Here is a 144,179-nt window from a genome sequence, read left to right as displayed (position 1 = left end):
ATGTTTTTCTACAATATTCTATCTCCTCTGGCATGATTTTTGATGACCAGTATAGCATTCTGTCTTGTGGAGGCATCGTCCATTTTACTTCGGACTTAAATAAACTTTTAAATTCCAAGTATACTTAACTGAAATACTGAAAAGAGAACTGTGGTGGTACAGGAAGGCCCTACCTTCCTTCCCCTTATTTCCGAAGATTAAAAGCTGTTGAAAATTTGGTATATATATTTCATGACCTTTATGCCTATGACATACATATATACACACATATGAGAATTCCATGTATACGTGTGTGTATATATGCTTTATTTAAAAATGAGACCATACTATATGTTTTTCTGCAGCTCGCTTCAATCACTCAGGTGTATATCATAGACGTCCTCCCACTCCAGACTCACACGGTCCTTTCAGATAGAGTGGAGGGGTCTCCTGATTTGCAGGTGTGGTCTCTTTCCCACGCACACCTTTGGTGAGAGAATGCTGTGGACAAGGCCCTGGACCACAGCGAAACGCCGGCTCCCTCATTGCTCGCAGCTCATCGTGATTTACCGCATCATTGTCTTGCTGGTGGACAGTTAAGTTTTCTCCATTTTCCACTGTCAGAAAGGATATTTGACTGGCATCCTTCTTGTACAGACATTCCTGTGATCCTTTATGAGTATTCCTTTAGTTAAGGCTTCTGGAAATTTAGTCCCTGGAAGTGACATTTACATTCATCACAGACTCCTTTCAAGTGACTCTAGAAATTCCTTCCATAGGGGAATGAAAAGATGCACAATTACTTATGTAACCAATTCTCTATTGCTGGATATGATTTCACTTCAGTTTTTCTTCCCACCATTGTAAACAGTGCTGTGTAAATGCCCTGATGGGTACATCTTTTTGGACTAAATTTGTTTTTTCCTAAAGGAAACGATTCCTAGAAGTGGTGTTGAGTCAGTGTGTACGTACGTTTTTCAGAGTTTACATATCCATCGACATGTCGTCTTCTGAAAATGTCGCTCATGGTTTCTTCTCCCACAGATGGACACTAGCTAGAATATCTTTTAAAAATATTTGCCAATATGATGAGCAAAAGTGCTTTTTCATTGTTTTAGTTTGCATTTGATGACCAGTGAGTTATTGAGCATTTTTCACTCATTAGCCATTTGACTTTTTTAAAATGAATGATTCCTTTTATCCTTTGCACACATTTAAGTGGGGGAGCTTCTTGTTGCTTTGTGACAGCTCTTTGTATGTTATGAACATTAACTTCTTGTCTTCAACAACATGTATCACAGAGCTTTTTCTTGTCATTTCTTGCCTTTCATTTTGTTCAGGAGGATTTTTATTTTGGTAGTGTCTCAAAATATTCTTATGATAGTAAATGTATTCCTTATGGGTTTTATCTTTGACATTATTCTTAAAAATAATTTCTTATACTGGAATAAATCTCTGTAGGTTTTTTTTAATCTCTAAGATGGAGATGATAATAGTGCTTGTTAATGTAAGGGTAAGTTGAGTTAATAAGAGCAAAGTGTTGTATTTGCTGTTATTAGTACTTTTTAATATTTACATCACTGTCTGTAATTTATCTTGTGGTCCTTATGAGAGGAATAGTATTTATTCTTTCCAGGTGATTCTCAGATTGTCTCAGGACAATTATTGAAGTCATACTTTTCTCTTTGATTTGAAATCCCACCTTTACAAAATACTTATGTACACTAGAGTCTCTTTTTGAGCTCATGGTTCCCTTCTGTTAATCTGTCTTTCTTACTCCAGCACCATAACTTACATATTGTAAAAATTTATTTAATACTTGGCAGTCTGAATTTTTTTTGATTCTTTTCTTCCATCCCAAATTTTCTTGTCTAGTATTATGATTTTATTATTCATGAAGAATTCCAAAATATTTTGTTCAAGTTAAAAAAAATCAGATTGGAGTTGTCATGGGATTTTTTAGTAAGTTTTGAATTATTCTGATGAGAACTTACATCTTTACAAAACTGCTTTCCTCCATGCAATTTGTTGATGTCTCTACATTCTCACCTCTTACTTTACCCCTCAGTACAGTCCTGAAGTTTCTCCATTTATAACATGGGCATTATTTTTTAACTTATTCCAGATTATTGTTTCTGTTTTTGTCAATTTTGTAAGTGAAAATTTTTTGCTATTATATTTTTAAACACTTAAAACTGAAATTTAGAAAGGAAGATTCGGTTTGTAAATACTCACTTTGTAATTTGTAACTTAAAATTGTAAGTATTAAGTAGTTGTTCCAGAATCCTTTCTTTTTTGTTTTTAAAAATTTGTGTCAAAAATTCTCAAAATGGTCATAGCTAAGTAGTATAGGTGGGGAGACAGATGGAGAGAGGTAGTGTGGCTCATGTACAAACTGTGAGCAGTTTCATGGCTTCCTTTAGGCTGGAGAAACCACAGACGAGCCCAGGTTAGACAAGGAATGGCTTTTTATGCACTTGCAAGCCAGCTTTCCTGCCTGTATGGTGAAGCTGGTGGGCGTGGCAGGTAGATGATCAAGGTCTGATCAAGGTCATTTGCTGCACAGAGCGCTGTGTCTGTGAGAAATGGTGACCATTGCCATGGCAAATGCTTGGTGCCAGGAACAATGCAGGTGAGCTGGGGAGCCTGTGTTAAGGATTTTCCAGTCCTGGGAGTGGGAAGATCAGACTCTGCATTCAGATCTGAGTTTGAATTAATCCTCTTTAGTTTACTGGACCTCTGACTTTTGTCAAGTTATGCAACCTGTTTGAACTCCTGCTTTGTTGTCTCTCAAAACAGGAGAATTACAGCCTGCTGCTAGAGTTTTTGATCAGGGTAAATGATTTGTGTCTATAAAATGCCACGTACAGTCACAAGCTCAGTGAACAATGAGCTGTCCCCTCTTCTCCTGCAACTCAATGCTCGATAAGTCATCAGCGGAAAGTGAGTCCCTAAATTGAATGTGGTGCAAGGAAGAACAAAACTAACGTCTTGCCTTTCCATGGCAGTATTCTTACTTCTTTGCTTCATGTACCTCTTTCTCCTTCACTCTCCCCTTTCACCTCCTCCACCAAGAGCCTGAGACTCTCTCAGAACACTAGATTCAAATTATTTAAATGTTGGCTCATTCCCATGAAATGACAGTGACTTAAAAAAACTGTACACATCCCAGAATTCATTGTATTTGATTTACACACACACACGTGCACACACACACACATCAGGCTACCTCCCATTTGCTGAGGGAGAAGGACCACTTTTTCTGAGTTTTCATTTACTCAGCGTGAGAGCAGTCTCTTAAGCAGAATTTCACCTGGCTTCATACATGGTTTTTTAAATTGGATTTCTGCTTTTTGTCCATAAAAATATTCTCCTATTAGAAGACAGGCAGTGGAGACATAGATATTCTGCTGAGATATTGGTGTTATCATATTTGAGTTTTAATGGACATAAGACAGCATAGAGTCGTAAATTTTTATGGATGAGAATCCATGATGATGTACTTTGGACAAGAACCTGGGTCTCCTGCCATCGTGTCCATGCGGGTGAAGAGGCAACTGGGTGGGGGATGGCAGGGAACCTTCTTGCTTGAGTTCCAGGTTCTTGTTAGTTTTCATTGCTCAGCTGCCTTCAGTTTATGTCCATGGGGCCTCTCATGGGAAGGTCACTATGTCCTGAGAGACTGAGTTACTAATCAGCAGAAAGCTCTGGACCCACTCATATTTTCCAGAGTTTTTCTGCTGACCTGCTGACACTTTATATAAATGAGACCTAAAAAACTACTGGATATAAAATCCTTATTGTTATCATTTGCCCTCAAGTTCAATAGGAATGGGGTGCTGTCTCAGGCTGTCTAAGGCTAGATCTGAACAAAGATAGGGTGATAGGCTGTGCTGCTGGACCCTCCCCAGTCGAATGGGATTTCCACCTTAGTTTTTAGAATCAGGCAGATGAGTTCAAATCTTGTCTTTACCAGTTATTAGCTTTGTGACCTTGGGGAAATACTTTTTTGGTTCCAATTTTCTTTATCTGTAAATAAGTTCAGTATTTATTTTAGGGTTTTTGTTTTACAATTGAATGCACTAATTCCCTAATTTATTCCTAAAATACTGATCACATGGTTCTATGCTGGTGCCTTAGTAGTTGATTACTAAGGGACACAACAGTGAGAATGGGGGTGGGGCCCCTGGATCATACAGCTTATATTCCAGGATATGCTTGTAAAAGACAGGATTGCAGTGGATTTTTAGTAAATGTCCATTCCTTTCCTAATCCCCATTGATTGTGTATATATCTTTTTACTAATATATGAACAATTTTTTTTGCAGTTTAAATCTCTTTGTAGTATTTAAAGAATGTAGCTATAACAAAAATACGTGAAATAAAATGACTTGACTTTTATTTTCCTTTCAATAAGCAAAACAAAATAAAATAGAAAAGAAAAGAAAAAGTATTGAAGGAGTAGAAATAATTTTATTTCCGTGGAATCAACTCCCTATGTTAGGTTTTTCCATTGTGTTGTTCAACAGCATATAAAATTGACAGGTTGTGAATTCAGTGTTGATAGCTAGGTGAGTATAGTTTCTTTTTGTGGTTGTCTTTGATGAATTATTTGCACTAGATCATAAATGATGTGCATGTTACATATTGGAAACGAGGAAACATTGGAGACATACTACCTCCAATGCAGTCATTTTGTTACCGAGTCCAAACTCGTTCTGCTCGCCGCATGACAGGCCAATAAACCGGGAGATGAGGTGTTGGAGCAAGGAATAGTGACTTCACTTGCAATGCTGGCAGACCCAGAAGACGGCAGACTGATGTCCTGGAGAACTATCTTCCCCAAGTAAGAATTCAGTCTCCTTTTATACTAAAAAGGGGCGGGGTTGTGATTGGTTGTTGCATACTTCTTGCTTTATGAATTGTTTGTCCTTTGAATCCGCTGTTCTTGCAGCTGTCCATGTGGATCAAATCATGGTACCCCTGTAAAACCTCCAAAAAAACAAAGGCTATTCTCTATTATGCAACTTGCCATCTCTACAGAAGTGCAGATGAGCTAACATTTTTAAAGATCAGGGCCAGGAGAATAGGCTTTCCTGTAGATTTCAGGCTAAAGGCAACTTTCTTTTTCAAATGGTGCAGAGCTACCAAGTCTGAGCCTAGGAAACAGGGCACAGGTTTAAACCCAAAGGAACAGATCTAACATAGGGTAAAAACTGTTATATTTTATTACAATTCCCTTTCCAGCTTCATAGATAATTTTAGTAAGAAACATGAGCAATTTTGTATTTTTGCTTCTTAATAACCGATAAGTGTACCAACTATATTTTGTGAGCAGGGATGCTGTGCAGGCATTGGGGTGACAGCAAACTCTTGTTGGGGGTGGCCGACCCTGCAACATCTCTGATGCCCCGTGAGTGTTGGTGAGGGTCCCCATAGCCAGGGGCTCTCTTCAGGAACCAGCATATGGGCATTGACCTCTGGAGACCTCTTTTTCGGCTGCAGGAATTTTTTTCAGATATTGAGATTGAAAAATCACTCCAGCTGGGAATAATTAGGGAAAAAAAGAAAAGGAAAAGGGTTTGGAGTAGAGTAGAAGAGTAGGACATAAGATCACGGAGCCTGAGTGCTTGGCAGCGGGGCCTCGGCAGATAGGGGAGCAGAGGTGGGGAGGGGCCTGGCTCCGGAACCAGCTCCTGTAATTGTCCCCGCGCGCAAGCCACATAGCTTTAACTTGGCCTGGGCCACCTCTCTGGGCTGGATATCACCCTGGGCAGAACCGTGGTATCTGTAAAGTAAAATGACTTCACAACTATTGCACAGAGCTGCAGGTGTAAGAGAGCCTAAGCCTGTCTCAGAGTGCGGTGGACAAGCGGAAAGGAATGGCAAAATTTCCACTGACAATTGAAATTTTGTTAAATAGCCTGTTACAGTTGTTTGCATCACTTGAATGAATGCAGGCATATTTCTGTGGGCATTTATAGGTTCACTGAACCCCACCAGCCCCTCTTGCCCCCATCGGAGATGGGCTTTCTCAAGCACAGTGCCCCTCCTGCTTGGGTGGAAAACGCTGCTGGTCCTTGCCTGGGGCTGGGCTGCTGCAGGGCACCGAATCCCCGAGGCACGGCCTGTGAGACACGACAGGAACATCTCTGCCCTTGACTGGGTGCCTCCATTTCCCCTGCAGTGTAAAAATGCCGGTGACTGAGTTAGAAGCATGCTTCCAAGCTGTCCATGTCCTTGGCATCCAGAAGCGGAGCCTGGAAGCTTTCGAATTTATCCAGAATGCGGTTTACATTCACCTTCAGCAGGTGAGTGTATGTCCTTACACAAGTGGAGGAATTACTGCAGTTTTCCTGGAACTTTCTCACTACAAGTCCATTTGATTTTTCTGTGCTAGGATTCAGTATGGCCTGCTAAAAACTCTGGAGTGAGATCTTGAAACCCTGATGAAGAGCATTATTTATTTCATTTCTCTATATGATACTCTTTTACTTTTAAAATTCAGAATTTTTGGTTGTTTCAGGAATTTTTGGGGGGGGTTGGAGAATCATCTTTGCGACCTGTTGCTTTGTGCCTCTCACCTGTCTTCTGTCACTTGCGAGGTGGTTCCATTTGTGACCCTGTCCGGGTTGTTCATGTTATAAAACATAAAGCCTGTAAAAGTAAAGTCCGTTTTCCTCCGAAGACATTCCACAAATACTCCTTTAACCTGGGTGTGGTTTTAACAAGACACAATCATTAGAACATATACTTGCAGGTTGCCAGTGCAAAATCCCCAAATCAATTGTCTAGCTCAACATGTAAAATCTTTCTAATTTACCTTGGAATTGTATGGATAAGTGAAGCAGTTTGCTAAGAACTCAGACCAGGTTTAGAATACAGGCTGGTGTAGCTCAGTAGGTCCTCCCAAGTGGATGCTCTGCCAGAGGGCGGGGCCGAGGGGAGAGGGCGGGTCCTGCCCTCCCTGAGGTGACAATTTCATGGCAAAGACTTTCACCTGGTGAAGAACTTGGAGTTTCTTCTAAGAAGAGTGGGTCTGAAATGAGTCCAAAAAGCGCGGGAGTGACACAGTCCCATTTGTCTCAAGTAGGGGAGAGCGGCTGTGGGGCCACTTAGGAGACTCGTGAATCCAGGTGGGCAGTGTTGGTGGCTTCCACTTGAGCAGTGGGACGGTCAGTGTTTAAAAGCGAACATATTGAAGGCATGTTTAGATGGTAAAAAGGAAAGGATGAAGGCTGTCTGTGAATGCAGGATGGAGTAAGGCCCAGGTTTCTGGGTGGATTAATGAGGTAAATGATGGTCCTTCTGTGTTCTGAGGAGGGAAAGCTGCAGAGGGAGTTCTGCGGAAAACTGATGAGTTCAGCTGTGGGTAAAGTGAAAGGTTGTTAGATGGGTGATCTGGGAGCTCAGGTGAGAGCCAGTAGTGAATAGGGGGAAGTGAGAGGGACTTTCAAATAATTCTGTCTTGTGAACATACAAATAAGTATGAGTAATGACACAATTAACACCTCTATATTCTGGATTTAAAGCCCAGTAACATTTTGCTATACTGACTGCAGAGGTTCTTAATATTTTTTAATAGAAATAAGTAGACAAAATAGTGGAGTTAGTGAGCATCTTAGAGTAGATATGTGTGCTTGTATGTATTTTTATACCTCATCTGTTTATAACCATAATCTACAAAAAGTTATCTTGCTTAGCATAAGAGTTAAACACAGGGACGTGACACACATTGTTGGGGGTTGAAGCTGATCTTCTCGGGCAAATTATGGACCCTCTCTTTGCCTTAGTTGCATCATCTGTGACTGCCCCAGGGCCCCTCATCACAGCTGATTTCCTAGAGTAGATGTTGGGAGGGAGGCTGCTGAAGGGATTAAGAGGTGGCAACTGCTAGGGATATTGAAGAGAGAGACAAAAACAGATTAAAGCCGATAAACTGAGTACAAATACCCTCTAAATAGAAGGAATCCCGCAGTGTTTTGAGCTGCTTATCATAAGGGAAAGAAAATCACGTGGATCCAAAGCTCTTGAGCATATGAGTATTGTGGGTGGGAGGGTGTCATTATAAAAGTGTTGAGAAAAGGCCTCTTTGTTTTCCTTGACAATACCAGTAAGGATGGGGAGCAGAAGCGAAACCCTCTGCTTCACAGTTGAAGGTGCTGTTTTGTGCGAAACTGACCAAAGTTTGGAAACCAGTCATCAGCGATGCTGGCAAATGAAGAGGCTTCTGGATTGGGTGGGGCACTTGCTGTGACTTCCAGGTGACCTGCTGGCTGGGGGCTGTGAGACGGGCAGTAGTTTTGCAGAGTGGCCCGGGCATAATCCCTGGCTCTGATGCTGCTGGTCTGATTAACAGATCTGGGCGCACACTGTCCTAATGGGGCAGCTCGGGATGTGGCCTGGGACACCTGCCGTGCTGAGAGCGAGAAGAGGGCTCCCCTGAGGGGGTGTCCCTGTGGAGATTGGAAACGTACTCCAGCAGGGGAGGAAGAGCCTCTGAGCAGCGGGCTGGATGCACAGGCAAGACCAGCAAGAGCACTGATGTTTCCGGGAGCCGGAAGTCATACAGTGGCCCAAACAGCCTTGTTCCTGAGAGACTGGAGGGAATAGATGCTGAAAAGGCAGGCTAGGGTCAGACCCTGTGGTGGGTTATGAGTGACAGGAGAGGACTGTTCAGGCAGGCATGAGAGAAACCTGTGGGCGTCCCAGCTGGGGTGTCACGCCGAAGGGAAGAACAGAGTTATAGACTTTGCCACTTATTAGCTGTGTGACTTTGAGCAATATCACCCCACATCTCTCTCTATATATATTCATCTCTAAAGTGACACAGTGACAAGGTCGTGTCATCAGAAGTATTAGCTTAGCTCTGATCCTCTTTGTCCAGTCCTGTCAGTGCTTCCCTGCAAGGTTCTGCAACGGCTGCTTTTACCCTGAGACGGGAGGGCTTAGAGGGACATTGTAATACCCGAGGGCAGGAAGGGGTTGCTTTAAAAGCAGACCTGTAACCGCCTGCAGCTGCAGACCTGCAGACAGTTTGGTTGACGGTCCTTGAGAGGACTTTGGAGGCCTTAGCGTCGTCTTGTTTCCCCTTGGGGACCGGATTTGCCTTTGGGGATTGATGTTGAAGATTTGAGCTTCTGCAAAGCTGTTTTCAGAGATGTGTATATACGTAAAATATCATATAAAATAAAATGATTTATTTAACGTGTGCGACTTTGTAGCTGTTAGGAACAGCTCTGTTGGCCTGGTCTCCACGGAGGACACCAAGGGTCAGCAGAGCGTGCAGGAAGGCAGGCAGCCTGCAGTGCTTCTGCGGGGGGTTCTCCCCAGCAGGGCGCTCTGCTGAGTTGAGTCTTCTATGAGTTTGGCTGCCAGAGGAGCAGACAGCAAATTAATGAGTTCTGGAGGGATTGTATAATGACAGGAAGAAATAGGAACCCAGAGATTTTCCGGAATAAAACAAGCTTTTGGTTCCTGATTCAGTGTGTTCCATTACAGAATTGATGAGTTGTGTCTATTCTGGAAAGTCATTGAAATAAATGTTCAGCCTAAATGTTAAGGGCTTTGTTTTATTTGGCTGGAGGACTCGAGCCGGGATGACAGCATCTCAGATCACTCTGAGGGACTGCTCCCAAGAGGTAGGGGAGGAGCTAGGATATATAGAAGCATACAACAAGGACCAGGTAATTGGAACAATAAAATATTGCTTGTTACCTAAAGAAAACCAGATATCTCAAGTTCAAGTATTTACTGCTTTTCTATGTATGGTGGGAAGCAAATATTTGGGTCATTGAATTCATTCCTTTGGCAAGCACCTGGCTATCTAGGGCCAGTATCCTGTCCTTTCTTACTCTGAGTCTGCTCAGAGGGCACCACAGTGAGTGGCTGAGAGGCCGGGCTGTAGGCATGTACTCGCTGGGGATTGGCAGCAGCTGCTGATGACTTGGATTCAGCATTCTTTGTTTACTGTCATGGTTGCAGTATTTTCATTCACATTGTAGTATTTTCATTCACAGTGCTCCCGTTTGGTCCTAAATTCGACCAATATTTTGAGAAACATTTCATGACCAATTTTGTCCCACGGTGCTAGGATGGCTCATTCCTAGTTCAGGTGAAGAATCTTCTGAGTTGCCATTGAGGTGTTAGTTTTTTTTTTATCAGGCCCTGTTGATACTAAAAGTTCTCTGGATCACCTGTCTTACTAGTCTATTATGATCCAGAAAGTGTTTAACCTTCTTTGCTCATTTCCATACCTAGAATCACACTATTATATTTATTTTATTCAGGGTTATAAATTTTATCTGTTTCTTCAAGATGTTTAGCCATCATCAATTTTGTGGGCCTAGTTACACATTGGGAAATGTAACAGACAACAATTTTATAAAATAGACAGGATATAAGTACTACAGCTAGTAATGTTAATAAAGCCACGAGTAAGAATTTAATAGTCGAGAAGTTGTATTATTGGGTTAAAATTTTGCTTGTGTTTCTGAGTTTGATCCTATGAGAAAGTTCATATTTATGGTCAGGGTCAGAGCAGGTATTAATTGGCCAGGTGAAATCTCCCACCTTGTAAGATCAACAGTGGCCTAAACAGAACTATAATTTCTTTTTAGAATAACGTTTCTGAGGGCTATCTAGTTAGAGCGTTGGAGTAGGGAAACCCACCAAGGTAACACAGAAGTACTAGACATAGGTAATTTATCATAAACTTAACAAGTGGAGTAGTTCATAATCAAAGGTTGGAGAAATTATCAAAGTAATTGGTATACAGTCCTGGTCCGGTGTCTTGGGTCAGCTGTCTAGCTCAGATGTCGTCTTCTTCTCATCCTGGTCTGGTAGCTTTTTCTCCATTTGGGCATTGTTTTAAGGTGAGCAGCGCTCCATAGGCCAGTGCACTGCAGGGGATGTTTCTGATAGGAAATGAATCCGAGACTCCCTTTCCTTCAGCTTTGGTTTGTATGGTCTAGTTAAGAGTACCTGAAAAAGGGTCCTTCCATTCAGGTTGGAGACAGTCCTTTAAGTCATGCCTGTTGCAGTATGTCTAATCCCCTGGCTGCAGGTCATGAGGCATTGGAACTTTACCCAAGGATAGATTTCTGAGCTTCAGAAACAAACCTAGAATATCCTTTTCATAATTCAATTAAACTGTACAGTAATGTGACATAACAGCAAGGAATGATCTGGGAAGTGTCTTAGTAAATATGGACCTCAATTAACAAAACTAGAATTTAATATCCACTAAAATATAATTTTTTTCTCTCTTAAGTTACCCTCAGTTTTCTCAAATATAGCCAAATCAAGATTAATTTCTTTACAAGTTAAATCTGATTATTTGATCATATAGGCTTTTTTAAATTGGCTGTGTTGGAAGTTTTAATACGGAGTCACAGGGTAGAATGTTAACGTTTGCTAAGGCCAAGAAAGCCACGTCAAGGCTTTTCATGGGTTTCTGCCTTACAGATTTAGGTAAATTCTTTTCTCTTTAAAATCCTTAAAATACTTTTATACTCCTATATCTGTTAGGAGATGATCTCCCTAATTTGTTTGATAAAGCCACTGAGGACCTAAGTGTTTTTAGTCTGTTGAGGGATCAGATAGAGAGAAAAGATAACTGTTCCTAGTGTGATTACATAGGTATAATTTATCAAATTGCTGTGAACCGTAACTAGCTTAAGGAGAAGAGATTCTTTATGTGTGGGAAACAGGTTAAAAGCCAGTAGTATTTCAAACAATATCAAAAATTATAACCATATTCACCAGGTTACTCAGTCCCATGTAACTAATTCTTTTAATGAGAGTTTTCATTAGAACTTTAAAATGTCTTACCCAGTTTAGTTCACTGCTATAGTGTGAAATTTATTAGAAATCAGTAAATCTCCTTGAAGAGAAAGCATTTTGTAAAACCATCAGAAGAAAACAATTAACTGTCTATAAATGACAAAAGATTTAAAAGCATGGTTAAACACCATTACACTATAATCAATAAAGAAACCTGTTCACTATACCCATAATTATCACTGGTAACATTTCAGATATACCAGAATTTTAGGGAGTTCATATAATTTCTACAATATCTATATTAATAATATTGTCTCATTCAATATAACCTTAGAAGTTTTATGATTCATTTGACAATTCCATGTTATTTAAAATGCCAAATGAGAATTTATAGTTTAAAATCTCTCTTTGGGATATTTCAGGGGCCTACTGTAGCATCCCAAACTTAACTGGAGATTAAAAGTATTTTAATTAATTAAATTAATTTTTATTTAATTAATTAGAATTTTATATTTGGGGAGCTTTTTGAAAGATTTCAGAACACTTGGTCAGATAAACATATAGATCACTGTAAAGTAGTACTAATTCATTAACAAGAAAATACGTCAAAGGTAAAGGCAGAACAGATCAGCTAAGTGGTATAAGAAGTTTTACAATCTGTTACTGAAGGAGGATTAACATTTTAAGAAAATTTTTTCCTCTTAACAGAGAGAAAAACAATTCTAATCTTGTACCAGCTTACTTCTAAGATTCATTTACGTTGCCCAATTTGTTTCTAAACTTAGCCAATTCTGACCATGTACAAAACTCTTCCCTCAGGGTTTCTTTTCCACAAGCCTTCCACAGCTTTCTATACTTATATTAGTGTGTCCCTTATTTTTCTTCTATTCAGAAGTAACCAGGTTCAGGAGAAAGTCACTATTTTTCATTAACAAAATATAATTCCATTCTTATATCTTCCTTTACGCATTTATATTACTTTCCTAGGATACTGAGATCATTCCCTTACTAATAGAGACTATTTCAGTGTGGCACCAACCATTTATTAATATTTCTATATACCTTTAGTTTCACTGTAAGAGGAAGTAAAATGTTAAGTAATTCATATTTCAATGTTATTTTATCTGAAAATGGCATAGCTATTTAATAAAATCTTGTCATTTAACTTAATTTAGCACACTAGAATTTAAAGATACCAAACACTTAGAGATTATCTTAAACATACATTTTAAAAATATATTTTAAATATTTACCCAAAGCTCTCATCTCATTTGCATTTAATTTACTTAAAATTTTACCACAGCACATTACTTTTATTTTTTTTTTTGACAAATCTGCAACAGATATAACAGGATCTTATTTGACTTTCATTAAACCTAGGTACAGTAAAGGTATTATACATAATATTGATGACTTTAAAGATGTCTATATTAATTAGAACATACTTAAACTAAACAATATCAAATATTATCTTAATATTGAATATTTTCCATTTCACATGATGCTGAAAGTCAATTTGTTCAGTTGTTATTTTAAAAATACTTAATGTTTAAGCTCTTATATTTTTACGTCAATTAAGCAGAGCTCTATGACTTTGAATTTTTTTTCTTTAGCAGTAGAAATATCTCACTTCTATAATGTGTACACAGGCTTATAATCAGAGAAAAGCTAGAGATCTCATAGCTTCACTTTAAAACTTACTTATAAGATAGGTATAATAATAGTTGGAGTAAGCTGAATTTGCTTGCTCAAATCACTAAGGCTTACTATTTATGTAACAGACAGTTAAAATTTCTTCACAAAGTCTGAAGGACCCTTCAGAGTTCTGAGTTCTAATATGCCAAAAATTTCTTGGCCTTAAGGTTTATTTCGTTGAGCTAATTAGACTCAGTCCTAGGTCACTGTTTGTTGTATTTATATTTCTGATGTGCAAGACAAAGACACTGTCTTCCAGGTCCCCAGAGAACTGCTCTCTCACCCAGGCCATATTTTATCTCCTTAAATGGCATTTTTGTATCAGTGAGAAGAGCTGTAAACAAAGAATTCCATGTTTTAAAACTTTAAGGCTTACTTAAATATGTCTTCCAAAACTTGCATGAGGCATTTAGTAAGATCTCCTTTCCTTGTGTTATAAGTTAAACCCAGGGTAAACCTATATTTTTTTTTTTAGCTACTCAAATTACTTTTTAGATTTACGTTATATTGGACGTCTCAAGTAACTATATTGGTTTCCTTTAATTTGTTCAATTAATATTTTCAGAGGGACAGACATGTGCCCAGCCTTATAATACCAAGAAGGGGAAGCGTTTTTCCACTGAAACATATCTATCCCACAACATAAGCAAAAGGTTTATATAAAGACCATCTAAATATACCAATTTCACAAACTTTTATCTCAATTTTATTAAATCTTATACCTTTAATTTTTATATTTATTAAGTTTAATCAATAATTCTTATTTCTAGAAGGAGTGACAGAAACCTTTTTTTTGTGGGTATACATTGTATATAATTTTATAGAAGTCTCTAGGATGCCCAAGTTTCAGCCAAAGAGCTTAGGCCCTTCTCGATTTTTAATTTCATTAATTGGTCTGTTGTCCCAATCCTTGATCAAGTATTTCAGTCTACATATAAATATATTTTAAACTGTGGTAAATAAAACGGACTTGTTTGAACTTTAATGTTGGGGGGGAGTAGGTGAACTCTTTGGCCCTTTTTTTTTAACTTTACGTAGTGTAGTATCAAAACCCTGTATGTAAATCCAAAAATGTCCATTTTATTTGTCTCATTCAAAATAACAATATAAAAATATTTATCCGTTTGGGATAAGCCACTTATCTGTTTTTTTATTTTTACAATCCTTTTTCCAGTTATTCAACCTAATTAACATTAATTATACTAAGTTTTTATTAGCATCTCTAGAAACACTTATCAGAAAGGAAAAACAAAAATGTAGCTTTTCAAACCAGTTATATTTTTATATCTGAGTTCTTAGGTTAACCATTAGATATATTTTTCTGCATTTAAACTTTATTTTAATAGGTACCAATAAAACAGCCATTTATAATGAGATCTCTTTAAACTTTCACCAATTAAAAAGTTTTTCCAAATTAAAAATTCCATCATATGGCCATCAATTTATATATATATATATATATATATATATATATATATATATATATATATAGTGATTTTAAACCAATAAGATGAAGAGGCCCTTCCACATGAGAGTCGGGGTGTTGCCTAAATAAAATTCAAAGGTTTACTCTCCAAAAGCTTAAAGCCTTCGTGGTCCAGGCTGATGCAACAAAGTTTAAGATGGCAAAATATCTGAAAATTGGTACAATCAAAGAATTGCTTAGAATCCCAATTTATTTGCGTGGCCACCGTATGTACACAATACTTGAACCTTTTGTATGGCAGAGTCCAAGGTTTCCTTTAAAAACTAAACTAAACATATATATACTTACATGTACACACTTAAAACACCCAGAGAAAGATAAAACGTTTACATTTCAAGGACACAGGAAGAGAAATCCAAGTTCCCCCTAAAGGGGATTTTGTTTTTATAAGTTCAGAATGCCAAAAAATGTTTTTATCAGGCCTGATTATTTCCAGAGTGAGTTTTTTTTTTTTTTCTTATTCCCGATTAATGTTGTAAGTTTTGTATGTACATAAATCTGGCTGGGGTAATACTTGGAGACTGGCAATCTGTCATTTCTTTTTCTTTTCTTTTCTGTTCTTTATTTTTTTTTTGAAAGTTCTATTCCCCATTGTAAGCTCGGGTTCTCAGAATAAATTTGCTAGTAAGATTTCCCACAGGGACAACTCTTGTGGCATGAAGTCTTTGTGTCTACCACTCCTGGAAGATTCCCTGTCACCCGAGAATGCTATTACCAGCCAGGAGGATGGTCCAAAATTTGGAGTTGAAAGTTTCCTCATAAGAGTTTTACTTTTATCCTGAAAAATTCAATGGAGGTAACCAAATTGAGGAAAACATTAGACCAGCCTCTTACCTAACCACTCAGTCCTGAACCCAGTGTCTTTCAACTTGGACCCACTCGGGATGTCTCCACTGGGTGAGTATTTTCCTCATATGTTTCCACCAGCCCCACTTTGGACATATCCTCAAGGTGGGTATTTCCTGTTATCTTTCAAACAGGCCCCACACAGGATGTCTCCACTGGGTGGGTAATTCACCTCAGTTTCTTTCAACTGGAGGGCCACGTACCTGGATACACCGCCAGATAAAACTTAGGATCATCAACCAATATGTGAGATCCGAGAACCAGGAGAGACTCAGCCAAATTCATCTTGACCCCCCGAGGAGGCGGATGAGCACAAAGGGCCACTGCTGGTACCAAGGCTCCGGTTACTCGGAGAGTTCAGGTGGAGAGAAATCTGCTGTGGTGCTTCATGGTGTCCAAAACTGTTGACTGAAATAAACGTGCAGCCTAAAAGTTAAGAGTTATGTTTTATTTGGCGGGAGGACTCGAGCCAGGATGACCGTCTCTCAGAACTCTCTGAGGGACTGCTCCCAAGAGGTTGAGGAAGAGCTAGGATATATAGGAGCTTTACAACAAAGACCAGGTTGTTGGAACAATAAAAGATTACTTGTTATCTAAAGAAAGCCAGGTATCTCAAGTTCAAGAATTTAGTGATTTTGTATGAATGGGAGGAAGCAAATATTAGGACTCACTGAATTCATTTTTTAGACAAGCACCTAGCTATCTCAGGCCAGTAGCCCATCCTTTCTTATTCTGAGTCTGCTCAGAGGGCACCATAGTGCGTTGCTGCAGTGGCTGGGCTGCAGGCCTGTCCTCGCCGGGGGGTGGCGGCAGCCTTTAATGACTTGGTATCAGTATTCTTTGTTTACTGACATGGTTGCAGTATTCTCATTCACATCGTAGTATTTTCGTTCACAGACCGAATATGGATAATCTGCAAACTTGGAAAGCAACCGAGATGGAATTACTGCAGATACCTTCTGCTTTAATAAGCCGTGTGCAAACATAAACATGGAGGAAGCATACACTTGGATTTGGAGGTGTAGGAAAGGGATCCTGCACATTGCAGGAGAACGCAATGCAGAATTCCTTAAGTCCAACTTTCTTTACTGTAGTGGTTTCTGAGAACAGTTTATGGTAATTAAACAACATTGACAAACGGTGGCACACATTGCTTTTAAGAGATGGCAGGCTGCAAACTTTTATATTGGACAGGTGGAATTCATAGGCAAGTGGTCAGGTGGATGGGAGAGAGATGGAGCCAAGGCCTGGGCCCAGATTCCGGTTTAAATTGCCATTTCTTCACCATAGGACCTTGGAATAGAATGCATACTCTCTTAACCTGTTGGTGAATCTGTGAAATGGGCATGATAATATTCATTTCTTCCTGGGATTGTTGTAAGATCTAAAGAGTATTATAGCACACATGAAGCATTTAACACACTGACACTTAGCAGTGTTCACTGTGTGGGGCCGCCCCGCTTAGCGTGCGTCAGAGCCGTAAAGGCAGCATTTGTCTGTTGAGGATGCACTTGTAGCCCCTTGGCTAGGTTGTGAATTTGGTGATTTCCTTTAATACTTGTAACTCTGTGTGACATGGGCAGTTATTTTCATGGACAGATGAGGAATCTCAGGGTAAAGAAGACTGTGTAATTTGCCCAAAGTCAGACCATAATTTTGGGTGCAGGGGCCTCGGTTCAGCATGGGCCCCTGGGCCTTCAGCTCTTTCCGTTCAGCACCAGAGCCAGATATGGAGTTGGCTGTTTCCCTGCCCAGAATATCCGGCAGGACCCAAGACACACCTGGCCCTGTGCTGCTTGAGCAAAAACTCGGGAGGAGAGGCAGTTACAAAAGGGATAAACATAAAAACATACGACAGCAAACTGTGATCAGCTCTGAGAAGGAAAGGAACACGTCTCGCCGTGCAGAGCTGGGAGCTTTCCCTTCGGGCTGCTCTGGGGGCGTTCATCTCAGCTAAACAAGCTCTGCTGTTGCAGCAAGGCAGGAAGGCAGGGCGCGTGTGGGCAGGTAGACAGGGCCTCATTGATCGTACTCATTCCCCATTAAGCGGCAGCTTTCACGGGCACTTACCTAGTAAACATTGGCCATAATCTTCATGCAATTTGCTTGGTAGTTTTATTGACCCCAGCTTTGAGATGAGGTCATTGAAGCTGGGGAGTTTGCTGCATGCCCGTGATTACCTTGGAAATACCCCCACTGGTCTTTCAACCTAGACTGGTGTGGCTGTCATGCCCCATCCCTGTGAATGGCATTGTGTAGCTTCTCCCAAGTGGCCCAAATGACTGACATTGATATGCTTAATTCGTAGGAAATGGTATGTGGCAATAAGAGAAAAAGGTAGTAGGAAATTGTTTGGAAAACAAGAAAAAAACCTATTCTTCCCCAGCTGGGGGAGCGTAACCTGTATCACCCAACCTAATCACTGCCTGTCACCTCCTCCCTGTGGATTCTGTGTTCAGAAGCCACTCTGAGCCTTGGGAGAACATTTTTCCTCATGACACTTTTGACTAGGACCCGCGACATCTCTGTCCCTGGTTAACACTCTCTTCAAAGCCGTTTAAATTTTTTGCAGGCTCCTCCACTCTGATGTAAGAATAGCCTGTTTAAACTTCTTGATGCAGCTCCTTAATGAAGATCTTGTGATGGAAACCTAGCCAAAACTGGGATGTATGCACATAGTGACTGCAATTTCAGCACATTGTGAGTTCATAATCAGAGGGGTGGGTGACTCAGGAAAGGCTTTTTTAAGGTAACAAGGGGAAAGTGAAAGGACGCTAGCTGTGTGAGAAAGAAACATCTCGGTCACAGCCAGCAAGACACCTGTGTTCATGATGGGGTGTGGCGAGTGCAGAGTTCTCACAAAGAAAGAAGTGATGTGATGGGAGGGAGGACAGTTGGGTAATTTATTGGGGAGGAAAAAAGTGGGCTGAACATTTCCTGGCTGAACAAGAGGATTGTGACATGACGTGCTTGTATTTTGGAGAGAAGGGTTTTGTGGGGACAGGCCTAGGAGTACGCTGTCTGGCTGGGGAGTCAGCACAACAGAGAAACACAGAGAACCCGGCAGACCCCAAGGCCCAAGCTGGGGGAGAGGCTGCCCGCAAATTGGAACCCTGGAAGCTGGTTCTGTCCCTTAGCTGGGGCCTCAGACCTCACTTCACAGCCCAGTCCTGTTGATACAAGAATAAAAAACGTTGGGCATGAGAAGGGCTGTGTCCCAGGCTTTCGTTGAGCCCCTGGGATGTGCCCCACCAGATTTTGTTCTTTGACTTCATGCAGTAAAGAATTCAAGAGCAAGCCAGTGTTGAGTAAAGGTATATATATTCAGACAGATACATTGAAATGCAAGAGAAACGTCACGAGGTGTGGGGGTTTGATGCACAGATTAGAAGTAGGTACAGACCCCACTGACAGAAGGTCGGTCTTCTCCAAAGAGGGTCAGAGAGTGGTGACCGCGAGGTGGCGCTGTGTCGCTTGTTTTCTTGGGCTTGGTGGTTTCATATGCTAATAAGTAGAAGGACCAGCCTTAGGGCAAGGGGCTAGGATTCCCAGGGAGTTGGCCATTTCCCACCCTTTGACTTTTTGTGGCTATCATTGGGACTGCCATGTTGCCTGGGGCATGTTATTCACCACGTTACTATTACAATGGGTGTTTACTGAATCTCAAGATCTGCTAGAAGTTAAATCTCTTCATCCTGAGCCTCAAGGCCTATTGGGGGTTGAATCCTTCACCATTTTGATGTCAATTGCTGCGGCCTTCCTTGAATGGCTGTGCTCTTCCCCTTTCCATCCTGTATCACTGTGATGACACAAAGACAGCAAAGGCCGGGCCCTAACCGTGCTCCTGCATTTAACGGCAGGAGGTGTGGGGTGGGCTTATGATGACTCTGAGTGGTGAGAAGGGTGTTTCAGATTTTCCCATGTGAGACATGGGGACTTACCAGCAGCCTCCCCAGATTTATCTCACGGGCATTATCGCTTGTGTTGTTATGGAAACAAAAGGCCAGCCAAGAAATAAGAATCACACAGAGGGTTGGAGTACTGAGATTTATTACGCTGGCGGGCTCAGAGGGGTTTCTTTTCCAAAGCTCTGAGCACCTCCAAGACGTGCACATGAGGTTTTATAGGGTTAATTACAAGTATGGGGCTATTACCCAATAAGGCTCAAACAACAAAAAGCAAGGAATCAGTACACTGAAGCTTATCAATTTGGAACAGATCACGTTACTGACAAATGTTGACCTTGGATTTTCGGGTTAGCTTATTAGCCCAGTAAACTGACACTAAACTTCAGATTTACCAGGTAGCCCAGCAAAACTTAGATCAGTAAACCGACACTTATCACACTTTGATTTGTGACTTAGCTTGTTAGCCCAGCTGTGGTTTTCCTTCAGTGTCACTTATCTTTTGAATTTCTTTTTTTCTTTTTTTAAATATTTAATCCAAATTTAATATCAGGGTTCTTTGGGAAAGAAATTTCTCTTTTTCTTTTCTTTGGTGATCTTTTAGGGGGGCAGTTAATTAGATGTATTTATCTGTTAGTGGAAGCCCTGGGGCTTCAACCCAGGACCCCGTGCACGCTAAGCACACACACTACCACCCGCCCCATCATCTTTTCTTTTTGGTTTCGCTGCCAGGAATCCTACAGCTGAATTTCTAGTCAGCCTTAACACTTGCCCTGACTTCATGGAATCCATTTTTATGAGTTTACTTCCCCCTGGTTTCATTTAAGTATTGAATCTTCATTTTCTCTTCACTCTCAGTTTTGCCTTTTTGTTGTTATGGTTGTTAAGCTGTGTTTAACAGAATTGTTTAAATTCTCTTTTAGCAAGAGGCTGAATGTAAATAAATATGTAAACAAACAGCACAATTAAATGCTTTTATACATTCTGAGCTGTTTAGTAGTAACTTAAAAACCGAATTGAATATTAAAGTGATAGCATTTTAAAAATATTTTTTAATTTTTCATAAAAATATAGCTGATTTAAAATATGATATTAGTTTCAGGTGTACAATAGATGCTCCATTTATAGTTACTGTAAAACATTGTCTGTATTCCCTGTGTTGTAAGATACATCCCTCTAGCGTGTTTACATTACATGTTGCAGTTTGTGTAAGAATGTTGGGAAACGCAGAGTCTGGAACGTGGCTGAGTATGACTCAGGTTCACGCTCACCCTGCCTGTCAGAGCTCAGGCCTTCACTCCTTTCTGCAGGGGAGCGAGTGGAGGCAGCTCTCATCAGCGCTGGCACCACCCTCTGAGTGGCAGTGACAGCAGTCACTGTGTGTGGACGTGCAAATTGTTTTTCCAAGAGCTTTATATGCGTTTCTGCATTTAATAATTAAAGACCTCCTGTGAGGAAGCGTTTTAAGTGTTTAATGCATAATACATTTTATTTTGATATTGATAGATTTCAAAACTCTGGAAAATTTACAGGAGTAGTAAAATAAACGCTTAGATACAGTTCACTTTAAAGGGCACTATTTGGCTTTTTGTGTCTGGCTTATTTTAGCATAAAGTTTCAAGGTTCATCCATAATTGTAGCCTGAATCAGTACTTTATTCTTTTTGTTTGATAATATCCTTTTCCTTTTTTTTTTCGTTTTTGGTCTATTTAAAAATATTTTCATTGAAGTCTTGTTAGTTTATAATTTTATGTTACTTTCTTGTGTACAGCACAACACTTCAGCTAAATAGGAACCTACCTGTATTCATTTTCATCCTCTTTTTAAACATAAGTTACTACAAGATATTAAATATATTCTCCTGTGCTATACAGTATAAACTTGCTGTTTATTCTTTACATACTCAGTATCTGCAAATCTTGAACTCCCAATTTATTCCTTCCCACACCCTCTCCCCTCTGGTAACCATAGTTTGGTTTCTATGTCTCTGTGTCTGTTTCTGTTCTGTAGATAAGTTTATTTTTTTGTTTCTTTCTTTTTTTTTTTAGATTCCACATGTGAGCAATCTCATATGGTATTATCCTTTCTCTTTCTGGCTTAATTCACTTAGAATGACATTCTCCAGGTCCATTGATGTTGCTGCCAATGTCATTATTTTATTATTATTTTATGGCTGAATAGTAGTCTATTGGACAAATATGCTACAACCTCTTTATCCAGTCATCTCTCAGTGGACATTTCGGTTGCTTTCATGTCTTGATATTGTAAATAGTGCTGCTGTGTACATTGGGGTGTAGGTGTCTTTTTCAATTAGGGTTCCTTCTGGATATATGCCCAGGAGTGGAATTGATGGTTCATATGGGAGGTCAATTTTTTGTCTTTAGAGGAACATCTATACACTTTTCCACAATGGCTCCACCAAACTGTATCCCCACCACAGTGTAGGTGTGTTCCCAATTCTCCGCTGACTCTCCAGTATTTATTGTCAGTGAACTTCTGAATGATGGCTATTCTGACTGGTGAGAGGTGATACTTGATTGCAGTTTTGATTTGCATTTCTCTGATAATGATATTGAATATTTTTTCATGTGGCTACTGGCCATTTGTACGTCTTCATTGGAGAAATGTTTCTTTAGGACTTCTGCCAATTTCTGAATTGAATTGTTTGTTTTTCTTTCTTATTAAGTGTAAAAGCTGTTTACATATTCTGGGAATTAAGCCCCTAGCAGTTTCACTTATTGTAAATATTTTCTCCCATTCCATAGGTTGGTTGTCTTTTTGTTTTGCTTACTGTTTCCATAGCTGTGCAAAAGCTTGTAAGTTTAATTAGATCCCTCTTGTATCTTTTTGGTTGTTTTTCTATTGCTTGAGTAGACTGCTCTAGGAAAACATTGCTGAGATGTATGTCAGATGTTTTGCCTATGGTTGCTTCTAAGAGGTTTATAGTGTCTTGTCTACATGTTTAAGTCTTTAACACATTTTGTATTCATTTTTGTATATTCTGTGAAGGAGTAGTCTAACTTCAATGATTTACATGCAGCTGTTAAGTTTTCCCTACACCATTTGCTGAAGATGCTGTCTTTACTCCATTGTATGTTCTCACCTCCTTTGTCAAAGTTTCAATGACCAAAAGTTTGTGGGCCTATTCTTGGTAATTTTGTTTATCCGTTCATTGATGGATGGATATTGTTAGTAACTTTTGGCTACTCTGAATGATACTGCTATGAATATTGATGTGAAATTTTTTATGAGAATATGTTTTCATTCTGTTGGCTGTACATTTGCCCCGCCATATCTGTAGTTTGCACTACATGAATTGAGATGGTTGATTGTAAAGGGACTCGAACATCCTTGGATTATGGTATCCAGGGTGTGGGGTTCCTGAAACCAACCCCCCAAGGATATTGAGAGATGACTCTATATGTAGGAGTGGAATTGCTGAGCCATATAACTCTAAGCTTCTGAGGAAATACCAGACTTCTCCAAAGAAGCTGCAACATTGTTCCTTTCCCCTGGCCACATATGAGGTTTCTCTGCCCCCTGAACGACATTTGTTATTGTCCATGTTTTGGTTATAACCATCCTAGTGGGTGTAAAATGAGATCTCATTTTGTTTTTGACTTCCCTAGTGATGCTGAGCATCTTTTCATATGATTATTGGCCATTTGTATATCTATTTAAATTCATGGTAAATTTAAAAATTGGGTGTATTTTCTTGTATTGTTCAGTTGTAAGCATTCGTTATATATCCTGGATACTACTCTCTTATTAGATACATGCTTTGCAAAATTTTTCTTCTATTCTGCACATTGTCCTTTAACTATATTTTTTTTAAACATTAAAACAATTTCTTTACAGGGGAGGTAGTTAGATGTAATGATTTATTTTATTTTTTTGCAAAGCACGCACTCTATGACTTGAGATACCCTTTTCCCCTGTCATTTCACTTTCTTGATGATGTCCTTTGTAAGAAAAAGATTTTAATTTTGATGAAGTCCAGTTTATCTGCTTTTTCCTTCTATCACTTGTGCTCTTGGTTTTGTATCTAGGAAACCAAAGCCTATCCTAGGCCCACAAAGATTTATACTGTGTCTTCTTTTAGAAAGTTTATAGGTTTAATTTTTACATTTCTGTCTGTGATCTATTTTGAATTAATTTTATTTGTTATATAAAATATGGGTGTTCAGATTCCAGATTGATTCTTTTGCCTGTAGATACCCAGCTGTCCCTGAACCATTAGTTGAATAGACTATTCTTTCCATGGAGTGTTTTTGGCCCCCTAGTGGAAAACTGTCTGTAAATGTAAGTTTTTCCCCTTGGGTTTTTATTGTGTCTTTTAGATTTATTTATCCAAACTTATGCCAGTATCATACTGACTTAGTACTATAGCATTTTAGTACACTTTAAAGTGAGTCCTCCAACTTTACTCTTCTTTTTCAAGGTTGTTTTTGCTGTCCTGGGCCCCTTGCACGTCCATGTGAATTTGGGGATCAGTTTTTCAATTTTGCATAGAAGTCAGCTGGAATTTTGATAGGGATTCCACTGAATATATAGTTCACTTTGAGGATTCTTAACATTTTTAATAATATTGTCAATCATTCCACGAAAACGGGATGTCTTCCATATATGTAGATCTTTTAAAATTTATTCTGGTGATACTTCAAAAAGTTCAATGTACAAATCTTGTAAATTTTTGTTAAATGTATCTCTCACTTTATTCTTAATGCTGTTGTAAATGGAAAGGCTGAATTTCTTATGGGTGGGACTATGTATCAATCTTCTTATTTGTAGAATTCCTTCACAACAAATACCCTTGGTATATATTTGCTACATAAATCTATCCACAACTATTCCCCGCCCCGTGTTATAAGAAACCAAGACCCAAGGTAAGCTACTTGAAAACACCTATGTGGAAGTAAGAAATGAGACCCTTGGGTGGGTCTTTGTGCAGATGATACTGAGAGCTTATTCAGAATGGCTTCTTCTTAATTACTTTTAAACAACCCTTTCAGTGTATTTAGTCAGATACATTAAGATTATGCCCTTTTGATGTGCAGAGTAGCTAAGACTATAATTTTCAAATAAATTCTAGTGAGAGTGTTGTACTTGAAACCTAATTTGCATCAATCTTTGAAGATTTATGTTTCAGGAGCTTTGACTAAAGAACAACTGTCTTTATTCTATAATGAGAACTAAATGCTCAAGCAACATGTAAGAGTTTGAGCAAACTGCCCCCGCCCCGTAGTGCTGGGTGGCTGCAGCTGTAACTGGAGTCAGCGCTTACCTCTCCCAGTAGGCTTGTGCTGATCTGCTCAAAGTGGTTCGTCCAACAGTTTGTCAGTAGTCTGTTGGACAAAGTCATAAAACATTGATTGAAGGTTGCTAGAATGCAATATATTCTTACTAATATTAAGTAAGCACATATTGAATGCTTACTGTATGATGGAATTGTCCCTCAGCCTCACATGAATATTATTTCTCTTGAAACCTCACATATTTCCTTGTTATTCTCACTTTACAGATAAGGAGACTGAGAATTAGGTCTTCTCTCTTTTGGGGGGAGCTCATTATTAATGATGGGCAGTTGTAAGGAAAAAGATATTGATTCATCATGAGAAAACATTTTTGTGAGGGTCAGCAATGAAGATGAACACTGAAGAAGGTGATCATTGTTCGAGTGAGACAAGCCCTGGGTTGTGCGGAGTCAGCATGCCTGTCCTAGACACGGCACGTGTAGAGCTGCGTGGTAGGTGAGGCGGCGCGGCCCTGCAGGGAACGCGGATGCTGGGGTGTTAGGCTGTGCTCAGGCCTGGTTGGGCTTTCTCCTAAGGGGAGTGGACCATCATTGACAGATTTTAAGTAGGAGAGTGGGGTGCTCTCATAGTTCATATTTGTCTTCTAGAATGTTTGGAAACATTTAGAAGGCTTGGCAGGAGATGATGTGATGAGTCAGAGTAGGGTGGCTGCGAGGTGTAGCAGTGTCCAATATTCAAGTGGTTTTCAGGCCCAGGCTTGTGGCTTAGTAGCCGTGTCAGTTTGAATGACACAGGGAAGGAAGTGAAACAATTTATCTAATCAATTGAAGCAGTGATGTACCCAATTCCCAGGACTATTGTGGAGATCCAGTGAGATACACTGTGCAGTGTGCAGCGTGGTCTCCAGCAGAGAGTCAGTGCTGAGTGAGTGCCAGTGAGTATCTGGTAGGTCAGTTGAGGGTAGTGGGACTCGGTGTCTGAGGATATCTGGTCCCTGAAGGAGGGGTCCATTCACATCTGTGAGTAATGGGCCTGAGTTTGGAGACGCAGGGAGACCTTACCCCCCGACCAGGGGCCCTGGTAAGGACGGCTATGGGAGGAACACCGTGAAGTCAGCTCTTTGCATGTGGAGTTGGAGCTGCCTTTGAGACAATTAACTGCAGTGTCACGAGCTTAAAGAGGAGATCTGGGCCCAGGTTGTGCATTTTCCTAAAATCTCAACTCCTAAGGACGCCGAAGTATTGATCACTGAACGTGAAGTCATACTTTAAAGGACAAACGAATAGTAGTATCATCTCTGTCATCAAAGCTCACGTCTATTTATTCATCACTCACTTTGCTAATTGGGTACTTACAGAGCTCACTTCACCGTCCTCCCGTGGGCTCAGGCTCCACAGAAAAGTGCTGGTGAGACTCCCTCTTTTCTAGAATAAGACACATTTAGCTTGTAGACTTCTGTACCTCGCCAGACTTAGGATATTAGTTTGTTGGTTTAATTGTATTTTCTGTTGGCCATGTCCTGACAGGAGAGAAATTTTACCTCATGGTCATGTTTCAATTAGCTGTTACTGAGAATTGCTGATCTGATACATAGTGTATGTATTATATTAACTTTGTAGAGTAGTTATCATTTTTCTGTCTTTGCCCTTTAATTTTGTTTGCCCCTTCAGTGTTCTATTCTTTTTGGGGCCTTATTTTTTTTAATTAAAAAATGTCTGTTAGCAGTTAAGAAAAAAAAAGCAAAGAAAAAATGCACATGAGTACTAAATTTAGAAAATGTCTGGTGTGTTTTCTGTCTCGGCAATGGAGGGTTCTAGAAACTCCTGAAAACCTTCATTACACAAGTTCCTTAAAATGCTGACTGAGAAATAAAACCTTCCTTCCTCATCTTTCAAGCTGCACAACTAATTGTCAAGAAAGTGAGGGAAAATTCTCAGAAGCCAAGACAAATGAGAAAGCAGGGTTTCTGAGAGATACGTGAGCGTTAGAAGCCGTGGTGTGCTGGTTGGCTCCTGAACTGATTTTCAGTTGCCTTGACAGGAGGGAAGGAGGTGAGCCCCAGACCTCTCACACTAGGAGTTGGATGGGTGATCATATAATGGGCCAAGCCCATCCTGAGAATCTTGCTTTACTAAAGGGTGAAATAGGAAAAAAAAATTCAAGACAAGAGAGTAAGAAAAGTCAATTGTGTTGGAAGAGGGGAAAAATAACAAATCCAAAGTAAGGATATAGTTTAAAGCTGTTCTGGCATGAGAGTGACCACAAACTCCTGGCAGAAAAGCACAGCTACTCCTTGATTGATAAGTTGTGTTTTGAATGAATCAGTGAAAAGCTATTCCGAAAAAGGCCTCCAGAGTCTTGTGGATCAAGATACTGGACAGCAAACACCTCTCTTCCAAGGTCTCATTCAAATAACCAGAAAGGTTTTAAAGGAAACTAGCAATAATCTGAGTTGTATTTATTGACATTACTATATGCTAAGAATTCAGAGGTGACTATGGAGTTGTCTCCTCTTTTATGGACCTTATTTTCTCTTTGGGGAGAAAAATGACATAGTTGGGTATCTTGGTGGAGGGAGGTGTTAGTCTGTTGCAATTAGCCAGGAGAGGAGATTAAGAAAACAGTGAAAGATGGGTGAACTTTTTAGCTGAGGACAGTCTTGTTCACTTGGCTTTTAATTGCAGGCTCAATGAGCTGTCACTGGAGGGACTAGATCTTACGGAGGATGGACTTAGCTCAGGCCTCTTTTGAATGGACAAGTGAACCTGGAAAAAGACAGTCAAATCTGTGCAGACATTAAAGTTCACTTGAACGTGCTCCATCCCTGAGCCAAAGATAGGACAAATATGAAGCACTTCTTGAGGACAGAGGAGTGGTTTTTAAGGTTCTCCAAGAATGAATCCCATGGAACCGAGATGGCCAGTTGTCAAACTGAGACTTTGTTCTTTGGACGGTGTACCCAGCAAGGGTATTGGCCTTTTATATGTTTCCATTTGTCTTTAATACATGTCTGTTGATGAGGTCATGGGCACAAATGTTTGACACCTTGTCGAGGCGATTTTGGATACCTGCCTAGAAGCACAGGCACAGTTGCGGCTGCTTCATACATCTTGCAGCCCATCCCTTTCCCCGGCTCCGTGATCACGGCAGAGTGGTTCCTTGTTGACCTGTCCGTTTCCTCTGTGACATCATAACCCATGAAAAGACCGGAGCATATTAACTTGGCTTTGTTAAATTCAAAGAAACAGATCAAATATGGAGTCAGATTTGCTCTTTCCTATTTCAGTAGTACCATGGAGACGGCAGTTTGGGCAGCTTTTTGTAGTGTCCTGGAGGCTTTCTCTCTCAGCTTCTGGGCGCCTCTGTTGAAAACACTTCATAGCTCTCTGGCCTGCTGGAAAAGCACTCTGCCTGTTTTACCCTGAAGGTGTGTTCTGTTTATAAACTCATCTCTACTCCTTGGAAAACAACTCAAGAAAAACTCGGTTGGTTTTCCACCAACCATGGGCAGGGGTGAGGTAAACCGTGTTATTATTTCATAAAATAATATTAATAATAGTAATAGTAATAGTAGTAGTACTTGTAGTAATAGTAATAGTAATAGTAATAATAATAATAATAATAATAATATTAATAGAAGTCTTAAAACAGGACAGAGCACATTGGAGAGAGTCAAAAAATGCTTTCTGGCTTAAATCAAAAGTGATGAGTAGTGATTCCATGGCTGCTGTATTTGCTAAGCTAATTACTCCTTTGCTCCATTACACATTTCTTTTATCTGAAAAAGAAATACAAGGAAATGGTTTAAAAAAAACTCAAATAGAGCACAAAAATACACAAGTGAAAGAAGTTTTCCCTCATCCTCTGTTCTTTCAGCCCTCTCTGGAGATGCCTCTGTTTACTATCCTTTGGGTGCTTTTCCAGATATGCTTTGCACATTCCCACCTATGTATGTAAATTCCTTTAAAATTTTAGTTATTTTTAACTTAAAGGGATTTAAATCCTCAAGTGGCTTCTGGCCGGGTAATAGAACAGAACAAATCTGACTCCATATTAGATTTGTTCCTTTGAATTTAACCCTATGCTCTGTCACCTAGGCTTCATCTTGCTTGTAAAACAATGTTGCCTAGAGCCTGAAATAAACAGGAGACCCTATTCTGAAGGCTCTGACCTTTAAGGATATTTAACACTTTTTCATTCATTAAAAGATAGCAAATTGCAGAATAGAAAATAACGTTTCTTTTGTTGGAGGTTTACAGGGATCTGACCCACGCAGATAGCTGCAAGAACAAAGGATTCTAACAAGAAGGAATTCCTACACTAAGAAGTTTGCACTAACCAAGCACATAGGAAAGGAGCCTGAATTGTGACTTGGGGAGATGGTTTTCCAGGACATTAGTTTGCCATCTAGGTCTACAGAAACTTGCTATTCCATGCCCCAACATCTGGTCTCCCAACTTATTGGCCTGTCCTGCACTGGCCTGTCCTGCACTGAGGAGGATTAATTTCGACTTGGTAACACTCCTATCTGCCTAGAAAGCTGGGCACTGGAGATGAGTGTTATGGAAACAGGCCAGCCAAGAAAAAAGCACCAATCGGAGTGTTGGAGTACTCAGAATTATTATGCCGGTGGGATCAGAGGGGCTTCGGCTCTGAAGTTTTGAGTACCTCCAAGACGTGCACATGAGGTTTTAAAGGCTTAATTACAAGTAAGGGGGGATTAGCCAATAAGGCTCAAAGAACAAAAAGCAAGGAATAAGTACACTGGAGCTTATCAATTTGTAATAGATCACATTACTGACACTTGTTGAGCTTGGAATTACGAGTTAGGTTCTTAGCCCAATAAACTGACACTAAACTTCAGATATATGAGATAGCCCAGCATAATTTAGATCAGTAAACGGACACTTATCACACTTAGATTTGTGACTTAGCTTGTTAGCCCAGCTGGACTTTTCCTTCACATGAGGACAGCTGTCCCACACCCAGGGAACTACTGTGAGCCCTTGATGTTTCCACTAGGGTTGGGTATGGTTTACCCAGGAGGGATGGGGACTATGCACCAACACTCAGGCAGTCTGCTCTGTCTGGGGCTCTGATCTTGTACCATCCCGCTCCCCGCCAGCCCAACACCTGGGACAGTGGAGCTAAGGCAGAGATCCTGCCTGCCTGTTTCCCAGCGTGTAAAAGGGGAATATGTGCTCTTCCCAAGGTAGTTCTGAGCGACAACACCTGCGGGAGCTTGGTTCTCAGAGCAACAGAAAACCCAGCTCCGCGTGGGGGCAACGGGTGTGATCTCCCTAGGGTTTCTGCAGAAGCATCGGATGGAGGGTTGGATCACGGTGGTAAAATTGAGCTGTGGGGCTTGAAGGGTTACAGAAGGGTACAGAGGCAGGTCTGCCGCTTAGGGGTGCCCCAGAGGTAAAGCTTTTTTTCTCCAACTCCGCTAAGACCCTCCCTTCTCCAGATCCCTTCCTTCTCTCTGCTCATCCTGTCCATCTGTATCCCTCCAATTTTCCCGTCCTCTCCACCCGCTCCCATCTTCTCCCTCCCTCGCTGTCCCACCTTCTCTCACAGAATCCAGAGAGGATCGCTGGCCCTCTTGCGCATGCGCAGTCAGTGCCAAGTGGTCCGCTGGTTGGGAGCTCCATATCCGAGCCGGAGATCGGGCCCAAAGGCTTCTCAACTGCGTCGCCCGGTAGGCCTTTGGTTCCTGCCTGGGGCCGGGGCCTCTGACTGTGGAAGTGCAAGGTGGGGGGCTCCCGGGAAAGGGGTCAGGCGGTTGCGGTAGGGCGGTCCGCCTTTCACAGACCCCAAGGGCGCTAGTCAGCCCGTGTTCAGATGAATTGCTCAGGCCAGACCCCTCTGCCAGCGCCACCTGCCCCGGCGCCCCGGCCACAGTGTCCAGGGCCTGGTGTGCACCTGCCACCTCTCACCCAGCCGGGATCCCCTCAGTCCGCGGCTGGCGTCCCCTTCCCCTCTCCCTCCCGCTAGTCCTCTCCTCCCGGGCTTCCTCTCCTCGTCCGCCGGCCCGTCCCCGCCCCTGGGCGGGCTGTGTCCCGGGCGGGCGGGGTCTGCGGACCCGGACGGGGGCGGGCGCCTGGGAGTGGGGCTGGGGCTGTCCTCCGAGCGAGGCTGCAGCCCGCGTCCCCCTCCCCGCTTTCCCTGCCCCGCGACCCCGGGGCTGCCCTGCTCTCCCTTTCCCGCTCCCTGAGGACCAGCTCTGTGGCGTGGGCGCTGCTACCTGGGCTGAAAGCCTCTGGCTCTAACGCCCAGCTTCTCCTGGTGGAGTCGGGAAAAGGGAGCGTCACTGCTAAGCGAGGTTCTGTCTACCCCCTCCATGTTTCTGCCGCAAGTAAGTACTTTTAACACTTTCAGGTGTTATGATGGCGGTGCTTGTTGATGTCACGTGTTTTTATAGTGAGAGGGATTGCAGTGGTGAAAGCAGGGCTTGGTTCTGTTAAAAATGAGCTGAAGGCATGAGGCTGTGACATCCTCCTTCCTTCCCTCTCCCAGGGTGAAAGGAGTGACCGTCGATTTTAAAAAGATAGTTACAGTCCCTAACTAGCCCAGCCCAGCTAGTGTGTGTTTACAGGAACAGCACCACCAGAGGCCTTGGAGACCCAGGGATATTGCAGTCCTAAAGTGCTCCTGGCATAGTTTGGCTTGTTTAGGTTTTTTGTTTTTCTTAAATTGTGGGACAGACTAGTGTATAAACTGAAAAATAATTGTCAAGAAATAATTTTCATAGGACAGTTTTATTGTGATATAGTTCACACACCATGAATTCCATCCATTTAAATGGTACAATTCAGCAGCTTTTAGCATATTCACAGTGATGCATCCATTATTATTCCAGAACGTTTTCATCACTTCAGAAAGAGCAGTGGAAATGAATGACCTATCCACCCCTCCCCAGTGGTGGTTCTAAAGAAATTTCTTGGCTATTCCTGACCATAAATTAACTTGTTATATTCCAAGAAAAATCTGGTAGGAATTCTAACAAGAATTGAAATGAATCTGTCTATCACAACAGGAAGAATTTATACCTTTATGGCATAAACTTCTTCTACCCATGAATATATCTGGGACCCTATCTTTGCATCTGACCGGAGCCTGGCCCATGGGAAGTCCTCACTACTTTTTGGGCTTGTGAATGATGAGATTCTATACATTGTTAGTTGCAACTGTAGCCTTTCACAGAAGAGAAAAGTAACCTCAGTGAAGCAAGTGACTCTCTGATGGTCAGAAAGAGTGACAGCGAGTGCTGGAGTGATCCAGTGGACTTGGTGTTTGCAGCTAGATTTCTCGACCACCTACAGTTAAGGGGATTAGAGAGTTCTTTTATTTTTTCTTAATGGCGTTGCATTTATTTTTACTTATTTTTTAAAATTATTTTTTATTTAGGTGTAGTCAATTTACAATGTTAGTTTCAAGTGTACAGCAGAGATTCAGTTATAAACATATGCATATGTATATATATATGTTTTAGATTGTTTTTAGTATAAATCACTACAAGAAATTGAATATAGTTCCCTGTGTTATATAGCAGGTCCTTGTCATTTATTTTATATTTACTAATTTGTATCTGTTAATCCCCCCTTTCCTGCCTGCTAAACACAGTTTGCTTTCTATGTCCATGAGTCCATTACTAGGAGCACCTTTTTTCCTAGTAATATATGCTCTTTTGCTGCTTTCAGTTTCAGTAATTCCATCTTATCTGTGGGCGCTTTTCTTCTGGTGGCCTTAATGTGGTTTGCACACGTGGTAATAGAGATCTGTATTTGGGAGAACCCCAGGCCTCGTGTAGTCCCTGGTACAGAGTGCCCACTGAATTGATGCTTGAACTGGGAAAAAAGCACAGTAAATGTTGGAATTTCCACTATGGTTGAGAATTCTATAACCTCTTTTGACAAACTTAATATTGGCTGCACCTATTCTGGGTAATTTGGTGGAAATTCATGTTATGGTGGTGAAGAGACGGGGCCTTGTATGCTTCTTCTCTTTCTGTTTTCTAACACTCATTCTCCTGGGCCTTCCAGATCCTCCCCTAGAAGTGCCAGGTCTGGCTTGGTGCTGCGCTGAGGCAATATTTGTTAATAAGGCCCTTTCCTCATCTCTTCTGAGCCTCCGGTTCTTTCTCTGCACAATGAGGGTTTAGACTAGATAACTACTTTCCAGTTTCTTTTAAAGCCATGTTTCCTTTGAGAAACAGAAAATGCAAATCTCTCCTCTCAGCCCAACCCTTTAGATTTTGAAAAGTCCTCCAAGGAGTGACATAGCTCTTTGTGGAAAATGAATGTGATTGTGATTCCAGGTGACACAGAAAAGACTATTCAGAGATTGATTGCAGGGAGAGGGCAGGAAAGGGGCATTATGTCACACTTTCTAGTGTGAGCACTGGAGCAGGGGCTTGGATTTAAATACGGTGTCTGTTGTGGCCTCTCTCTAATCTTGTAGAATGTGATAAACTTCTCTACCTCAGTTTCTTGATGTGTCAAGTTGGGGTGATAATATTTTAAGGCTTTTGTGAAACATTATGCACATAAGCCATTTGTGTATGGGTAGAAACAAGACCTGCTAGGGATTCAGGGATTTGTTTAAAAAAAAAATCTTGTCCATAGCACTCTGTCTGTGTGTATTTAGTAGTTCCTGAAGGGTGAGGGTGAGTCTAAAGTCCATCGTGGGACAGGTGGCCCATGGTTATCTGTGCCCCTGAATGCCCCCTCCTCCCCAGTCCTCTTCCTCTGTCCAGGATGAAGTTCCCTAGTAGATTTACTCAGAGGTCTTGTGAAAATGGCTATTCATTTTATTGTTTCACCAAGAAGGGCTGCCATCATGATCTCTGTGGTCAGGTTTTGAAGGGCTGCCATCATGATATCTGGTAAGAATTCTATGGAATTGGGTGTTTCTATTTAATGAAAAGAAAAAAATTACAAATAGAAAATTAGAACAAGGGTGGTCACATGGGCTCTTGGAAGTGGACACCATTAGCTTTGTTAGCTTCAGGTGCTGTGGCCTGTTGCCACGAGGACCCATTATCTTGCACTGAAGTTGGAGGTACCAGTGGGTTCAGTGGGAATGTTAACTGGGTGCATTTCATGATCTGGGCATTGTCCTATTTCTACTGTGTGTTCCTTATTTGAGACAGTGAGCTCACCTAACCTCGAAAACCTCTTTAAAAAATTAGACTTTTTATTTTGAGATGTAATGTAGATTCCCATGTGGTAGTAAGAGATTATATGGAGAGGGCCTATGGACCCTTTGCCCAGTTTTCCTTAATGGTTCCATCTTGCAATATTGGGGTACAATTCATTACTGACTCACTAACAATTTGAGGTTTGTGTTATTGCCCTCATTTCTATTCACGATTAAATTGGGGCTTAGAGAAGCACACAGGCCTGCCCAGGTCACCCACATTGTTAGTGCAGAGTCTGGTGAACGTGGGCTTGGGATTATCAGGAAGTATCATTATGATGGTCTTTGGCAGGGAGCAGCATTCACTTTGCTTGTTTATTCATTCATTCAAGAAACATTTATTGAGTGAATTCTGTGCGTCAGATGCTTTCTTAGGGTTATCTGATTCTTCAGCAGTACTGAGAATCAGGTAATGTTTATATTTTTTAAACTGAGAAAATTAGCTCTGAGAGGTTATAACTCCCCCAAAGGAAGAATAGCTCATAAAGGGGGGATAGTACATTTGTACAGTCACCACTTTTTATGCAGGTGGTACCCTAGGCATTTTACATTTGCAAACATCCGTAATCCAGATATATTCTTGAAAAGCAAGGATTTTTTATAATTGATGTATAGTCAAGTTTACGATGTTGTGTCAATTGCAAGGTGTTTTTTGACTTTTGAATTAAAAATACTTTTTCAGGAGGGAAATTAGGTGTATTTATTTGTTTGATTTTTTAAAATGAGGTACTGGGGTTTGAACCCAGGACCTCGTACATGCTAAGCATGTGCTCCACCAATGAACAGTACCCTCTACCCCAAGGCAAGTTTTCTTATCCATTACTATGAAGCTAAGGGGTTCAAATAAATTGAATAGAATTCCAGATCTTTTGATCCTACTGTGGTCCTTTTCTTTATATTCTGCTGAAGGGGATTGGGGAAAGCATATCCTTTGTTCATTTCTTTATTCAGCATTTTTGAGTAGTGACTTTATATCAGAGCCTTGCTAGGTGCTTGGAAATATAAAATAAGGAATGACCCTTCTCTGCAGGGGCAGGAAGCCTAGACCAAAAACTGGGTAATGTGATCCGAGCTACAGTAGCCATGTGCAGACTCTGAGGACAAACTGTACCCCCGGATTTGCTTTGGCTTCCCTTGCCTTCTGGCTGGTACACACCAGGTCACCGCAACCCAGATGGGCCCATAGCACACAGCAGAGTATGTACCTCGATCTCCTCTCCTGTCTCGGCAGGGCCTGCAACATGAGCATCCCTGACTACGTGCAGTGTGCTGAGGACCACCAGACTCTTCCCGTTGTAGTCCAAACCATGGAGATCATCTCAGAGGAGAATTTCTTTTGCATCTATCAGCTACTCACCTCGGTGAGCCATATCAGCCCATGTGGCTCCCAGTGGACACACTGTATTCACTACAGGCACCGCTATGTGCCCGAGAATGGGTGGAGCGTCTTCCAGAAACACCGCAAGGTCGTGGGCCTTGTCACCATTACCGACTGTCTCTCTGCCAAGGCCTTGGAGAAGCTCCACGTGCAGAGGAGCTGTATGGCACCTCGATAATGACTCTCAGCTCTTTGTCTTTGTACTGCATGTGGAGGAAGTCGAGCAGCCACGCACCGACGTTGCCTTCAAATTTAGAGGACTGCTGGGTGGTGGAGAAGAAGATCAAGGACTTCACTGAGTCACTCTTCATCTTGCTCAAGTCCTAGTGGCTGGATGGTGGCCCCAAGAATTCTGGGGACAAGATCCCCCTCCTCTGCATCCTGTTTGAGAAGGAGGACTTCATGAGACTGGACACAGACAGCAGGTAAGTTTACCTGGAGGCCAGTCCACCCTGGCTGTGTGCCGGATTGCTTCCCTACATCCAGAAAGGGATCAGCAAGGAAGAAGTCTGTCTTGTAGCCAAGGGGGGATGGAGATGCAGCCCGCCGGTTTACAGACATTTCAAAGTGAATCCGCCTTTGTTTCAGAGAGATCCTTTTAGGGTTAGTGTGGACACTTACTCCCGCTTTACAGCCATGACCATGGTGGGACCCCTGGGGATGCTGTCCAATAAAGTAGCCAAAGACACTGATGCTAGGAGCACTGGGGAGGAGGCTGGACTGAGCTGAGATGTGCTGTAGGTCAAATGCACATCAGACACTGAGGCTTGTCTAGTAAAAGTATATAAACTATCTCTTTACTTCCTATATTGATTACATGTCAAAATGATAGTATTTTACATACAGTAGATTAAGTAAGATCTGTTCTTAAAATCAGTTTCTAGTATTTGTTTTTTGTTTGTTTGTTTCTTTGTTTACCATTTTAAACGTGGCAAATGGGAAACTTTCTTTACATGGCTCTCATTTCATTTCTGTTGGGCAGCCTATCCTGGGACAGTCTCATCCCTTTGCTTATAGATGAGATGCTGAACCCTGAGAGGCGGAACGAGGAGCTGGTTGAGCTGGGGCTGGAGCCGGTGTCTCCTGCCTCCCAGGCCCAGCACCTATTCTGCTCAGGCCCTCTCTTCTTGCCCGACAGCCTCCATGCCAAGTTATGACATCAGAAACACCGCCGGGGACTTCCGAATGAACTCCTTATGCAGGGAAAGGCGTATCACGGTGTATGGGACAGAGCAGGGAAATGTTCATTCTCAGTTTGTCCCTGTGATTAAGTCAATGGCCCCACATTGCCTCGGAAGTACAGACGAGCACTTTTGGGCTGCCTACCCCCCCAACTTCAGCTCTGTTTCCCGGTGTATCTGTCGTGCTGTCCCTCAGGCAGAAGAGGGTGAGATGCCTTTTCCGAGACGTGGAAACCTTTGCTGGGGAGAGTGAGGGAAGCTGTGTTCCCCCGGCCTACGGCCTCTGTCCTTGTGTCTGGAGAGGGCTCATGGTGGTCCCACAGGTGACGGTCGGAGAACCTGGCACATGTTTCTGGGCCCGCTGTGAAGGAAGTGCTCTGTGATTCTTGAACTTAGCTAAGATCAGATCCTACTCTCTGGTTGTTGGTAAGTTGGAGGAGAAGATGCTAGAGAATTGATAAAAAGAATGTCTAGACCAGCCCTGTGAGTGAGAAGCACAGGGGACACGAGTCCCACCTGCGAGAGACAATGTAGCGGGCTCTGGATGAATTTTCTGTTCCTCCCAGATATACCTCTATGACTTAAGGAAGGGGAGAGGCATGTTGTAGCCATGATCTGTACTTGTCCTCTCAGGGCCCTGTGATCTACATGCCCGCACTCCCCATCTGCTTCTTAAGATGAGCTGGCATGTTTAGGAGCCTGGGCACTGCTGAGGGCATAGCTGCCAGCACCGTGCTACACCAAGTCTGGCTCCGTTCACCTCTCCTGTCAACCCCTGCTGAGGCCCCAGGCATTAGTCAAGGTAGGTGCATCGGTGCAACATAAGCAGGGACCACTTCTCCCCCTGGACAGACCGGTGAGTGAGCAGTGGAAGCCTGGAGCCCTGCCCCAGCCTCCATGCCAGTGCCTCCTCTTTTGTCATAGGAGGCACTGGTGACATTTTTGCTCAACAAATGCTTGTCTCTGAGTCTGCAGCCCCACCAGAGAGAATGCCAGATTGTTTTTGTCTTTTGAAGTCTGCCCTTGGGACTTGGCGGAGTAGCCGGATGTGTAATTAGCCCACAGTGGTTGACACTGTCCCCATTGTTTACCCAGAACCTCGTGTACCAGGCATGGCTCCCAGTATCGAAATACAGCAGCGCATTAAACCTCCCTCCTTTTGGGTCTGTCTGTTCTGGTACCATAAGGGCTCAGCCAGCTTCTGAACGTCAGTGAGATAACGCGGCCAGTGAGCTCGGGTCAAGCACATTCTCCTCCAGTCACTTTTACCCCATTGTTGCTTTTAGTATTCCACAGTCATTAATTATTTAAACAATTCTTTGGTACAGGAGCAGAGCCTAATTCTCTCCTGCTACTCTTGGTGGAAGTGAGTAAAACGGTCCAGACTGAAATGCGACCACAATTTGTAGCTCAAAAGCTGCCTAGAAGCTTGTAGGTTGAATTTTGGTTAGGGGCGCTGACCACGTTGGGTTCCCCCGGCAGCGCCGCTCCCCTCAGGCCCCTGCTTTCCCTGGAGCAGGAGGTGAGGGTGGGTCTCACCATCCCCTCGTCCCTGGCCTCACACACTCACGTAAATTCTTGTACATGCTGTCAAAATCATTTTTGTTCTTGTGTGTTTCTAATTTTCTCTTGTTCCTCTTTTCCTTTTTCTTTATTCCTTTTTCAATTGTACTGCCCAGTGAGCATGTTGTTGCATCTGAAAATGTGGGCTGTGCACACCCTGCATTGGAAATAGCCAGATTGCCCTCCATACTGTCTCCATCGCTTTAAAAAGCAAAATCTTAACAGCTGTCTTGATCCATGTATTATCCTAGTCATTTTGTATTTTCTAATGTTTTGGAATATTTGCTTTGTTAGCACATTACCCACTGGTGTTAGATACCTGTTAAAATCCTTGCTTTGAGGGACCTGTTTGGTCCTCCTTTTATTTGGTGACAAATGCGCCCTTATTAAATTTGTTTCATTGTTTTGAAGAAGTGAGATGCGAATTGATTTAGGCGGCTGCTGAGGGATTCTTTTCATGGAGTATTTAAACTTGTAAAGTCAAATTCTGCAGCATCTTGCTCGATTCCTGCTTTTACACAAACGTGCTCGGCCCACGGTTCCTGGCTGTCTCTGTGTGACGTGCGTGACGGCGCTTCCTGGCCGGTGGTCACTGGTGAGGAAGTGGCCAGCTCGGGGGTGAGCAGATGCAGGGGACACTGTTGGAGGAAGCAGTCACTGTTTGGTTGTTTAATTTTTTTTTTTTTTGCATTCAACTTCCCCGTGCCATTTACTTTACTTTGCCTTCATAAAGGGGCAGAATTGGGTGTAAAATCCATGACACTATTTGTTCCCTTTACGAGGCTGGTTTTTCTGGGTATCAGGACAACATGACCTTCTCCTAAGTAGCTGGCTCAGCTGGATCTGTTGGACACAGGGACAGCTAAAAGGGCCGTAGTTTCCTCTCTGCTCCAGCCAGTGGGCATTCAGAGCTGGGTCTGTGGTTTGCCTCAGCAGCCGTGCAGACCTCCCTGCCCCGGCCTTTACATTTAAGCCATGTTGGCAGTAAAGAGTTGAATCCGTTTCTGTTGCAGCTGACATCCACCACTGACAGCCGTGTCGTTAGTTTGTGGTAGTCAGTCTCCAACACCCCAGACAACCGTGAAGGAAGATGATTTGGCCGACCTAGGACCCTGGATTCTCACCCTCACCATGGTTCATCTCACCCGGTGGAAGGGTTTGGCCACCACCATCATGCTGACCATGAGGCCTTGTTTCTCCTTTCATGCTCTGGTCCAAATGTGGACACTTCATTTTTCACTGAATTTGTCTCGCTTGAGACAGGCAAGAATATCTGAATGAGTCCATCACATTCTGGGTGGGGAACAGAACAGAAGTAAGTGTCGCAAGTAGATGGAGTCTAGGCTGTCCGGGTTGGAAATTGCAGGCTGGGATCTGTGATGGCCGGGCTGTACCCTGGACACAGGTCTTTCCCGTGGCTCCCGAGAGCCCAGGAGTTGGAGTGAGAACAGCCTTCCCTGGGTTCCCCCATCCTCATCTGCTCACTGGCAAGTGTGTCTGCTAATTAGGAGCTCCCCCAGACCTCGGGCCCTTCAAAGCTCAGACCACGGGAAAATCTTGAGTCCCTTCTCCTGGGCCTCCTGTGTGAGAATCCAGTGCCTTCTGAGGTGACCAGCGGTAGGAGATGCCTCCCCCTCCAGGGAGCACCCTACGGCGGACTGTTAGTGAACCATGCTGTGAGCTTGTGGGGTTCCGGCCATGGTCCCTGCAAAACCACACTTGAGATCGGCTTATTGGTGAAAATAACAGGACTGATTCCAGGGCAGGGCCGGGGGGAGGGAACAGTGGAAATTGAATGTGACCTGAGACAACTAGGTGGGTGCTGGGGCTGTTACTAAAATGGGGAGTCTGGGAGGTCCCTGCCAGGAATCGAATTCCAGAGTAAATGGTGGACATGAGGCATTTTTAAGATGCCATTTTTCATCCAAGTTAGGACTTCAAAGAGGCACTCGGCTCTATGAGACTGGGGCTCAGGTGAAGGAGCTGGACTAGAGATACAAGTTGGGAGTCGTCATTCTTAGCTGGTGTTCACAGCCTTGCATGTGAATTAGATCATCTCGAGAGCTGCAGACTGAGGCTGAGGGAGGGGAGGGCTGTGCCTCGGTTGGAGGAAAGCCCAGACCATGCAGCTTTGGTGTGTCAGCCAGCGGCGTTTGTCATTTTCAGAGCAATCCCATTTATCCTTAAGGGGCCTGGGGGTCAGCAGGGCCAGCCAGAAAGAAATCCAAAGGGAGAGTCTTGGCCACGTGTGTGTCTTGGGAAGGTGCAGAGGCTGCAGGATCCGGAAGGTTAGAATCCTCAGAAGCTGGAGTTGGAGTGGGGAGAAGGTATTCGCAGTCACCTGTGAGGGAGGGAGGGAGGCCTAGGGAGTCCCCACCCTACCGGACTTGCTTTCCCATGAACAGAAGGCAGTCAGACAGAGGATCTGAGGTAAGAAGGATGGGCACTGGGAGGGGAGCCAATCTGGAGAATGGTGCTTGGAAAGTTCTGGAATAGTCTCCCTGAAAAATAGAGTTAAAAATACCCAGACTCTTAAGAATATTGTTAGTGACTTGGTAGGAGGCAGTTGTTTTTCTGGCCTCCTAAGTGTAAGTCATGTATCCAGGGATACACAGAAGATACGGGCAGTCTGTTCCGGGGGCTTGATCCTTACCAGGGGGATCAGTGCAAGTTTAAAGGGGCAGAAGGGCAGCGGAGGGAAACTAGCCAGGCCCTGTGTCAGGTAGCAGTCGGCCGCCCTACTTGCCTATTGCATTCACATCCATGACTCCCAGGTGGGCGATGGCAGCCCCCTTTTGAAGATTGGGAAGCCTTCTCAGAGGGGTTAAGGAATTGGTTTGTTTAGCGGTTGATAAATGCTGTAGCAGGATTCAAGCAGAGCCTTGTCAGACTTCAAGGGCATGTTCTCTCTACTGTTTCCAGGACTTCCCTGTTATACCTGGAATGGTGAAGTGGGTAAGATTTGGAGCCTTTCAGAAAAAGTATGATTTAAGTGCCTCAGGACTGTTTCACAAAGCTCAGCGTTCTTTGATGGTTCTGAAGCATGCAGTGCTTTTCGCCCCACAGAAGTAACGTCTAACTCCATTGTCGATGATGTGGTTGCAAATGATATACAGGTGTAAAACCACACTTCGCAGCTTCTAAAGGGAAACTCTCCAATTCTCCCTTGGTCGGCTTTCTTCCACGGGGTGTAACTGTGCTGCAGCGTAAGCCTGAGCTTTCCGTATGGAGTGAGGTTTTAATATCCGATGTTAGCATAAAACGGTCAGATGAAGAAAACCGACGTTGACAATTTATATTTGGGTTTCATTAGTCAAGATATACTATCAGTTAATGGCCCATATAGCAAATGAAATTCAGTATAGGACATTGCATTTCTTGCTTTCTATTTAGAGTTCTCTTACAGAATAAGGTTGCCTGCTTTGGAACATCAGCTTCACCACCACAGCACCTATCAGTGTGTTGGTGTGATTGCATTTCCAGAGTGAATCTAATCTGGGCTTCCTCAGCCCCAAACACTCCAGTGCAGAATCACGGGCCATCTGTTAGTCACGCAAATACTTCTAAATTTATATGATGCCAGAAAAGAAAGAAGAGAGAGAGAGAGAGATTGCCTTTATCAAAGTTCCTTTCAGTTCTAACTGCAAACTGTTGTTGAGCAGCTCTTGTTTCCTTTGGATATGAATATATACATTTCTTTGCATGTAACCTAAGTTTTGGACTAGAACACCAAGTTCTTGCTGTCCACAAGCCACAAAAATAGTAGCCAAATTGCACACGTGTGAAATAGTTTATACTTTTTTCTGAGAAAGTATCCTTGAATTTGGGACTTGGACTGTGATTTCTGCTTTTTGCTTCCCTCAACCGTCTTGTAATCTCTCACTCCTTCCCACGTGGTTCCCAAGTGTTCGTGGTCTCAAAGGAGCGGGCAAACACCCAGTTGGTCACCATGTACTGCTGCTATAGATAGAGCCCAGACAAGACCTAAAGGACATTATCGGAGAGGAATTCCTGGAAGAAATGGGCTCTACATTCAGTTGTGAGGACAGAGTAAGAGTCAGCCAAGAGAAGGAGTCAAGAATGTGGCTCAGGTCGCAGGTGCAGCCCGGGCAGAGGCCTGGAGGCTTTTGGCGTGGGGACCCTTGGAGAGTGCCCTGTGCGGTCCAGGGTGGAGGGAGCCCCTGCTGGGGAGGACACTGGAGAGAGTCCGGGATGTAGGGCTTTGGAAGAAGTTGAGTTTTACTAGAACTGACACAGTAGGCAGTGAAGGGTGTCAACAGAAAGTGACCCTCAGGAAAGGTACTTCTGGTTTTGCTTCTGATATTCTACAGACAGAAGGATCGGGACGGGCGAGAGCAGGTATGTCTGTCCCTTTGAGACCCAACCGGTCATTCATTTATTCATTACACGTGCACTTCTGTGAGTCTAGGGGAGAGAGGGTGTAGCCACATTAGTAAGCAAAATGTATTTGCTTCTTGAGAGCTTAGCATTGTCAGAAGTTTACTTAGCCTAGAATGTTCTAGGAAGAGAGGAACAAATTGTGGAGGTTGGAGGGAGGGAAGGCTTCCTTTGGAAACAGTCAAAATGAGACTGGAGCAAGTGGGAAGTAGGAGCAGGTCAGGGGCCCCTGTGGTCACTGGGGACCTGTGTACTTAGGTGGGGATGGGCGAGCAGGGTCTGGGGTGGGGCTAGAACTCTAACAGGGAGCCTCTAAAGGGTTTGAAGTGGGGGTTGATGTAATCAAATTTCTGATTTGGGAAGGCTGCCGTGGCTCTCTGTGTTTGTATAGCGGGGAAGAGGGGGTGGGTGCCACCAACTGGGGGATCATTAGAAGACAATTCACAGGCTGGGATATGGGCATCGGGGCTACTTGGGGATGGCAGGGGCAGTGTGGATGCCGGCTTTCCTTATGGGGGGCTTGTTAGCGGGCCACCCTAGAGGCATTTTGTGGCTGGAAGAAAACTGATGGAGGCCGCCAGGTGGATTTTCCTCTTCTCTCCTTCCCTGCCTAGTGTGATGATCTTAGCTCAGCCAACATTTGGAACAAAAGAGCTAATTTCCAGGGTTGCCCAGGACTTTGTAGAGCTCGTTCGAGTGAGATCTAATCGGATTTAGGTTTGTGTTCAGATCTGGATGTTCACTTAGCTAGAAACGTCCTGTCATTTCGATTTCCATAGGGGTTTTTTACTTCATAAAGATTGCTTTCTTGGTGAGAGGAAATTTAATACAGCTGTTGTCTTTTTCAAAAAAATCTATCATTTAAGAACTTTAATATTCAAAAGAATAGAAATATATAAAATTTTTAAGGAAGTTTTTGGTGTAGTTTCTTTGCTTTCTGAGCTAATGTGAAGTTAGAGCCTTTGCATTACTTAATAGCACATCCTTGTCAGTATTTAAAGAGCTGATAGTGGGCGCCCCAGGCCCCACCTCTCAAAGAATCGTTAAAGTTTTCTCTGAAATAGTGAGGTCATAAAGGTCTTGTTTTCAGAAACCAAACGGTTTATAATACGCAGCATAGCCACATTTATAAAATAATAATTAGTTCAAAATTAAGAAAGTGGAGGATAATTGATTTCTTTTTAAAGCCTATACATAAACTTTCTTGTGCTAATGTTGCAACTGGAAATTTTGAAAAGAAAAATCCTACTGCAATATCATCTACGTGGAATACATATATGAGTTTCACGCTTGAAAAGTAACTGCGCAGTGGTTTTCAAAGTCAGGAGCATTCCAGCTCAGATACTGGCAGTGATGGTTGCTGGTTTTCAATGAAAGAGCCTAAATTTGCCTTCTTAGCTTTTTTATTTTTGTATTGAGAGGGTTGATTAGTGCTTTGCGAGCATGATTTTGGGGCAAATTGAGGGCAGATGTCGTGTACAAACAGTGAGATATTTCCATGCATTTTATTTTCTGGACATCACCAGGGCACATGTGGGGTTTGTGCCTGCAGGCTGGAATGCTGCAGGACTCCCTAATCCATCACCATTATGTCCTGGAGCTGCTCAGGTCATTGAATGATTTTCTGTTGCTTGGAGGAAAGGTGGTCTGATGGAGGTGATCAGATGTGCAGTTAAAGTGCTATTACTTGAAATAAGAGTAACCTAGAAACATTGCTCTAACAATACAGGATGAGGGAGGAGAATTGTCTGAGCTACTTGCAGTGGGGAGTCTTCTCAGGTTTCTCCCACACCGTGACTCCTGCCAATATCCGCCACAGTCCTGCACGGTAGTTCTGCCGAAGCAAGCAAGCACTTTGCTCAGAAACGCACTGAATTTCCTTGTGCCTCTGTTTGTTGGCTTTTTTTTGAAAGCACATTTTGCCCTTTGCTTAAATGCCATCCATGCTAGTCAACTCTTACACTCATTTTTCTGGAACTCGTCCATAAATAGCTGCTGAATGGATGAACAGAATGTAGTATCTCCATGTAGTGGAAGATTATTCACACGTAAGAGTGAATAAAAAAGAAAAAAAAAAGAGGAAAATGAAAAAGGCCACCTGATTTTGGAAGTCCACCCTGACTGTTCAACCCACACTTTTCCCTTTGAAACCCAATCACTTATGCTCCACTCTACTCTTTTTGATAGTGCTTACCACCTTCTAATAATCTTTAACGTTTTCAAAAAAAAAAAAAGAAAGAGATGCTGATACCACTTCAAAATATACAAGCCTTGATAACAGCTTGTTAATTGAAAGGAAGCAGACACAAACGGTCAAATATTGTTGATTTCAGTGATCTGAAATGCCCAGAAAAGGCACATGCAGAGGCAGAGAGCAGGTGATGGTTGGAAGGGGCTGTTTGGAGGGGGATTAGGGAGTGACTGCTAGTGATAGGCGGATTCTTTTGGGGTGATGAAGTGTTCTGGAAATAGAAGGTGATGAGTGCTACACAACCGTGAGTTTGCAGAAGACGGCTGAGCGCTGTGTCTGGGAGTGCCTGTTGTTGGGGCATCTTTATTTTGTTCTCATCCTGCAATGTGAAGAGCCATCTTCTGCTGTGGCTGTTCTACTCCTGTGAGTGGTGAGGGTCAGAGACTTTGCAGAGTCATGTTTCTTTTTTCCCCCTGGGTGAGTGAAGGCAAAAAAAGATTTAAGCCTAAGAAAGTGCTCCATCTGCAGAAATGTCTTTTTGTTTTGCATGGTGTAAAAACCTTGAGAGCTTTTAATCGTTGAGGCCAGTCTGTGGGAGGAAATAGCCCGTGAAGCCTGGGTGAGCCCGGGAAGCACCGTGCATCTCTCCCAGACACGGGTGGGGATTTCACCCCCGTTCAGGCAGTGAAGGGCCCAGACCCGTGAGCAGACTTGACAATCGTGAATATTTACGTGTGTCCGCTGCTTCATCTTGGATATTAATTTCAAGCTGAGTCAGTTTGTGGCGGCAGCCTCATCCTACATCAGGAATTTATAGTATCTGCTCTTTGAGGTGAAGACCTGACAGACTTGATTATTTAACAGTCTGCCTTGAATTGATATCTCACATTCCTTTGTCAAAAGCAAAACAGCAGAAATACAGACGTCCTTTAATGCCAATGTGACCTGGAACGGGATTAGCCTCTGTGCCTCAGTCGCCTTATTTGTGAGTGGGTAAGATGATAACAGTGCTTCCCTCAGAGGAGCTGGTGAGGGGAGAGTCAGAAGCACAAATGGAGGACTTACACGAGGTGCTCATGAATGACCTAGTTTAGTGCTGTCAGTCTGGTGAGGCCTCAGGGGCAGAGATGTCAGAACAGAGCAGTCCTAGCAGGAGGTCGATCCCTGATGGCAGCTGTTATGATCAGTATCACCACTGTTGATTATCAGGTAGTTTATGACTTGGTAATATGAATTCATGAATAATGTTAAAGAACTAGACATCTCAGACCAGTTTACATAGTCCTCAAAATTTCCTCTGAGAAATAGATGGTATCTTCCCCATCTTAAATCTGAGATGAGTCTCTAAAAAATTCTGTATTCCTCCATCTTTTTGCTTTAATTCCCCATTTCTTAAAAAGCAAAGTTTTTAAATGGAGTTACTGGGGACTGAACTGAGTGCCTCATGCATGCTAAGCACATACTCTCCCACATGAGGTATAACCTCCTCCCTGATTTTTTTTTAATTTACTTTCTTAATTTACAGAGTTTAGAGGCCTCTAATTCTTTTTCTGGAGACTTGTCCATGAACCTGTAAATCTATAATTAATGGACAAAATTTGGTTTATTAAAAAAATCAATAGAATATTCTGCAATCCATCCAAAAAGAAATGCTCATTGACTTAAAATGTTTCTCCTTTAAGGTGATTTCTCCTTTGTGGTCTAGCTTAATTTATTAACAGGCATCCTCATCATCATAATGACCAAACTCGCTGTGAGTGGACACCTACCTAAGGCTAAAATGCTTTCCTCATGTTTTAGTTCATAGCAGGTGTTTGATTGTAGGTATCAGTGTCTCCTTTTTTGCAGCTGAGGGATTGAGAGATGGAGCAGCTTGTCCCAAATTACACGCAGCAGGCTGTGGCTAGCTCGGTGCTGGAACCCAGGCTGCACAGGATGCTTTCTTAATTGCTCCTCTAATCAGCCTCCCGTTAAGTGGTTACCCAAACACCTGTGACTCCATAAATGGCCGAGTTTAGTGATCTCAGCTTGATGATGCCTTCAAAGGAGAGACACCATTGAGAAGTTGAGACAGAGTGGCAGAAATTACAATTGTTTATTTTCACAAATTTTTAATTCTCAGGTAATTACTTAAAAAGTTAATTTTATATTTTAGTGCTCTGTAAGCACTAAAAACATAACAATAAAAATAATTATAGTGCAAAAGAGAAGTGGGCTCTGAAAGTCCAACCACTGCTATTGATGTTACTTGTTTTTCTCTAGTGGCCCTTATTGACAGAAATACTTACAAAGACTGAATTGGTTTTATGTAGTCTTAATATGGAAGAAAAGATTGTCAGTGAATATTGTAAGTAAAGTCTTTACTCTTTTCTTTCCTGTTGATGAATATGTAAGTTGTTTTCATGGCTTAAGTACATTTCCTCATTTGTGAAATTTTAGTAATATTGTTTAATTTGTCTGACTGTGAGAGTTAGATGCCTTGTATGCAAAGAACACAAGAGGTGCTTAATAAAAGTGCTGTCACAATGACAGAAATTTTAGATTGATCAACTCTGAATACTAAAGAGTGTCGCTTATTTCTGATGCATATTTAATAAGTACATGTATGATATATCTGAATATGGTTTAAAGTAACAAGGATTCATTTTTTTTTTTGGTGTAGTATGAAGTTTTAATGAAATCTGTATCATTCTAGTGAGACAGGGACTAGTTAAATTGCCTTAATCAGATGACCTTGAAGATTATTTACACAGAATATGTATTGTTACAAATCAGAATTTATGTTGCCGTGTAACCATCCACTCAGATATTTAAATTCGTGGGATTCTGACTAGATCAATTAAGTTTAGTAAAATCCACATTGATCATTTTCAGGAAATAAGCTCCTCTCTTTTGTGATTAAAGAAAATTTTGATTTTTTTCTACACTCTTAACAGGTTTAAAATATCAAAACATTGATTTGACACGTTACTTTTTTAATAGAGAGAATAAAGCTCATGCTGTTTTATTATGTAAATAAATATTTTTGAATGTTGACAAACTTGTATGATATCCTGGATCTTTGAGAAATATTTTGCAAGATATCAGATAACCTACTGTTGGAAAAATACAAACGTGACTTTTATGAACATAGGCGTAGTACAGATCTGTTGGTTTTTGCTACAGTGCAAGACATGAGGCCTAGGATGTCTTTGCTGCCGATTGCCAGGAGGACACATTCCATGTCTCAGTTTCCCCTCCTGTAAAATGAAGTGGCTGAACTGGATTCTTTCCTCTTATAAGATGAGTTTCCTTAAGCCTATGTATTCTGTTTATATTCAGGAGTATTAGCAGTATCAAATTAAATACTGAATATCCCTCCCTTCCCCCGAATCAAAGTGCAGTATGTGCTACATAAGCTTTTAGTTATCTGATTCTCCTTTCTGATCCTACAGGCAATTTTTGTGTTGCATCTTTCCCGGCAACCTGGAAGGTCATTTTAGCCATAGGTGGCACTGTTGCAACTTCTTACAGTCTTAACTTTCCTGTTTGTAAAAGAAGGCTTAAATAACTTTATTTTATTTTGATTTCTTTACTTAATGCTTCAGAAGAGCCCAATGTCTTTTATGTGTGTCTACCTGGAAAAGTTATTCTGCTTATATCTTAGATTTATTCTGTCATCTCACTGTGAACATTTCAGACTTGCTGTGCAAACAATAGCAAAATCGGGCTTTTCTTCTAGTGTTAGAAACCAGTGAGCCGGGATTTTATAAAACAGCTAGAAGCGGCATCTGGACGACCTTAAAGGTGAAAAGTGTATTGAGTTCCCTGAGTTTTGACCCCGCCGCTGTGTGTTAATTGGTGGTAGGAGATTTGGTACATATACGAAGGGGTGTAGTTTTTTGAGTTGGGTTTGGTTGCACGTGCTGCCACTGAGCCACGTGAGCCTGAGACAGTTCGTTTTGAGTTTTTCCGTCGTCTGTGAGATGGGGACATTCATATATGAATTGTAGAATTGTGAGAATTAGAAATTATGTGCAGTGTTTACCACAGTGAGTATGTCAAGAGGGTTCTTAAACTTTAGCTGCTGTTTTGTGTGAAGCCATCATTTGGGAGTCTTTGGCAATTACTAAGAAACAGGAAAATAAGAAGAGCTGTTTTTATGATGAAAGATATTTGAGGAGGTTCCATAGTTCCTATACCCATAATTTAGCATCAGCAGAGTCAGGACAGTTACACAGTCGCCCTGAACCAATGTTAAGCCACAGAATTATTTGTTACTTCATATATTTTGGGGCTTAAGGAGATCCAATACTTATACACATGTTGTCTCCAGCAGCCAACTGAGAGATGACACAAAAGAGTAGACAGGCGATAAATGTCTTCTTTGTTACCGATGAAGCCACGTTCTTCATGAACTTCAAGGCTGTGGGAAAATGCGTGTCATGATACTGTGTCCCAGAAATACAGACTCACCCTGTCCCATGTAGCTCTGGGCCACAGCGAGCCTTCCCTTGAGAGGACCTGCCCCTTCATGCACAGGGCTTTCCTGCCATGGAGCTGAGCATCCCAGGTGCTTCCCAATGGTGACCAACACTGGAGTGAAAGGAAGGGTTTCACATGCCCCGCTTGTCTCCCCGGACTCACACCTCACTCTGTTAGTGTGATGAGTGCTAGCTGTGGGCCAGGGGCCAGGGGTGTGAAGGGAGAAGCACTCTCCATGGCCCAAAAGAGTGGTTAGGAGGCATCCCCTCCCTCAGTTTAAACAGGTGGTTGGATGGAACATAAGGGTACTCCCCAATTGTTTATAAAAGGAGAAATAAGGATGTTCTTTGGGACTTAGGCTAGCCAGGAAACACATAAGATGATTAGAGGGGAGACTTGTAAATCACTTTGATATTAAGTTGACATTTGTTGAACACCCAAAATGTGCTACATTCTTTTCTGAGAGTTTTACAGAAATGAATCCTTCAATCTTCTCAACAAGCGAGTAAGGAAGGTTTGATTGTTATCCCAGTTTTACAGTGTGGAAATTGAGGCACACAGAGGGTAATTAAGTTGGCAAAATCACAGAACTATTAAGTGGCAGAGCTGGTATTTAAACCCTGGCTGTCTGGTTTTGAGGCTCCCAGAGATGGGCTTTTTGTGTTTAGCGTTATCAGCATCCCTGAATCTTTGTACCTCTGTGCATCAGTTAGCCTAGAAAGGACAGGGAAAGGAGAGTTACATGGGTGCTCATAGTCATGTCTTGCCGCTGTCCACGGAGAGTGCACCGTGATTGGCGTTAATTGTCTTCTGGGCAGTAGATCTGTTCGTATAATAGAAATTTAGTTCACTGAGTTAATCTAGAAACCCTTCCTGCTCCGTTTCTGTCCATGCTTGCCATGTGACTGCCTGCCCGTTATTGGGCAGTGGAGGAGAAAATGTACTCATGGTTGAACTCTGATATTTCAGTCTGGTTCATAGATTCACGTCTTCTGTTACATTAATAAGCTAAGTTTCTGGTTTTCTTGCATCAGTGTCTCATGACTTTGGTTAATGTGAAACCAGTCCATGGGAGCCCAGGGATGATGACGGTATAATTTCTGAGCACGCTGTGGCACTTCTACCCATGCAGACGTGGCTGAAGGATGTCCACCTTCCTCACTGATTTCCCCCAACAGCAGGGTCCTCTCCCACCCCTGGATGTGAGGTTGGGAGCTCTCTGAGTAGGCCAGTCAGAGGCCGAGTCCACCAATCAGAAAATGATGAAGTACCTGGAAGTGGGTTTAATAGAAGAAAAGGGCTTCCAGGTAGTCAGATGGGCTGTTCGAGTCCATTTGGTGAAAAGCTGTCCACTGTCTGTGGTTTAGCTACTTCTTTGCTATTGAAAAGTCTGGAGTAGATGAAGGGATTTTAAAAAGCAGAAAGGAGTGATTTCATGTGGTACGTCCACACCGGTGAGAAGTGATGGATGACCACCAGTGTGAGGCATAGACAGAGTCTTACAAACTTCATAAAACAGCATTAAAAGCTCTGCCATCTGAGTGCACTTCATATGGGGTCCAGATCATCACTGGTCACGCAGTGAGGGCAAGTAACTGATGATGGCAGAAAGAACATGGACGCATCAAAAAGGTCTCGTTCACGTTCCCTGTTTAAGGGATGCAGCACAGTGTAATATATTTGAGCTGGTTTTTCACTGAAAAATTTTTAGTGTTTTCTGGGACTCCCCAGTACCCCAAGGGTCCATGCAGCTGGGTGTCCCCTCAGTGCAGCACTGTCAGCGCTTGCCCTGGGCTGATGCGGTGTCACACGGAGCAGGACGGTCAGCGTCCCCGGCTCCTCTGAGCTCCGTCTCCTCATCCGCAGAGCCGGGTTTCTCATCCGTGTCTACTTAGTAGGGTTGTTGAGAATCACACGTGAAGCTTCAGGGGTGACTTGTGGTTGTCTCTGTGATTGGCATATAGTGAATATTTGATAGAAACACTTCTTTTTTTAGTATAATTGTAGCACCTAGGGTGCAGTGGTTTTTAGTCTGCGTTTTTTTATAACTTTATTCTTATTTTTCTTGTTTTGCAACTTTGTTTATTTATTTTTATTTTTATTTTTTAACATTTTTTATTGATTTATAATCATTTTACAGTGTTGTGTCAAATTCCAGTGTTCAGCACAATTTTTCAGTCATTCATGGAAATATACACACTCATTGTCACATTTTCTTCTCTGTGATTTATCATAACATTTTGTGTATATTTCCCTGTGTTTATTCTTTTTTTTTACATTTTTTATTGATTCATAATCATTTTACAGTGCTGTGTCAAATTCCAGTGTTCAGCACAAGTTTTCAGTCATTCATGGACATATACACACTCATTGTCACATTTTTTTCTCTGTGATTTATCATAACATTTTGTGTATATTTCCCAGTGCTATACAGTGTAATCTTGTTTATTTATTCTACAATTTTGAAATCCCAGTCTATCCCTTCCCACCCTCTACCCCCCCCCCGGTAACCACAAGTCTGTATTCTCGGTCCATGAGTCTATTTCTGTCCTGTATTTATGCTTTGTTTTTGTTTGTTTTTGTTTTTTAGATTCCGCATATGAGCGATCTCATATGGTATTTTTATTTCTCTTTCTGGCTTACTTCACTTAGAATGACATTCTCTAGGATCATCCATGTTGCTGCAAATGGCATTATGTTGTCGGTTTTTATGGCTGAGAAGTATTCCATTGTATAAATATACCACATCTTCTTTATCCAGTCACCTGTTGATGGACATTTAGGTAGTTTCCATGTTTTGGCTATTGTAAATAGTGCTGCTATGAACATTGGGGTGCAGGTGTCATCCTGAAGTAGTTTTCCTTCTGGGTACAAGCCCAGGAGTGGGATTCCTGGGTCATATGGTAAGTCTATTCCTAGTCTTTTGAGGAATCTCCACACTGTTTTCCATAGTGGCTGCACTATTCTTATTTTTAAATATGCACTTAGTTTATTTATATTTTTGGAGGTACTGGGGACTGAAGCCAGGACATTGTGCATGCTAATCAGGTGCTCTACAACTGAGTAAAACACACCCTCCTTTTCTGCACTTGAATATAAATATTGCTATACACAAAATAGCTCTTAAACACCATCATGGGACCTAGTCACTGTATAGACAATTGAACACGTATGCTATTTCAATAGGAATAAATGTTGATGAGACATACATTTCTGAATCTGTTAATGTGCTTAAAAACGATCATAGGTAGTGATAAACACGAATCTTTGATCCAGTACTTCTTAGGGTCTGTTTTGCCATCAAGGGAAATTACATTCTACAGAGAAGGCTAATTGTGTCTCTTTGATATTTGGATGGTTTAGCAGATGATGAAGACTTTCAAAAGATGAAAGTTTTGTATTTTAAATTAACTACAATGTTATCTTCTACAAGTTGTAAGTACTAAGCTTGTGAAGTGCTCAGTAATCCAGGGGGTATGTGTCTGTGTCTGTGTGAACGTTTGTGTGTGTGATATCAGGAAGATAGAAAGAAGTTCCATATAGACTTCTGATAACTTTCTCCTCCATTTCAAGGTGTAGGCATATATTTACATAAATAAATTGATATTCTTTTGTCATTTGGCATGTTGGGAATAAGACTTTCTCATACTTGTTTCAGAAGGGTTAGGGAGGTTGAGCTTAGGAAATGGGAGGAGATAGAGACAGGGAGGTTCTTTAAACTGTGCAGAATGAGAAATAGTAACTTTTCTCTTTTCTTCTAGAGCAAACTGGCACTGAATTGTAACATAATATTACTCAGAATTGCTTTTCTGATCAGATACAAGTACCTCAGATTTTTTAAGGCAACATGAAAGATGAAAAATGTTTTAGCATTTATCTTTAAAAGAAGTTTTATTTTTCAAGTAAAAGGTTATAGCCTGTTCTTTCTTCCAGCGGTACAAGAAATTCTCATTGATCAATCTAAATGACCTCTGTGCTTAGATTCTTTGTGTTTTTTTTTCTTTAAGTGCTTTTTTCATTGTGGTTTGAATGAATGTTTAAAATTTCTGGATTTTGATCTTTAGAACATGCTGATTTATCAAAACTGTTAAAAACCTGATTGTTCTCTGCTCCTGGTTTGGTGGGACACCCTACTGATTTCTGTTGTCTGTTAAAGAGGGAAATTCTTCCTCTAGCCTGCAGATCATTAAGTGAATGGTTTGCAGTGTGCCTTTAAAATTCTTTGTATGCATTGAGCATGTTTGTCCAGTGAAATTTAAATTGACTCATTGTAATGACTTTGCTTTGATTCTGTGGTTTTGATCCTCTCCACAAGAATTTGAATTCTCTGTTGCATTTTGTATACGTGTTCTTAACAGGGGAAGAAATTTTACATTTTTTACAGAGGTGGGTTTTCCTATCCCCTCTGAATGCCTTCTAAAATTGATACATTAAAAATCTGTTATTACAGTGCATAATTATTTCATAAACTATTTTTGGCATAATCAGAAACAATGACCAAGAATGATAATAAAAAAATACGAAAACCTTCCTTCCTTTGAAGAATAGAAATCAGGTAGTCAGGCTCCCTCATGCTTTGTGCCTGACACAATTACTCTCATGTCATTGTGTATCATGATTCGGAGATGGAGTTGCTTCAGGTTTATAGATTTTTGTTTTAACATTTGTGTTGAATACTTTCTCCAGACTGATGTTTCCTGTTGTGTTTGTGGAAAGAGTAGAAGGGAAAAAAATACTTTGTTTTGTTTTCAGGAGGCCTGAGTTGATGAGAAAAGTGTTGAGGGTGGGCTGAGGAAAAGAGTGACGCTCCCTCTCCTCCTGGCTGAAATTGATAAACAAAGAAATCAATTAAGTATATCGATATTTGACCAATAGAATTTAGCGAGCCCAAACTGGCTAGAAATGCACTGAATTCAGCTGCAGAATGAGGTGCTTTACCAAGTAGAAGCAGCAGAGAGCAATCAAAAAAATCAGTAATATGATGAGATATAAAAGGAATATTATATCTTTTATTTCTGAAACTTTTCTACGGAAAGTTGTGTAGAGCTAAAATTAAGTTTCAAGCATCAGGAGTTAAGAGAGTGGGTGGTTCCATAGGATCGTTATTCTCGGATGTGCCTAGACCCTGCTAGAGTGGCTGAAGATGGCAGGAAAAGACCCACATCCAGGATTAGTCATCCTAGGGTGTCCTCCATAATGGTTCCATGTGGGAGCCCATGATTGGGTTAACAAATTATAACACAGCACAGTCGCCTCTGAACTTTAAGAAGAAAAAATATGCTTTGATACTGCTTTGCAAGCAAGTTCCTGTGCATCTTCACTCCAGTCTCCTTTCCTTAAAAAGCAGAGACAATGCTTTGCTTGTGTAGTTGAGGTTTTAGGTAGCACTCTGCTGGTTGCAAAGCAAGGACCGAGACCCTCAGCTATAAACGCTGGGCTTGTGTGTTGTTAGTCTATTATCCCCAAAACAAAGACCTGGCTGGTCTGGTGGTGTGCTTTGTAATGAACATATCTAAAAGTGTATCTTGTTCCCCTCACCCCATGACTTCCCTAAACATACACTAATCCTTTGTACTCATTGTGTATTCTACAATCTCTGCCTCATCCTGTCTTTCCCGAATTTCCTCCTTACTATCTCACAACTGTTAACGAAGTTTTCCTTTGATTATACACAATAAATATGGGAACATTCGAGAGGCTCATGGAGATGGCTCCCTACTCCCTCTCGATTTCTTGACTTTTTCCACAGAGTCTTGAATAATCATTCCGTGTCGGTAAGACTTCTGCCAGCCAGAACCCACAGTTCCAGGTGAGAAGGATGCAGGCTTTATCTCTCCTACCGGAGGGAGAGACAGAAGAGAATTGAGATATGCTCCCCCGTGATCCCTTCCTGCCCCAGGTCTACAGCAGTTCACCTGCAGCCTTCTGGCCTCTGCTCAGCGGGCCTCTGTCCCAGGACTGAACTCATCCTTTTCTTCCCTTGTCAACATTTCCGGTACCTTTCAGAACTTGGTCTTTTCCCTGCAATTCAACCCTGGCAGATGTGATGGTGGTCAGCGTGCTGGTGGGCAGTCCTTTGGGGACCCCCAGGAGCCATGCTGATTCACCTGAGTCTATCAATCTGGGTTACAGAACAGTCGAGCACCGAAGGAAGCCCATTCACGTGATGTCAACACAGCATTTCATCACTTTCATTTTATTTTTAAATTTTCGGTGGAGAAATTATTTGCAGCAAACTCTTCCAGATATTCGCCGCCTGCTTTCCTCACCACCATTTCCTTGTTGGCTCTGGTGCTAGTTTTATGAATCAGGATTCTTCTCTGCTCATTTCTGGCAGCAGGGCTTGCCGAATCCTTGATCTGCATTTGAAGCAGAATGCTTCTTCGTGATGTCAAGGTGATTCTCCTATTTCTGAATATTTCGTGTACACTCAGCAACTGTTTCAAGTGAAATGCTCTTGTCCAATTTCGGTTAACTCACATTTGCTGATCTCCTGCTTTCATGCTGAGGGCAGTTTCTTTTTCCTCTAATAAAAGTTAGCAATTTGCATTTACTCTGGAAGGTACTGCCCCGAGATGCTTTTGTTCTTAACAGTTTTAATACAATTCACCCATTAAAATGTACAGCGGTTTTTACTCTATGCCCAGAATTGTGCATCCCATTCAATCTTAGAACATTTTCATCCCCCCAACAGGATGCCCCGTATGCATAAGCAGACATTCCCATCTTCCCCATCCTCCCCCAGCCCCAAGGAGCCACTTTTCTCTCTGTGGATTTGCCTGTGCTGGACATTTAATGTAAATCGAGTCACTTCATGTAAGTGGAACCGTCTATTGTGACCGACTACTTTCACACTGAGTAACGTTTTCAATGTTTGTCCATGTTGTGGCCTGAGTCACTATTCTATGCTTTGTTATTGCTGAATAACATTCCACTGTATGGCTGGGCCCCTCTGTTTACCCATTCACCAGGTGATAGGCATTTGGGTTGTTTCTGCTTTTTGGCTGTGATGAGTAATGTCGCCGTGAACACTCATGTGGGATTTTTTATGTGGATATCTGTTTTCAGTTCTCTTTCGTGTGTGCCCAAAGAGCAGAATGGCTGTGTCAGTCAGAAACCAAATGTTCAACTCTCTGAGGCTCTGCCAGGCTGTTTTCCAAAGTGGCCACGCTGTGTTACGTCCTCACCAGCAAGGGCTGTGCGCTCCGCTTCCTCTGTGTCCTCATTAGTGCTTGTTACCATTTTTTTTATTATAACCTATTGTTGTGAGTGTGAAGCAGCTTCTCCTAGTGGTTTTGACTTGATTTCCCTTACAGCTAATGCTATTGAACATCATTTCATTGTGCTTATTGGACATTTCTATGTTTTTCTTGAAAAATACCTTTTCAGAACATTTATTAACTTTTTAATTGAGTTGCCTTTTTATTGTTGAGTTGTAGGGGTTTTTTTTCTTCATTTGGAGATACAAATTCCTTATGAGATAAATTATTTGAAAAAATTTTCTCTAGTGTGTTGTTTTTTCACTTTCTGAATGGTGCCCTTTGAAGCAAAGTTTTAAATTTTGATGAACTCCAATTTATCTCTGTTTTCTTTGTTCCATGTGTTTTGGGGTATTATTTTAAATCTGAAGTATTTTATTTAAGCTTTTATGTATAAAATATCTAAATTTGTAGAAACAGTCTAGGAGATGGGTGCGGTTGTTTTCCCCAGTCTATGGATAGGAGATTGAAGTGCAGAAAATTTCACTGAAATATCAGTGTCACAGCTACCCAGTGCTGTGGGAGTTCAGACCCTCATGCTTTTCCCCAGAATCTGTGATATTCACCACCATGCTCCACTACTGCCTGGAATCATTAATGAAAACATCTTTCCTTTTTAGATTTCTTGTTAGTTTGTTTTCTCATTGGGGACCTCATCTCCTTATTTTCCTTTCGGATGTCAGTGTAGATTTATTATAGGGCTCATGTAGGCAGAAGCATTGCTATCAGTTAACTTCTTTATTACTCACTCTCCAGTGATGATTGTTGCTAGTTGACCTAATCAAGTCATGCTTAAGTCTTTCCTGCTCATGACACTAAAACAGTCATGACTTACAGAATGCTCAAAGAAGAAAGTACTTGATTGATTTTATTTTGCCAACCAATCAAACCAATCAAGTAAAAACCCCAGTGTTGACACAGACTATAAGCCCTCCAGAATAGGGTCACTGTCTTCCTTGTGTTTCATTTATTTGGTCACAGTGTCTGGATAGTGCTTTGCTGTCCAGCAGTTTTGTGAGGATACTGTGCTCGTGAATAATTTTAAGCACAGAATTTTGACAACAGACTGTGTTGTTCATTTCACAAGGGAAAAGATAATATAGAAATACTGCTCAGATCTATTTTAAAATTAAGCTTGGAAATTTGAGAAGAATTCAAGAAGCCATACAAAGCTCTTTTTCACTAATTTTAGATCTATCTTAGACACTTTATGGTTACATAGCAGAGTAACTTATCAAGTAGATTTGACAAGAGGAGTGTTATATTGATTATTTGATTTAGTTGAAATATTCTACCAGGGATAAAGTCATAAGTGCCCATAAATGAACAAATATGTTTGTATTTCTATGCAACATGGGAGCAGACTACATATGTTTCTATATAATATATATGACTGTGTGTTTTAATCTGCCTGTCAGTGTTTTTTATAGTTTTTCAGCAATGTTATAACTTCAGAATTCTTCTAAGTTATTCACTCCCGATATTACTGCAGTTTGTACTGTGTATTCTATCTTATGGATGGGATTCCACTGTCCCCTCAGTGAGGAATTTCCTCTCCTATTCCGTTAGTAGCAGAGTTAAAGGAACTGTGATTTCTAGGCCTTTGCTCTCCATGTGTTTGCAGTTGGCTGTAAATCACGAATTTCCCTTTCTTGAGTTTTCATTTTTCAATTAGAATTTTTAAAATAATTGTTAATATGTTTCACCAGTCTCCCTAGAAACTTGATGTGTTTGTGCTTTTCAGTTTTCAATTTATGAAAATTGTAAATGCACACTTGTTTTTAAGTAGTCCTTTTTCACTAGATATTTGTTTACTTCTTTAGAGTTAAAATAATTTTTTCCCAATGAATGAATCGGTGTTCATGTTTTAAAAGATAACTTACTTTTTATTTTTCTTATTCTAACAGGTATATTTGTTGTACAGAATTTAGAAAATAAGGATAAACAAAATAATAACTTAAAAATGGCCTCTAATCTCACTTGGAGATACAGATGTAAGGTTTGAAATTGAGAATTACAAGTCCTCTCACGTTGTACTTCTCTTTCAAGTACGTTTTGGTTACTGAGATCCTCGAATTCCCATATGAATTGTAGCAGCAGCTAGTCAGTTTCTGCAGAGGAGCCCGCTGGGATTGTGATCGAGACCACGTTGTATGTATGCATCGCTCTGGAGATCACTGCCATCCCAAGAATGCTGTCATCTGATCCAGGAATCTGCGTGGTGTGTCTTTCCAGGTATTTAGGTCTTCTTTAATTTATTTCAGCAATGTGTATGGTTTACATAGTATTATTTTATTTATTTTTTGCCTTTATACTGAGGACAAGTGTGCAAGGTACCAGGATTAGAATTCTATTATAGCCCCGCAACTTGCTGCCACCATGGACGCTGCGGTCTCTCTTTGCCCTATGTAAAATCTCGCACAAAATAGGACCTAAGTAACTCTCTCTTGAAAGAATGATTATATGATTGCTGGATGATGCTTGAGAGTCCTTGTGATGATGTCTTTTTCCCAGACTTTCCCCTCTTCTTAACTATGCCCTTTCCCTTCCTTTCTTCCAGCCTGGGTTTCAGCCTGCCTGTGGCATTGATTTTTCTTGTCTGTGGACTCATCCTTTCACTAGTTCATGATAATGTTACATGTGGGCTGTGGAAACTTGCTAGATGTCAAGAAAGAGCAAATCCATTGCATGCTAGTATTTTTAGAGTGTGTTATTGTATTATCGATTGAAATTAAATCAGGCTGACCCATTGAGCCATCCCCTGAGCTCTTTTCGCCTTCCTACAGGTGATACCGCTCTCGTTGCTGCATGTGCCCTTCCCCCAGACTCGGTCTTGGAATTGAGTAAGCCACCATCACTGGAGCCCTCTCATTAAAAGATGAAGAAAACCTTTGCTCCTTCTCCCTGGTTGGGGACTTGGATGAGATGAGGTAACAGATAAAGAATGGAGCCCCACCTCATTCTGACCACCGCTCTTTCCGTTCATTTCTCCAGGGGAAGGGTACAATTCAAAAATATAAAGATTGTGAGCTAATGAGATAGACAAGACAACTGATCATTTATTAAATATCCTTTCATGCCAGAAACAAATGTATTATACACACAAAAAGCACATAAATTACGGTAGTACTGTGGTTACAAACGTGGGTCCGAGTTCGATTCCTGCTCTGGAGTGACAAGTCCTGTGAGATGGAGAAATGTTAGATCGGCTTAGCCTCTCCAGGACTGGTTTTCTATCCCGCAGAGACGGGGATCGCTAGGCATCCCTACCCCGTAGAGGTGCTGTGGGGTGTAAATGACGTGGGTGGGAAGCCCGAGCACACCTGCTCGTTCCTCGTAAGTGCAGGATAGCACAGCTTTTGCGGTGATGCCTTTATGACCACACCGTGTAGACTCTCAGTGCTCCGAAGGGATGCCTTGTGGATTGGAGATGGGATTCGCACTTCTGTATATACCCAAGAATTGGGTTATTGGGCCTTGCTGATTTGAATCTATTTTTTAGAAAGTACATAATGTAGATATATTTTTCAAACATGCATGCTTTTTATCTTTTATTATTTATACTTCTACTCTCTCATCACTTGGTGTGACATTTCATGGAATCCAGGAAACAGTCCTAAGCCACCTGCCTCTTCACACTTCTTTGTGGTGGTTTTCTTCCCTGACTAGAAGAGGGTATTGCATAGGAAATTTTGTTTGCTCCCCTTCTCTTGGAGTCTCCCTTGTTTGTCTGCCCATCTCTCACCTGTCCATCTGTCCATTTCTCTACCCACTCATTCTTCTGACTTGTTCCAAGAAGCATTTCAGGCAGCTTACAGAAGAACAGATACCAAATAAACAGGTGAGAAAATGGGGCCAAGTTCACAAATTGAGGCTCGGAGTTGAGCCTGTGTGAGAGTTGCAGGCGTGAGACACACGCCTCTGCCTTGTGCCTTATAAGATAGACAGCATCAATATGCCTGAGGCTCCCAGCAGACACAGGGAAACAGGGTTTGTGGGAGATGCTTACTGGCTGTGAAATAAATAAGTGGCTTAGGAGAAGCCCAGCCTTTCCAACTACTAAGGCTTAGGAGAATATATTGAGTGTCTTCCAAAATCAGATTATTGCATCTTTTCTTTTTCAGAGTTTTATGTATAGTTGGTTTACATTCTATACCTGGAAATTTCTCCAAAACTGCTGCCCACGTGAGTCCCATGACTCGGGAATGGGGTGGTTCTGCTCATTGACGGGTGTTGGCCAGAAACGGAAAATGACAGCCTCAAAGGAGCCTGGGATTAAGCAGTTATGTTTTGTCAGTGCTGTAGATTTCAGAAAATACTTTTACCATTTCTCTCCGCCTGAGGAAGCAGCGTGCTCTCTTCCCAGCATCAGGAGCTCAAGGCCACGGGATGGTGGGGGCTGACTGCACTGCCGTCAAGACAGCTGTGCTAGTCACTGCAGGTGTGGTGCTTTCACGTATTGCATTTCATGTTCTTTAATAGGTTTCAACGGTAGTTAATTAACTGAGTTAATTAACATTTAATAAATATAATGCTTTGTTGAAAAGACAGTTATAGGCAGAATATAAGTTGTGAACAATATAAAAACTGTTTCAATACTGAAATTTCAGTAGGGAAGATTCAGTTTATCTTATTTCCGCCTCTCTTTAAAAGTAACAAAGAAACAAGACAGAAAAAGCAGAGGATGATTTCTGTTCTTCCTCTCGGCTTGCAGGTGCCCTCACCTCCAGTGGCATCTATCCAGACACCAGCACTGACACTGGCCGTGCTCAGAACTGCCTCAGCCCTGAAGACACAACTGACAAATGGAAGGGGGACGCGCCCTGTTACAGCGGGTGCTTTCACTTTTTGGGTCCTTATGTAACTGCGCGGTGTTATTCAGGATCACCCATTCTGCACTGTGTGACGGTGCTTCGGTGTCTCCTAGTTATTTCTTTCTGTAAGTACTCATGTATTTTTTCCAATGTGTGTTACTAGACATCTAAAAATGCATTTTTCAGATGAAAAATAATGTGTATTTAATATAAAAGTCTGAAAAAAGGGTCAAAAGTATCTATCCTGTTCCCAGTATTCAGAGATAATAATTAACACTTTAAAATCTATTTTCTGTTCTTTTCATCAGTGTGTATTACCTCTGTCATAAAAACCAGCGAGCACTGTGTGCCTGTTTACTGTGTGGAGACCTCCATTTTCCATTCAGCTTATGACAATTTTTTTTTACACTATTCTATCTCCGCTGGCATGATTTTTAATGACCATTATAGCATTCTGTCTTGTGGAGTCCTCGTCCATTTTACTTTGGACTTAAGTAAACTTTTAAATTCCAAGTAAACTTAACTGGAATACTGAAAAGAGAACTGTGGTGGTACCGAAAGTCCCCTACTTCCTTCCCCTTTTTTCCTGAGAGTAAAAACTGCTGACAATGTGGAGTATATATTTCATGACCTTTATGCCTATGTCATATATATATACACATACATAAACGTATATGAGAAATCTATGTATATGTGTGTGTATATATGCTTTATTGAAAAATAAGGCCATACTATATGTTTTCTGCAGCTCGGTTTATTCACTAAGGTATATATCACAGACGTCCTCTCCCTCCAGACTCACCCGGTCCTTTCAGATAGAGTAGAGTGGTCTCCTGATATGCAGGTTTGGTCTCTTGTGTAAGGACACCTTTCGTGGGAGAGAACTGTGGACAAGGCCTTGGACCACGCCGAAACACCGGAACTTTAGTGGCCACAGCTCACCGTGATTTACCGCATCATTGTCTTGATGGTGGACACTTAAGTTTTCTCCATTTTCCACTGTCAGAAAGGGTGTCTGACTGGCATCCTTCTTGTACAAACATTCCTGTGATCTTGTATGAGTATTCCTTTAGTTAAGGTTTCTGGAAATTTAATCCTTGGATGTGACAACTACATAAATCACAGGCTCCTTTCAAGTGAATCTAGAAATTCCTTCTCCTGTGGGGAATGAAAAGATGTAGAATAACTTATGTAACCAATTCTCTATCCCTGGGTATGATTCCACTTCAGCTTTTCTTCCCACCAATGTAAACAGTGCTGTGTAAATGCTCTGATGAGTACATCTATTTGAACTGATTCTTTTTGTAAATGAAACGATTCCTAAAAGTGAAGTTCAGCCTGTGTGTACACCCGTTTTCCAGGGTTTACATATCCATTGACATGTCGTCCTCCAAAAGATCGCTCACAGTTTGTTGTCTCAAAGATGGACACTAGCTAGAATATCTATTAAAAATATTTGCCAATATGATGAGTAAAATGATTTTCATTGTTTTAGTTTGCACTTTATGACCAGTGTGGTATTGAGCATTTTTCACTCATTAGCCATCTGACTTTTAAAAAGTGAATGATCCCTTTTGTCCTTTGCAAATATTTAAGTGAGGGAGCTTCTTGTTGCTTTGTGACAGCTCTATGTATATTATGAACATTAGCCCCTTGTCTTCATCAACATGTATCACAGAGCTTTTCCTTGTCATTTCTTGCCATTCATTTTGTTCAGTAGGTTCATTTTTGTTGTGGCCCAAAATAACCTTAAGATAGTAAATGTCTTCTTTTTGGGTTTTATTCTTGATATTATTCTTAGAAATGCTTTCTTATAATGGTATAAATTTCTTCTGTAGGTTTTCTTAATCTCTAAGATGGAGATGATAATGGTACTTGTCATAGTGAGGAGAAGCTGAATTGATATGAGCAAAGAGTTGTATTTGCTGTTATTAGTACTTTCTAATATTTACATCACTTTCTGTAATTTTTCTTGCGGTCATTATGACCGGAATAGAATTTGTTTTTTCAAGGGGATTCTGTGATTGTCCCAAGACAATTATTGAATTCCTACTTTGCTCTTTAATTTGAAATCCCAGCTGTAAAAAATACTTATGTACACTAGAGTCTCTTTTTGAGGTCATGATTTATTTCTGTCAATCTTACTTTCCTACACTAGCACTATATCTTACATATTGTAAAAATTTATTTAATATCTGACAGTGCAAATTTTTTGATTTGCTTTTCGATCCCTATTTTTCTTTGCTAGTATTATGACTTCATTTTTCCTGAAGAATTCTAATATAATTTTTTCAAGTTAAAAAAAAACGGATAAGTGTTGTCATGGGATTTTTTAGTAATTTTGAATTATCTTTAGGAGAACGTACATCTTTACAAAACTGTTTTCCTCCATACAAAAGGTTGATGTCTCTACTTTCACACTTCTTAATTTACCCCTCAGTACAGTCCTGTACTTCTTCCATATACAACATGGGCATTGTTTTTGAGTTTATTCCAGATTATTGTTGATGTTTTTGTTAATTTTTTAAGTGAGAAATTTTTGCTATTATATTTTTTAACTGTTAAAACTGACACCTAGGAAGGCAGATTCGGTTTGTAAATACTCACTTTGTAACTTCTCATTTAAAATTGTAAGTATTAAGTACTCATTACAGAATCCTTTCTTTTCTGTTTTTAAAAATTTGTTTCCAAGATTCTCAAAATGGTCATAGCTAAGTAGTATACGTGGGGAGACTGATGGAGAGAGGTAGTGTGGCTCATGTACAAACTGTGAGCACTTTCATGGCTGCCTTTATGGTGGAAAAACTGCTGAAGGGTCCAGGTTAGACCAGGGGTGGCTTTGTATGCACTTGAAAGCCAGCTTTCCTGCCTGTATGGTGAAGCCTGGTGGGCGTGGCAGGTAGCTGATCAAGGTCGAATGGAGGTTATTGGCTGCACAGAGCACTGTGTCTGAGAACTGGAGACCATCGCCATGGGAAATGCTTGGTGCCAGGAACAATGCAGAGGAGCTGGGGACCCTGTGTGTTAAGGATTTTCCAGCCCTAGTAGTGGGAAGTTCAGACTCTGCATTCAGATCTGAGTTTGAATTCATCCTCTTTAGTTTACTTGTCCTCTGACTTTGGTCAAGCTATATACCCTCTTTCACTTCCTGTTTTCTTGTCTCTCAAAGTAGGAGAATTACATCCTGCTGCTAGAGTGTTTGATCAGGTTAAATAATTTGTGTCTATAAGATGTCACGTACAGTCACAAGCTCAGTGAGAAAAGGGCTGTTGCCTGTTCTTCTGCAACTCAGTGCTTGACAAGCCATGGGGGAAAGCCAGTCCCTAATTTGTGTGTGATGCAAGTAGGAACAAAAATAATGTCTTTCCTTTCCCTAGCAGTACTCTTACAGCTTTGCTTCATTTACTTCTTTCCTCCTTTCCTTTCCCCTTTCCCATCCTCCACCAAAAGAGCCTGAGACTCTCTCAGAATAATAGATTCAAATTAATTTAAAGGTAGGCTCATTCTCACGAAATAATAGTAACATAAAAAAAAATCTGTGCACATCCCAGAATACGTTGTATTTGATTTACACACACACACGTGTGCACACACACACACACACACACACACAATCAGGCTACCTCTCGCTTGCAGAGGGAGAAGGACCACTTTGTCTGAGTTTTCACTCACTGAGCGTGAGAACAATGTCTCTTACACAGACTTTCACCAGGCTTCGTGCATGGTGTTTTTAATTGAATTTCGGCTTTGTAGCCATAGATATAGTCTCCTAATAGAAGAGAGAAGGTGGAGACATAGACATTCTGCTGAGATATTGGTGTCATCATATTTTAGTTGGAAAGGACTTAAGACAGCATAGAGTCATAACATTTCATGGGTGAGAATCCATTATGTTGTCACTTGGACAAGAACCTGGATCTTCTGCCATCTTGTCCACGTGGGTGAAGAGGCAACTGGGCAGGGGATGGCAGGCATCCTTCTTGCTTGAGTTCCATGTTCTTACTAGTTTTCATTGCTCAGCTGCCTTTAGTTTATGTACATGAGGCCTCTCATGGGAAGGTCACTCTGTCCTGATAGAATGAGTTTCTTATCAGCAAAAAGCTCTGGACCCACTCATATTTCCAAGAGTTTTCTGCTGATCTGCTGACACTTTATATAATTGAGACTTAAGAAAATACTGAATATAAAATCCTTATTGTTATTGTTTGCCCTCGGGTTCCATAGGAATGGGGTGCTGTCTCAGGCTGTCTAAAGCTAGATCTGAACAAAGATAGGGTGATAGGTTGTGCTGCTGTACCTCCAAAGTCAAAGGGGATTTCCACCTTAGCTTTTAGAATCAGGCAGATTAGTTCAAATCTTGCCTTTACCAATTATTATCTTTGTGTCTTGGGGGAGAAACTGTACTTTTTTGTGTCCAAATTTGTTTATCTGTAAATAAGTTCAGTATTTATTTTAAGGTTTCTGTTTTAGAATTGAATGAGATAATACTCTCATTTATACCTAAAATAGTGATTGCATGGTTCTATGCTGGTGCCTTGGTAGTTGATTACTAAGGGACTCCGCAGTGAGAATGGGGGTGGGGGACTCCGGGGTAATAGAGTTTATATTCCAGGATATGCTTGTAAAACACTGGATGTGCAGTGGATTTTTAGTAAATATCTACTCCTTTCCTAATCTACATTGATTGTGTATATATCTTTATACTAATATATGAACAATTTTTATTGCAATTTAAATATCTTTGTAGTACTTACAATATGTAGCTTTAAAAAATACGTGAAATAAAATGATTTGACTTTTATTTTCTTTTCAATAAGCATAACAAAACAAAATAAAAAGAAAAAAAATCTTTGAAGGAGTAGAAATAATTTTATTTCTTGGAATTAGTTCCGTATAATAGGTTTTTTGTTCGTGTTGTTAAACAGCATATAAAACTGATAGGTTGTGACATTCTGGAAATGAGGAAACAGTGGAGACATACTACCTCTAATGCAGTCACTTTGTTACCAAGTCCAAACTCGTTCTGCTTGCTGCATGACAGGCCAATAAATCGGGAGATGAGATGTTGGAGTAAGGAATAGTGACTTTATTTGAAAAGACGGCAGACCCAGAAAATGGCATATTGATATCCAGTAGAACTCTCTTCCCCAAGGCAGAATTCAGTCTCCTTTTGTACTAAAAAGCGGCGGGGATGTGGCTGGTTGTTGCAAACTTCTTGCTGTACGAATTGTTTCTCCTTGGAATCCTTTGTTCCTGCAGCTGTCCATGTGGGTCAAATTATGGTGCCCCCGTATAACCTCCAAAAAAAAGAAAGGTTATTCTGTATTTTGCAACTTGCCATCTGTACATAAGTGTAGAAGAGCTAATATCCTTAAAGATCAGAGCCCGGAGAATAGGCCCTCCTGGGTATTTCAGGCTAAAGGCAACATTCTTTTACAAAAGGTGCAGAAACAGCAAGTCTGAGCCTAGAAAACAAGGTACAGGTTTAAAGTCAGACGAACACATCTAACATGGAGTGAAATTTGTTCTTTTCTATTAGAATTACTTTTTCTACCTCATAAATAATTTTAGTAAGAAACATGAGCAATTTTTTTATTTTTGCTTCTTAATAAAGGACTAAAACTACACTTTAGTGAGCAGGGATGCTGTGCGTGCTTTGGGGTCACAGCAAACTCTTGTTGGGGGTGGTCGACCCTGCAACATGTCTGATGCCCCGTGAGTGTTGGTGAGGTTCCCCCTAACCAGGGGCTCTCTTCAGGAACCACCATATGGGCATTGACCTCTGGAGACCTGTTTTTCAGCTGCAGGAAAATTTTTCAGAATCTGTGATGGGAAAATCACTCCAGCTGGAGATAATCAGGGAATAAAGGAAGAGGAAAAGGGCTTGAATTAGAGTAGAAGAGAAAGACAGAAGATCAGGGAGCCTGGGGGCTTGGCAGCGGGGCCTCGGTAGAGAGAGTAGCAGAGAAATGGAAGTGACCATCTACGGAACCAGCTCCTGCACCTTTCCCCGCACCCAAGCCACACAGCTCTTAATTGGGCCCAGGAATCTCTCCTGTCTGGATGTCACCCTGAGCAGAACCTTGAGAATCGAAGGTAAGCGGTGGGCAGCACTCACCTAGGGGGTCACTGAGGACTTTGATCAAGTCCACATTGACATTCCCAGTCATATGCCTTCACCTGTTCTTTATCTCAGGATCTGAGAAGCAGGAGCAAGGAACACAGGGAGAGATCCAGGAAGACATCTGACTGTGTTAAGAGACGACAGTCACAGCGACACTGGGAGCGAAAACACTTGTAGCAAAATAAAATAAATTCACAACTATTGCATCAGAGCTGCATGTGTGAGAGAGCCTAAGCCTGTCTCAGAGTGCAGGGGACAAGAGGAAAGGAATGGTAAACTTAACACTGATAATTGAAATTTTGTTAAATAGCCTGCTACAGTTAATTTTATCACGTGAATGTATGCAGGTTTATTTCTATGAGCATTTATAGGTTCACACAACCCCACCAGCCCGTCTTGCCCCCATCGGGGATGGGATTTCTCAAGCACAGTGCCCCTCCTGCTTGCGTGGGCCACGCTGCGGGTCCTCGCCTGGGGCTGCACTGCTACAGGACACTGAGTCCCCGAAGCACGATCTGGGATACATGACAGGAACATCTGTGCTCTTGGCTGAGGGCCTCAGTTTCACCCTGCTGTGTAAGAATGCCGGTGACTCAGTTAGAAGCATGCATCCAAGCCGTCCTTCCGTGTCATCACCATGTAGAAGCAGTGTCTGAATCTTCTGAATTTCTGCAGAATGCGGTTTACAGTCACCTTCAACAAGTGAGTGTGTGTCCTCTTTCAAGTAGAGGAATTACTGCCGTTTTCCTGGAAATTACTCACCACTAGTCCATCTGATTTTTCTGTGCTAGGATTCAGTATGGCCTGCTAATAACTCTGCAGTCAGATCTAGAAATCCTGATGAAGAGGATTATTTATTTTCTTTCTTTAGATGATAGAATTTTATTTTCAAAATTGTGAGTTTTCTGTTCTTGGAGGAATTTTTTCGGGGGTTGGATAAACAACTTTGCTCTTACCATCTTTGTGACCTGTTGCTATATGCGTCTCACCTGTCTTCTGTCACTTGTGAGGCGGTTCCATTTGTGACCCTGTCCTGGTTGTTCATGTAATAAAACATAAAATCTGTAAAAGTACAGTCCCTTTTACTCCGAAGACATTCCACAACTACTCCTTTAATCTGTGTGTGGTTTTAACAAGACACAATCATTAGAACATATACTTGCAGGTTGCCAGTGCAAAATCCCCAAATCAATTGTCTAGCTCAACATCTAAAATCTTTCTAATCTACGTTGGATTTGTATGGATAAGTGAAGTTGTTTGCTAAGAACTCAAGACCAGGTTTATAATACAGGCTGATTTAGCTCAGCAGGTCCTCCCAAGCTGAAGCTCTGCCAGAGGGCGGGGCCAAGGGGAGAGGGCGGGTCCTGCCCTCCCTGAGCTGACAGTTTCATGGCAAAGACCTTCACCAGGTGAAGAAATTGAAATTTCTTCTAAGAGAATTGGGTCTGAAGAGTCCAAAAAGCGCGGGAGTGACACAATCCCATTTTTAGGGAAGAGTGGCTGTGGGGCCACTTGGGAGACTCGTGAGTCCAGGTGCGTAGTGTTGGTGGCTTCCACTTGAGTGGTAGGACAGTCAGTGGGTAAAAGCGAACAGATTGAAGGCATGTTTTGATGGTTAAAATGAAAGGATCAATGCTGTCTGTGAAGGTAGGATGGAGTAAGGCCCAGGTTTCTGGGTGGATTAATGAGTTAAATAATGGCCCTGCTGTGTTCTGAGGACGGAAAGCTGCAGAGGGAGTTCTGGGGGAAAACTGATGAGTTCAGCTGTGGGTAAAGTGAAAAGGTATTAGATGTGTGATCTGGGAGCTCTGGTGAGAGCCAGTAGTGAGTAGGGGGCGGGGAGAGAGACTTTCAAATCATTTTGTCTTCTGAACATACATATAAGAATGAGTAATGACATAACCCCTCTATATTCTGGATTTAAAACCCAGTAACATTTTGCTATATGGGCTGCAGGGGTTCTCAATTTTTTAATAGAAATAAAATAAATTGAAACAAATCAGTGGAGTTAATGAACATCTTAGAGTTGATGTGTGTCCTTGTATGTATTTTGATTTCTCATCTGTTTATAAACATAATCTACAAAAAGTTAACTTGCTTAGAATAAGAGTTAAACACAGGGACGTGACACACTCTGTTGGTGGCTCAAGGTGATTTCTTGGGCAAATTATGTAGCCTCTCTTTGCCTTAGTCGCATCTTCTGTGACTGCCCCCGGGCCCCTCATCACAGCTGATTCCCTAGAATAGATGTTGGGAGGGAGGCTGCTGAAGGGAGTAAGAAGTGGCAACTGCTAGGGACACTGAAGAGAGAGACAAAAACAGATTAAAGCCGAGAAACTGAGTGCTAATACACTCAAAGGAGAAAGAATCCCGCAGTGTTTTGAGCCACTTAGCATGAGGGAAACAAAATCACGTGGATCCAAACTCTTGAGCATATGAGTATTGTGGGTGGGAGGGTGTTATCAGAAAAGGGTTGAGAAGAGGCCTTTTGGTTTCCCTTAACGTTTCCAGTAAGGATGGGGCACAGAAGCGAAAACCACCCGCTTCACAGTAGAAGGTGCTGTTTTGTGCAAAACTGACGAAGGTTGGAGACCAGTGATCAGTTGTGCTGGCAAATGAAGAGACTTCTAGATTGGGGCACTTGCTGTGACTTCCAGGTGACCTGCTGGCTGGGGGCTGTGAGGCGGGCAGTAGGTTTGCAGTGTGACCTGGGCATAATCCCTGGCTCTGAGGCCCCTGCAAGTTTCTGCAGCGGCTGCTCTTGCCCTGCGATGGGAGGGCATAAAAGGGCATTGTAGCACACGAGGGCAGGAAGGGGCTGCTTTAAAAGCAGACATGTAGCCTCCTGCAGCTGCAGACCTGCAGGCAGTTTGGTTCATTGTCGTGGAGTGGACTTTGGAGGCCTTAGTGTCGTCTTAAGACTTGTTTTCCCTTGGGGACCGGGTTTGCCTTTGCATATTAATATTGAAGGTATGGGCTTCTGGCAAAGCTGTTTTCAGAGATGGGTATATACGTAACATATCATATAAAATAAAATGTTTTTATTTAATATGTGGGACTTTGCAGTTTTTTGGAACAGCTCTTTTGACCTGGTCTCCACGGAGGACACTAGCGGTCGGCAGAGCGTGCGGGAGGGCAGGCAGCCTGCAGTGCTGCTGCGGGGGGTTCTCCCCAGCATGGTGCTCTGCTGAGTTCACTCTTCTATGAGTTTGGTTGCCAGAGGAGCAGACAGCATAGTAATGAGTTCTGGTGGGATTGTATAATGACAGGAAGAAAGAGGGAGCCGTAGTTCTTCAGGACTACTACACTCTTTTGGTTCCTGATCCAGTGTGTCCCATTACACAATTGATGAGTTCTGTCTATTCTGGGACTTGATTGAAATAAACGTGCAGCCTGAATGTTAAGAGTTATGTTTTATTTGTCAGGAGGACTCGAGCCAGGATGACCGCCTCTCGGAACACTCTGAGGGACTGCTCCCAAGAGTAGGGGAGAAGCTAGGATTATATAGGAGCTTTACAACAAAGACCAGGTAGTTAGAACAATAAAACATTGCTTGTTATCTAAAGAAAGCCAGGTATCTCACGTTCAAGAATTTAGTGCTTTTCAATATATGGGAGGAAGCCAACATTTGGGCTCACTGAATATATTCTTTAGACAAGCACCTAGCTATCTAGGGCCAGTAATCTGTCCTTTCTTATTCTGAGTCTGCTCAGAGGGCACCTTTGGGAGTGGCTGCAGGCCTGTTTTCACTGGGGTGCGGCAGCAGTCGCTGATGACTTGTTTTCAGCATTCTTTGTTTAGTGACATGGTTGCAGTATTTTCATTCACATTGTAGTATTTTCGTTCACAGAAAATTATGATATTACCCTGATTATGGATAATCTGGAACCTTGGAAAGGAACCGAGATGGAATTACTGCAGGTAACTTCTACTTTAATAAGCCGTGTGCAAACATGAACACGGAGGAAGCATACAAAAGGATTCGGTAGTGAATGGGAAGGGTTTCTGCACGTTACAGGAGAAGGCAAGGCAGAATTCCTCTTCTTTGTGGGCAGGGACGTGAGTCCAACTTTCCTTTCTGAAGTGCTTTCTGAGAACTGTTTATGGTAATTAAGGAACATAGACAAACGGTGGCACACATTGCATTTAAGAGCTGGCTGGCTTCAAACTTGGGTATTGGACAGGTGGATTTCATAGGCAAGTGGTCAGGTGGGTGGGACAGAGATGGAGCCCAGGCCTGGGGCCATATTCACGTTGAAATCGCCATTACCTCACCATAGCGCCTTGGAATAGAATGTAACCACTCTTAACCTGTTGGTGAATCTGTGAAATGGGCATGATAATGTTCGTTACTTTCTGGGATTGTTGTAAGTTCTAAAGGGTATTATAGCACACATGAAACACTTAACACACTGGCACTTAGCAGTTTACACTTTGTGCGGCCACCAAGCTTGGCGTGTGTCAGAGCCGTAAAGGCAGTATTTATCTGTTGAGGATGCACTGGTAGCCCCTTGGCTAGGTTGTGAATTTGGTGATTTCCTTTAATACTTGTAACTCTGTGTTCCATGGGCAGTTATTTTCATAGACAGATGAGGAATCTCAGGGTAAAAAAGACTATGTAATTTGCCCAAAGTCAGACCATAATTTTGGGTGCAGGGGCCTCGGTCCAGCATGGGCCCCTGGGCCTTCTGCCTTCTCCGTTCAGCACCAGAGCCAGATGTGGGCTTGGCTGTTTACCTGCCCAAAATATCCGGCAGGCCGCAAGACACATCTGGCCCCGTGCTGCTTGAGCAAAATTTCCGGAGGAGAGGCAGTTACAAAAGGGATAAACATAAAAACAGACGACAGCAAACTGTGATCAGCTCTGAGAAGGAAAGGAACACGTCTGGCCGTGCAGAGCTGGGAGCTTTCCCGTCGGGGCTGCTCTGGGGGCGTTCATCTCAGCTAAACAAACTCTGCTGCTGCACCAAGGCAGGAAGGCAGGGCGCGTGTGGCCAGGTAGACAGGGCCTCGTTGATCTTACTCATTCCCCATTAAGCGACAGCTGTCTCGGGCACTTAACTAATAAACAGATGTTGGCCATAATCATCACGCATTTTGACTGGTAGCTTTATTGGCGCCAACTTTGAGAGGAGGTCATTGAAGCTGGGGAGTTTGCTGCATGCCCGTGATTACCATGGAAATATTCCCACTGGTCTTTCAACCTTGACTGGTGTGGCTGTCATGTCCCGGCCCTGTGAATGGCATCGTGTAGCTTCTCCCAAGTGCCCCAAATGACTTACATTGATATGCTTAATTCGTAGGAAATGGTATGTGGTAATAAGGGAAAAAAGGCAGTAAGAAATTGTTTGGAAAACTAGAAAAAAACCTATTCTTTCCCGGCTGGGGGAGCGTACCCTGTATCACCCACCCTAATCACTGCCTGTCACCTCCTTCCTGCCGACTCCATGTTCAGAAGCCACTCTGAGCCTTGGGAGAACATTTTGCCTCATGAAACTTTTGACTAGGACCCATGACTTCTCTGTCCCTGGTTAACTCTCTCTTCAAAGCCATGTAAATTTTTTGCAGGCTCCTCCACTCTGATGTAAGAATAGCCTCTTTAAACTTCTTGATGCAGCTCCTTAATGAAGATCTTGCGATGGAAACCTAGCCAAAACCTGGGAGGTATGCACATAGTGACTGCAACCTCAGCACTTTGTGAGTTCAGAATCAGTGGGGTGGGTGACTCAGGAAAGGCTTTTTTAAGGTAATAAGGGGAAAGAGAAAGGACGCAGGCTATGTGAGAAAGAAACATCTCGGTCACAGCCAGCAAGACACCTGTGTTCAGGATGGGGTGTCGCGAGTGCAGAGTTCTCACAAAAAAAGAAGTGATGTGATGGGAGGGAGGACAGTTGGGTACTTTATTGGGGAGGAAAAAAGTGGGCTGAACATTTCCTGGTTGAACAAGAGGATTGTGACATGATGTGCTTGTATTTTGGAGAGAAGGGCTTTGTGGGGACAGGCCTAGGAGTACGCTGTCTGGCTGGGGAGTCAGCACAACAGAGAAACACAGAGAACTGGGCAGACCCCAAGACCCATGCTGGGGGAGAGGCTGCCGGCAAGCTGGAGCCCTGGAGGCTGCTTCTGTCCCTTAGCTGGGGTCTCAGACCTCCCTTCACAGACCAGTCCTGTTGATAGAAGAATAAAAAAACGTTGGGCATGAGAAGGGCTGTGTCCCAGGCTTTTGTTGAGTCCCTGGGATGTGCCCCACCAGATTTTGTTCCTTGACTTCATGCAGTAAAGAATTCAAGAGCAAGCCAGTGTTGAGTAAAGGTATATTTATTCAGAGAGATACATTGATAGGCAAGAGAAACTTCACGAGGTGTGGGGGTTTGATGCTCAGATTAGAAGTAGGTACACACTTCACAGACAGAGTGTGGGCCTTCACCAAAGAGGGAAAGAGAATGGTGACCGCGAGGTGGCGCTGTGTTGCTTGTTTTCTTGGGCTTGGTGGTTTCCTATGCTAATAAGTAGAAGGACCAGCCTTAGGGCAAGGGGCTGGGATTTCCAGGGAGTTGGCCATTTCCCACCCTTTGACCTTTTGTGGCTATCATTGGGACTGCCATGTTGCCTGGGGCATGTTATTCACCACGTTACTATTACAATGGGTGTTTACTGAATCTCAAGATCTGCTAGAAGTTAAATCTCTTCATCCTGAGCCTCAAGACCTATTGGGGTTTGAATCCTTCACCATTTCTATGTTAATTGCGGTGGCCTTCCTTGAATGGCTGTGCTCTTCCCCCTTCCATCCTGTCTCACTGTGATGACACAGAGACAGCAAAGGCCAGGCCCTACCTGTGCTCCTGCATTTAAAGGCTGCAGGTTTGGGGTGGGCTTATGATGACTCTGAGTGTTGAGAAGGATGTTTCAGATTTTCCCACGTGAGACATGGGGACCTGCCAGCAGCCACTGCAGATTTATCTCACGGGCATTATCCCTTGTGTTGTTATGGAAAGAACAGGCCAGCCAAGAAACAAGAATCACTCAGAGGGTTGGAGTATTGAGATTTATTACGTTGCCGGGCTCAGAGGGGCTTCTTTTCCAGAGCTCTGAGCCCCTCCAAGATGTGCACATGATGTTTTATACGGTTAATTACAAGTATGGGGCTATTAGCCAATAAGGCTCAAACAACAAAAAGCAAGGAATCAGTACACTGAAGCTTATCAATTTGGAACAGATCCCGTTACTGACAATTGTTGACCTCGGATTTTCGGGTTAGCTTATTAGCCCAGTAAACTGACACTAAACTTCAGATTTACCAGGTATCCCAGCAAAACTTAGATCAGTAAACCGACACTTATCACACTTAGATTTGTGACTTAGCTTGTTAGACCAGCTGTGGTTTTCCTTCACAGTGTCACTTATCTTTTCTATTTTTCTTTTGTGCTTTTTTTAAGTATTTAATCCAAATTTAATATCAGGGTTTTTTGGGAAAGAAATTTCTCTTTTTCTTTTCTTTGGTGATCTTTTATGGGGGCAGGTAATTAGATGTATTTATCTGTTAGTGGAAGCCCTGGGGCTTCAACCCAGGACCCCGTGCACGCTAAGCACACGCTCTACCACCCGCCCCATCATCTTTTCTTTTTGGTTTCGCTGCCAAGAATCCTACAGCTGAATTTCTAGTCAACCTTTAACACTTGCTCTGACTTCATGGAATCCATTTTTATGAGTTTATCTCCCCCTGGTTTCTTTTAAGTATTGAATCTCCATTTTCTCTTCATTCTCAGGTTTGCCTTTTTGTTGTTAAAGTTGTTAAGCTGTTTTTAAAAGAATTGTTTAAATTCTCTTTAGCAAGAGGCTGAATGTGAATAAATATGTAAACAAACAGCACAATTAAATGCTTTTATACATTCTAAGCTGTTTAGTAGTTACTTAAAAACCGAATTGAATATTAAAGTGATAACATTTTAGAAATATTTTTTAATTTTTTAGAAAGATATAGCTGATTTAAAATATGATATTAGTTTCAGGTGTACAATAGATGCTCCATTTATAGTTACTGTAAAACATTGTCTGTATTCCCTGTGTTGTAAGATACATCCCTCTAGCGTGTTTACATTACATGTTGCAGTTTGTGTAAGAAAGTTGGGTAATGCAGAGTCTGGGACGTGGCTGTGTCTGACCCAGGTTCACGCTCACCCTGCCTGTCAGAGCTCAGGCCTTCACTCCTTTCTGCAGGGGAGCGAGTGGAGGCAGCTCTCATCAGTGCTGGCACCACCCTCTGAGTGGCAGTGACAGCAGTGATTGTGTGTGGAGGTGCAAAGTGTTTTTCCAAGAGCTTTATATGCGTTTCTGAATTTAATAATAAAAGCCCTCCTGTGAGGAAGCGTTTTAAGCTTTTAATGCATAATACATCTTATTTTGATATTGATAGATTTCAAACCACCGGAAAATTTACAGGAGTAGTAAAATAAAAGCTTAGATACAGTTCACCTTAAAGGGCACTATTTGACTTTTTGTGTCTGGCTTTTTAGCATAAAGTTTCAAGGTTCATCCATATTGTAGCCTGAATTAGTACTTTATTCTTTTTGTTTGATAATATCATTTTCCTTTTTTTCGTTTTTGGTCTATTTAAAAATATTTTCATTGAAGTCTAGTCAGTTTATAATTTTGTGTCAGTTTCTTGTGTGCAGCACAACACTTCAGTTAAATAGGAACATACCTGTATTCATTTTCATACTCTTTTTAAACACAAGATACTATACGGTATTAAATATATTCTCCTGTGCTATACAGTATAAACTTGCTGTTTATTTGTTACATACTCAGTATCTGCAAATCTTGAACTCCCAATTTATTCCTTCCCACACCCTCTCCCCTCTGGTAACCATAGTTTGGTTTCTATGACTCTGTGTCTGTTTCTGTTCTGTAGATAAGTTTATCTTTTTGTTTCTTTCTTTTTTTTTTAGATTGCACATGTGAGCAATCTCATATGGTATTTTCCTTTCTCTTTATAGCTTACTTCACTTAGAATGACATTCTCCAGGTCCATTGATGTTGCTGCCAATGCCATTATTTTATTATTATTTTATGGCTGAATAGTAGTCTATTGGACAAATATGCTACAACCTTTTTATCCAGTCATCTCTCAGTGGACATTTCAGTTGTTTCCATGTCTTGCTATTGTAAATAGTGCTGCTGTGAACATTGGGGTGTAGGTGTCTTTTTGAATTAGGGTTCCTTCTGGATATATGCCCAGGAGTGGCATTGCTAGTTCATATGGGAGGTCAATTTTTTGTCTTTAGAGGAACATCTATACACTTTTCCACAATGGCTCCACCAAACTGAATTCCCTCCACAGTGTAGAAGTGTTCCCAATTCTCCGCAGCCTCTCCAGTATTTATTGTCAGTGAACTTCTGAATGATGCCTATTCTGACTGGTGAGAGTTGATACTTGATTGCAGTTTTGATTTGCATTTCTCTGATAATGATATTGAACATGTTTTCATGTGGCTACTGGCCATTTGTACGTCTTCATTGGAGAAATGTTTCTTTAGGACTTCTGCCAATTTTTGAATTGATTGTTTGGTTTTTTTCATAATAACTGTAAAAGCTGCTTACATATTCTGGGAATTAAGCCCCTAGCAGTTTCATTTATTGCAAATATTTTCTCCCATTCCATAGGTTGGTTGTCTTTTTGTTTTGCTTACTGTTTCCATAGCTGTGCAAAAGCTTGTAAGTTTAATTAGATCCCTCTTGTATATTTTTGGTTGTTTTTCTATTGCTTGAGTAGACTGATCTAGGAAAACATTGCTGAGATGTATGTCAGATGTTTTGCCTATGGTTGCTTCTAAGAGGTTTATAGTGTCTTGTCTACATGTTTAAGTCTTTAACACATTTTTAATTCTTTTTTGTGTATGCTGTGTGGCAGTAGTCTAGCTTCAATGATTTACATGCAGCTGTTCAGTTTTCCCTACACCATTTGCTGAAGAGGCTGTCTTTACTCCATTGTATGTTCTCACCTCCTTTGTCAAAGTTTCAATGACCAAAAGTTTGTGGGCCTATTCTTGGTAATTTTGTTTATCCGTTCATTGATGGATGGATATTGTTAGTAACTTTTGGCTACTCTGAATGATACTGCTATGAATATTGATGTGAATTTTTTTATGAGAATATGTTTTCATTCTTTTGGCTGTACATTTGGCCCGCCATATCTGTAGTTTCCACTACATGGATCTAGATGGCTGATTGTAAAGGGACTCGAACATCCTTGGATTATGGTATCCAGGGTGTGGGGTTCCTGAAACCAACCCCCCAAGGGTATTGAGGGATGACTCTACATATAGGAGTGGAATTGCTGAGCCATATAACTCTAAGCTTTTGAGGAAATACCAGACTTCTCCAAAGAAGCTGCAGCATTGTCCCTTTCCCCTGGCCGCATATGAGGTATCTCTGCCTCCTGAATGACATTTGTTATTGTCCATATTTTGGTTATAACCATCCTAGTGGGTGTAAAATGAGATCTCATTTTGTTCTTGATTTCGCTAGTGATACTGAGCATCGTTTCATATGCTTATTGGCCGTTTGTATATCTATTTAAATTCATGGTAAATTTAAAAATTGTGTCTATTTCCTTGTATTGTTCAGTTGAAAGCATTCGTTATATATCCTGGATACTACTCTCTTATTAGATACATGCTTTGCAAAATTTTTCTTCTATTCTGCAAACTGTCTTTTCACTATATTTTTTTTAAACATTAAAACAATTTCTTTACAGGGGAGGTAGATAGATGAAATGATTTATTTTATTTTTCTTGCTAAGCACGCCCTCTCTGACTTGAGATAACCATTTCCCCTGTCATTTCACTTTCTTGATGATGTCCTTTGTAATAAAAAGATTTTAATTTTGATGAAGTCCAGTTTATCTGCTTTTTTCTTCTATCACTTGTGCTCTTGGTTTTGTATCTAGGAAACCAAAGCCTATCCTAGGCCCACAAAGATTTATACTGTGTCTTCTTTTAGAAAGTTTATAGGTTTAATTTTTACATTTCTGTCTGTGATCTATTTTGAATTAATTTTATTTGTTATATAAAATATGGGTGTTCAGATTCCAGATTGATTCTTTTGCCTGCAGATACCCAGCTGTCCCTGCACCATTTGTTGAATAGGCTACTCTTTCAATGGAGTGTTTTTGGCCCCCAGGTGGAAAACTGTCTGTAAATGAAAGTTTTCCCCGTGGGTTTTTATTGTGTCTCTTAAATTTATTTATCCAAACTTATGCGAGTTTCATACTGACTTAGTGCTATAGAATTTTAGTACACTTTAAAGTGAGTCCTCCAACTTTACTCTTCTTTTTCAAGGTTGTTTTTGCTGTCCTGGGCCCCTTGCACGTCCATATGAATTTTGGGTTCAGTTTTTCAATTTTTGCAATGAAGTTAGCTGGAATTTTGATAGGGATTCCACTGAATATATAGATCACTTTGAGGAGTCTTAACATTTTTAATAATATTGTCAATCATTCCATGAAAATGGAATGTCTTCCATATATGTAGATCTTTTAAAATTTATTTTGGTGATACTTCAAAAAGTTCAATGTACAAATCTTGTAAATTTTTGTTAAATGTATCTCTCACTTTATTCTTAATGCTGTTGTAAAAGGAAAGGCTGAATTTCTTATGGGTGGTACTATATATCAATCTTCTTATTTCTAGAATTCCTTCACAGCAAATACCCTAGGTATATATTTGCTACATAAATCTATCCACAACTATTCCCCGCCCCGTGTTATAAGAAACCAAGACCCAAGGTAAGCTACTTGAAAACACCTATGTGGAAGTGAGAAATGAGACCCATGGGTGGGGCTTTGTGCAGATGATACTGAGAGCTTATTCAGAATGGCTTCTTCTTAATTACTCTTAAACAACCCTTTCAGTGTATTTAGTCAGATACATTAAGATTATGCCCTTTTGATGTGCGGAGTAGCTAAGACTATAATTTTCAAATAAATTCTAGTGAGAGTGTTGTACTTGAAACCTAATTTGCATCAATCTTTGAAGATTTATGTTTCAGGAGATTTGACTAAAGAACACCTATCTTTATTCTATAACGAGGACTAAATGCTCAAGCAACATGTAAGAGTTTGAGCAAACTGCCCCCGCCCCGTAGTGCTCGGTGGCTGCAGCTGTAACTGGAGTCAGCGCTTACCTCTCCCAGTACGCTAGTGCTGATCTACTCAAAGTGGTTCGTCCAACAGTTTGTCAGTAGTCTGTTGGACAAAGTAATAAAACATTGAAGGTTGCTAGAATGCAATATATTCTTACTAATATTAAGTAAGCACACATTGAGTGCTTACTGTATGATGGAATTGTCCCTCAGCCTCACATGAATATTATTTCTCTTAAAACCTCATATATTTCCTTGTAATTCTCACTTTACAGATAAGGAGACTGAGAATTAGGTCTTCTCTCTTTTGGGGGGAGCTCATTATCAATGATGGGAAGTTGTAAGGAAAAAGATATTGATTCATCATGAGAAAACATTTTTGTGAGAGTCAGCAATGAAGATGAACACTGAAGAATGTGATCATTGTTCGAGTGAGACAAGCCCTGGGTTGTGCGGAGTCAGCATCCCTGTCCTGGACACGGCACGTGTAGAGCTGCTTGGTGGGTGAGGCAGCGCGGCCACGCAGGGAACGCGGATGCTGGGGTGTTAGGCTGTGCTCAAGCCCAGTGGGGCTTTCTCCTAAGGGCAGTGCACCATCATTGACAGATTTTAAGTAGGAGAGTAGGGTGCTCTCGTAGTTCACATTTGTCTTGTAGAATGCTTGGAAAAGTTTAGAAGGCTTGGCAGGAGGTGATGTGATGAGTCAGAGTAGGGTGGCTGCGAGGTGTAGCAGTGTTCAGTTTTCAAGTGGTTTTCAGGCCCAGGCTTGTGGCTTAGTAGCCGTGTCAGTTTGAATGACACAGGGAAGGAAGTGAAACAATTTATCTAATCAATTGAAGCAGTGATGTACCCAATTCCCAGGACTGTTGTGGAGATCCAGAGAGATACACTGTGCAGTGTGCAGTGTGGTCTCCAGCACAGAGTCAGTGCTGAGTGAGTGCCAGTGAGTATCTGGTAGGTCAGTTGAGGGTGGTGGTACTCTGTGACTGAGGATATCTGGTCCCTGAAGGAGGGGTCCATTCACATCTGTGAGTAATGGGCCTGAGTTGGGAGACGCAGGGAGACCTTACCCTCCGACCAGGAGCCCTGGGCAGGACGCCTATGGGAGGAGCACCGTGAAGTCAGCTCTTTGCAGGTTGAGTTGGGAGTGCCCTTGGGATATCTACGCAGAGTCACGAGCTTAAAGAGGAGGTCTGGGCCCAGGCTGTGCATTTTCCTAAAATCTCAACTCCTGAGGACGCCGAAGTATTGATCACTGAAAGTGAAGTCATACTTTAAAGGACAAATGAATAGTAGTATCATCACTGTCAACAAAGCTCACGTCTATTTATTCATCACTCACTTTGCTAATTGGGTACTTACAGAGATCACTTCACCGTCCTCCGGTGGGCTCCGGCTCCACAGAGAAGAGCTGGTGTGTCTCCTTCTTTTCCAGAAGAAGACACATTTAGCTTGTAGCCTTCTGTACCTTGCCAGACTTAGGATATTAGTTTGTTGGTTTAATTGTATTTTCTGTTGGCCATGTCCAGACAGGAGAGAAATTTTACCTCATGGTCATGTTTCAATTAGCTGTTACTGAGAATTGCTGATCTGATACATAGTGTATGTATTATATTAACTTTGTAGAGTAGTTATCATTTTTCTGTCTTTGCCCTTTAATTTTGTTTGCCCCTTCAGTGTTCTATCCTTTTTGGGGCCTTATTTTTTTTTAATTAAATAATGTCTGTTAGCAGTTAAGAAAACAAAAGCAAAGAAAAAATGCACATGAGAGCTAAATTTAGAAAATGTCTAGTGTGTTTTCTGTCTCGGCAATGGAGGGTTGTATAACCTCTTGGAAACCTTCATTAGACAAGTTTCTTAAAATGCTGATTGAGAAATAAAACCTTCCTTCCTCATCTTTCAAGCTGCACAACTCATTGTCAAGAAAGGGGAAATCCTCAGAAGCCAAGACAAACGAGAAAACAGGGATTCTGGGAGATAAGTGAGCGTTAGAATCCGTGGTGTGCTGGTTGGCTCCTGAACTGATTTTCAGTTGCCTTGACAGGAGGGCAGGAGGTTAGCCCCAGGCCTCTCACACTAGGAGTTGGTTGGGTGATCATATAATGGGCCTAGCCCGTCCTGAGAATCTTGGTTTACTAAAGGGTGAAAGAGGAAAAAAAAATTCCTCAAGACAAGAAAGTAAGGAAAGTCAATTTTTTGGAAGAGGGGGAAAATAACAAATCCAAAGTAAGGATATAGTTTAAAGCTGTTCTGGCATGAGAGTGACCACAAACTCCTGGCAGAAAAGCACAGCTACTCCTTGATTGATAAGTTGTGTTTTGAATGAATCAGTGAACAGCTATTCCGAAAAAGGCCTCCAGAGTCTTGTGGATCAAGATACTGGACAGCAAACACCTCTCTTCCAAGGTCTCATTCAAATAACCAGAATGGTTTTAAAGGAAAGTAGCAATAATCTGAGTTCTATTTATTGACATTACTATATGCTAAGAATTCAGAGGTGACTATGTAGTTTTCTTCTCTTTTATGGACCTTACTTTCTCTTTGGGGAGACAAAATGATATAGTTGGGTATCTTGGTGGAGGGAGGTGTTAGTCTGTTGCAATTAGCCAGGAGAGGAGATTAAGAAAACAGTGAAGGGTGGGTGAACTTTTTAGCTGAGGACAGTCTTGTTCACTTGGCTTTTAATTGCAGGCTCAATGAGCTGTCACTGGAGGGAATAGATCTTACGGAGGATGGGCTTAGCTCAGGCCTCTTTGGAATGGACAAGTGAACCTGGAGAAAGACAGTCAAATCTGTGCAGACATTAATGTTCACTTGAACGTGTTCCATCCCTGAGCCAAAGATAGGACAAATATGCAGCACTTCTTGAGGACAGAGGAGTGGTTTTTAAGGTTCTTCAAGAATGAATCCCAGGGAACCGAGATGGCCAGTTGTCAAATTGAGACTTTGTTCTTTGGACGGTGTACCCAGCAAGGGTATTGGCCTTTTATATGGTTCCATTTGTCTTTAATACATGTCTTTTGATGAGGACGTGGGCACAAGTGTTTGACACCTTGTCGAGGCGATTTTGGATACCTGCCTAGAAGCACGGGCACAGTTGCGGCTGCGTCATACATCTTGCAGCCCATCCCTTTCTCCGGCTCTGTAATCACGGCAGAGTGGTTCCTTGTTGACCTGTCCATCTCCTCTGTGACATCATAACCCATGAAAAGACCGGAGCATATTAACTTGGCTTTGTTAAAGTCAAAGGTACAGATCAAATATGGAGTCAGATTTGTTCTTTCCTATTTCCGTAGTGCCATGGAGAAGGCAGTTTGGGCAGCTTTTTGTAGTGTCCTGGAGGCTTTCTCTCCAGCTTCTGGGCGCCTCTGTTGAAAACCCTTCATAGCTCTCTGGCCTGCTGGAAAAGCACTCTGCCTGTTTTACCCTGAAGATGTGTTCTGTTTATAAACTCATCTCTACTCCTTGGAAAACAACTCAAGAAAAACTCAGTTGGTTTTTCACCAGCCATGGGCAGGGGTGAGATAAACCGTGTTATTATTTCATAAAATAATAGTAATAATAGTAATATTAATAGTAGTAGCAGTAGTAGTAGTAGTAATAATAGTAATAGTAATAATTATATTAAAAGAATTCTTAAAACACGACTGCACATTGGAGAGAGTCAATAAATGCTTTCTGGCTTAAATCAAAAGTGATGACTCAGTGATTCCATGGCTGCTGTATTTGCTATGCTAGTTACTCCTTTGTTCCATTACACATTTTTTTAACTGAAAAAGAAATACAAGCAAATGGTTAAAAAAATAACTCAAACAGAGCACAAAAATACACAAGTGAAAGAAGTTTTCCCTCATCTTCTGTTCTTTCAGCCCTCTCTGGAGATGCCACTGTTTGCTATCCTTTGGGTGCTGTTCCAGATATGCTTTGCACTTTCCCACATATGTATGTAAATTCCTTTAAAATTTTAGTTATTTTTAACTTAAAGGGATTTAAATCCTCAAGTGGCTTCTGGCCGGGTAATAGAACAGAACAAATCTGACTCCATATTAGATCTGTTCCTTTGAATTTAACCCTATGCTCTGTCTCCTAGGCTTCATCTTGCTTGTAATCAATGTTGCCTGGAGCCTGAAATATACAGGAGAGCCTATTCTGAAGCCTCTGACCTTTAAGGATATTTAACACTTTTTCATTCATTTAAAGATAGCAAATTACAGAATAGAAAATAACGTTTGTTTTGTTGGAGGTTTGCAGGGATCTGACCCACGCAGATAGCTGCAAGAAGAAAGGATTCTAACAAGAAGGAATTCCTACACTAAGAAGTTTGCAACAACCAAGCACATAGGAAAGGATCCTGAATTGTGACTTGGGGAGATGGTTTTCCAGGACATTAGTTTGCCATCTAGGTCTACAGAAACTTGCTATTCCATGCCCCAACATCTGGTCTCCCAACTTATTGTCCTGTCCTGCACTGAGGAGAAAGAATTTCGACTTGGTAACACTCCTATCTACCTAGAAAGCTGGGCACTGGAGCTGAGTGTTATGGAAACAGGCCAGCCAAGAAAAGCACCAATCGGGGTGTTGGTGTACTCAGAAGTATTATGCCGGTGGGCTCAGAGGGGCTCCTGCTCCGAAGTTCAGAGCACCTCCAAGACGTGCACATGAGGTTTTAAAGGCTTAATTACATGTAAGAGGGAATTAGCCAATAAGGCTCAAAGAACAAAAAGCAAGGAATCAGTACACTGGAGCTTATCAATTTGTAGCAGATCACATTACTGACACTTGTTGAGCTTGGAATTACGAGTTAGGTTGTTAGCCCAATAAACTGACACTAAACTTCAGATATATGAGATAGCCCAGCAGAATTTAGATCATTAAACCGACACTTATCACACTTAGATTTGTGACTTAGCTTGTTAGCCCAGCTGGACTCTTCCTTCACATGAGGACAGCTCTCCCACACCAAGGGAACTATTGTGAGCCCTTGATGTTTCCACTAGGGTTGGGTATGGTTTACCCAGGAGGGATGGGGACTATGCACCAACACTCAGGCAGTCTGCTCTGTCTGGGGCTCTGATCTTGTACCATCCCGCTCCCCGCCAGCCCAACACCTGGGACAGTGGAGCTAAGGCAGTGATCCTGCCTGCCTGTTTCCCAGCGTGTAAAAGGGGATTATGTACCTTTCCCAAGGTAGTTCTGAGCGACAACACCTGTGGGTGCTTGGTTCTCAGAGCAAGAGAAAACCCAGGTCCGCGTGGGGGCAATGGGTGTGATCCCCATAGGGTTTCTGCAGAAGCATCCGATGGAGGGCTGGATCAGGGAGGTAAAACTTGAGCTGCGGGACTTGAAGGGTTACAGAAGGGTACAGAGGCAGGTCTGCCGCCTAGGGATGCCCCAGAGGTAAAGCTTTTTCTCTCCAACTCCGCTAAGACCCTCCCCTCTCCAGATCCCTCCCTACTCTCTGCTCATCGTGTCCATCTGTATCTCTCCAATTTTCCCGTCCTCTCCACCCGCTCCCATCTTCTCCCTCCCTCGCTGTCCCACCTTCTCTCACAGAACCCAGAGAGGATCGCTGGCCCTCCTGCGCATGCGCAGTCAGTGCCAAGTGGTCTGCTGGTTGGAAGCTCCATATCCTAGCTGGGGATCGGGCCCAAAGTTTTCTCAACTCTGTCGCCCAGTAGGCCTTTGGTTCCTGTCTGGGGCCGCGGCCTCTGGCTGTGGAAGTGCAAGGTGGGGGGCTCCCGGAAAAGTGGTCAGGCGGTTGCGGGAGGGCGGTCCGCCTGTCACAGTCCCCAAGGGCGCCAGGCAGCCCGTGTTCAGATGAATTGCTCAGGCCAGACCCCTCTACCCGCGCCACCTGCCCCGGGGCCCCGGCCACAGCTTCCAAGGGCCAGGTGTGCCCCTACCACCTCTCACCCAGCCGGGATCCCCTCAGTCCGCGGCTGGCGTCCCCTTCCCCTCTCCCGCCCGCGAGTCCTCTCCTCCCTGGCTTCCTCTCCTTGGCCGCAGGCCCGTTCACGCCCCTGGGAGGGCTGTGTCCGGGCGGGCGGGGACTGCGGACCCGGACGGGGCGGGGGGCTGGGGCTGGGCCTGGGGCTGGCCTCCGAGCAGGGCTGCAGCCCGCGTCCCTCCCCTTTCCCTCCCCCCCGGGGCAGCCCTCCTCTCCCTCTCCCGCTCCCGGAGGACCAGCTCAGTGGCCTGGGCACTGCTCCCTGGGCTGAGAACCTCCGGCTGTAACGCCCTGCTTCTCCAGGTGGAGTCGGGAAAAGGGAGCCTCAGTGCTGAGCGAGCTTCTGTCTCCTCCCTCAGTTTTTCTGCTGCAGGTAAGTACTTTTAACACTTTCAGGTGTTATCATGGCTGTGCTTGTTGATGTCACGTGTTTTTATAGTGAGAGTGATTACAGTGGTGAAAGCAGGGCTTGGTTCTGTTAAAAATGAGCTGAAGGCATGAGGCTGTGACATCCTCCTTCCTTCCCTCTCCCATGGTGAAAGGAGTGATCCTCGATTTTAAAAAGATAGTTACAGTCCCTAACTAGCCCAGCCCAGCTAGTGTGTGTTAAGAGGAACAGCACCACCAGAGGCCTTGGAGACCCAGGGATATTGCAGTCCTAAAGAGCTCCTGGCACAGTTTGGTTGGTTTTGGTTTTTTGTTTTTCTTAAATTGTGTGATAGACTAGTGGTATAAACAGAAAAATAATTGTCAAGAAATATTTCTTCATGTAACAGTGTTATTGTGATATAGTTCACACACCATGAATTCCATCCATTTAAATGGTACAATTCAGCAGCTTTTAGCATATTCACAGTGGTGCAACCATTATTATTCCAGAACGTTTTCATCACTTCAGAAAGACCAGTTGAAATGAATGACCTATCCACCCCTCCCCAGTGGTGGTTCTAAAGAAATTTCTTGGCTATTCCTGATCATAAATTAACTTGTTACATTCCAAGAAAAATCTGGTAGGAATTCTAATCAGAATTGCAATGAATCTGTCTATCAAAACTGGAAGAATTAATGTCTTTATGGCATAAACTTCTTCTACCCATGAATATATCTGGGACCCTATCTTTTCATCTGTCCAGTGCCTGGCCCATGGGAAGTCCTCACTACTTGTTGTACTTGTGAATGATGAGATTCTATACATCGTTAGTTGCAACTGTAGCCTTTCACAGAAGAGAAAAGTAACCTCAGTGAAGCAAGTGACTCTCTAATGGTCAGAAAGAGTGACAGCCAGTGCTGGAGTGATCCAGTGGACTTGGTGCTTGCCACCAGAATTCTCCACCACATACAGTTAAGGGGATTAGAGTGTTCTTTTATCTTTTCTTAATGGCGTTGCTTTTATTTTTACTTATTTTTTTAAATTCTTTTTTATTTAAGTGTAGTCAATTTTCAATGTTAGTTTCAGGTGTACAGAAGAGATTCAGTTATAAACATATGCATATGTATATATATGTTTTAGATTGTTTTTAGTATAACTCATTACAAGAAATTGAATATAGTTCCCTGTGTTATACAGCAGGTCTTTGTCATTTATTTTATATTTACTAATTTGTATCTGTTAATCCCCCCTTTCCTGCCTGCTAAACACAGTTTACTTTCTATGTTCATGAGTCCATTTATAGGAGCACCGTTTTTCCTAGTAATATATGCTCTTTGGCTGCTTTCAGTTTCAGTAATTCTATCTTATCTGTGGGTGCTTTTATTCTGGTGGCCTTTATGTGGTTTGCACACGTGGTAATAGAGATCTGTATTTGGGAGAAATTCAGGCCTCTGTAGTCCCTGGTACAGAGTGCCCACTGAATTGATGCTTAAACTGGGAAAAAGGCACAGTAAATTTTGGAATTTCAACTATGGTTGAGAATCCCAGGGTTCTATAACCTGTTTAGACAACCTTAATATTGGCTGCACCCATACTGGGTAATTTGGTGGAAATTCATGGTATGGTGGTGTAGAGACAGGGAATTGTATGCTTCTTCTCTTTCTGTTTTATTACACTCATTCTCCTGGGCCTCCCAGATCCTCCCCCAGAAGGGCCCAGGGCTGACTTGGTGCTGCGCTGAGGCAATATTTGTTAATAAGGCCCTTTCCTCTTCTCATCTGAGCCTCCGGTTCTTTCTCTGCACAATGAGCGCTTAGACTAGATAAATACTTTTCAGTTTCTTTTAAAGCCATGTTTCCTTTGAGAAACAGAAAATGCAAATCTCTCCTCTCAGCCCAACCCTTTAGATTTTGATAAGTCCTCCAAGGAGTGACATAGCTCTTTGTGGAAAATGAATGTGATTGTGCTCCCAAGTGAAACAGAAAAGACTCTTCAGAGATTGATTGCAGGGAGAGGGCAGGAAAGGGGCATTATGTCACACTTTCTAGTGTGAGCACTGGAGCAGGGGCTTGGATTTAAATACGGTGTCTGACGTGGCCTCTCTCTAATCTTGTAGAATGTGATAAACTTCTCTACCTCAGTTTCTTGATGTGTCAAGTTGGGGTGATAATATTTTAAGGCTTTTGTGAAACATTATACACATAAGCCATTTGTGTCTCGGTAGAAACAAGACCTGCTAGGGATTCAGGGATTTGTTTAAAAAAAATCTTGTCCGTAGCACTCTGTCTGTGTGTATTTAGTAGTTCCTGAAGGGTGAGGGTGAGTCTAAAGTCCATCGTGGGACAGGTGGCCCATAGTTCTCTGTGCCCCAGATTACCCCCTCTTCCCCAGTCCTCTTCCTCAGTCCAGGATGAAGTTCCCTTGTAGATTTACTCAGAGGTCTTGTGGAAATAGCTTTTCATTTTATTGTTTCACCAAGAAGTTCTGCCATCATGATCTCTTTGGTCAGGCTTTGAAGGGCTGCCATCATGATATCTGGTAAGAATTCTATGGAATTGGGAGTTTCTATTTAATGAAAAGAAAAAAAATTACAAATAGAAAATTAGAACAATGGTGGTTTCAGGGGCTCTTTGAAATGGACACCATTAGCTTTGTTAGCTTCAGGTGCTGTGGCCTGTTGCCACGAAGACCCATTCTCTTGCTCTGAAGTTGGAGGTACCAGTGGGTTCAGTGGGAATGATAACTGAGTGTATCTCATGGGCCGGGCATTGACCTATTTGTACTGTGTGTTCCTAATTTGAGACAGTGAGCTCACCTAACCTCAATTACCTCTTTAAAAAATTAGACTTTTTATTTTGAGATGTAATGTAGATTCCCATGTGGTAGTAAGAGATTATATGGAGAGGACTTATGGATCCTTTTGCCCAGTTTTCCTTCATGGTTCCATCTTGCAATGGTGAGGTACAATTCATTACTGACTCACTAACAATTTGAGGTTTGTGTTATTGCCCTCATTTCTATTCATGATTAAACTGGGGCTTAGAGAAGCACACAGGCCTACCCAGGTCACCCACTTTGCTAGTGCAGAGTCGGGTGAACGTGGGCTTGGGATTTCCAGGCAGTACCATTATGATGGTCTGTGGCAGGGAGCAGCATTCACTTGCTTGTTTATTCATTCATTCAACAAACATTTATTGAGTAAACTCTGTGGGTCATATGCTTTCTTTGGCTTATCTGATTATTCATCACTACTGAGAATCAGGCAATGTTTATATTTTTTAATCTGAGAAAATTAGCTCTGAGAGGTTATAACTCCCCCAAAGGAAGAATAGCTCATAAAGGGGGGATAGTACATTTGTACAGTCACCTCTTTTTATGCAGGTGGTACCCTAGACATTTTACATTTGCAAACATCCGTAATTCAGATATATTCTTGTAAGGCAAGGATTTTTTTTTTAATTGAAGTATAGTCAAGTTTACAATGTTGTGTCAATTGCAAGGTGTTTTTTGACTTTTGAATTAAAAAATACTTTTTCAGGAGGGTAATTAGGTGTATTTATTTGTTTCATTTTTTAAAATGAGGTACTGGGTTTTGAACCCAGGACCTCGTACATGGTAAACATGTGCTGTACCACTGAACTGTATCCTCTTCCCCTAGGCAAGTTTTCTTATCCATTATTATGAAGCTTAGGGGATCAAATAATTTGGATAGAAATCCAGATCTTTTGATCCTACTGTGGTCCTTTTCTTTATATTCTGCTGAAGGGGTTTGAGGAAAGCATTTTCTTTGTTCATTTATTATTCAGCATTTTTGAGCAGTGACTTTGCATCAGGGCCTTGCTAGGTGCTTGGAAATACAAAATAAGAAATGACCCTTCTCTGCAGAGGCAGGAAGCCTAGACCAAAAGCTGGGTAATATGATCCGAGATACATTAGCCATGTGCAGACTCTGAGGACAAACTGTACCCCCGGATTTGCTTTGGCTTCCCTTGCCTTCTGGCTGGTACACACCAGGTCACAGCAACCCAGATGGGCCCGTAGCACACAGCAGATTATGTACCTCGATCTCCTCACCCCTCTCGGCAGGGCCAGCAACATGAGCATCCCTGACTACGTGCAGTGTGCTGAGGACCACCAGACTCGTCCCGTTGTGGTCCAACCAATGGAGATCATCTCAGAGGAGAATTTCTTTTGCATCTATCAGCTACTCACCTCGGTGAGCCATATCAGCCCATGCGGCTCCCAGTGGACATTCTGTATCCACTACAGGCACAACTATGTGCCCGAGAATGGGTGGAGCGTCTTCCAGACACACCGCAAAGTCGTGGGCCTTGTCACCATTACCAACTGTCTCTCTGCCAAGGCCTTGGAGAAGCTGCACGTGTAGAGGGGCTGTATGGCACCGCGCTTAATGACTCTCAGCTCTTTGTCTTTGTGCTGCATGGGGAGGTAGCCGAGCAGCCGTTCACCGACGTGTCCTTCAATCTACGAGGACTGCAGGGTGGTGGAGAAGAGGATCGAGGACTTCACTGAGTCACTCTTCATCTTGCTCAAGTCCAAGTGGCTCTATGGTGGCCACAAGAATTTTGGGGCAAGATTCCCCTCCTCTGCATCCCGTTTGAGAAGGAGGACTTCATGGGACTGGACACAGACAGCAGGTAAGTTTACCTGGAGGCCAGCCAACCCTGGCTTTGTGCCGGATTTCTTCCCTACATCCAGAAAGGGATCAGCAAGGAAGAATTCTGTCTTGTAGCCAAGGGGAGAGGGAGGTGCAGCCTGCTGGTTTACAGACATTTCAAAGTGAATCCGCCTTTGTTTCAGAGAGATCCTTTTAGGGTTAGTGTGGACACTTACTCCCGCTTTACAGCCATGACCATGGTGGGACCCCTGGGGTTGCTGTCCAATAAAGTAGCCAAAGCCACTGATGCTAGGAGCACTGGGGAGGAGGCTGGACTGAGCTGAGATATGCTGTAGGTCAAATGCACATCAGACGCTGAGGCTTGTCTAGCAAACGTATATAAACTATCTCTTTACTTCCTACATTGATTACATGTCAAAATGATAGTATTTTACATACAGTTGATTAAGTAAGATCTGTTCTAAAAATCAGTTTCTAGTATTTGTTTTTTGTTTGTTGGTTTGTTTCTTTGTTTACTATTTTAAACGTGGCAACTGGGAAACTTTCTTTACATGGCTCTCATTTCATATCTGTTGGGCAGCCTGTCCTGGGACAGTCTCATCCCTTTGCTTTTGGATGAGATGCTTAACCCCGAGAGGCGGAACGAGGCGCTGGTTGAGCTGGGGCCGGAGCCGGTGTCTCCTGCCTCTCAGGCCCAGCACCTGTTCAGCTCAGGCCCTCTCTTCTTGCCCGACAGCCACCATGCCAAGTTAGGACATCAGAAACACCGCCAGGGACTTCCGAATGAACTCCTTATGCAGGGAAAGGCGTATCACGGTGTATGGGACAGAGCAGGGAAATGTTCATTCTCAGTTTGTCCCTGTGATTAAGTCAAAGTCTCCACTTTGCCTCGGAAGTACAGACGAGCTCTTTTGGGCTGCCTACCCCCCCACCTTCTGCTCTGTTTCCCGGTGTATCTATCGTGCTGTCCCTCGGGCAGAAGAGGGTGAGATGTCTTTGCCGAGAAGTGGTCCCCCTTTGCTGGGGAGAGTAAGAGAAGCTGTGTCCCCCCGTCCTATGGCCTCTGTCCTTGTGTCTGGAGAGGGCTCATGGTGGTCCCACAGGTGATGGTCGGAGAACCTGGCACATGCTGCTGGGCCCACCGTGAAGGCAGTGCTCTGTGATTCTTGAACTTACCTAAGATCAGATCCTACTTTCTGGTTGTTGGTAAGTTGGAGGAGAAGATGCTAGAGAATTGATAAAAAGAATGTCTAGACCAGCCCTGTGAGTGAGAAGAGAAGTGGACCCGAGTCCCACCTGCGAGAGCCCACCTAGCGGTTTCTGGATGAATTTTCTGTTCCTCCCAGATATACCTGTATGGCTTAAGGAAGGGGAGAGGCTTGTCGTGGCCATGATCTGTGCTTGTCCTCACAGGGCCCTGTGATCTACATGCCCGCACTCCCCTTCTGCTTCTTGGGGATGTGCTGGTATGTTTAGGAGCCTGGGCACTGCTGAGGGCATAGCTCCCAGCACCGTGCTACACCGAGTCTGGCTCTGTTCACCTCACCTGTCAACACCTGCTGAGGCCCCAGGCATTAGTCAAGGTAGGTGCATCGGTGCAACGTAAGCAGGGACCACCTTCTCCCCCTGGACAGACTGGTGAGTGAGCAGTGGAAGCCTTGAGCCCTGCCCCAGCCCCCACACCAGTGCCTCCTCTTTTGTCATAGGAGTCACTGGTGACATTTTTACTCAACAAATGCTTGTCTCTGAGTCTGCAGAGCCACCAAAGAATGCCAGCTTGTTTTTGTCATTTGAAGTCTGCCCTTGGGACTTGGCGGTGTAGCCGAATGTGTACTTAGCCCACAGTGTTTGACACTGTCACCATTGATTACCCAGAACCTCATGTACCAGGCATGGCTCCCTGCATCAAAATACAGCAGCGCATTAAATCTCCCTCCTTGTGGGTCTGTCTGTCCTGGTACCATAAGAGCTCAGCCAGCATCTGAACGTCAGTGAGATAATGCGGCCAGTGAGCTCAGGTCAAGCACATTCTCCTCCAGTCACTTTTACCACATTGTTGCTTTTAGTATTCCACAGTCATTAGTTTTTTAAACAATGCTTTGGTGCACGAGTAGAGCCTAATTCTCTCCTGCTACTCTTGGTGGAAGTGAGTAAAACAGTCCAGAATGAAATGCGACCACAATTTGTAGCTCAAAATCTGCCTAGACGCTTGTAGGTGGAATTTGGGTTAGGGGCGCTGACCACGTTGGGTCGTCCGGCAGCACTGCTCCCCTCAGGCCCCTGCTTTCCCTGGAGCAGGAGGTGAGGGTGGGTCTCACCATCCCCGTGTCCCTGGCCTCACACACTCACGTAAATTCTTGTACATGCTGTCAAAATCATTTTTGTTCTTGTGTGTTTCTAATTTTCTCGTCTTCATCTTTTCCTTTTTCTTTATTCCTTTTTCACTTGTACTGCCCAGTGAGCATGTTGTTGCATCTGAAAATGTGGGCTGTGCACATCCTGCATTGGAAATAGCCAGATTGCCATCCGTGCTGTCTCAATCATTTTAAAAAGCAAAAACTTAACAGCTGTCTTGATCCATGTATTATCCTCGTCATTTTGTATTTTCTTAATTTTTGGAATGTTTACTTTGTTTGCACATTACCCACTGGTTTTTGATACCTGTTAAAATCCTTGCTTTGAGGGACCTGTTTGGTCCTCCTTTTATTTGGTGACAAATGCGCCCTTATTAAATTTGTTTCATTGTTTTGAAGAAGTGAGATGCGAATTGATTTAGGCGGCTGCTGAGGGATTCTTTTCATGGAGTATTTAAACTTGGAAAGTCAAAATCTGCGTCAACTTGCACGATTCCTGCTTTTATACAAACGTGCTCGGCACGCGGTTCCTGGCTGTTGCTGTGTGACGTGCGTGACGGCGCTTCCTGGCCGGTGGTCACTGATGAGGAAGTGGCCGGCTCGGGGGTGAGCATCTGCAGGGGACACTGTTGGAGGAAGCAGTCACCGTTTGGTTCTTTAATTTTTTTTTTTTTTGCATTCAACTTCCCCATGCCATTTACTTTACTTTGCCTTCATAAAGGGGCCGAATTGGGTCTAAAATCCATGCCACTATTTTGTTCCCTTTACGAGGCTGGTTTTTCTGAGTATCAGGACAACATGGCCTTCTCCTAAGTAGCTGGCTCACCTGGATCTGTTGGACACAGGGACAGCTAAAAGGGCCATAGCTTCCTCTCTGCTTCAGCCAGTGGGCATTCAGAGCTGGGTCTGTGGTTTGCCTCAGCAGCCGTGCAGACCTCCCTACCCAGGGATTTACTTTTAACCCATGTTGGTAGTAAATAGCTGAATCCGTTTCTGTTGCAGCTGACGTTCACCACTGACGGCCGTGTCATTAGTTTGTGGTAGTCAGTCTGCAACACCCCAGACAACCGTGAAGGAAGATGATTTGGCCGACCTAGGACCTTGGATTCTCACCCTCACCATGGTTCATCTCACCCGGTGGAAGGGTGTGGCCTCCACCATCATGCTGACCATGAGGCCTTGTTTCTCCTTTCATGCTCTAGTCCAAATGTGGACACTTCATTTTTCACTGAATTTGTCTCACTTGAGACAGGCCAGAATATCTGAATGAGTCCATCACATTCTGGGTGGTGAACAGAACAGAAGTAAGTGTCGCAAGTAGATGGAATCTTGGCTGTCCGGGTTGGCAATTGCAGGCTGGGATCTGTGATGGCCGGGCTGTACCCTGGACACAGGCCTTTCCCGTGGCTCCCGTGAGCCCAGGAGTTGGAGTGAGAACAGCCTTGCCTGGGTTCCCACATCCTCATCTGCTCACTTTCAAGTGTGTCTGCTAATTAGGAGCTCCCCCAGACCTCGGGCCCTTCAAAGCTCAGACCACGGGAGAACCTTGAGTCCCTTCTCCTGGGCCTCCTGTGTGAGAATCCAGTGCCTTCTGAGGTGGCCAGTGGCAGGAGATGCCTCCCCCGCCGGGGAGCACCCTACGGAGGACTGTTATTCAGTGCACCATGCTGTGAGCTTGTGGGGTTCCGGCCATGGTCCCTGCAGAACCACAATTGAGATGGACTTATTGTCATAAATAACAGCACTGATTGCAGGGCAGGGCCGGGGGGAGGGAAGAGTGGAAATTGAATGTGACCTCAGACAACTAGGTGGGTGCTGGGCCTGTTACTAAAATGGGGAGTCTGGGAGATACCTGCCAGGAATCGAATTCCAGAGTAAATGGTGGACATGAGGCATTTTTAAGATGCCATTTTTCATCCAAGTTAGGACTTCAAAGAGGCACTCGGGTCGATGAGCCTGGGGCTCAAGTGAAGGAGCCGGACTAGAGATACACGTTGCGAGTCGTCATTCTTAGCTGGTGTTCACAGCCTTGCATGTGAATTAGATCTTCTCGAGGGCTGCAGACTGAGGCTGAGGGGGGGCAGGGCTGTGCCTGGGTTGGAGGAAAGCCCAGACCATGCAGCATTGGTGTGTCAGTTAGCGGCGTTTGCCATTTTCAGAGCAACGCTATTTATCCTTAAGGGGCCAGGGGGTGGGCAGGGCCAACCAGGAAGAAATCTGCAGGGAGGGTCTTGGCCACATGTGCGTCTTGGGAAGGTGCAGAGGCTGCAGGGTCTGGGAGGGTAGAGTCCTCAGTAGCTGAAGTTGGAGTGGGGAGTGGGGAGAATGTAGTCACAGTCACCTGTGAGGGAGGGAGGGAGGCCTAGGGAGTCCCCACCTTACCGGACTCTCTTTCCCATGAACAGAAGGCAGTCAGACAGAGGATCTGAGGTGAGAAGGGATGGGCAAAGGGAGGGGAGCCAACCTGGAGAATGGTGCTTGGAAAGTTCTGGAGTAGTCTCCCTGAGAAATAGAGTTAAATATACCCAGACTCTTAAGAACATTGTTAGTGACTTGGTAGGAGGCAGTTGTTTTTCTGGCCTCCTAAGGGTAAGGCATGTATCCAGGGATACACAGAAGATACGGGTAGTCTGTTCTGGGGGCTTGATCGTTACCGGGGAAACAGTGCAAGTTTAAAGGGGGAGAAGGGCAGCGGAGGGAAACTAGCCAGGCCCCGTGTCAGGTACCAGTCGGCTGCCCTTCTTGCGTGTTGCATTCACATCCATGCCTCCCAGGTGGGCGGTGGCAGCCCCCTTTTGCAGATTGGGAAGCCTTCTCAGAGGGGTTAAGGAATTGGTCTGTTTAGCGGCTAGTAAATGCTGTAGCAGGATTCAAGCAGGGCCTTGTCAGACTTCAAGGTCATGTTCTCTCTACTGTTTCCAGTACTTCCCTGTTATACCTGGAATGGTGAAGTGGGTCAGTTTTGGAGCCTTTCAGAAAAAGTATGATTTAAGTGCCTCAGGACTGTTTCACAAAGCTCAGCGTTCTTTGATGATTCTGAAGCACGCAGTGCTTTTCGCCCCACAGAGGTAACGTCTAACTCCTTTGAAGATGACGTGGTTGCAAATGATGTACAGGTGCAAAACCAGACTTTGCAGCTTCTGAACGGAAACTCTCCAGTTCTCCCTTGGTCAGCTTTCTTCCGCGGGATGTAACTGTGCTGCAGCGTAAGCCTGAGCTTTCCGTATGGAGTGAGTGTTTAATATCCGATGTTAGCATAAAACGGTCCGATGAAGAAAACCGACGTTGACAATTTATTTTTGGGTTTCATTAGTCAAGATATACTATCAGTTAATGGCCCATATAGCAAATGAAATTCAGTATAGGACATTGCATTTCTTGCTTTCTATTTAGAGTTCTCTTACAGAATAAGGTTGCCTGCTTTGGAACATCAGCTTCACCACCACGGCACCTATCAGTGTGTTGGTGTGATTGCATTTACAGAGTGAATCTAATCTGGGCTTCCTAAGCCCCAAACACTCCTGTGCAAAATCACGGGCTGTAGCCATCTGTTAGTCACGCAAATACTTCTAAAATTATATGATTCCAGGAAAGAAATGAGAGAGAGAGATTGCCTTTATCAAATTTCCTTTCAGTTCTAACTGCAAACTGTTGTTGAGCAGCTCTTGTTTCCTTTGGATATGAATATATACATTTCTTTGCATGTAACCTAAGTTTTGGACTAGAACACCAAGTTCTTGCTGTCCACAAGCCACAAAAATAGTAGCCAAATTGCACACGTGTGAAATAGTTAATACTTTTTTCTGAGAAAGTATCCTTGAATTTGGGACTTGGGCTGTGATTTTTGCTTTTTGATTCCCCCACCCATCTTGTAATCTCTCACTCCTTCCCACGTGGCCCCCAAGGGTTCGTGGTCTTATTAGGAGCAGGCACCCAGTTGGTCTCCATATATTGCTGCTATAGATAGAGCCCAGACAAGACTTAAGGACATTATCAGAGAGGACTTCCTGGAAGAAATGGGCTCTAAATTCATTTGTGAGGACAGAGTAAGAGTCAGCCAGGAGAAGGAGTCAAGAATGTGGCTCAGGTCGCAGGTGCAGCCCGGGCAGAGGCCTGGAGGCTTTTGGCGTGGGGACCCGTGGAGAGTGCCCTGTGCAGTCCAGGGTTGAGGGAGCCCCTGCTGGGGAGGACACTGGAGACAGTCCGTGGTGTAGGGCTTTGGAAGAAGTTGAGTTTTATTAGAACTGACACAGTAGGCAGTGAAGGGTGTCAACAGAAAGTGACCCTCAGGAAAGGTACTTCAGGTTTTGCTTCTGATATTCTACAGACAGAAGGATTGGGATGGGCGAGAGCAGGTATGTCTGTCCCTTTGAGATCCAACCCGTCATTCATTTATTCATAATACGTGCACTTCTGTGAGTATAGGGGAGAGAGGGTGTAGCCACGATAATAAGCAAAATGTATTTGCTTCTTGAGAGCTTAGCATTGTCAGAAGTTGACTTAGCCTAGAAAGCTCTAGGAAGAGAGAAACAAATTATGGAGGTTGGAGGGAGGGAAGGCTTCCTTGGGAAACAGTCAAAATGAGCCTGGAGGCAAGTGAGAGGTAGGAGCATGTCAGGGGACCCCTGAGGTCACTGGGAACCTGTGTACTGAGGTGAGGCTGGGCAAGCAGGGTCTGGGGTGGGGCTAGAACTCTAACAGGGAGCCTCTGAAGCATTTGAAGTGGGGTTGATGTAATCAAATTTGTGATTTGGGAAGGCTGCCGTGGCTCTGTGTGTGTAGTGGCGATGAGGGGGTGGGTGCCACCAACTGGGGGATCATAAGAAGACCATTCACAGGATGGAATATGGGCATCGGGGCTACTTGGGGACGGCAGGGGCAGTGTGGATGCCGGCTTTCTTTATGGGGGGCTTGTTAGCGGGGCCGCCCTAGAGGCACCTTGTGGCTGGAAGAAAACTGATGGAGGCTGCCAGGTGGACTTTCGTCTTCTCTCTTTCCCTTCCTTGTTTGATGATCTTAGCTCAGCCAACATTTGGAACAAAAGAGCTAATTTCCAGGGTTGCCCAGGACTTTGTTGAGCTCGTTCGAGTGAGATCTGATTGGATTTAGGTTTGTGTTCAGATCTGGATGTTCACTTAGCTAGAAACGTCCTGTCATTTCGATTTCCATAGGGGTTTTTATTCTTGATAAAGATTGCTTTCTTGGTGAGAGGAAATTTAAAACCGCTGTTGTCTTTTTCAAAAAAAAATCCTCTTTTTAGAATTTTAATATTCAAAAGAATACGAATATATAAAATATTTAAGGAAGTCTTTGGTGTAGTTTCTTTGCTTTCTGAGCTAATGTGAAGTTAGAGCCTTTGCATTACTTAATAGCACATCCTTGTCAGTATTTAAAGAGCTGTTAGTGGGCGCCCCAGGCCCCACCTCTCAAAGAATCGTTAAAGTTTGCTCTGAAATAGTGAGGTCATAAAGGTCTTGTTTTCAGAAATCAAACGGTTTATAATACACAGCATAACTCCATTTATAAAATAATAATAATTTCAAAACTAAGAAAGTGGAGGATAAATGATTTTTTTAAAGCCTAAACATAAACTTTCTTGTGCTAATGTTGAAACTGGAAATTTTGAAAAGAAAAATCCTACTGCAATATCATCTATTTGGAATACATATATGAGTTTCACGTTTGAAAAGTATCTGCGCAGTGGTTTTCGAAGTCAGGAGCATTCCTGCTCACATACTGGCAGTGATGGTTGCTGGTTTTCAATGGAAGAGCCTAAATTTGCCTTCTTAGCTTTTTGGTTTTTTTATAGTGAGAGGGTTGAGTAGTGCTTTGCCAGCATGATTTTGGGGCAATTTGAGGGCAGATGTCGTGTACCAGCAGCGAGAAATTTCCATGCATTTTATTTTCTGGACATCACCAGGGCACATGTGGGGTTTGTGCCTGCAGGCTGGAATGCTGCAGGACTCCCTGATCATTCACCTTTATGTCCTGGAGCTGCTCCGTTCAGTGAATGATTTTCTGTGGCTTGGAGATAATGTCTGATGGAGATGATCAGATGTGCAGTTAAAATGCTATTACTTGAAATAAGAGTAACCTAGAAACATTTCTCTAACAATACAGGATGAGGGAGGAGAATTGGCTGAGCTGCTTGCAGTGGGGATTCTTCTCAGTTGACTCCCTCACCGTGACTCTTGCCAATATCCGCCCCAGCCTTGCACGGTAGTCCTACTGAAGCAAGCAAGCACTTTGGTCAGAAACGCACTGAATTTCCTTGTGCCTCTGTTTGTTGGCTTTTTTGGAAAGCACATCTTGCCCTTTGCTTAAATGCCATCCATGCTAGTCACCTCTTACACTCATTCTTCTGGACCTCGTCCATACATAGCTGCTGAATGGATGAACAGAATGTAGTATCTCCATGTAGTGGAACATTATTCACACGTAAGAGTGAAGAAAAAAGAAAAAAAAAAGAGGAAAATGAAAAAGGCCACCTGTTTTGGGAAGTCTACCCTGACTGTTGGACCCACACTTTTCCCTTTGAAACCCAATCACTTATGCTCCACTCTACTCTTTTTGATAGTACTTACCACCTTCTAATAATCTTTAAAGTTTTCCAAAAAAAAAAAAGAAAGAGATGCTGATACCACTTCAAAATGTACAAGACTTTATAACAGCATGTTAATTGAAAGGAAGCAGACACAAATGGCCACATATTGTTGATTTCAGTGATATGAAAAGCCCAGAATAGGCACATGCACAGGCAGAGAGCAGGTGATGGTTGGAAGGAGCTGGTTGGAGGGGGATTAGGGAGTGACTGCTAGTGACAGGGGGATTCTTTTGGGGTGATGAAGTGTTCTGGAAATAGAAGGTGATTAGGGCTGCACAACCGTGAGTGTGCAGAAGACTGCTGAGCACTATCTCTGGGAGTGCCTTTTGTCGGGGCATCTTTATTTTTTTCTCATCCTGCAATGTGAAGAACCATCTTCTGCTCTGGCCGTTCTACTCCTGTGAGTGGTGCGGGTCAGAGACTTTGTAGAGTCATGTTTCTTTTTTCCCCCTGGCTGAGTGTAGGCAAAAAAGATTTAAGCCTGAGAAAGTGCTCCATCTGCAGAAATGTCTTTTAGATTTGCATGGTGTAAAAATCTTGAGATCTTTTAATCGTTGAGGCCAGTCTGTGGGGGGAAATACCCCGTGAAGCCTGGGTGAGCCGGGGAAGAGCCGCGCTTCTCTCCCAGACACGGGTGGGGATTGCACCCCCGTTCAGGCAGTGAAGGGCCCAGACCCGTGAGCAGAGTTGACAATCGTGAATATTTACGTGTATCCGCTGCTTCATCTTGGATATTAATTTCAAGCTGAGTCAGTTTGTGGCGGCAGCCTCATCCTACATCAGGAATTTATAGTATCTGCTCTTTGAGGTGAAGACCTGACAGAGTTGATTATTTAACAGTCTGCCTTGAACTGATATCTCAGATTCCTTTGTCAAAAGCAAACAGCAGAAATACAGAATTCCTTTAATGCCAATATGACCTGGAACGAGTTTAGTCTCTGTGCCTCAGTGGCCTTATCTGTGAATGGGAAAGATGATAACAGTGCTTCCCTCAGAGGAGCTGGTGAGGGGAGAGTCAGAAGCACAAATGGAGGACTTACAAAAGATGCTCTTGAATGACCGAATTTAGTGCTCTCAACCTGGTGAGGCCTGAGGGGCAGAGATGTCAGAACAGAGCAGTCCTAGCCGGAGCTCGATCCGTGATGGCAGCTGTTATGATCAGTATCACCACTGTGCGTTATCAGGTAATTTTAAGACTTGGTAATATGAATTCTTGAATAATGTTAAAGGACTAGACATCTCAGATCCAGTTTACATAGTCCTCAAGATTTCTTCTGAGAAATGGATGGTTTCTTCCACATCTTAAATCTGAGATGAGTCTCTAAAAAATTCTGTATTCCTCCATCTTTTTGCTTTAATTTTCCATTTCCTAAAAAACAATGTTTTTAAATGGAGTTAATGGGGACTGAACTGAGTGCCTCATGCATGCTAAGCACATACTCTCCAAAATGAGGTATAATCTCCTCCGTGATTTTTTTAAAAATTTACTTTCTTAGTTTACAGAGGTAAGAGGCCTCTAATTTTTTTTCTGGAGACTTGTCCATGAACCTGTAAATCTATAATTAATGGACAAAATTTGGTTTATTAAAAAAATCAATAGAATATTCTGCAATCCATCCAAAAAGAAATGCTCATTGACTTAAAATGTTTCTCCTTTAAGGTGATTTCTCCTTTGTGGTCTAGCTTAATTTATTAACAGGCATCCTCATCATCATAATGACCAAACTCGCTGTGAGTGGACACCTACCTAAGGCTAAAATGCTTTCCTCATGTTTTAGTTCATAGCAGGTGTTTGATTGTAGGTATCAGTGTCTCCTTTTTTGCAGCTGAGGGATTGAGAGATGGAGCAGCTTGTCCCAAATTACACGCAGCAGGCTGTGGCTAGCTCGGTGCTGGAACCCAGGCTGCACAGGATGCTTTCTTAATTGCTCCTCTAATCAGCCTCCCGTTAAGTGGTTACCCAAACACCTGTGACTCCATAAATGGCCGAGTTTAGTGATCTCAGCTTGATGATGCCTTCAAAGGAGAGACACCATTGAGAAGTTGAGACAGAGTGGCAGAAATTACAATTGTTTATTTTCACAAATTTTTAATTCTCAGGTAATTACTTAAAAAGTTAATTTTATATTTTAGTGCTCTGTAAGCACTAAAAACATAACAATAAAAATAATTATAGTGCAAAAGAGAAGTGGGCTCTGAAAGTCCAACCACTGCTATTGATGTTACTTGTTTTTCTCTAGTGGCCCTTATTGACAGAAATACTTACAAAGACTGAATTGGTTTTATGTAGTCTTAATATGGAAGAAAAGATTGTCAGTGAATATTGTAAGAAAAGTCTTTACTCTTTTCTTTCCTGTTGATGAATATGTACGTTATTTTCATGGCTTAAGTACATTTCCTCATTTGTGAAATTTGAGTAATATCGTTTAATTTGTCTGACTGTGAGAGGTAGATGCCTTGTATACAAAGAACCCAAGAGGTGCTTAATAAAAGTGTGCTGTCACAATGACAGATATTTTAGAAGGATCAACTCTGAATACTAAAGAGTGTCGCTTATTTCTGACACATATTCAATATGTATTTGTATGATATATTTGAATATGGTTTAAAGTAACAAGGATTCATTTTTTTTTTTGGTGTAGTATGAAGTTTTAATGAAATCTGTATCATTCTAGTGAGACAGGGACTAGTTAAATTGCCTTAATCAGATGACCTTGAAGATTATTTACACAGAATATGTATTGTTACAAATCAGAATTTATGTTGCCGTGTAACCATCCACTCAGATATTTAAATTCGTGGGATTCTGACCAGATCCGTTAAGTTTAGTAAAATCCATATTGATCATTTTCAGGGAATAAGCTCCTCTATTTTGTGATTAAAGAAAATTTTGATTTTTTTCTACACTCTTAACAGGTTTAAAATATCAAAACATTGATTTGACATGTCACTTTTTTAATAGAGAGAATAAAGCTCATGCTGTTTTATTATGTAAATAAATGTTTTTGTATGGCAACAAAATTGTATGATATCCTGGCTCTTTTAGTATTTTGCAAGATACTTAGATACCCTACTGTTGGAAAAATACAAACGTGAATTTTATGAATATAGGCCTAGTACAGATCTGTTGGTTTTTGCTACAGTGCAAGACATGAGGCATAGGAGAGCTTTGCTGCTGATTGCCAGGAGGACAGATCCCATGTCTCAGTTTCCCCTCCTGTAAAATGAAGTGGCTGAACTGGATTCTTTCCTCTTCTAAGATGAGTTTCCATGAGCCTATGTCTTCTGTTTATATTCAGGAGTATTAGCAATATCAGATTAAATACTGAATATCCCTCCTTTCCCCCGAATCAAAGTGCAGCATGTGCTACATAAGTTTTATTTATCTGATTATCGTTACTGATCCTACAGGCAATTTTTGTGTTGCATCTTTCCTGGTAACCTGGAAGGTCATTTTACCCATAGGTGGCACTGTTGCACCTTCTTACAGTCTTAACTTTCCTGTTTGTAAAAGAAGGCTTAAACAACGTTATTTTATTTTGATTACTTTACTTAATGCTTCAGAATAGCCCAATGACAATTATGTCTGTCTAACAGGAAAAGTTATTCTGCTTATATCTTAGATTCATTCTGTCATCTCACTGTGAACATTTCAGACTTGCTGTGCAAACAATAGCAAAATCGGGCTTTTCTTCTAGTGTTAGAAACCAGTGAGCCGGGATTTTATAAAACAGCTAGAAGCGGCATCTGGAGGACCTTAAAGGTGAAAAGTGTATTGAGTTCCCTGAGTTTTGACCCCGCCGCTGTGTGTTAATTGGTGGTAGGAGATTTGGTACATATACGAAGGGGTGTAGTTTTTGATATGGTTTGCCTGCACGCGCTGCCACTGAGCCACTTGAGCCTGAGTCAGTTCGTTTTGAGTTTTTCCCTCGTCTGTGAGATGGGGACATTCATATCTGATTTGTAGAATTGTGAGAATTAGAAATTATGTGCAGTGTTTACCACAGTGTGTATGTCAAGAGGGCTCTTAAACTTTAGCTGCTGTTTTGTGTGAAGCCATCATTTGAGAGTCTTTGGCAATTACTAAGAAACAGGAAAATAAGAAGAGATGGTTTTATGATGAAACATATTTGAGGAGGTTCCATAGTTCCTATACCCATAATTTAGCATCAGCAGAGTCAGAACTGTTACACAGTCACCCTAAACCAACGTTAAGCCACAGAATTATTTGTTACTTCATATATTTTGGGGTTTAAGGAGTTCCAATACTTATACACATGTTGTCTCCAGCAGCCTACTGAGAGATGACACAAAAGAGTATACAGGCGATAAATGTCTTCTTTGTTACTGATGAAGCCACGTTCTCCATGAACTTCAAGGCTGTGGGAAAATGCGTGTCATGATACTGTGTCCCAGAAATACAGAGTCACCCTGTCCCATGTAGCTCTGGGCCACAGCGAGCCTTCCCTTGAGAAGACCTGCCCTTTCATGCACAGGGCTTTCCTGACATGGAGCTGAGCATCCCGCGTGCTTCCCAATGGTGACCAACACTGGAGTGAAAGGAAGGGTTTCACATGCCCTGCTTGTCTCCCCGGACTCACACCTCACTCTGTTAGTGTAATGAGTGCTAGCTGTGGGCCAGGGGCCAGGGGTGTGAAGGGAGAAGCACTCTCCATGGCCCAGAGGAGTGGTTAGGAGACATCCACTCCCTCAGTTTAAACAGGTGGTTGGATGGAACATAAGGGTGCTCCCCAAGAGTGTATAAAAGGAGAAATAAGGATTTTATTTGGGACTTAGGCTAGCCAGGAAACACATAAGATGATTAGAGGGGAGACTTGTAAAACAATTTGATATTAAGTTGACATTTGTTGAACACCCAAAATGTGCTACATTCTTTTCTGAGAGTTTTACAGAAATGAATCCTTCAATCTTCTCAACAAGCGAGTAAGGAAGGTTTGATTGTTATCCCAGTTTTACAGTGTGGAAATTGAGGCACACAGAGGGTAATTAAGTTGGCAAAATCACAGAACTAGTAATTGGCAGAGCTGGTATTTAAACCCTGGCTGTCTGATTTTGAGGTTCCCAGAGATGGGCTTTGGGTGTTTAGCATTATCGGCATCCCTGAATCTTTGTACCTCTGTGCATCAGTTAGCCTAGAAAGGACAGGGAAAGGAGTGTTACACAGGAGCTCATAGTCATGTCTTGGCCACTGTCCACGGAGAGTGCACCATGATTGGCGTTAATTGAGTTCTGGGCAGTAGATCTGTTCGTATAATAGAAATATAGTCCATTGAATTAATCTAGAAACCCTTCCTGCTCCGTTTCTGTCCATGCTTGCCATGTGACTGCCTGCCCGTTATTGGGCCGTGGAGGAGAAAATGTACTCATGGTTGAACTCTGATATTTCAGTCTGGTTCATAGATTCACGTCTTCTGTTACATTAAAAATTTAAGTTTCTGGTTTTCTTGCATCAGTGTCTCATGAGCTTGGTTAATGTGAAACCAGTCCATGGGAGCCCAGGGATGATGACGGTATAATTTCTGAGCACGTTGAGGCACTTCTACCCGTGCAGACGTGGCTGGAGGATGTCCAGCTTCCTCACTGGTTTCCCCCAACAGCAGGGTCCTCTCCCACCCCTGGATGTGAGGTTGGGAGCTCTCTGAGTAGGCCAGTCAGAGGCCGAGTCCACCAATCAGAAAATGATGAAGTACCTGGAAGTGGGTTTAATAGAAGACAAGGGCTTCCAGGTTGTCAGATGGGCTGTTCGAGTCCATTTGGTGAAAAGCTGTCCACTGTCTGTGGTTGAGCTACTTCTTTGCTGTTGAAAAGTCTGGAGTAGATGAAGGGATTTTAAAAAGCAGAAAGGAGTGATTTCATGTGGTACGTCCACACCGGTGAGAAGTGATGGATGACCGCCTTTGTGAGTCATAGACAGTCTTACAAACTTCATAAAACAGCTTTAAAATCTCTTCCATCTGAGTGCACTTCATATGGGGTCCAGATCATCACTGGTCACACTGTGAGGGCAAGTAACTGATAATGGCAGAAAGGACACGGAGGCATCAAAAAGGTCTCAGTCACTTTCCCTGTTTAAAGGATGCAGCACAGTGTAATATATTTTAGCTGGTTTTTCACTGAAAAGATTTAGTGTTTTCTGGGACTCCCCAGTGCCCCAAGGTTCCATGCAGCTGGGTGTCCCCTCAGTGCTGCTCTGTCAGTGCTTGCCCTGGGCTGACGCGGTGTCACGGGGAGCAGGACATTCAGCGTCCCCGGCTCCTCCGAGCTCCGTCTCCTCATCCGCAGAGCCGAGTTTCTCATCCGTGTCTACTTAGTAGGGTTGCTGAGAATCACACGTGATGCTTCAGGTGTGACTTGTGGTTGTCTCTGTGATTGGCATATAGTTAATATTTGATAGAAACACTTGTTTTTTTAGTATAATTGTAGCACCTAGATTGCAGTGGTTTTTAGTCTGCATTTTTTATAACTTTATTCTTATTTTTAAATATGCACTTATTTTTATTTATTTTTTTTGGAGGTACTGGGGACTGAAGCCAGGACATTGTGCATGCTAAGCAGGTGCTCTACAACTGAGTAATACACACCCTCCTTTTCTGCACTTGAAAGTAAATATTGCTATACACAAAATAGCTCTTAAACACCATCATGGGACCTAGTCACTGTATAGACAATTGAACACGTATACTATTTCAATAGGAATAAATGTTTTTGAGACATACATTTCTGAATCTGTTAATGTGCTTAAAAACGATCATAGGTAGTGATAAACACGAATCTTTGATCCAGTACTTCTTAGAGACTGTTTTGCCATCAAGGGAAATTACATTCTACAGAGAAGGCTAATTGGGTCTCTTTGATATTTAGATGGTTTAGCAGATGATGAAGGCTTTCAAAAGCTGACAGTTTTGTATTTTAAAGTAACTACAAAGTTACCTTCTACAAGTTGTAAGTACTAAGCTTGTGAAGTGCCCAGTAATCCAGGGGGTATGTGTCTGTGTCTGTGTCTGTGTGAACGTTGGTGTGTGTGATTTCAGGAAGGTAGAAAGAAATTCCATATAGACTACTGATACCTTTCTCCTCCTTTTCAAGGTGTTGACATATATTTACACTAATAAATTGATATTCAGTTGTCATTTGGCATATTGGGAATAAGACTTTCTCATACTTGTTTCAGAAGGATTAGGGAGCATGAGCTTAGGAAATGGGAGGAGGTAGAGACAGGGAGGTTCTTTAAACTTTGGGCAGAATTAGAAACAGTAACTTTTCTCTTTTCTTCTAAAGCAAACTGGCACTGAATTGTAACATACTATTACTCAGAATTGCTTTTCTGATCAGATACATGTACCTCAGATTTTTAAATGCAACATGAATGATGAAATGTGTTTTAGCAGTTATTTTTAAAAGTAGTCTCTTTTCAAGTAAAAGACTATAGCCTGTTCTTTCTTCCAGCGGTACAAGAAATTCTCATTGTTCTGTTGAAATGATCTATGTGCTTACTTTCTTTTTTTTTTTTCTTTAAGTGCTTTTTTCATTGTGGTTTGAATGAATGTTTAAAATTTCTGGATTTTGATCTTTAGAACATGCTGATTTCTCAGAACTGTTAAAAACCTGATTGTTCACTGCTCCATGTTTGGTGGGACACCCTACTGATTTCTGTTGTCTCTTAAAGAGTGAAATTCTTCCTCTAGCCTGCAGATCATTAAGTGAATGGTTTGCAGTGTGCCTTTAAAATTCTTTGTATGCATTGAGCATGTTTGTCCAGTGAATTTTAAATTGACTCATTGTAATGACTTTGATTTGTTTCTGTGTCTTTTGCTCCTCTCCACAAGAATTTGAATTCTCTGTTGCATTTTGTATACGTGTTCTTAACAGGGGAAGAAATTTTGCATTTTTTACAGAGGTGGGTTTTCCTATCCCCTCTGAATGCCTTCTAAAATTGATACAATAAAAATCAGTTATTGCAGTGCATAATTATTTCATAAATTATTTTTTGGTATAATCAGAAACAATGACCAAGAATGATAATAAAAAATACGAAAACCTTCCTTCCTTTGAAGAATAGAAATCAGGTAGTCAGGCTCCCGCATGCTTTGTTCCTGACACACTTACTCTCATGTCATTGTGTATCATGATTCGGAGATGGTATTGTTTCAGGTTTATAGATTTTTGTTTTAACATTTGTGTTGAATTCTTTCTCCAGGCTGATGTTTCCTGTTGGGTTTGTGGAAAGAGTAGAAGGGAAAAAAATACTTTGTTTTGTTTTCAGGAGGCCTGAGTTGATGGGAAAAGAGTTGAGGGTGGGCTGAGGAAAAGAGTGACACTCCCTCTCCTCCTGGCTGAAATTGATAAACAAAGAAATCAATTAAGTGTATCGATATTTGACCAAAAGAAGTTAGCGAGCCCAAACTGGCTAGAAATGCACAATGGAAATTACTGAATTCAGCTTCAGAATGAGGTGCTTTACCAAGTAGAAGCAGCTTAGAGCAATCAGAAAATCAGTAATATGATGAGATATAAATGGAATATTATAGCTTTTATTGCTGAAACTTTTCTACGTTAAGTTGTGTAGAGCTAAAATTAAGTTTCAATCACCAGGAGTTAAGAGAGTGAGTGGTACTGTAGGATCGTTATTCACGGATGTGCCTAGACCCTGATAGAGTGGCTGAAGATGGCAGGAAAAGACCCACATCCAGGATTTTCATCCTAGGGTGTCCTCCATAATGGTTCCATGTGGAAGCAGATGATTGGGTTAACAAATTGTAACACAGCACAGTCGCCTCTGAATTTTAAGAAGAAAAAATATGCTTTGATACTGCTTTACAAGCAAGTTCCTGTGCATCCTCACTCCAGACTCCTTGCCGTAAAAAGCAGAGACAATGCTTTGCTTGTGTAGTTGAGGTTTTAGATAGCACTCTGCTGGTTGTAAAGCAAGGACCGAGACCCTCAGCTATAAACGCTGGGCTTGTGTGTTGTTAGATAGTGTATTATCCCCAAAACAAGGACCTGGCTGGACTGGTGGTCTGCTTTTTAATGAACATATCTAAAAATGTATCTTGTTCCCCTCACCCCATGACTTCCCTAAAGATACACTAATCCTTTGTACTCATTGTGTATTCTACAATCTCTGCCTCATCCTGTCTTTCCCGAATTTCCTCCTTACTATCTCACAACTGTTAACGAAGTTTTCCTTTGATTATACACAATAAATATGGGAGCATTTGAGAGGCTCATGGAGATGGCTCCCTACTCCCTCTCGATTTCTTGACTTTTTCCACAGTCTTGAATAATCATTCCGTGTCGGTAAGACTTCTGCCAGCCAGAACCCACAGTTCCAGGTGAGAAGGATGCAGGCTTTATCTCTCCTACCGGAGGCAAAGACAGAAGAGAATTGAGATATGCTCCCCCGTGATCCCTTCCTGCCCCAGGTCTACTGCAGTTCACCTGCAGCCTTCTGGCCTCTGCTCAGAGGGCCTCTGTCCCAGGACTGACCTCAGCATTTTCTTCCATTGTCAATATTTCCTGTGCCTTTCAGAACTTGGTCTCTTCCCTGCAATTCAAACCTGGCAGATGTGATGGTGGTCAGCGTGCTGGTGGGCAGTCCTTTGGGGAACCCCAGGAGCCATGCTGATTCTCCTGAGTCTCTCAATCGGGGTTACAGTACAGTCGAGCACCGAAGGAAGCCCATTCTCGAGATGTCAACAGAGCATTTCATCACTTTCATTTTATTTTTCAATTTTTGGTGGAGAAATTATTTGTAGCGAACTGTTCCAGATATTCACCGCCTGCTTTCCTCATCACCATTCCTTGTTGTCTCTGGTGCTAGTTTTATAAACCAGGTTTCTTCTCTGGTCATTTCTGGCAGCTGGGCTTGCCGAATCCTTGATCTGCATTTGAAACAGAATGCTTCCTCGTGATGTGAAGGTGATTTTCCTATTTCTGAATATTTCGTGTACACTCAGCAACTGTTTCAAGTGAAATGCTCTTGTCCAATTTCGGTTAACTCACATTTGCTGATCTCCTGCTTTCATGCTGAGAGCAGTTTCTTTTTCCTCTAATAAAAGTTAGCAATTTGCATTTACTATGGAAGATACTGGCCCAAGGTCCTTTTGTTCTTAAGAGTTTTAATACAATTCACCCATTAAAATGTACATCGGTTTTTACTCTATGCCCAGAATTGTGCATCCCATTCAATCTTAGAATATTTTCATCCCCCCAACAGGAAGCCCTGTATGCATAAACAGACATTCCCATCTTCCCCATCCTCCCCCAGCCCCAAGGAGCCACTTTTCTCTCTGTGGATTTGCCTGTGCTGGACATTTCATGTAAATCGAGTCACTTCATATAAGTGGAAACGTCTATTGTGACTGACTTCTTTCACACTGAGTAACGTTTTCAATATTTGCTCATGTTGTGGCCTTAGTCACTATTCTATGCTATGCTATTGCTGAATAACATTCCACTCTATGGCTGGGCCCCACTGTTTACCCATTCATCAGGTGATACGCATTTGGGTTGTTTCTGTTTTTGGCTGTGATGAGTAATGTCGCCGTGAACACTCATGTGGTATTATTTATGTGGATATTTGTTTTCAGTTCTCTTACGTGTGTGCCCAGAGAGCAGAATTGCTGGGTAAGTCAGAAACGAAATGTTCAACTCTCTGAGGCCCTGCCAGGCTGTTTTCCAAAGTGGCCACGCTGTGTTACATCCTCACCAGCAAGGGCTGCGTGCTCCGCTTCCTCTGTGTCCTCTTTAGTGCTTGTTACGCTTTTTTTTTTTATTATACCCTATTGTAGTGAGTGTGAAGCGGTTTCTCCTAGTGGTTTTGACTTGATTTCCCTTACAGCTAATGCTATTGAACATCATTACATTGTGCTTTATGGACATTTGTATATTTTCCTTGAAAAATACCTTTTCAGATACTTTATTAACCTTTTAATTGAGTTGCCTTTTTATTGTTGAGTTGTAGGGTATTTTTTTTTCTTCATTTTGAGATACAAATTCCTTACCAGATAAGTGATTTGAAAAAATTTTCTCCTCTGTGTTGTTGTTTCACTTTCTGGATGGTGCCCTTTGAAGCAAAGTTTTAAATTTTGATGAACTGCAATTTGTCTCTGTTTTCTTTGTTTCTTGTGCTTTTGGGGTATTATTTAAACTCTGAGGTATTTTATTTAAGCTTTTATATATAAAATAACAGAATTCTTAGGACTGTTATAGGAGATGGGTGCAGTTGTTGTCCCCAGTCTATGGATAGGAGACTGAGATGCAGAAAATTTCACTGAAATATCAGTGTCACATCTACCTAGTGCTGTGGGATTTCAGACCCTCATGTTTGTCCCCAGCATTTGTGATCTTCACCACCATGCTCCACTACTGCCTGGAATCGTTAATGAAAATGACTTTCATTTTTTGATTTCTTGTTAGTTTGTTTTCTCATTGGGGACCTCATCTCCTTATTTTCCTTTCGGATATCAGTGTAGATTTATTTTAGGTCTCATGTAGGCAGAAGCATTGCTATCAGTTAACTTCTTTATTACTCACTCTCCAGTGATGATTGTTGCTAGTTGACCTAACCAAGTCATGCTTAAGTCTTTCCTGCTAATGACACTAAAAACAGTCATGACTTATAGAATGCTCAAAGAAAGTACTTGATTGATTTTATTTTGCTACCCAATCAAACCAATCAAGTAAAAACCCCAGTGTTGACACAGACTATAAGCCCTCCAGAATAGGATCACTGTCTTCCTTCTGTTTCATTTATTTGGTCACAGTGTCTGGATAGTGACTTGCTGTCCAGCAGTTTTGTGAGGATACGGTGCTCGTGAATCATTGTAAGGACAGAATTTTGACAACAGACTGTGTTGTTCATTTCACAAGGGAAAAGATAATATAGAAATACTGCTCAGATCTATATTAAAATTAAGCTTGGAATTTTGAGAAGAATTCAAGAAACCATACAAAGCTCTTTTTCACTAATTTTAGATCTATCTTAGACACATATGGTTACATAGCAGAGTAAGTTATCAAGTACATTTGACAATAGGAGTGTAATATTGATTATTTGTTTTAGTTGAAATATTCTACCTGGGATAAAGTAATCAGTGCCCATAAATGAACAAATATGTTTGTATTTCTATGCAACATGGGAGCAGAGTTCATGTTTCTATATAATATGTATGACTGTGTGTTTTAATCTGTCTGTCAGTGTTTTTATAGTTTTTCAGCAATGTTGTAACTTCAGAATTCTTCTAACATATTCACTCCCGATACTACTGCAGTTTGTACTGTGTATCCTATCTTATGCATGGGATTCCACTGTCCCCTCTGTGAGGAATTTCCTCTCCTATTGAGCTAGTAGCAGAGTTAAAGGAACAGTGATTTCAAGGCCTTTGCTCTCCACGTGTTCGCAGTTTCCTGTCAATCACGATTTTCTCTTTCTTGTGTTTTCATTGTGCAATTAGAATTTTTGAAAATAATTATTAATATGTTTCACCAGTCTCCCTAGAAATTTGATGTGTTTGTGCTTTTCAGTTTTCAATTTATGAAAATTGTAAATGCAGACTTGTTTTTAAGTAGTCCTTTTTCACTAGATATTTGTTTACCTCTTTATAGTTAAAATAATTTTTCCCCAATGAATGAATCGGTGTGCATGTTTTAAAAGATACCTTAGTTTTTATTTTTCTTATTCTAACAGGTATTTTCGTTGTACAGAATTTAGAAAATAAGGATAAACACAATAATAACTTAAAAATGGCCTCTAATCTCACTTGTAGATACAGTTCTAATGTTTGAAATTGAGAATTACAAGTCCTCTCACTTTGTTCTACTCTTTCAAGTACGTTTTGGTTACTGAGACCCTCGAATTCCCATATGAATTGTAGCAGAAGCTAGTCAGTTATTGCTGAGGAGCCCGCTGGGATTGTGATCGAGACCACGTTGTATGTGTGCTTCACTCTGGGGAGCACTGCCATCCCAAGAATATTGTCATGTTATCCAGGAATTTGCGTGGTTTGTCTTTCCAGGTATTTAGGTCTTCTTTAATTTATTTCAGCAATGTGTATGGTTTACATAGTATTATTTTACTTTAATTTTTGCCTTTATACTGAGGACAAGTGTGCAAGGTACCAGGATTAGAAGTGTATTATAGCTCCACAACTTGCTGCCACCATGGACGCTGCGGTCTCTCTTTGCCCTTTGTAAAATCTCGCACAAAATAGGACCTAAGTAACTCTCTCTTGAAAGAATGATTATATGATTGCTGGATGATGCTTGAGAGTCCTTGTGATGATGTCTTTTTCCCAGACTTTCCCCTCTTCTTAAATATGCCCTTTCTCTTCCTTTCCTCCAGCCTGGGTTTCAGCCTGCCTGTGGCATTGATTTTCCTTGTCTGTGGACTCTTCCTTTCACTAGTTCATGATAATGTTACATGTGGGCTGTGGAAACTTGCTAGATGTCAAGAAAGAGCAAATCCATTGCATGCTAGTATTTTTAGAGTGTGTTATTGTATTATCGATTGAAATTAAATCAGGCTGACCCATTGAGCCATCCCCTGAGCTCTTTTCGCCTTCCTACAGGTGATACTGCTCTCGTTGCTGCATGTGCCCTTCCCCCAGACTTAGTTTTGGAGTTGAGTAAATCACCATCACTGGAGCCCTCTCTTTAAAAGATGAAGAGAACATTTGCTCCTTCTCCCTGCTTGGGGACTTGGATGAGATGAGGTAACAGATAAAGAATGGAGCCCCACCTCATTCTGACCACTGCTCTTTCCATTCATTTCTCCAGGGGAAGAGTACAATTCAAAAATATAAAGATTGTGAGCTAATGAAATATACAAGACAACCGATCATTTATTAAATACCCTTTCATGCCAGAAACAAATGTATTATACACACAAAGAGCACGTAAAGTACGGTAGTACTGTGGTTACAAACGTGGGCCGAGTTCGAGTCCTGCTCTGGAGTGACAAGTCCTGTGAGATGGAGAACTTGTAGGTCGGCTTAGCCTCTCCCGGACTTTTTTTCTGTCCTGCAGAGACAGGGCTCGCTAGTCATCCCTCCCCAGTAGAGGTGCTGTGGGTTGTAAATGATGCGCGTGGGCAGGCCAAGCACAGCTGCTCGTTCCTCGTAAGTGCAGGATAGCACAGCTTTTGCGGTTACGGCTTTATGATCACACCGTGTAGACTCTCAGTGCTCCAAAGGGATGTCTTGCGGATTGGAGATGGGATTCTCACTTCTGTAAATACCCAAAGATTGTGTTATTGAGCCTTGCTGATATAAATCTATTCTTTAGAAAGTACATAATGTAGATATATTTTTCAAACATGCATGCTTTTTTTCTTTTATTATTTTTACTTCTACCCTCTCATCACGTGGTGTGACTTTTGATGGAATCCATGAAACAGTCCTAAGCCACCTGCCTCTTCACACTTCTTGGTGATGGCTTTCTTCCTTGACTAGAAGAGGGTTTTGCATAGGAAATTTTGTTTGCTCCCCTTCTCTTGGAGTCTCCCTGTTTGTCTGCCCATCTCTCACCTGTCCATCTGTCCATTTCTCTACCCACTCATTCTTCTGACTTGTTCAAAGAAGCATTTCAGGCAGCTTACAGAAGAACAGATACCAAATAAACAGGTGAGAAAATGGGGCCAAGTTCACAAATTGAGGCTCGGAGTTGAGCCTGTGTGAGAGTTGCAGGTGTGAGACACACGCCTCTGCCTTGTGACTTATAAGATAGACAGCATCAATGTGCCTGAGGCTCCCAGCACACACAGGGAAGCAGGGTTTGTGGGAGATGCTCACTGGCTGTGAAATAAATAAGTGGCTTAGGAGAAGCCCAGCCTTTCCAACTACTAAGAATTAGGAGAATATTTTGAGTGTCTTCCAAAATCTGAGTATTGCATCTTTTCTTTTTCAGAGTTTTATGTATAGTTGGTTAACATTCTATAACTGGAAATTTCTCCAAAACTGCTGCCCACGTGAGTCCCATGACTCGGGAATGGGGTGGTTCTGCTCATTGACGGGTGTTGGCCAGAAACGGAAAATGACAGCCTCAAAGGAGCCTGGGATTAAGCAGTTATGTTTTGTTAGTGCTTTAGATTTCAGAAAATGCTTTTACCGTTTCTCTCCATCTGAGGAAGCAGCGTGCACTCTTCCCAGCATCAGGAGCTCAGGGTCTCGGGATGGTGGGGGCTGACTGCACTGCCGTAAAGACAGCTGAGCTAGTCACTGCATGTGTGGTGCTTTCACGTAGTGCATTTCATGTTTTTTAAAAGGTTTCAACAGGTAGTTAATTAACTGAGTTAATTAACATTTAATAAATATGAGGCTTTTTTGAAAAGACAGTTATAGGCAGAATATAAGTTGTGAACACTTTAAAAATGGCTTCATTACTGAAATTTCAGTAAGGAAGATTCAGTTTATCTTATTTCCGCCTCTCTTTAAAAGTAACAAAGAAACAAGACAGAAAAAGCAGAGGATTATTTCTGTTCTTCCTCTCGGCTTGCAGGTGCCCTCACCTCCAGTGGCATCCATCCAGACACCAGCACTGACACTGGCCGTGCTCAGAAATGCCTCAGCCCTGAAGACACAACTGACAAATAGAAGGGAGCCGCGGCCTGTTACAGTGGGTGCTCTCACTTTGTGGGTCCTTATGTAACTGCGTGGTGTTATTCAGGATCGCCCTTTCTACACTGTGTGACGGTGCTGCGGTGTCTCCTAGTTATTTGTTTCTGTAACTACTCATGTATTTTTTCCAATGTGTGGTACTAGACATCTAAAAATGCATTTTTCAGATGAAAAATAATGTGTATTTAATATAAAAGTCTGAAAAAAGGGTCAAAAGGGTCTATCCTGGTCCCAGTACTCAGAGATAATAATTAACACTTTAACATCTATTTTCTGTTCTTTTCATCAGTGTGTATCAGCTCTGTCATAAAAACCAGCGAGCACTGTGTGCCTGTTTACTGTGTGGAGACCTCCATTTTCCATTCGGCTTATTACACATTTTTCTACAATATTCTATCTCCCCTGACATGATTTTTAATGACCAGTATAGTATTCTGTTTTGTGGAGGCATCGTCCATTTTACTTTGTACTTAAGTAAACTTTTAAATTCCAAGTATACTTAATTGAAATTCTGAAAAGAGAACTGTGGTGGTACCGAAAGTCCCCACTTCCCTTCCCCATTTTTCCTGAGAGTAAAAGCTGCTGACAATGTGGAGTATATATTTCATGACCTTTATGCCTTTGTCATATATATATACACACATACATACACGTATATGAGAAATCTATGTATATGTGTGTGTATATATGCTTTATTGAAAAATAAGGCCATACTATATGTTTTCTGTAGCTTGGTTTATTCACTAACGTATATATCATAGACGTCCTCCCCCTCTAGACTCACCCGGTCCTTTCAGATAGAGTAAAGGGGTCTCCTGATGTGCAGGTTTGGTCTCTTGTGTAACGACACCTTTCGTGGGAGAGTACTGTGGACAAGGCCTTGGACCATGCTGAAACGCTGCAACTTTAGTGCCCACAGCTCTCCGTGATTTAACGCATCATTGTCTTGATGGTGAACACTTAAGTTTTCTCCATTTTCCACTGTCAGAAAGGGTGTTTGACTGGCATCCTTCTTGTACAAACATTCCTGTGATCTTGTATGAGTATTCCTTTAGCTAATGTTTCTGGAAATTTAGTCCTTGGATGTGACAACTTCATACATCACAGGATGTTTTCAAGTGAATCTTGAAATTCCTTCTCCTGTGGGGAATGAAAAGATGTAGAATAACTTATGTAACCAATTCTCTATCGCTGGATATGATTTCACTTCAGCTTTTCTTCCCACCATTGTAAACAGTGCTGTGTAAATGTTCTGATGAGTACATCTTTTTGAACTGATTTTTTCTAAATGTAACGAATCCTAAAAGTGGAGTTCAGCCTGTGTGCACACACGTTTTTCAGAGCTTACATATCCATTGACATGTCATCCTCCAAAAGATCGCTCACAGTTTGTTGTCTCAAAGATGGACACTAGCTATAATATCTTTTAAACATATTTGCCAATATGACGAGCAAAATGATTTTCATTATTTTAGTTTGCACTTGATGACCAGTGAGATTTTGAGCATTTTTCACTCATTAGGCATCTGACTTTTAAAAAGTGAATGATCTCTTTTGTCCTTTGCAAACATTTAAGTGGGGGAGCTTCTTGCTGCTTTGTGACAGCTCAATGTATATTATGAACATTAACCCCTTGTCTTCATCAACATGTATCAGAGAGCTTTTACTTGTCATTTCTTGCCTTTCATTTTGTTCAGTAGGTTCATTATTGTTGTGGCCCAAAATAATCTTAAGATAGTAAATGTCTTCTTTTTGGGTTTTATTCTTAGAAATGCTTTCTTATAATGGTATAAATTTCTTCTGTAGGTTTTTTTAATCTCTAAGATGGAGATGATAATAGTACTTGTTACAGTGAGGAGAAGCTGAATTGATATGAGCAAAGAGTTGTATTTGCTCTTATTAGTACTTTCTAATATTTACATCACTTTCTGTAATTTTTCTTGCGGTCATTTTGAATGGAATAGAATTTGTTTTTTCCAGGTATTCTCTGATTGTAACAAGACAATTATTAAATTCATACTTTGCTTTTTAATTTGAAATCCCACCTGTAAAAAATACTTATGTACACTAGAGTCTCTTTTTGAGCTCATGATTTATTTCTGTCAATCTTACTTTCTTACTCTAGCACTATATCTTACATATTGTAAAAATTTATTTAATATATTACAGTGCGAATTTTTTGATTCTTTTTTCGATCCCTAAATTTCTTGGCTTGTATTATGACCTTATTATTCCTGAAGAATTCTAATATAATTTTTTCAAGTTAAAAAAAAACGGATAAGTGTTGTCATGGGATTTTTTAGTAATTTTGAATTATCTTTAGGAGAACGTACATCTTTAAAACTGCTTTCCTCGATACAATATGTTGATGTCTCTACTTTCACACTTCTTACTTTACCCCTCAGTACAGTCCTGTACTTCCTCCATATACAACATGGGCATTGTTTTTGAGTTTATTCCAGATTATTGTTGATGTTTTTGTTAATTTTTTAAGTGAGAAATTTTTGCTATTATATTTTTTAACTGTTAAAACTGACACCTAGGAAGGCAGATTCGGTTTGTAAATACTCACTTTGTAACTTCTCATTTAAAATTGTAAGTATTAAGTACTTGTTACAGAATCCTTTCTTTTCTGTTTTTAAAAATTTGTTTCCAAGATTCTCAAAATGGTCATAGCTAAGTAGTATAGGTGGGGAGACAGATGGAGAGAGGTAGTGTGGCTCATGTACAAACTGTGAGCACTTTCATGGCTGCCTTTATGCTGGAAAAGCTGATAAACAGTCCAGCTTAAACCAGGGTGGCTTTGTATGCACTTGAAATCCAGCTTTCCTGCCTGTATGGTGAAGCCTGGTAGGCGTTGCAGGTAGATGATCAAGGTCGAATGGAGGTTATTGGCTGCACAGAGCACTGTGTCTGAGAACTGGAGACCATCGCCATGGGAAATGCTTGGTGCCAGGAACAATGCAGAGGAGCTGGGGACCCTGTGTGTTAAGGATTTTCCAGCCCTCGGAGTGGGAAGATCAGACTCTGCATTCAGATCTGAGTTTGAATTCATCCTCTTTAGTTTACTTGTCCTCTGACTTTTGTCAAGCTATATACCGTCTTTCACTTCCTGTTTTCTTGTCTCTCAAATTAGGAGAATTACAGCCTGCTGCTAGAGTGTTTGATCAGGTTAAATAATTTGTGTCTATAAGATGCCACGTACAGTCACAAGCTCAGTGAGAAATGGGCAGTCTCCTGTTCTTCTGCAGCTCAGTGCTTGACAAGCCATGGGGGAAAGCCAGTCCCTAATTTGTGTGTGATGCAAGTAGGAACAAAAATAACGTCTTGCCTTTCCCTAGCAGTACTCTTACAGCTTTGCTTCATTTACTTCTTTCCTCCTTTCCTTTCCCCTTTCCCATCCTCCACCAAAAGAGCCTCTCAGAAAAGTAGATTCAAATTACTTTAAAGGTTGGCTCATCCTCATGAAATGATAGTATCATAAAAAAAACTGTGCACATCACAGAATATATTTTATTTGATTTACACACACATATGTGCATGCAAACACACACACACACAAAATCAGTCTACCTCCCACTTGCAGAGGGAGAAGGCCCACTTTTTCTGAGTTTTCATTCACAGAGAGTGAGAACAATGTCTCTTACACAGACTTTCACCAGGCTTTGTGCATGGTGTTTTTAATTGAATTTCTGTTTGTGGCCATAGATATAGTCTCCTAATAGAAGAGAGAAAGTGGAGACATAGACATTCCGCTGAGATATTGGTGTCATCATATTTTAGTTGTAAAGGACTTAAGACAGCATAGAGTCGCAACATTTTATGGGTGAGAATCCATGATGTTGTAACTTGGACAAGAACCTGGGTCTTCTGCCATCTTGTCCACGTGGGTGAAGAGGCAACTGGGCAGGGGATAGTAGGGATCCTTCCTGCTTCACTTCCATGTTCTTGCTAGTTTTCATTTCAGCTGCCTTTAGTTTATGTTCATGAGGCCACTCATGGGAAGGTCACTCTGTCCTGATAGATTGAGTTTCTTATCAGCGAAAAGCTCTGGACCCACTCATATTTCCCAGAGTTTTCTGCTGACCTGCTGACACTTTATATAATTGAGACCTAAGACACTACTGAATATAAAATCCTTATTGTTATCGTTTCCCCTCGAGTTCCATAGGAATGGGGTGCTGTCTCAGGCTGTCTAAAGCCAGATCTGAACAAAGATAGGGTGATGGGCTGTGCTGCTGGACCTACACAGTCGAAGGGGATTTCCACCTTAGCTTTATAATCAGGCAGATTAGTTCAAATCTTGCCTTTACCAATTATTATCTTTGTGTCTTGGGGGAGAAACTGTACTTTTTTGTGTCCAAATTTGTTTATCTGTAAATAAGTTCAGTATTTATTTTAAGGTTTCTGTTTTAGAATTGAATGAGCTAATTCCTTCATTTATACCTAAAATAATGATCCTATGGTTCTATGCTGGTGCCTTGGTAGTTGATTACTAAGGGAATTGGCAGTGAGAATGGGGGTGGGGGACCCCTGGATAATAGAGCTTATATTCCAGGATATGCTTGTAAAACACTGGATGTGCAGTGGATTTTTAGTAAATATCTACTCCTTTCCTAATCTGCATTGATTGTTTATATATCTTTATACAAATATATGAACAATTTTTATTTCAATTTAAATATTTTTGTAGTATTTACATTATGTAGCTATAAAAAATACGTGAAATAAAATGATTTGACTTTTATTTTCTTTTCAATAAGCAAAACAAAATAAAATAGAACAGAAAAAAGTTTTGAGGGAGTAGAAATAATTTTATTTCTGTGGAATCAATTCCGTATAATAGGTTTTTTGTCGTGTTGTTAAACAGCATATAAAATTGATAGGTTGTGACATAGTTGAAATGAGGAAACAGTGGAGACATACTACCTCTAATGCAGTCATTTTGTTACCAAGTCCAAACTCGTTCTGCTTGCTGCAGGACAGGCCAATAAATGGGGAGATGAGATGTTGGAGTAAGGAATAGTGACTTTATTTGAAAATCTGGCAGACCCAGAAAATGGCATATTGATATCCAGTAGAACTCTCTTCCCCAAAGCAGAATTCAGTCTCCTTTTCTACTAAAAAGCGGCGGGGATGTGTTTGGTTGTTGCAAACTTCTCGCTGTACGAATTGTTTGTCCTTGGAATCCTTTGTTCCTGCAGCTGTCCATGTGGGTCAAATTAAGGTGCCCCCGTAAAACCTCCAAATAAAAGAAAGGTTATTATCTATTTTGCAACTTGCCATCTGTACATAAGTGTAGAAGAGCTAATATCCTTAAAGATCAGAGCCCGGAGAATAGGCTGTCCTGGATATTTCAGGCTAAAGGCAACTTTTTTTACAAAAGGTGCAGAGATAGCAAGTCGGAGCCTAGAAAACAAGGTACAGGTTTAAAGCCAAACGAACACATCTAACATGGAGTCAAATTTGTTCTTTTCTATTACAATTTCTTTTTCTAACTCATAAATAATTTTAGTAAGAAACATTAGAAATTTTTTTTATTTTTGCTTCTTAATAACGGATTACAACTACACTTTAGTGAGCAGGGATGCTGTGCGTGCCTTGGGGTCACAGCAAACTCTTGTTGGGGGTGGTCGACCCTGCAACATACCTGATGTCCCGTGAGTGTTGGTGAGGGTCCCCCTAACCAGGGGCTCTCTTCAGGAACCACCATATGGGCATTGACCTCTGGAGACCTCTTTTTCAGCTGCAGGAAATTTTTTCAGATTTTGTGATGGAAAAATCACTCCAGCTGCAGATAATCAGGGAATAAAGGAAGAGGAAAAGGGCTTGAAGTAGAGTAGAAGAGAAGGGCAGAAGATCAGGGAACCTGGGGGCTTGGCAGCGGGGCCTCGGGAGAGAGAGGAGCAGAGGTGTGGAGGGTCCCGGCTACGGAACCAGCTCCTGCAACTTTCCCCGCACCCAAGCCACACAGCTTTTAATTGGGCCCAGGACTCCCTCCTGTCTGGATGTCACCCTGGCCAGAACTTTGAGAATCGAAGCTAAGGGGTGGTCAACACTCACCTAGGGGGTCACTGAGGACTTTGCTCAAGTCCACATTGACTTTTCCAGTCATGTGCCTTCACCTGTTCTTTATCTCAGGATCTGAGAAGCAGGAGCAAGGAACTCATGGAGAGATCCAGGAAGATATCTGACTGTGTTAAGAGACGACAGTCACAGTGACACGTGGAGCGAAGACACTTGCAGTAAAGTAAAATAACTTCACAACTATTGCATCAGAGCTGCAAGTGTGAGAGAGCCTAAGCCTGTCTCAGAGTGCAGGGGACAAGAGAAAAGGAATGGTAAAATTACCACTGACATTTGAAATTTTGTTAGAAAGAATGCTACCGTTAATTGTATCACTTGAATGTATGCAGGTGTTTTTCTATGAGCATTCATAGGTTCACAAAACCCCACCAGCCACTCTTGCTCCCATCTGGTGTGGGCTTTCTCAAGCACAGTGCCCTTCCTGCTTGGGTGGGCCACGCTGCTGGTCCTCGCCTGGGGCCGGACTGCTACAGGACACTGAGTCCCCGAGGCACGACCTGGGATACATGACAGGAACATCTCTGCTCTTGGCTGAGGGCCTCCGTTTCCCCCTGCAGTGTAAGAATGCCGGTGACTCAGTTAGAAGCATGCATCCAAGCCATCCTTCCGTGTCATCACCATCTAGAAGCGGTGCCTGAATATTCTGAATTTCTGCAGAATGTTGTTTACAATCACCTTAAACAAGTGAGTGTGTGTCCTCTTTCAAGTGGAGGAATTACTGCCGTTTTCCTGGAACTTACTCACCACTAGTCCATCTGATTTTTCTGTGCTAGGATTCAGTATAGCCTGCTAATAACTCTGCAGTCAGATCTTGAAACCCTGATGAAGAGGATTATTTATTTTCTTTCCTTATATGATAGTATTTTACTTTCAAAATTCTAAGTTTTCTGTTCTTGGAGGAATTTTTTGGGGGTTTGGAGAAACAACTTTGCTCTTACCATCTTTGTGACCTGTTGCTATATGCGTCTCACCTGTCTTCTGTCACTTGTGAGGCGGTTCCATTTGTGACCCTGTCCGGGTTATTCATGTTATAAAACATAAAATCTGTAAAAGTACAGAACCCTTTTACTCCGAAGACATTCCACAAATACTCCTTTAATCTGTGTGTGGTTTTAACAACACACAAACATTAGAACATATACTTGCAGGTTGCCAGTGCAAAATCCCCAAATGAATAGTCTAGCTCAACATCTAAAATCTTTCTTATCTACGTTGGATATGCATGGATAAGTGAAGCAGTTTGCTAAGAACTCAAGACCAGGTTTAGGATACAGGCTGATGTAGCTCAGCAGGTCCTCCCAAGCTGATGCTCTGCCAGAGAGTGGGGTTGAGGGGAGAGGGCGTGCCCTGCCCTCCATGAGCTGACAGTTTCATGGCAAACACCTTCACCAGGTGAAGAAATTGGAGTTTCTTCTATGAACAGTGGGTCTGAAAAGAGCCCAAAAATCGTGGGAGTGACACAATCCCATTTGTCTCAAGTAGGGGAGAGTGGCTGCGGGGCCACTTGGGAGACTCGTGAGTCCAGGTGGGCAGTGTTGGTGGCTTCCACTTGAGCGGTAGGATAGTGGGTAAAAGCGAACAGATTGAAGGCATGTTTAGATGGTAAAAAGAAAGAATTAAAGCTGTCTGAAGGTAGGATGGAGTAAGGCCCAGGTTTCTGGGTGGATTAATGAGTTAAATGATGGTCCTGCTGTGTTCTGAGGAGGGAAAGCTGCAGAGGGATTTCTGGGGGAAAACTGATGAGTTCAGCTGTGGGTAAAGTGAAAGGTTGTTAGATGTGTGGTCTGGGAGCTCAGGTGAGAGCCAGTAGTGAGTAGGGAGAGGGGAGAGAGACTTTCAAATAATTTTATCTTGGGAACATACATATAAGGATGAGTAATGACACACTTAACCCCTCTATATTCTGTATTTAAAACCCAGTAACATTTTGCTATATTGATTGCAGGGGTTCTTAATTTTATAATACAAATAAAATAAATAGAAACAAAATAGTGGAGTTAATGAATATCTTAGAGTTGATGTGTGTCCTTGTATGTATTTTGATTTCTCATCTTTATAAACATAATCTACAAAAAGTTAACTTGCTTAGAATAAGAGTTAAACACAGGGACATGACACATTCTGTCGGGGGTTGAAGGTGATATCTTTGGCAAATTATATAGCCTCTCTTTGCCTTTGTTGCATCTTCTGTGAATGCCCCCGGGCCCCTCATCACAGCTGATTTCCTAGACTAGAAGTTGGGAGGGAGGCTGCTGAAGGGAGTAAGAGGTGGCAACTGCTAGGAACAAAGAAGACAGAGACAAAAACAGATTAAAGCCGAGAAACTGAGTCCTAATACCCTCAAAGGAAAAATAATCCCACAGTGTTTTGAGCCACTTATCGTAAGGGAAACAAAATCACGTGGATCCAAATCTCTTGAGCATATGTATATTGTGGGTGGGAGGGTATCATCAGAAAAGGGTTGAGAAGAGGCTTTTTGGTTTCCCTTCACGTTTTCAGTAAGAATGGGGTGCAGAAGCGAAAACCACCTGCTTCACAGTAGAAGGTGTTGTTTTGTGCGAAACTGACCAAAGTTTGGAAACCAGTCATCAGTGGTTCTGGGAAATGAAGAGGCTTCTGGATTGGGTGGGGCACTTGCTGTGACTTCCAGGTGACCTGCTGGCTGGGGGCTGTGAGGCGGGCAGTAGGTTTGCAGTGTGACCTGGGCATAATCCCTGGCTCTGAGGCTGCTGGTCTGACTAGCAGACCTGGGCAGATGCAGTCCTATTGGGGCATCTCACGATGTGGCCTGGGACACCTGCCATGCTGAGGGCGAGAGGAGGGATCCCCTAAGGGGGTGTCCCTGTGAAGAGTAGAAACGTCCTCCTGAAGGGGAGGAAGAGCCTCTCAGCAGCGGGCCGGATGCACAGGCAAGAGCAGCCTGAGCACGGAGATTTCGGGGACCTGGAAGTCATAAAGTGGCCCGAACAGCCTTGTTCCTGAGAAACTGGAGGGAAAAGATGCTGCAAATGCAGGCTAATTTCAGACCCTGTGGTGGGTCATGAGTGATAGGAAAGAACTGGTCAGGCAGGCACGAGAGAACCCTGTGGTTGTCCCAGTTGGGGCGTCACACCAGAGGGAGGAGCAGAGCTATAGACTTTGTCACTTTTTATCTGTGTGACTTTGAACAATAACACCCCACCTCTCTCTATATATATCTTCATCTGTAAAGTGACAGAGTGACAACTCGTGTCATCAGAAGGCTTAGTTTAGCTCTGATCCTCTTTGTCCAGTCCTGTCAGTGCTGCCCTGCAAGGTTCTGCAGTGGCTGCTCTTACCCTGAGATGGGAGGGCGTAGAAGGGCATTGTAGCACCCGAGGGCAGGAAGGGGTTGCTTTAAAAGCAGACATGTAGCCTCCTGCAGCTGCAGACCTGCAGGCAGTTTGGTTTATGGTCGTGGAGAGGACTTTGGAGGTCTTAGCATCGTCTTAAGGCTTGTTTTCCCTTGGGGACCTGATTTGCCTTTGCAGATTAATGTTGAAGATTTGGGCTTCTGGCAAAGCTGTTTTCAGAGATGGGTATATATGTAACATATAGTATAAAATGAAAGGTTTTATTTAATATTTGGGACTTTGTAGCTGTAGGGAACAGCTCTGTTGGCCTGGTTTCCACGGAGGACACTAGCGGTCGTCAGAGCGTGCGGGAGGGCAGGCAGCCTGCAGTGCTGCTGCGGGGGTTCTCCCCAGCAGGACGCTCTGCTGAGTTGACTCTTCTCTGAGTTTGGTTGCCAGAGGAGCAGACAGCAAAGTAATGAGTTCTGGTGGGATTGTATAATGACAGGAAGAAAGAGGGAGCCGTAGTTCTTAGGGACTACTACACTCTTTTGGTTCCTGATCCAGTGTGTCCCATTACAGAATTGATGAGTTGTGTCTATTCTGGGACTTGATTGAAATAAACGTGCAGCCTGAATATTAAGAGTTATGTTTTATTTGTCAGGAGGACTCGAGCCAGGATGACCGCCTCTCAGAACACTCTGAGGGACTGCTCCCAAGAGTATGGGAGAAGCTAGGATTATATAGGAGCTTTACAACAAAGACCAGGTAGTCAGAACAATAAATCATTGCTTGTTATCTAAAGAAAGCCAGGTATCTCAAGTTCATGAATTTAATGCTTTTCAATATATGGGAGGAAGCCAACATTTGGGCTGACTGAATATATACTTTAGACAAGCACCTAGCTATCTAGGGCCAGTAATCTGTCCTTTCTTATTCTGAGTCTGCTCAGAGGGCACCGTTGTGAATGGCTGCAGGCCTGTCTTCACTGGGGGGTGGCGGCAGCTGCTGATGACTTGTTTTCAGCATTCTTTGTTTAGTGACATGGTTGCAATATTTTCATTCAATTTGTAGTATTTTCATTCACAGAAAATTATGATATTACCCTGATTATGGATAATCTGGAAGCTTGGAATGGAACCGAGATGGAATTACTGCAGGTAACTTCTACTTTAATAAGCCATGTGTAAACATGAACACGGAGGAAGCATACAAAAGGATTCGGTGGTGAATGGGAAGGGTTTCTGCACGTTACAGGAGAAGGCAAGGCAGAATTCCTCTTCTTTGTGGGCAGGTATGTGAGTCCAACTTTCCTTTCTGAAGTGCTTTCTGATAACTGTTTATGGTAATGAACCAACATTGACAAACGGTGACACACATTGCATTTAAGAGCTGGCTGGCTTCAACTTGGGTATTGGACAGGTGGAATTCATAGGCAGTGGTCAGGTGGATGGGACAGAGATGGAGCCCAGGCCTGGGCCCATATTCAGGTTGAAATCGCCATTTACTCACCATAGCGCCTTGGACTTGAATGTAACCTCTCTTAAACTGATGGTGAATCTGTGAAATGGGCATGATAATATTCGTTACATCCTGGGCTTGTTGTAAGTTCTGAAGATTTTTATAGCACACATGAAGCACTTAACACACTGACACTTAGCAGTGTACACTTTGTTCGACCACCACGCTTGGTGTGTGTCAGAGCCTTAAAGGCAGCATGTGTCTGTTTAGGATGCACTGGTAGCCCCTTGGCTAGTTTGTGAATTTGGTGATTTCCTTTAATACTTGTAATTCTGTGTGCCATGGGCAGTTATTTTTATGGACAGATGAGGAATCTCAGGGTAAAAAAGACTGTGTAATTTGCCCAAAGTCAGACCATAATTTTGTGTGCAGGGGCCTTGGTTCAGCATGGGCTCCTGGGCCTTCTGCTCTCTCCGTTCAGCACCAGAGCCAGATGTGGGCTCGGCTGTTTCCCAGCCCAGAATATCCGGCAGGCCACAAGAGACACCTGGCCCTGTGCTGCTTGAGAAAAATCTCCGGAGGAGAGGCAGTTACAAAAGGGATAAACATAAAAACAGATGACAGCAAATTGTGATCAGCTCTAAGAAGGAAAGGAACACGTCTGGCCGTGCAGAGCTGGGAGCTTTCCCGTCGGGGCTGCTCTGGGGGCGCTCAACTCAGCTAAACAAGCTCTGCTGCTACACCAAGGCAGGAAGGCAGGGCGCGTGTGGCCAGGTAGACAGGGCCTCGTTGATCGTACTCATTCCCTATTAAGTGGCAGGTGTCACAGGCACTTAACTAATAAACAGATGTTGGCCATAATCATCATGCATTTTGCTTGGTAGTTTTATTGGCGCCAACTTTGAGAGGAGGTCTTTGAATCTGGGGAGTTTGCTGCATGCCCGTGATTACCATGGATATACCCCCACTCGTCTTTCAACCTAGACTGGTGTGGCTGTCATGTCCCAGCCTTGTGAATGGCATCGTGTAGCTTCTCCCAAGTGGCCCAAATGACTGACATTGACATGCTTAATTCATAGGAAATGGTATGTGACAATAAGAGAAAAAGTTAGTAAGAAATTGCAAAACTAGAAAATAACCAATTCTTCCCCTGCTGGGGGACCGTACCCTGTGTCACTCACCCCACTCACTGCCTGTCACCTCCTCCCCGAGGACTCCATGTTCAGAAGCCACTCTGAGCCTTTGAAGAACATTTTGCCTCATGACACTGTTGACTAGGTCCTGCGACATCTCTGTCCCTGGTTAACTGTCTCTTCAAAGCCATTTAAATTTCTTGCAGGCTCCTCCACTCAAATGTAAGAATAGCCCCTTTAAACTTCTTGATGCAGCTCCTTAATGAAGATCTTGGGAAGGAAACCTAGCCAAAACCTGGGAGGTATTCACATAGTGAATGTAACCTGAGCATTTTTTGACGTTCAGAATCAGAGCGGTGGGAGACACAGGAAGGCATTTTTAAGTTAGAAAGTGGAAAGAGAAAGGTCTCAGGATGTTTGAGACTGAAACATCTCGGTCCCAGCCAGCAAGGCACCTGCGTTCAGGATGGTGTGTGGGGAGTGCAGAGTTCTCAGAAAGAAAGAAGTGGTGGGATGGCAGGGAGGACATTTAGGTACTTAACTGGGGAAGGAAAAAGTTGGCTGAACAATTCATGGTTGAACAAGAGGATTGTGACATGATGTGCTTGTATTTTGGAGAGAAGGGTTTTGTGGAGCCAGGCCTAAGGAGAAATCTCTCTGACTGGAGAGTCAGCACAACAAAAAAACACAGAGAACCAGGCAGACCCCATGGCCCCTGATGGGGGAGAGGCTGCCCACCAGTTGGAGACCTGGAGGCTGCTTCTGTCCCTTAGCTGGGGCCTCAGACCTCACTTCATATCCCAGTCCTGTTGATACAAGAAAAAATATGTGGGGCATGAGAAGGGCTGTGTCCCAGGCTTCCGTTGAGCCCCTGGGATGTGCCCCACCAGATTTTGTTCCTTGGCTTCATGCAGTAAAGAATTCAAGAACAAGCCAGTGTTGAGTAAAGGTAGATTTATTCAGAGAGATACATTGACAGGCATGAGAAACGTCACGAAGTATGGGGGTTTGATGCTCAGATTAAAAGTAGGCACACACTCCACAGAAATAGTGTGGGCCTTCTCCGAAGAGGTCGAGAGAGGGGTTCCTGGGAGGTGGCTCTGTGTTGCTCCTTTTCTTGGGCTTCGTGGTTTCATATGCTAATAAGTAGAAGGACCAGCCTTAGGGCAAGGGGCTGGGATTCCAGGGAGTTGGCCATTTTCCACCCTTTGACCTTTTGTGGCTAGCCTTGTGACTGCCATGGTGCCTGGGGCCGTGTTATTCACCATGTTACTATTACAATGGGTGTATAATGAAGCTCAAGATCTGCTAGAAGTTAAATCTCTTCATCCTGAGCCTCAAGACCTATTGGGGGTTGAATTCTTCACCATTTTGATGTTAATTGCTGTGGTCTTTCTTGAATGGCTTGCTCTGCCCCCTTCCATCCTGTCTCACTGTGATGACACAGAGAGAGCAAAGGCCGGGCCCTGCGTGTGTTCCTGCATTTAACAGCGGGAGATGTGGGGTGGGCTGAGGATGACTCTGAGTGGTGAGAAAGATGTTTCAGATTTTCCCACATGAGACATGGGGACCTGCCAGCAGCCATCGCAGATTTATCTCACGGGCATTATCGCTTGTGTTGTTACGGAAACAACAGGCCAGCCAAGAAATAAGCACCACTCAGAGGGTGGGAGTACTGAGATTTATTATGCCAGCGGGCTCAGAGGGGCTTCTGTTCCCAAGCCCTGAGCACATCCAAGACGTGCACATGAGGTTTTATAGGGTTAATTACAAGTATGGGGCTTTTAGCCAATAAGGCTCAAACAACAAAAAGCAAGGAATCAGTACACTGAAGCTTATCAATTTGGAACAGATCACGTTACTGACAATTGTTGACCTTGGATTTACGAGTTAGCTTGTTAGCCCAGTAAACTGACACTGAACTTCAGATTTACGAGTTAGCCCAGCAAAACTTAGATCAGTAAACCGACACTTATCACACTTAGATTTGTGACTTAGCTTGTTAGCCCAGCTGGGGTTTTTGTTCACAGTGTCACTCATCTTTTCTATTTTTCTTTTTTTTTTTAAAGTATTTAATCCAAATTTAATATCAGGATTTTTTTTTGGAAAGAAATTTCTCTTTTTCTTTTCTTTGGGGCTCTTTTGGGGGGTAGGTAATTAGGTATATTTATCTGTTAGTGGAGGCCCTGGGGCTTGAACCCAGGACCCTGTGCACACTAAGCACACGCTCTACCACCTGCACCATCATCTTTTTCTTTTTGCTTTAGCTGCCAAGAATCTTAAAGCTGAATTTCTAGTCGGCCTTTAACACTTGCCCTGACTTCATGGAATCCATTTTTATGAGTTTACCTCCCCCTGGTTTCATTTAAGTATTGAATCTCCATTTTCTCTTCACTCTCAGTTTTGCCTTTTTGTTGTTATGGTTGTTAAGCTGTGTTTAAAAAATTGTTTAATTTCTCTTTTACCAGGAGGCTGAAGTAAATAAATATGTAAACAAACATCACACTTAAATGCTTTTATATATTCTAAGCTGTTTAGTAGTTAATTAAAAACCAAATTGAATATTAAAGGGATAACATTTTTAAATTATTTTTTAATTTTTTATAAAGACATAGCTGATTTAAAATATATGTTTCAGGTGTACAATAGATGCTCCATTTATAGTTACTGTAAAACATTGTCTGTATTCCCTGTGTTGTAAGATACATCCCTCTAGAGTGTTTACATTACATGTTGCAGTTTGTATAAGAAATTTGGGTAGCGCAGAGTCTGGGACGTGGCTGTGGCTGACCCAGGTTCACGCAAACCCTGCCTGTCAAAGCTCAGGCCCTCACTCCTGTCTGCAGGGGAGCGAGTGGAGGCAGCTCTCATCAGCGCTGGCACCACACTCTGAGTGGCAGTGACAGCAGTGACTGTGTGTGGACGTGAAAATTGTTGTTCCAAGATTTTTACATGCTTTTCTGCATGTAATAATTAAAGCCCTCCTGTGAGGAAGCGTTTTAAGTTTTTAATGAATAATACATTTTATTTTGATATTGATAGACTTCAAAACTCCGGAAAATTTACAGGAGTAGTACAATAAATGCTTAGATACAGTTCACCTTAAAGGGCACTATTTGCCCTTTTGTGACGGGCTTATTTTAGCATACATTTTCAAAGTTCATTCATATTGTAACCTGAATCAGTACTTTATTCTTTTTGTTTGGTAAAATCCTTTTCCTTTTTTTTTCGTTTTTGGTCTATTTAAAAATATTTTCATTGAAGTCTAGTCAGTTTATAGTGTTGCGTCAGTTTCTTGTGTACAGCACAAAACTTCAGTTAAATAGGAACATACCTGCATTCATTTTCATATTCTTTTTAAACATAAGTTACTATAAGTTATTAAATATATTCTCCTGTGCTATACAGTATAAACTTGCTGTTTATTGTATACATACTCAGCATCTGCAAATCTTGAACTCCCAATTTATTCCTTCCACACCCTCTCCCCTCTGGTAACCATAGTTTGGTTTCTATGTCTCTGTGTCTGTTTCTGTTCTGTAGATAAGTTTATCTTTTTGTTTCTTTGTTTTTGTTTTTTTTTTTTTTGTTTTAGATTCCACATGTGAGCGATCTCATATGGTATTTTTCTTTCTCTTTCTGGCTTATTTCACTTAGAATGACATTCTCCTGGTCCATTCATATTGCTGCAAATGGCATTATTTTATTATTATTTTATTGCTGAATAGTAGTCTATTGGACATATATACTACAACCTCTTTATCCAGTCGTCTGTCAGTAGACATTTAGGTTGTTTCCATGTCTTGATATTGTAAATAGTGCTGCTGTGAACATTGGGGTGAAAGTGTCTTTTTGAATTACGGTTCCTTATGGATATATGCCCTGGAGTGGGATTGCTGTGTCATCTGGGCCCCCAAGGTTTTGTCTTTTGAGGAACCTCTATACAGTTTTCCACAATGGCTCCACCAAACTGCATTCCCACCACAGTGTAGGAGTGTTCCCAATTCTCCACAGCCTCTCCAGCATTTAGTGTCTATGAACTTCTGAATGATAGCTATTCTGACTGGTGAAAGGTGATACTTGTTTGCAGTTTTGATTTGCATTTCTCTGATAATGATATTGAGCATTTTTTCATGTGCCTATTGGCCATTTGTATGTCTTCATTGGAGAAATGTTTCTTTAGGTCTTCTGCCCATTTTTGGATTGAATTGTTTGTTTTTCTTTTTTATCAAGTGTAAAAGCTGTTTACATATTCTGGGAATTAAGCCCTTGTCACTTTCATTTAATGCAACTATTTTCTCCCATTCCATAGGTTGTCTTTTTGCTTTAATTTTTGTTTTCTTTTCTGTGCAAAAGCTTGTAAGTTTAATTAGAACCCACTTGTATATTTTTGCTTGTATTTCTATTGCTTGAGTAGACTGCTCTTGGAAAACATTGTTGAGATATATGTCAGATGTTTTGCCTATGTCTTCTTCTAAGAGGTTTATAGTGTCTTGTCTACAATTTTAAGTCTTTAAGCCATTTTGAATTCATTTTTTTGTATGTTGTGAGGGGGTAGTCTAACTTCATTGATTTACATGCAGCTGTGCAGTTTTCCCTGCACCATTTGCTGAAGAGGCTGTCTTTATTCCATTGTATGTTCTCACCTCCTTTGTCAAAGATTCAATTACCAAAAGTTTGTGGGACTATTCTTGGTAATTTTGTTTATCCATTCATTGATGGATGGATATTTTTAGTGACTTTTAGCTACTCTGAATGATACTGCTATGAATATTGATGTGCAAGTTTTTTGTGAGAATACATTTCCGTTCTGTTGGCTGTACAGTTGGCCCACCATGTCTGTAGTTTCCACTTCATGGATCCAGATGGCTGATTGCAAAGGGACTTGATCATCCTTGGATTATGGTATCCAGGGTGGGGGGTTCCTGAAACCAACCCCCCGAGGACACTGAAGGATGACTCTACATGTAGGAGTGGAATTGCTCAGCCACATAACTCTAACCTTTTGAGGAAACATCGGGCTCTTCCAAAGAAGCTGCACCATTGCCCCTTTCCAACGGCTGCATATTGAGGGTATCCATTTCTCTGCCTCCTGACTGACACTTTTTATTGTCCATGTTTTGATTATAACCATCCTAGTGAGTTTAAAATGAGATCTCATTTTGATTTTGATTTCGCTAGTGATGCTGAGCATCTTTTCAGATGCTTATTGGCCAATTGTGTATCTATTTAAATCCTTGGCAAATTAAAAAATTGGGTTGATTTTCTTTGTATTGTTCAGTTGTAAGCATTTGTTTTATATCCTGGATACTAGTCTCTTATTAGATATATGCTTTGCAAGATTTTTCTCCTATTCTGCAGATTGTCATTTCACTTTAATTTTTTTAAACATTAAAACAATTTCTTTATAGGGGAGGTAATTAGATTTATTCATTTTGTTTTTCTTCCTTAGCACGCACTCTATCATTTGAGCTACCCCTTTCCCCTTTCATTTCACACTCTTGATGATGTCCTTTGTAACAAATGATTTTAATTTGATGAAGTCCATTTTATCTATTTTATTTTATCACTTGTGCTCTTGGTATTGTATCTAGGAAGCCATAGCCTATCCTATGACCACAAAGATTCATACTATGTCTTCTTTTAGAAAGTTCATACATTTAGTTTTTACGTTTCTGTCTGTGATCCATTTTGAATTAATATTTGTTATATAAAATACGGGGTCCAGATTCCAGATTCATTCTTTTGCCTTCAGATACCCAGGTGTCTCTGCTCCATTTGTTGAATAGACTATACTTTCAATGGAGTGTTGTTGGCACATTTCTGGAAAACTGACTGTAAGTGTAAGTTTCCCCCCAGGATTTTTTATTGTGTCTCATAGATTTCTGCATCCAAACTTATGACAGAAGCATAATGACTTGAGTGCTATAGATTTGCTGTAACCTTTGAGTGAGTCCTCCAAATTTGCTCTTCTTTTTCAAGATTGTTTTGGCTGACCTGGGTCCCTTGCTTTCAATATGAATTTTGGGATCAGTTTTTCAATTTTTGCAAAGAAGTCAGCTGGAATTTTGATAGGGATTCCATTAAATATGTAGATTACTTTGGGAAGTCTTAACATTTTTAACAATATTTTCTACCATTGCATGATCATGGGATGCCTTCCATATATGAAGATATTTTAAAATTTTTGGTGATACTTCAAAATATTCAATGTACAAATCTTGTAAACTTTTGTTAAATGTATCTCTCATTTTATTTTTTATGCAGTTGTAAATGGAAAGGCTTAGCTTCATAAGGGTGGGACTATATATATCAATTTATTTATTTCTAGGATTCCTACATAGCAAATACACTAGGTTTATATTTGCTACATTGATCTATCCACAATTCTTCCCACCCCCGTGTCATAAGAAACCAAGACCCAGCTTAAGCCTATGTGGAAGTGAGAAATGAGACCTTTGGGTGGGGTTTGTGTAGATGATACTGAGATCTTATTCAGGATGGCTTCATCTTAATTTCTTTTAAACAATCCTTTCAGAGTATATAGTCAGATACATTAGGAAAATGCTCTTTTGATGTGCAGAGGAGCTAAGACTATAATTTTCAAGTAATTTCTAGTGAGAGTGTTGTACTTGAAACATAATTTGCATCAATCTTTGAAGATTTATGTTTCAGGAGATTTGAGTAAATAATACCTGTCTTTATTCAATAACTACAACTAAATGCTCAAGCAACATGTAAGAGTTTGAGCAAACTGCTCCCGCCCCGTAGTGCTGGTTGGTTGCAGCTGTAACTGGAGTCAGCGCTTACCTCGCCCAGTACACTTGTGCTGATCTGCTCAAAACAGTTCGTCCAACAGTTTGTCGGTAGTCTTTTAGACAAAGCCATAAAGCATTGATTTAAGGTTGCTGGAATGTAATCTATTCTTATTAATATTAAGTAAGCACATATTGAGTACTTACTGTATGTTGGGAATTGTCCCTCAGCCTCACATGAATATTACTTCTAATAAAACCTCTCATATTTCCCTGTTATTTGCACTTTACAGATAAGGAGACTGAGGATTAGGTCTTCTCTCTTTTGGGGGGAGCTCATTATCAATGATGGGAAGTTGTAAGGAAAAAGATATTGATTCATCCAGAGAAAATATTTTTCTGAGATTCAGTATTGAAGAAGGTAACCACTGAAGAGGGTGATCATTGTTTGAGTGAGACGAGCCCTGGGTTGTGCGGAGTCAGCATCCCTGTCCTGGACGCTGCACGTGTAGAGCTGCGTGGTGGGTGAGGCGGCGCGGCCACGCAGGGAAAGCGGATGCCGGGCCGTTGGGCTGTGCTCAGGCCCGGTGGGGCTTTCTCCTAAGAGCAGTGGACCGTCATTGACAGATTTTAAGTAGGCTAGTGCGGTGCTCTCATAGATCACTTTTGTCTTGTAGAATGCTTAGAAACATTTAGAAGGCTCGGCAGGAGGTGATGTGATGAGTCAGAGTAGGGTGGCTGCGAGGTGTAGCAGTGTTCAATTTTCAAGTGATTTTCAGTCCCAGGTTTGTGGCTCAGTAGCCGTGTCACTTTGGATGACACACCCAAGGAAGTGAAACAATTTATCTAATCAATAGAAGCAGTGATGTACCGAACTCCCAGGACTGCTGTGTAGATCTAGTGAGATAACGTGTGCACAGTGTGCAGCATGGTCCCCAGCACAGAGTCAGTGCTGAGGGAGTGCCAGTGAGTACCTGGTAGGACAGGTGTGGGTGGTGGATCTCGTTGACTGAGGAAATTTGTCCCTGAAGGAGGGGTCTTGTCACATCTGTGAGTGATTGGCCTGAGCTGGGAGAGGCAGGGAGACCTTGCCCCCGACCAGGGGCCCTGGGCAGGATGGCTATGGGAGGAACACCGTGAAGTTAGCTCTTTGCAGGTGGAGTTGGAGGTGCCCTTGAGACATCTAAGTGCATTGTCACAATCACAGAAGTGGTCTGGTCCCGGGCTGTGCATTTTCCTGCCGAGATATTGATCTCTGAACGCGAAGACATACTTTACAGGACAAGTGAATAGTAGTATCATCTCTCATCAAAGCTCACATCTCTTTATTCATCACTCACTTTGCTAATTGGGTACTTACAGAACACACTTCACTGTCCTCCCCTGGGCTCAGGCTCCACAGAAAAGAGCTGGTGAGTCTCCCTCTTTTCCAGAAGAAGACACACTTAGCTGGTAGACTTCTATACCTCGCCAGACTTAGAATTTTAGGTTGTTGATTTAATTCTATTTTCTGTTGGTCATCTCCTGACAGGAGAGACGTTTTACCTCATGGTCAGGTTTCAATTAGCTGTTACTGAGAATTGCTAGTCTGATCCATAGTGTATTTATTCTATTAACTTTGTAGAGTACTTATCATTTTTCTGTCTTTGCTCTTTAATTTTGTTTGCCCCTTCAATTTTCTATCTTATTTGGGACCTTATTTTATTTTTTAATTAAAAAATGTCTATTAGCATTTAACAAAACAAAAGCAAAGAAAAAATGCACATGATAGCTAAATTTAGAAAATATCTTGTGTGTTTTCTGTCTCAGCAATGGAGGGTTCTAGAAACTCGTGAAAAGCTTCATTACGTAAGTTCCTTTAAATTCTGATTAAGAAATAAAACCTTCCTTCCTCATCTTTCAAGCTGCACAGCTAATTGTCAAGAAAGTGAGGGGAAATTCTCAGAAGCCAAGACAAACCAGAAAGCAGGGATTCTGGGAGATACGTGAGCCTTAGAAGCCCTGGGGTGCCGGTTGGCTCCTGAACTGAGTTTCAGTTGCCCTGGCAGGAGGGCAGGAGGTGAGCCTGTGGCCTCTCACACTGGGAGTTGGATGGCTGTTCTAATGTAAGGCCAAGCACATCCTGAGAATCCTGCTTTATAAAAGGTTGAATTAGAAAGAAAAGAATAAAAGCATTCCTCAAGGCAAGGAAGTAAGGAAAGTAAAATTTTTTGGAAGCGGGAAAAAAATAACATATCCAAAGTAAGGATTTAGTTTAAAGCTGTTCTGGCATGAGAGTGACCACAAACCCATGGCAGAAAATCACAGCTCCTCCCGGAAAGAGAAGGTGTGTTTTGAATGAATCAGTGGACAGCCATTCTGAAAAAGGCCTCCAGAGTCTTCTGGATCAAGATACTGGACTCAAACACCTCCCTTCCATGGTCTCATTTAAATAACCAGAAAGGTTTTAAAGGAAAGAAGCCATAATCATAGTTCTATTTATTGACATTACTTTATGCTAGGAATTCAAAGGTGACTATGGAGTTGTCTCCTCTTTTATGGACCTTAATTTCTATTTGACATAGTTGGGGAACTTGGTGGAGGATGGTGTTAGTATGTTGCAATTAATCAGGAGAGGAGTTTAAGAAAGCAGTGAAGGGTTGGTGACATTTTTCGCTGAGGACAGTCCTGTTCAGTTGGCTTGTAATTACAGGCTCGTTGAGTTGTCACTGGAGGGAATTAATCTTAAGGAATTTGGACTTAACTCAGGCCTCTTCAGAATGGACAAGTGAACCTGGAGAAAGACAGTCAAATCTGTGCAGACATTGAAGTTCACTTCAACATGCGGTATCCATGAGCCAAAGATAGGACTAGTAGGCAGCACTTCTTGAGGACAGAGGAGTGGTTTTTAAGGTTCTTCAAGAATGAATCCCAAGGTACCGGGATGGCCAGTTGTCAAACTATGACTTTGCTCTTTGGACGGTGTATCCACCAAGGGTATTGGCCGTTTATAAGTTTCCATTTCTCCTTAATACATGTCAGGTTATGAGGACGTGGGCATAAACGTTTCACACCTTGTCAAGGTGACTTTGGGTACCTGCCTAGAAGCATGGGCACAGTTGCGGCTGCGTCATACATCTTGCCGCACATCCCGCTCCCCGGCTCCGTGATCACGGCAGAGTGATTCCTTATTGAGCTGTCCATCTCCTCTGTGACATCGTAACCAAACAAAAGACTGGAGAGTATTAGCTTGGCTTTTTTCTTTTCTAACATTCCCTTCAAATTATGATGACTGATAGTGGACCCAGTTACGTTTGCAGATGATTTACAAGTAGGGCTGTCAGTACAAACCTTGTAATCACCACTGTGTGATCTAGAGAAGAAAGTTACACTCTTTCCAAATTGTTTTGATGCACTTATGTGGGAAAATGATGTATGTTTGAATATGTATTTCCTCTCTTAATCATCATGGCTAGAGATGAATATTTGTAGACATGGAATGAGTACTCTGTATTTGAACTGTATGGTCCCCTAAATTCTCCCAAGCTTTTTAAAGTCATCACTGGAGTGCTACCTCCAGAGTGCCGCAAAGCATCCAACACTGCCTGCTCTTCGGACACTGTAAGTTTCCAAGTTGGAGAAGGCTGCTGGCTGGTGAGGCATTCTCTCGCACATCTCTGGTTGGGTGATGTGAGCTGAGAACACAAGAATTGGCAGACAGTAACTAACCACGATCACGTCCATTTCTGGAACACTCATGGAGGATTTTACACCTATGCTAGTGGAATACGTTATTTCATTTAGTTTTCCCAACAATCATAATTAGATTTTATCACCTGTATTAAAAAGGAAACTGTCAAATCGAGTGACGTGCAGACTTTGGACTGGAACATGGGTCTTTCTGATCCCTGTCTCTGTTCCCTCCCCGGCCTATCCTTGCAAATGACCAGGAGACTCTTCCTCAGTCTTGAGTTTCCCTCTGATGTTACCGCTCTCTTTGTTTCTAAGAGAGGAAAACAAGTCTAAACTTACTTTCCAGTTGGAAATGGAATGGAGAGTTAACGTTGGAAGCCGGGAGAATCTGTCCTGTGATGAAGTGGTCTCCGAGCCACTTCCACTGGGATGTCACATCACTGTCTGGGCCCCTTGCTCAGCCTGTGCACAGGTGACAGCGCAGTTGTTCCGAGCAGTCCTCCCGGACAGGGCAGTGGGTTGGAAATGAGTTTGGGGATTTGGTTTCATTACACAAGTTCCTGAGGGCCTTGACCTGGCACTTCGAGTGGGAGCATTCCCTGTCCCACAGACTGTACTCTGGGCCCGTGCAGACCTGACGTGGCCTCAGCCTGAGTCTCAGGGCCCGTGGTGATGAGCAGCATTTTAGCCCAGGGTCTGCCGGAGGCTCTGAGACTACTGGGCTGTGGGACTTTGTCCAGGATGATAATAATTCCTCCCCGAGTTTCAGATTTCCTTGCCTGTGAGCCGGGGTAGTAGTTGTTTCTGAGATGATTGTAATGATTCAATAACGGGCGCAGCGTGTGCTGACAGGTAGCTGGGTGCTTTAGGAGCAGAAGTCGCAGTCACTCTGTCAGCCTCTCCCTGTGCGCTCTGTGCTTTGAGAAGTTGTGTGTTTGGTGAAAGTCCCGCCCAGACCCTAGGGTCTAGATGAACTGTTGTTCCTTTACTTTCCCTTCCTTCTCCTCTTTCCCTTCTCTGTGTCCCATGTTTAGGTAGCAGATTCCTCTATTTCAGGGAATACGGGCTTTTCTAGTAAAGGGACAGGTGGAATGCGGAGAGGTGGGGCCCAGAGGGGGTCTGGAGTGTCTGTACAGTGCTGCTTCCCTGCGTTTCTGCATCCGGTCCCATCAGTGCACTAAGTCAGCCTTCCTCTTCCTTCAAGTGTCATCGGGTCTCTGTTTTAAGGGAAAACCATTTTTATGGGTCTTTTTTCACTTACGTGTTTCATTCAGATGCTTGTTGCTTTTCTCCCTGTGCTTCAGCGTTCCGAGGAGAGAATTCAGCCGTGCAGCATCCTCTGCGAGCTCTACGAGTTGATCGGCTTCCACTGCAAGTCCACCTTCTTCAAGCGGGTGGCCCCCGTGTGGCACGCGGCCCCCGGCATCCCAGAGCCTGGCGGGAAGGCCTGCTCCCGACTCCTCCTGCAGACGCTTCCTGGCTACAGTCTGTCACTGGACTTACAGGACTTCAGCAAATGTGTTGGAACTAAAACATTGCTTCAGCCCCATTAACCATGCCTGGTTTGGGCCCTGCTGTCCTGCCTCATCAGGGTGAATTTTGATTCATTTAGAACAGGGCTCAGCAGACTTTTCCTTTCAAGGGCTTGGGGGTAAATATTTCAGGGTCTGAAAACCTCCTGATCTCTGGTGCAGCTGCTCAGCTCTACTGTTTAGATGCCAGAACAGCCAGAAAGTCCACACACCCATAGAGCTTTATTAACAGTGGTGGCTGGGGCTGGATTGGGTGTATGAACTGCAGTTTGTCCCCACAGCCTCCTCAATATTGACACCTGCACCAGAGTGTACATTTGTGACAATGGGTGAACCTACACTGACATGTCATCATCACCCATAGCCCATAGTTGACACTAGGATTTACACATTGTTTTGTGCACTCTGTGGGTTTGGACAGATGTACAATGACATGTATCCACCATCACAGCATCATACAGAGTCGTCTGTCTTAGTGACCTTAAAATGCTCCGTGCTGCACCTCATTCATTGCTCTTTCCCCTCTAGCCTCTGGCAGCCACTGATCTTTCAGTCTCTGTGTTTTTCCCTTTCCCAGAACACCATACCGTTGGAATCAGACAGTTGCTGAAAATTCCCAGATTGGCTTCTTTCACTTGGTAATATGCATTTAAGGTTCCTCCATGTCTTTCCATTCCTTGATAACTCATTTCATTTTAGCACCAAATAATAGTCCATTTTCTGGCGGGACCACAGTTTATTTATCCATTCACCTACTGAAGAAGAGCTTAGTTGCTTCTGAATCCTGTTGAGTATGAATAAAGCTGCTATTAACATCTGTATGCAGATTTGTGTGTGAACATAAGTTTCCATTTCATCGAGTAAACACCAAGGAGCACAGTTGCCGGATCATATGTTAGAATTACGTCTAGCTCTGTAAAAAATTGCCAGACTGTCTTCCAAAGTACCTGGGCCATTTTTCATTCCCACCAACAATGCATTATAATTTCTGGCGCTCCACATCCTCACCAGCATTCGGTGCTGTCAGTGTTCTGCATTTTGGCAGTTCTGACAGGTGTGCAGTGGTATCTCGCTGTTTCAGTCTGCATCCCCTTGATGACAGGTGCTGTGGAGCATCTTTCCAAAGGCTTCTTTGGCATCTAGATTTCTTTTTTCATGAGGTGTGTGTTCAGGCATTTTGCTCATTTTTTAATCAGGTTATTCATCATTCTTGTTGAGTGTAAAGAAATTTTGGCATATTCTGGATTTCAGCCCTTTATCAGTGTGTCCCTGCCCTTCACCTGCAGTGCCAGAGTTGTCCTTTGGGTCTCAGTGGAGTGTCAGATCTTCAAAGAGATTCCCTGTCTTCCCTCAGCCTAAATACTGTCCTTGTATTTTTCACTTTCATTGACTCATTTTGTTCTTTTTAAATAGCATTTCCCATAATTTGTAAGTACATTAAAGAGAAAAGGGCAATGATTGAACACCGCCTGCCCCACCAGGCTGTGTGCCCTGTGAGAGCAGAGGCCCTGTCCCCACTCACCGTTTCCCATAACAGCACATGGCACATGTCCATGTAAAAGTGTGTAATGTGGGGCCAAACCTGATGAGCAGCTATGATGACATGTGTTGTCTACCATTTATTGAGTAGACTTTGTTTCTGATCTTAATTATTAAATCATATGAATGAAACTTGGTTGTTTTGAAAAATAAAACAACAAAGCACACCTCAATGTGATTGGTAATTTCTACTTAGATTTCTGACCCAGGAGGGGATGTTCACCATCATTTTGTGGAGGAGGTTAGGAAGGTAAAGTAAGAGAGTGAGATCAAATAAAGTAAAAATGATAACAGTCAGTTGGCTTTATTTTCACTGAAATAAAAGTTAATTTAAACTCTATCTCAGCTGTGGTTCTGTAGTTTTAAACATTTCTCATAGAATTAAATGGAAGCCCACTAAACCCTGAAAGGGAAATTGTGTGCTCAGGTCCTGAAAATTGTTTATGTCTATTTCTTGAGATGCACATTTCCCTGCTGGTTACAGAAATTCGAGGCCGGAACACAACAGTGCACTGCATGTGTCTGCCGGCTTCACGGGCTGCTCAGTGTCAATTTCATTTTCTTGTGATGCAGTTTAGTACGGTTTTCCATGAGATATATTGCTCAGCCTTTTCCTGAATGAAGGATTCAATTTTCCACAGGAAATATTATGAAAGAGAGTGACAAGGCACATGGGTTTCCCATAAAGGAATAGTTGATGTAATAAACTCTCACTATGGTGAACAGTTTTAATAAAAGCCACTTGAAAATTTTATCCCTGGGTCAAATGGCACAAATCAGTCTGAAGAAAAAAGATTCAAATGTTATAGAAGAAGCGGGTTGAATCAAGTAGAAATAATGATATATAAACTAATTGTTCTAAGAACATATAATCAGTCTTATCATAATTGCCTGTGGTAGGAAGTGGATCATTAATTATTTATTTAAAAAAATCCACAAGGTGCCAATTGCCCCATTCTTGATGCGGCAGTGCTGTGGTTAGTTAAGTTGGGACATTTAGGAAATTTAGCTAGGTTTTACAGACATTGATTTCAGCCACTTTATCTTTACTATAAACTCTTCTTTTGTGTCGGCCTATGGTCAATAAATATATATGGGGAGGTACAAGCTCCAACACGGTTTTACAGTGAAAACGTCAGGCACTTCAAACCGGCACTAGGAAACAGACTGAGAAACCAGAGAAAGTGTTTCTCCTGCAACCCGTTCCCTTTGTGCTGGATGAATAAACGTCTCTCCACATGGCGAGTTCTCAGAGATACGTGTGTGTGAAAGCCTTACTTCACCTAGCTTGAAGGGAACACAAAGTTTGTTTTCAGTTGCCAACTCCACTCAATACAAATATATGGGGAGGTACAAGCTACAACTTGGTTTTACAGTGAAAACGGCGGGCACTTCAAACCGGTAGTAGGAAAAAGACTGAGAAACCAGAGTAAGTGTTTCTCCTGCAACCAGTTCCATTTGTGCTGAATGAACGAACGTTTCTCCACATGCACAGTTCTGAGAGATAGGTGTGTGTGAAACCCTTCCTTCATCAAGCTTGAAGGGAACAAAAAGTTTCTTTTCTGTTGCCAACACCACTCCATACATATATATGGGGATGTACAACCTCCAACTCGGTTTTACAGTGAAAAAGGCAGGCACTTCAAATCGGCACTAGGAAACAGACTGAGAAACGAGAATAAGTGTCTCTCCTGCAACACGTTCCCTTTGTGCTGGATGAACGAACGTCCCTCCACATGCTCAGTTCTGAGAGATAAGTGTGTGTGAAAGCCGTCCTTCACCTAGCTTCAATGGAACACAAAGTTCTATTCAGTTGCAACCTCCACACCATAAATTTATATGGGGAGGTACAAGCTTCAACTCGGTTTTACAGTTCAAACCGCAGGAACTTGAAACCAGCACTAGGAAAGAGTTTGAGACACCAGAGTAATTGTTTCTGCTTCAACACGTTCCCTTTGTGATGGATGAAAGAATGTCTCTCCACATGCTCAGTTCTGAGAGTTAATTGTGTGTGAAAGCCTTCCTTCACCTAGCTTGAAGGGAACACAAAGTTTCTTGTCACTTGCAAATTCCAATACATACATATATATGGGGAGGAACAAGCTCCAACTCGGTTTTACAGTGCAAACTTCAGGAACTTCAAACAGGCACTAGGAAACAGTTTGAGAAACCAGAGTAAGTGTTTCACTTGCAACCCGTTCCCTTTGTGCTGGATGAACGAACGTCTCTCCACATACTCAGTTCTGAGAGATAAGTGTGTGTGAAAGCCATCCTTCACCTATCTTGAAGGGAACACAAAGTTCTTTTCAGTTGCAAATTCCACACCATACATTTATATGGGGAGGTACAAGCTCCAACTCGGTTTTACAGTGCAAACCGCAGGAACTTCAAACCGGCACTAGGAAAGAGTTTGAGAAACCAGAGTAAGTGTTTCTCCTTCAACCCGTTCCCTTTGTGCTGGATGAACGAACGTCTCTACACATGCTCAGTTCTGAGAGTTAATTGTGTGTGAAAGCCGTCCTTCACCTAGCTTGAAGGGAACACAAAGTTTCTTTTCAGTTGCAAACTCCACACCATACATATATATGGGGAGTTACAAGCTCCAACTCGGTTTTACAGTGCAAACCGCAGGAACTTCAAACCGGCACTAGGAAACAGACTGAGAAACCAAAGTAAGTGTTTCTCCTCGAACCCGATCCCTTTGTGCTGGATGAACGAACGTCTCTCCACATGCTCAGTTCTGAGAGATAAGTGTGTGTTAAAGCGGTCCTTCACCAAACTTGAGGGGAACACAAAGGTTCAATTAAGTTGCATACTCCAGTCCTTACATATATATGGGGAGGAACAAACTCCAACTCGGTTTTACAGTGCAAACCGAAGGAACTTCAAACCGGCACTAGAAAACAGACTGAGAAACCAGAGTAAGTGTTTCTCCTGCAACCCGTTCCCTTTGTGCTGGATGAACGAACGTCTCTCCACATGCTCAGTTCTGAGAGATAAGTGTGTGTGAAAGCCGTCCTTCACCTAGCTTGAAGGGAACACAAAGTTACTTTTCAGTTGCAAACTCCACACCATACATATATATGGGGAGGTACAAGCTCCAACTCGGTTTTACAGTGCAAACCGCAGGAACATCAAACCGGCACTAGGAAACAGTTTGAGAAACCAGAGTAAGGGTTTCCCCTGCAACCCGATCCCTTTGTGCTGAATGAAAGAACGTCTCTACACATGCTCAAATCTGAGAGATAAGTGTGTTTTAAAGCCGTCCTACACGTAGCTTGAAGGGAACACAAAGTTTCTGTTCAGTTGCAATCTATAATCCTTACATATATATGGGGAGGAACAAAGTCCAACTCGGTTTCACAGTGCAAAACGCAGGAACTTCAAACCGGCACAAGGAAACAGACTGGGAATCCAGAGTAAGTGTTTCTCCTGCAACCAGTTCCCTTTGTGCTGGATGAACGAACGTCTCTAAACAT

General features: G+C 42.2%; 1 protein-coding gene across 3 annotated transcripts; it reads left to right on the top strand.

Moving 5' to 3' along the window:
- The first annotated feature begins 35,735 nt into the window (after window positions 1-35,735).
- On the top strand, window positions 35,736-139,453 carry LOC140687213 (uncharacterized). Of its 3 annotated transcripts, XM_072943528.1 has the most exons (6): window positions 35,736-35,951; window positions 58,632-58,817; window positions 59,369-59,512; window positions 60,707-60,767; window positions 115,092-115,208; window positions 138,934-139,453. In XM_072943528.1, exons 3-6 carry the CDS (start codon window positions 59,508-59,510, stop codon window positions 139,180-139,182), a joined length of 432 nt encoding a protein of 143 aa, XP_072799629.1. In that variant the 5' UTR covers window positions 35,736-35,951; window positions 58,632-58,817; window positions 59,369-59,507; the 3' UTR covers window positions 139,183-139,453. The 3 variants fall into 3 exon arrangements, 1 of the variants encoding a protein (XP_072799629.1); XR_012061385.1 differs by lacking the exons at window positions 35,736-35,951; window positions 58,632-58,817; window positions 59,369-59,512; window positions 60,707-60,767; window positions 138,934-139,453 and adding exons at window positions 112,521-112,612; window positions 113,165-113,308; window positions 114,501-114,561; XR_012061386.1 differs by lacking the exons at window positions 35,736-35,951; window positions 58,632-58,817; window positions 59,369-59,512; ... (1 more) ...; window positions 115,092-115,208; window positions 138,934-139,453 and adding exons at window positions 85,753-85,981; window positions 90,065-90,251.
- The last annotated feature ends 4,726 nt before the right edge of the window (window positions 139,454-144,179 follow it).

This window comes from Vicugna pacos, chromosome 19 (genome assembly GCF_048564905.1).
Source record: "Vicugna pacos chromosome 19, VicPac4, whole genome shotgun sequence".
Taxonomy (NCBI): domain Eukaryota; kingdom Metazoa; phylum Chordata; class Mammalia; order Artiodactyla; family Camelidae; genus Vicugna; species Vicugna pacos.
Note: the sequence above shows the minus strand (reverse complement) of the source record. Positions and strands in the feature narration are given on the sequence as shown.

Coding starts and splice junctions, on each gene's coding strand:
- LOC140687213 (XM_072943528.1), top strand. Junction 60,768..115,091: donor TCTCCAAAACTGCTGCCCAC/GTGAGTCCCATG, acceptor CTCGGCTTGCAG/GTGCCCTCACCTCCAGTGGC. Junction 115,209..138,933: donor GGGAGCCGCGGCCTGTTACA/GTGGGTGCTCTC, acceptor CCTGTGCTTCAG/CGTTCCGAGGAGAGAATTCA.